Genomic DNA, 144,179 nt, shown 5'->3' with positions numbered 1-144,179 from the left:
CTTCCTTCCCAAAGCTGTTTTGTTTGTTTGTTTTTTTCTTTCTTTCCTTACAGAAAGTTTTGTCCTTTCTTCTCTAGCAGAGGCACGTGACTTGAGATTGACAACTAGCCACTTTGCAGATGTCAGTTCCCAAGAATCAACAGCCCTGCCACATTGCTTCCAATTATGTTTGACAGTGTCCTTGTAAAAATCTGTTGACAACCTATTTCAGCTTGTCACATGTGAATTGCACTTGCTTTGCCTCACCCTCCCTCCCCAGCAACAGATATTGGTTGAAGCAATCTAGAAGCCCATGATGGTGAATTAGAGATGTATCATGAGTGATACAAAATCACTCTTGGATGAGTCAAAATTATTATGGAGGTATTGCTGATTAAATTCATTGGTAGCCAATGATAGGGAGTGTCATTGGGTGTGATGATTCTGAAGGCCCCAGTTATCGGAAGTCTGTACTTTACATTCATTTATACAGCAGAGTCAGGAGTCATATCTCTGGATGCTGAAGGGACCTGCCATGGTGATATCTGAGCAGCTGTCATTGCATATTGAGAAATCCTGAAGGAAGGGAGAAGTGCCAGGAGCTATAAAGGTGGGAAACTGTCCCAAATTTTTAAAGAGAAGAACAGAATTCATATCAGAACTTACAGATTTGGGGCACTGGCTACAGTAGGTGATTAAATAAATGTATTTGAATATGCAGTGCCTCTAATTAAATACTTGATAAATATCCAGTAACTGAATTAAATGGAATTAGTGAATCACTGAAGGACTGAATGGACCATTTAAGAGCAAATCTTGCCAAACTCCAGTGCCTTGTTTTGATAGAGTAAGTAAGTATTTTACCATGAAGCGAACATGGTGAAATAGAAATAGGGTACTATTTTTATTTTGTTTGAAGGTGATTTGAAAACCCTTTCATCGTAAGTAGGCAAGAGTTTTCTAGGGAAAGAATTGTTACCATTCTTAGCTTTGTTCCCTTGAGAATTTTCTATGATTTGAATATAAATATAAAAATCTATTTAGCAAATTCAGAATGCATTCAAAATTTGTATTTATCAGAATGTAAACTCTGTGAAGCCAGGGAGTTTTACTGTCTGATTCAATTTTGTTGTCAACATATGTTTCCTTGAAGCACATGCTCAATATAATTTTGTCGAATGATACACAAAGCCAGGGAAAAAGGATTATGAAAAAATGAGTTTCACCAGTTTCTCAGGAACTCCAGTCCTCCTTTGGGGTCTTTCACTTGGTTTTAGAGTTGCCAGTGAGTTGGCTCAGGTTAATCCCCAATCGATTTTTGGCTGTTCTGTTTTCCCCATGTTCCTTTTTCCCTAGTCTTCCAACTGTGACTTTGTCTGAGGAAAGCCTTATCAAAGGCACCACTGCATTGGTACCCACTTGCCATTTCTATTGATGATTCCTAGGTTGAAACTGTCAGTTCCAGTTCAGTTCAGTTCAGTTCAGTTCAGTCTCTCAGTCGTGTCCAACTCTTTGCGACCCCATGACTCACAGCACACCAGGCCTCCCTGTCCCTCACCAACTCCTGGAGCTTACTCAAACTCATGTCCTTTGAGTCGGTGATGCCATCCAGCCATCTCATCCTCTGTCATCCCCTTCACCTCCTGCCTTCCAATCTTTCCCAGCATCAGGATATTTTCTAATGAGTCAGTTCTTTGTGTTAGGTGGCCAAAGTATTGGAGTTTCAGCTTCAGCATCAGTCTTTCCAATGAATATTCAGGTTTGATTTCCTTTAGGATTGACTGGTTGGATCTCCTTGCAGTCCAAGTGACTCAAGAGTCTTCCCAACCCACAGATTAAAAGCATCAATTCTTCAGCACTCAGCTTTATTTATAGTTCAAGAGTCACATCCATACATGACTACTGGAAACACCATAGCTTTGATTAGATGGACCTTTGCTGGCAAAGGTCTCTGCTTTTTAATATGCTGTCTAGGTTTATCATAGATTTTCTTCCAAGGAGGAATCGTCTTTTAATTTCATGGTTGCAGTCACCATCTGCAGTGATTTTGGAGCCCCCCCAAAATAAAGTCTGTTACACTTTCCATTGTTTCCCCACCTATTTGTCATGAAGTGATGGGACCGGATGCCATGATCTTTGTTTTCTGAATGTTGAGTTTTAAGTCAACCTTTTCACTCTCCTCTTTCATTTTCATCAAGAGGCTCTTTTGTTCTTCTTTGCTTTCTGCCATAAGGGTGATGTCATCTGTCAGTTCCAGAGGCAAAAAAAATAAATAAATAAATAAAGGAAAGAAAGATGTAGCTGCCAACATCCATGAAAAAACTTTTGCTGTGGGGTTTTAAAATGCTCAAGACTGAGAACACTAAAATTTGTCCTGAGAGCTATTTTCCCAATGTGGAAGTTACCTCCTGGCAGTGGAATAAAAGTTTAGGGGGAAAAGTTTATTGTAAATGTGATATTACATGTCATACATCACTATTCCTGTGGCAAAATTTTTTACCTTCATTGTGGCTTTGTTGTTATATGCACTTGTATCTTCACTGCTAATGTTCCCTTTTTCATTGCTATGCAGAAAGTTAACTGAGCATGCCCAGGACTGCTGTCCCAAGAAAGGCTCCCATGTAGAGTTGGCTCTTAGCTGGCTCTAGGGACTTCGGTTTCTTACCATTCCCAGAACTAATACATGTCTCTCACCATGCCTAAACTCTTCGTAGAAGCATTATGATTTATTTTCCATACCTACCTTTCCCTGGGTCAGAGGATGATTACATGCCCAGCCCCTAAAATCAAAACCCTGGTGATGAGCCTGTAATGAGCTTCCTCGGTAGATGATATTTTGCACATGTGATCATAACTCATTGCTTGAGAAATTGTGTGTCTGATATAGCTCCACCACGAGAAGCTTGAAGCTGACTTCCTCTGAGCATTTTTCCATGTGTTTTCCCCATCTGTTAACTTTGTATCCGAAATTTGCTAGCTTTTTGTCCTTTTTTCAATAATCGATTATAGACATGAGATAATTATACTGATTTCCTGTGACTTCCCTAGCAAATCACTGTATCTGGAGGTGTTCTTGGGGACTCCTGACATAATTGTTGACCACATAAACCGTTAGATTCTGACTGACCCTCCAGATCCCTGGAGATTAACATAATTCAGATTCAGTACCACTCCATTTGGTATTTATTTATGCATTGCCCATTTGAATTAAAAATCAAGTTAAAAAATGATTTTTGATCAAAATCCCATAATATGAATTACTTCAATACCACCAAAATAGTAGCTAACATTTAATGACCTCATTGATTTAATTTATTGAGGTCATTTATACATTTATTCAAAATCACTGCAGATGGTGACTGCAGCCATGAAATTAAAAGACACTTACTCCTTGGAAGGAAAGTTATGACCAACCTAGATAGTATATTGAAAAACAGAGACATTACTCTGCCAACAAAGGTCCATCTAGTTAAGGCTATGGTTTTTCCAGTGGACATGTATGGATGTGAAAGTTGGACTGTGAAGAAAGCTGAGTGCCGAAGAATTGATGCTTTTGAACTGTGGTGTTGGAGAAGACCCTTGAGAGTCCCTTGGACTGCAAGGAGGTCCAACCAGTCCATACTAAAGGAGATCAGTCCTGGCTGTTCTTTGGAAGGAATGATGCTAAAGCTGAAACTCCAGTACTTTGGCCAACTCATGCAAAGAGTTGACTCATTGGAAAAGACTCTGATGCTGGGAGGGACTAGGGGCAGGAGGAAAAGGGGACGACAGAGGATCAGATGGCTGGATGGCATAACCAACTCGATGGACATAAGTTTGAGTGAACTTTGGGAGTTGGTGATGGACATGGAGTTCTGGCGTGCTGTGATTCATGGGGTAGCAAAGAGTCAGACACGACTGAGCGACTGAACTGAACTGATACATTTATTCTTCATTTTAGTGAGGCACTATGATTAGTACTGAGCTTCCCAGATGGCACTATTGGTAAAGAACCTGCCTGCCAATGCAGGAGACATGAATGGCTGAGGTTTAATCCCTGGGTTGAGAAGATCCTCTGGAGGAGGACATGGCAACCCATCCTAGTTTTCTTGCCTGGAGAATCCCACAAACAGAGGAGCCTGGCCGGCTACAGGCCAATAGATTGCAAAGAGTCAGACATGGCTGAAGGGACTCAACATGCACACAGCATGCACACACGTGAATTTTCTCATTTAATCCTTACAGCAATTCCATGTAACTTTAAAATCATGAATTTATAGATGGAGAAACTAAGGCAAAGGGAAGTCAAATATGCTGTCAAAGTTTCACAACTGAAAAGTAGTGGAGCTAGAATTTTAAGCAAGAGTTTTGAAACATCAGAGTTTTGACACTAAACACAATGTTTTCACTTTTCCTCTGTCTTTAAATTTACCCTATGATCACATCTCTTACTTGCACAAATCAAAAATTATGCTTCTTGATATCTCTGTTTTAGGGTAAATTTTTCACAAAAAAACTGCCACCTCTGCTAACCATATAAAGAGCATATGATGTGTGTGATCACTAGTAGTCCTCCAACAATCTGAAGCATATCTGAATCATAGGGATGAATGAGACTAGGTTGTATCAGGGACAAAACTAAGTCTCTAAAATCTATTTAAAATTTATCAGTATAGTTAACTAATTTCTCAACCTGCTACTGCTTTAGAGCAGGGGTTAGACCTTAGAAAAGTTTGAATTCTTAACAGCATGAACAGTTTGTGGCCCATACTAGATATCTGATTTTCTTTTTTTTCAGTGTGGTTAATCAACATGACTGTTGAGCTAAAGAAATTGCTTGGAGATTTGGTCAAATGGAAGGTACACTTTGGAACAGACCTTTGAGCTAACAAGTGTATTACATTCTATTCATAGCCAAAAGATGCTATAAATTTATGAAATAAACCTAACTTAAAACCACAGTAAGAAAAAACTTTCATTTTCAGCAGTAAGAACAGTAGTTGAGTTCATCTATACTACTAATTCATTAAAAGAGTGAGGCACCCCTTTTCTACTCTGTGTTCGTTGAAAACTGCAAGTGTCAGTCCTGGAAGTATGAAATAGTTACAATTTCATTAAAATGCATAGGTGTGTGTGTGTGTGTGTGTGTGTGCATCTAAAAATGTATATATGCACACATATGCATGTGTTTCTAATGGGTATATATATATTGCATAATATTTTTGTATATCATATATTTTCTTAAAAAAGAAAGATGCATATCAGTTTTTCAAGGTGCATATCAGGATTAACTTTGGGATGATGGGATAGATAGATTTTAGGAAAACATTAGTTTGTGTCACAAATATAAATATTATGTATCTAACCATTGTTGGATTGTGAATTTTAGTGGATTTTAAGCGTATTTTTTAACCAACATCTCTATAATTTGTAAATATTATGTTATTATTGTACATAAATATATTCTTGTGATGTTAATTGAAGAAATTTAGAGTGACAAAGAATGTGCTTGTTTACTAAGACTCTACATGTTTGTGTGTATATGACATGTACATGTGTATATTTATCTGGAAGGTATATCAAATTGTTTGCAACTTACGTAAGGCTTTTATTTTCTAATTTTCTTATTTATGTGTTTTAAACTTGTTTTCAATGAATTGGATTATTTTATAAAAACAAACAAGCCTAAAAGGCTGGCATAAGAAAATCAATAATTCTGCTATAATGACTACCAAGAAGTAAATGCTGTCCTTTTATTTATGGAAGCAAAGGTCTTCTCTAGGTCTTATGGGATGAGGTAAAATTCAAACTTCTAAGCCTGGCATTCAGAAGGCCCCACAATCTGGCTTCAATATAGCATTTTGACCTTAGATCCCATGTCTCTCATAAATTCCTTTCTATAAAACTGTTTTGCTCATTTTCTTAGAGAGCACTTTGCAATGTCCTGCTCCCACAAATACCCTCCTATCAAATTTTACTACCTGGACTGACTTTTATTTTTCTCTATATCTTTTTTTAGCCCTATATTCTATCATTATTTGAATTCTCACTTCTCCTTAAAAATCATGACTTCTCTGAAATCCACTTCAAGCTCAGCTTGTCAAATATAAAGAAAATTTATTGAACTCACAATGTTCACTAGCCTTAGAAATAGAAATTGGATGTCTTAAGTTAGAAGAGCAAAAGTTTTCAAAATGTATTTACGCTAGAAATGCCCTACATCAATGTCCCAAACACTTGCAGACACAAAAATATGACTATAATATCAACACTGTGAAAGATACTTAAGAATATTAAAAACAAAGAAAAAAAAAAGTAGAACTGACTCATTGGAAAAGACCCTGAGGCTGGGAAAAATTGAAGGCAGGAGGAGAAGGGGATGACAGAGGACAAGATGTTTGGATGGCATCACCGACTAGATGGACATGAGTTTGAGCAAGCTCCTGGAGTTCGTGATGGACAAGGAAGTCTTGCCTGCTACAGTCCAGGGGGTTGCAAAGAGTCAGACATGACTGAGCAACTGAAGTGAATACTATTTCACTTTAGGCAACTATTTGTTTCTATTGCCATTAGAAAAACAATAACAACAACTGTTAAAAGTTATTAAAATATTGTCATTTACAGGTCTTCCAAATAGCCCATGGACATTCTCCAGAGAGAGTCACATTTTCCAACCCCTTAGTTAGCAAGTACGCAATGTATGTGAAAATTCAGGAATCAAAGCTTTGAAGTAGGACAACACTCAGAGTTTGAAACTTAGCATCTCTGCTTACTATTGTATAACTCTGAGCAAAATAACGAAACCTTTGTTTCTTTATTTATAAAGTAAGGGTGATAAAATTACTGACTGCATGGAAAGTGAAAGTGTAACTTTCTCTGTCATGTCTGAATCTTTGTGGTCCCATGGACTGTAGCCCACCAGACTCCTCTGTCCATGGAATTCTCCAGGCAAGAATATTAGAGTTGGTTGTCAATTCCTCTTCCAGGGGATCTTCCCAACCCAGGGGTCGAATTCAGATCTCCTGAAATACAGGCAGATTCTTTACCATCTGAGCCATGAGGGAAGCTCAGACTGCATGGGGTTATGGAAATTTATATGTAATGTAAGTGTAATTGATGTCAATGATGAATCCACTCCCATTGTCATTTCTTGGAATGATTATCTAACATCCAACTAAGAGTAGCTGTTGTTTCTTGCCTGATGGTCTAAATGGCCACCAAGCATTTTCTCCCTGAAAATAGGCAGGGTTTGCATTGCCCTCCTTAACTGCAGGACTCAAGTATGACTCCTGGGAGCTGGTTTTTAAGTACCGTTTCCAAGGTAGGATATCTCTCATGTTTATGTTTAGTATCCCTTCCAGGTTCCCCCAGGAACCACAGTGGTGATTTGCTGACAGTGAACCTTATAAGTTCTTTTTCCCTGTCCCATTTTCCATTCCCATATGTACACACTCTAGAATCAACTCCCAATTAAGTCGCTTACATTCAAAAGCTTGTCTCAGGGTCTGCAGCTGGGTAACCCATGCTAAAACAGCAGAGTGAGTGCATTATGGTCTGAATGTTTGTCTCCCTGAGGTTTTGGTATTGAAATCCTAACCCCCAATGTGATGGTCTTAGAAGGTGGGGCCTTTGGTATGTGGTTACATCACAAGGGTGGAGCACTCATAAATGGTATTAATGCTCTTCTAAAAGAGACTTCAGAGAGCTTTTATTCCTTTCCACATATGAAAACATCCATAAAAAGATGGTTGTCTATAAATCAGGAAACTGGTGCTTATTAGACACATAATCTGCTCTACTTTGATCTTAGACTTCCAGCCTCTACAATTGTGATAAATAAATTTCTGTTGTTTAAGTCACTAATTTATTTTCCTTCGTTAACTTGTGTGTGTGTGCTCAGTCATGCCCAACTCCTTGTGACCCCATGGACTGTAGTGGGCCAGGCTCCTCTCTCCATGGGATTGTCCAGGCAAGAATACTGGAGTGGGTTGTCATTGTGTTCTTCAGAGGATCTTCCTGACTCAGAGTTGACTAAAAGAGTACGACACAAAATAATAATATAGTAAATGTTAAGTTGCAGGATTGGTGCTTCTACAATATTTATATTAATAATTCCCACTGTATTTTTCACCATGATTCAGCATCCATTCCTCATAAGAAAGTCTGGAAATTTAATAAATGCTGCAATAAATGGGGAAAGGCAAAAGCTTACATTTTTAACTACCTATGACTTTGTCATTAATGAAACTGTCAAAATTGATTTGAGGTAAAGTAGAAAAGACCTGGAGAATTACATACAAAAAACAAAACCAAATGCCCACGTCCCATGACACAGAATAAACTAGTCCACCCTCAGAAACTTTCCTTGTCATTCTCAGCTGGAGCCATCTGTTTATCCTACCTGGAAGCCCAAACAACTGAATGCATCAACTGAGTGACTCCTCCAGAATAACATCTCTTGTAAGGCTTTCTCTCTGAAGACCATGTACTTGATATAAATAATGTAATGACTTACATATGAGTTTTCACAATATTCATAGGTACATTAGGGCTTCCCAGGTGTTACAGAGCTAAAGAATCCACGTGTCAAAGCAAGAGACGCAGGAGACACAAGTCTGATCCCTGGGTCAGGAAGACCCCCTGGAGAAGGAAATGACAACCCACTCCAGTATTCTTGCCTGGAGAATTCCATGGACAGAGGAGCCTGGCCAGCTGTAGTCCATAAGGTCATGAAGAGTCAGACATGACTGAGCATGCATTCACGCATAGATATAATAAATTTACCAAGTGGGACATGATAGTCTTTAGAGTGAATAATTATATATAAACATCATGACTTACAAGGTTCTTTTTACATTCATTATCCCATTACAGTCCATTACATTCCTTCCGGGGCAATGCTTAAAGGAAATATGATTGTATATTGAGAGCCTCACAAAACAGATGAAAAAATCTATGAGTTAGAGGAAAAAAAATTACTAAAGAGCACAGCCAGTTAGGAGTTGTTAGATTCGATTCATTGTTCTTTAAATTATCTTATACTTTTGGAAGACAGCTATAACTGTCCCAGATAGCTAATCAATAGTTGTTGAACAAGAAATATAAAAATGTTTACATTTTTAAACACAAACAGAGTCAATTAACTTTATTTTTTTTTCAGAATGACTAAAAACCTTTTTATTATTTATTTATTTATTTATTTATTTTACTTTATTTTATTTTACAATAGTGTATTGGTTTTGCCATACATTAACTTTAACCTTTATCATCTTGATCGCTAAATTCAGATTAGGTACACCTCCCATATTCCTCCATGCTGCTAAGTCACTTCAGTCGTGTCTGACTCTGTGCGACCCTATAGAAGGCAGCCCACCAGGCTCTCCCATCCCTGGGATTCTCCAGGCAAGAGTACTGGAGTGGGTTGCCATTTCCTTCTCCAATGCATGAAAGTGAAAAGTGAAAGCGAAGTCGCTCAGTCGTGTCTGACCCTCAGCGACCCCATGGACTGCAGCCTTCCAGGCTCCTCCATCCAGGGGTTTTCCAGGCAAGAGTACTGGAGTGAGGTGCCATTGCCTTCTCTGTATTCCTCAATAATATCGCATTATTAGAGTTTCCATCAAGCCATTTTTTCCTGCCTGTTACCCATTTCCAGGTGCCACATGCAGTAAGAAGAGTAACCATAGTTACTTTGTATATGGTGGCACCTCAGTTGTCTGGAGCAGTGTCTGGTACTGGAGTGAAAGTGAAAAAGTGTTAATCGCTAAGTCTTGTCTGACTGTTTGTGACCCCATGGACAGTAGCCTACCAGGCGGCTCCTCTCCATGAAATTCTCTGGGCAAGAACGCCAAAGTAGATTGCATTCCTTCCTCCAGGGGATCTTTCTGACCTAGGGATCGAACCCAGGTCTCCTGCATTGCAGGCAGATTCTTTACCACTGGAGCCACCAGGGAGCCCCTTAGGGGATTTCTAAATATTGGTTGAATGTAGCATTGTTTTACCATTCTGGACATGCGCTGTTTTTCTTATAGAGAAGTACTGATTTACAAATGTGTTTTTCAGAACATCTTGACTTCCTGGCATGTATCTGCTGGAATACCTACAGCCATTGTAAACCAAATGAGGCTAAGGATAAAAGGCTTGTTTTCTATGAAGAAAAACTATTCCTGGTACTGAGAGGTCAATGAGACTGTGTGATGTAGAAAAAAACTCTGGCCAGAATACCAGTGTGAATTCCCACTTTGCATTTTGGTACCAGGAAACTTTGAAAAGTTAAAAATGTATGTGTCTCATTTTCATCTTCTATAAAATGCAAATGATGTTAATGTTTGCGATAACTTGCATTAGGAAAAAACCTGTATGAAGTGTCTTCATGTTGGGCCATTCTCTGACCTTGGTATTTTACTTTGTTCTGTTTGATTTTTCTTCACAATATTTACAAAATGGCACATGCGTTTATTAATGTATTTATTGTTTGTCTCCCCCAGTCCATAACGGGCACTCTCTGAGAGCAGAGCCTGTGTGTACACTGCTATATTTCCATTTAGGACAGTGATTTGAACAGAATAGATGATCAATTACTATACTTTGGAAGAAGCGATGTCTCTATTTTATAAGTCAATAGCTCTTTTGGCATTGACACTGTAAATCAACACATGTCAGCAATTTGAAGACAAAATTTTGTTTTGTCCTGTCTGGGTCAGACCTTAAGCCACAAAAATGTAGAGGATTTCAGGTTTCTTAGGGGATGAGAGGGCATCAGATTGACTTATCTTCTGATTAATCTCAAAGTGCTGAAATAATTAACAATATAATTTGATTCAAAACAAGATCTCCTGATTTAAATGTATGTTTCTCCTACTCTGCCCAACCAATTCAATCAGTAACAGTATATTAAAAATAAATAAATAAAATGTGCATCAACCATTAGCTTTTCATTGTATTCTGGGGATCTGCGTGAATACAACTTGCAGGGTAACATTCTCTTTCTCACTTCGTTTTCTCCCTTTCTTTTGATCAGTGTTTGGTTTGTTTACTTTTATCCTTTGGCATATCCCCTAGCTTTTTCAATGTTATTTTAAATGATAAGTTTTCATCTTCATGGAAAATCTCTCCAGTTGAACAGAATTATCTTGATAAACACCCACTCAGCAAAAATAAGTTTAATATTATGCCAGACATAAGGGCTTCCCAGGTGTCATTAGAGGGAAGAGGACCTCTATGCCAGTGCAGGAGACATAGAGACATGGGTTCAACCCCTGAGTAGGGAGGATCCCCTGGAGTAGGAAATGGCAACCCACTCCAGATTCTTGCCTGAAGATTCCCATAGAACAGAGGAGCCTGGTGGGCTACAGTCCATAGAGTCACAAAGAGTTGCACAGGACTGAAACAACTTAGAATGAACACATACATGCATAAAATGAATATTCAAAATTATGCATAACCCATGTGAAAACGCAAAGTAAGTGTTTTATGATCATGTTTACATGGTTCAAACATACAGAGTAGATAGAAGGAAACTGTTATTTCTCACTATGACTGTGGTAACCACGTTAAGATGCATCTTTGTGATTTGAAAATCAGAATATTTATTTTTAGAACAGATATTGAAAAATTTGTTTTCCTCTAATAAAAGTATTTCTATTCAAAAAGCCCCATTTACTTAAAATCATTCTATGTTTTCTTCTTTAACGTTGCCAGAATTTTTTTACAACATGAAAAAATCTCATTTACATGAGAAAAAAGGCAGCTGTGTGCCTAATATAGAACTGAAGCATAACTGCTTTAAAAGTGGGCCTTGACAAATCCATTCAAACTTTTCCCATCTTCAGTTGTTAGACAGTCAGTGGAAAGGCAGTGATGGGTTATGGAAAATGTAAGGAATTTAAAAATAAAACTTTCTCTTAAGCTCACTATTTTAAAAAATATAAAAACAGTGAGAAGTTATTTTCACTTGATCATTTTTATTTTTCCTATCTTTTTTTCTGATTTATATTCCTAGCAAAGAATCTTAAATCATCTGAGATTTTCATCTTGATTCAGTCTTGAATAGGACCATCTTAAGTGAGAATGCTTGGAACACCGAATTTCAGAGGTTTTAAAATTTATTATAGATGGAAACAGGACATTCCAATTAAAATTAAGACTTTTCAAAAGAATCATCAATATTTCCCAGGTGATCCATTTCTTGCTGCCCTTCTTTCTCTTCCATCCGACATGCTTTATGGATACTTTAAAGCAGTAGCTCAAATTAATACAGCTCTGTTCCCATACATGGCAGTCCTAATCATTCTTTAGCACTAAGTAATTTTATAATGTTAGAAACGACACTCAGACAACTTGAATGAAACTCATTAATTTTGCAAATGCAGAAACTGGAGACCATAGATGGAAAATGGATTTTCATATGACGCCTTCAATTTTTGTAACTTTAGAGTTCTCATGATGTTCAGGGTGAGGAATGATGCTAATAGGATGGCCACGTGAATTCGATCCAGGATAACCAATGAAGAATACCCAAGTGGAGTATTCTGTTTAGTGTACTTATTCATCTAGCATCTGCTTAATGGATGATACATATCAAGACAATTATGCAGAGCACAAATTATTTTCCTGTTCCTATATTGTAAGAACAACAAGTTTCTTGCTCCTATTTGACCCCTTTTGATGGGCAAAGCTGTTAGTTTACTGTTGTACAGGTATTTATTTTAAAAAATAAATAAAACTAAACTGCAGACTTCATTTTTTTTATTTTTTTAAATATAAATTTATTTATTTTAATTGGAGGCTAATTACTTTACAATATTGTATTGGTTTTGCCATACAACAACTTTATTTTGATTTCACCAGTTTTTTCTTTAACGTTAGCTTTTCTATTCCAGCATCTAGTCTAGAATCCTAATTGCATTTACTTGTTATGTCTCCCCAACACCCTCTATCAGGGACAGTTTCTCAGTCTTTCCTTATCTTTTTTGACGTTGAGATGCTTTGAAAACTACTGGTCAGTTATTTTAGAGAATACCCCTCAATATGGATTTGCCCAAACTTTTCTCATGGGTAAATTGAGATTATATATTATTGGGTATGATACTACTGTGATGATGTGTCTTTTCAGAAAAGAGTAGTTTTCAAAACCATTGAATCATGATACATACAAGCACCATCATTAGCCATGTTAACATCATGATTTCTTGCAGTGTCCATTTGAAGAGTTCAGGTCCATCATTCTTTACAGTTTTCTTAGTAACCTGGTATGCTATCTCTTTCAGTTGCTTGAAGAGGTTATTTGTAATTGTGCTGTGCTTAGTAGCTCATTTGTGTCTGATTCTTTGTGAACCCTTGGACTGTAGCCCCTCAGGCTCCTCTGTCTATGGAGTTTCTCCAGGCAAGAATACTGGAGTGGGTTGTCACACACTAGAAAATATGGCTTCCCAGGTGGCACTAGCAGTTAAGAATCCACCTGCCAATCCAGGAGACTCATGTTTAATCTCTGAGTCAGGAAGATCCTCTGTTGTAGGAAAAGAAAACCCACTCCAGTCTTGCTTGGAAAATCCCATGGACAGAGGAGTCTGGTGGACTACAGTCCATGGAGCTGCAAAGAATCAGACATGGCTGAGTGACCAAAAACAAACACATTAGGAAATTAAAGCCCAAGAAGAAGGTATAATTTAATAGTCCTGCAGCTAATTATTAGACGATGTATGCCTTAAATTTTTGTCTTCAGAGCCTCAGCACACAGATTTCCCAACCAAGTTCACTGTGAACACTTAGAAGCCTCATGACCTTAGGGTGTCTTGAAAAAATTCATGTGAACTCTACGTTACCTTTCATTTCTAGTCACAGGGTCCTAATTAGACATGCCACTTTTCAGATTCCTATGTTAGATTCATGAAGAACGTTTCCTCCGATATTCATCTGAAAGGGTACACTGGCCTTCCATCCCCTTTCTTCCTCCACTCCTGGAGGAATCTCATCTCTGTGTAGCCATGAGGGAAATGACTACTTCTGACTTCCCCTAATTGGAATGAGGTATGCCACTGTTCAAAGCTGAGAATTCTTGGTGTGCCTTCGAAATAAATCTGACTCCTGAATAATGATTGGGCTCTGCAAAAACCAGTGCATCAGAACCCTGCTGAGATGCTGCCGTCAAAACAGAAAAAAAAAAAAAAATCAAATTTTACTCTGAATGGACTCGTAATAACAGTTGGAAACTTCAACCTCCTACCTATAATTTATTTACAAAGAATCTTTTTGAAGGGAACTATCTTGGAGAATTCTGTGCCACTTTGATGTTTGCAAACGCAACCCTGTAAAGATAGAAAGAAGATAGATAGAAAAATAGATGCATATATCTTCAGATAAAAAATAAGACAAATTAAAGTAAGAAATCCTGTGTCTAGCAAGTCATACTTAAGCTTTCAATATTTATATTTTTCCTATAATGATACCCTTACCCTAGTAATTGTTTTAATCATTTATGACCAAAAGCTTAGTTTTTCCATAAACATCTTTATACAGTGTTTTTAGTGAAAGTAGTTTTTCCTTTGTTTTGTTTGTGATAAGAGCTTGAGGCTCAGAGTGTGATATAGGGTAAGGAAGACACCTATTACACTTTGAGTATTTCCCTTGTGGCTCAGCTGGTAAAGAATCCACCTGCAACGTGGGAGACCTGGGTTTGATCCCTGCATTGGGAAGATCCCCAGAAGAAGGGAAAGGCTACTCACTCCAGTATTCTGGCTTGGAGAATTCCATGGACTCTATAATCCGTGGGGTTGCAAAGTGTCAGACACAACTGAGCGACTTTTACTTTCCTTTCCTTTCAGCCTGAATTAAGTAGCCCCAAATTCACAGGTCAAGCCTCTAACACCAATGTAGCCATATGTAAAGATAGAGCCTTAAGAATAAAATTAAGGTGAAAACAAAGTCATAAAAGTGAAGCCCTAATCTGATAAGAAAAGGAAGAAGCATTAGACCTTTCTCTCTTTCCCTTCCGCTCTCTCTCTGTGAAAGCACAGAGGAAAAGTCATTCAAGGACTTAGAAAGAATGAAACTCTCTGTAAGACAAGGAATGAGCTCTCACCAGAAATCAAATCGCCTGGCACCTTGATCTTGAACTTCTTGCCTCCAGAACAGTAAGAAAATAGATGTCAGCTGTTTAAGTCACCTCACATGTGCTAATTTGTGATGGCAACCTGAGCTGACCAATAAAGTTTTCATCATTCATTCAATTATCGCAGTGGGCAACCGAAGCATGATATTGCTGGGAAACTTTGAGAATAAGTGTACCTAAGGTTTATTTCCTTCTAACGGGAGAAATATTAATAACCTCAGATATGCAGATGATACCACCCTTATGGCAGAAAGTGAAGAGGAGCTAAAAAGCCTCTTGAAAGTGAAAGAGGAGAGTGAAAAATTTGGCTTAAAGCTCAACATTCAGAAAACGAAGATCAGGCATCTGGTCCCATCACTTCATGGGAAATAGATGGGGAAACAGTAGAAACAGTGTCAGACTTTATTTTTTGGGGCTCCAAAATCACTGTAGATGCTGACTGCAGCCATGAAATTAAAAGACGCTTACTCCTTGGAAGAAAAGTTATGACCAACCTAGATAGTATATTCAAAAGCAGAGACATTACTTTGCCGACTAAGGTCTGCCGAGTCAAGGCTATGGTTTTTCCTGTGGTTATGTATGGATGTGAGAGTTGGACTGTGAAGAAGGCTGAGCGCCGAAGAATTGATGTGTTTGAACTGTGGTGTTGGAGAAGGCTCTTGAGGGTCCCTTGGACTGCAAGGAGATCCAGCCAGTCCATCCTGAAGGAGATCAGCCCTGGGATTTCTTTGGAAGGAATGATGCTAAAGCTGAAGCTCCAGTACTTTGGCCACCTCATGCGAAGTGCTGACTCATTGGAAAAGACTCTGATGCTGGGAGAGATTAGGAGCAGGAGGAGAAGGGGACGACCCCGGATGAGATGGCTGGATGGCATCACGGACTCGATGGATGTGAGTCTGAGTGAACTCCAGGAGATGGTGGTGGACAGGGAGGCCTGGCGAGCTGCGATACATGGGGTCGCAAAGAGTCGGACACGACTAAGCAACTGAACTTAACTGAACTGAATGGAGTAAGAAACTGGGATACCTAAATATCAGCACATAAAGGGAATTGGCTGATGACTATTGTTTGCTATTGTACAGTTCCTAAGTCATGTCTGATCCTTTGAGACCAAAGGACTACAGCACACCAGGCTTCCCTGTCCTTCACTATCTCCCTAAATTCACTCAAACTCATGTCCATTGAGTCAGTGATGCTATCCAACAATCTCATTCTCTGTCGTCCCCTTCTCCCCCAACCTTCAATCTTTCCCAGCATCAGGGTCTTTACCAGTGAGTTAGCTCTTCATATCATCTTCCTATCAGGTGGCCAAATATTGGAGCTTCAGCTTCAGCATGAGTCCTTCCAATGAATATTCAGGATTTCCTTTAGGATTGACTGGTTTGATCTCCTTGCTGTCCAAGGGACTGTCAAGAGTCTTCTCCAAGACCACAATTTAAAAGCATCTCTTCAGTCCTCAGCCTTCAAGGAAGACTCACAAGGAAATAAGACCAACTTCAACACTCAGTAGGAAAAAAAAAAAAGGGTAACAAACATAAACAGTGAACAGAAAACAAATGATTTTTTTAAACATATAAAAACATTTTCATTTTCATCATCGATAAGGAAAAACAATGAGATGTAAAGTTTGTGATCAGGTTAGCAGTCTCAAAATATTTGAAATGAGTGTGCCAGGGTGGAGGGGTGCAGAAATACATTTTTGATGGCATCATAAATTGCGAAGAAAATCACTCTAAAAATCAAAGATGCTAAGTGTCAATGTCTTTAGCCTGAATTGTACTCCAGGAATGCATCCTATATATATCTACCTGTATGTAAGAGCAACCAGTTAGAAGGAGGAACAACATCAAATAAGCCATTCAGTCATTTCAGTCACTCAGTCATGTCCAACACTTTGTAAGCCCATGGACTGCAGCATGCCAGGCTTCCCTGACCATCACCACCTCCCAGATCTTGCTCAAATTCATGTCCATTGAGTTGGTGATGCTATTCAACCATCTCATCCTCTGTCATCTCCTTCTCCTGTCTTCAATCTTTCCCAGCATCAAGGTCTTTTCCAGCGTGTCAGTTCTTCACATCAGGTGGCCAAAGTATTGTAGCTTCAGCTTCAGTTAAATAAAAGAAGGCACAAGCCTGAAATGCAGTAAAAGACAACTTAAAGTTGGTACTTTCTTTTAAGTTTAGGTAAGAAAAATCATTCAAGGTCCTGTCTCACACAAGAAAAACACAGAACAAACAATGAAAAAAAAAAACCAAACTCTAATCTTTGTATTAAAAATATACACATGTGTATTTGCCTGTATGTTCCTGGAATAGAGGAATAGGAAGGAGAAGTAATTTTTCATATATAAATTTATATATAGATTATGCATAAATTATCAGTTAAAATATTTATTAAAAGAGACAGCTTTGACCTTGTTGATCTATATTATATTTTTTCCATCTAATTGATATGTTTTATTTTACTGTGTACTTTCTGATATTTTTAATTTTATTATGTTTTTACATTTTTAATGCTTTTGTGTTTTTAGCTTTTTGAATTTACTACCATATGTGGCTATCCTTCCTTTTTGAATTTTGTTTTTCTTTTTGGATTCAGTTGCCCTTTTTTTTAGGCATTTCCTTTAAATGCTACCTCCATGAGAATGTGAGAGGAACTACAAAGTTCTAGCATTTCCCAGACTTATTACATTCATAGATTCTATTTAGAACTCCTGTTTAATACTTTTTTTTTAATAATTGGAAGTTGATTAGGTACCAGTTCTAAGATCATCTTTTCTTTTGTGGTTTGATTATGGCTTACCTTTTAAAAATTAATATGAAAAGTTAACATATATAATAACAAAATAAAAGTACAGCAAATTCCAACACTTTCATTACCCAGACTCAATTATTATCAAGGTTTTGCATTATTTTGCTGACTTACTCTTTTTATCTCTTGTTTTGTTTTAAAAACAGTAAATTCTAGACCCTATATCTTCTACCCGATGTAGTCAGGATGTATTTTTAGATAGCATAAGTCTTTTCTCACCTACCCATGGTGACATGAGCCGCAAGTAACAAAGCTACTAGTGTTTTCTTAAAATTCTCTGATGTCTATAATCATTAAATGTTTCTGAAAAATTATTAATTAGGTAATTTCAGACATTAATTGTCTGAAAAAAATCATCATAAGGTCATTTTGTGATATAACAAATATGCGCACTGCATTTGTTTCAAGCTTTCTATATTCTTATATTGAGTGTCTTTTACTCCTCTGGGTGGGGGAGTGTGATCTGAATTAAACTATTTTTATTTAATGAGAGTCTTATTTTAATGTAAGCAAGAGGCTGTTGTTCAGTCACTGACTTTTTGCTACCACATGGACTGAAGCACGCCAGGCTTCCCTGTCCTCCACCATCTACCAGAGCTTGCTCAAACTCATGTCCATTGAGTCGATAATGTCATCCAACCATCTCATCCTCTGTCATCCCCTTCTCCTCCTGCCCTCAATCTTTCCCAGCATCAGGGTCTTTTTTAATGAGTCAGCTCTTTGCTTCAGGAGGTCAAAATATTGGAGTTTCAGCTTCAGCATGAGTTCTTCCAATGAATATTCAGGGTTGATTTCCTTTAGGATTGACTAGTTTGATTTCTTTGAAGTCTGAGGGACTCTCAAGAGTCTTCTCCAACATCACAGTTCAAAAGCATCTAATTCTTCAGCTCTCAGCTTTCTTTATAATTCAACTCTCACATCCGTACATGACCCCTGGAAAAACCATAGCTTTGACTATGTGGACCTTTGTTGGCAAAGTAATGTCTCTGTTTTTTAATATGCTGTATAGGTTGGTCATAGTTTTTCTTCTAAGGAGCTAGTGTCTTTTAATTTCATGGCTACAGTTACCATCTGCAGTTTTTTTGGAGCCCAAGAAAACAAAGTCTTTCACAGTTTCCATTGCTTCCCCATCTATTTGCCATGAAGGGATGAGGCTGGATGCCATGATCTTAGCGTTCTGAATGTTGAGTTTTAAGCCAACTTTTTCACTTTCCTCTTTCACTTTCATCAAGAGGCTCTTTAGTTTTTCTTTCCTTTCTGCCATAAGTGTGGTGATATCTGCATATCTGAGGTCATTGATATTTTTCCTGGCAATCTTGATTTCAGTTTGTGCTTCATCCAACCAGGAATTTCACATGATGTACTCTGCATATAAGTTAAATAAGGAGGGTGACAAGATACAACCTTGACACACTCCTTTTCCAGTTTTGAACCAGTGCATTTTTCCATGTCTGGTTTTAATTGCTGCTTCTTGTTCTACCTACAGGTTTCTCAGGAGGCAGATAAGGTGGTCTGATATTCCCATCTCTTGAAGAATTTTCCACAGTCTGTTGTGATCCACACACACAGTCAAAGGCTTTAGTGTAGTCAGGGAAGCAGAAGGCCATGTCTAGTTAACATTTATCACCACGCATAAGTATAATTTTTATTACAACAGTCAAGACATGGCAGCAACCCAAATGTCCATTGATGGATGAACAGATAAAATAAATATGGTATGGATATTCATATATCATATTTGCTTCATACATATGGAATATTTTTCAGCCATAAAAATAAATCTTGCCATTTGTAACAATATAGAGAGATCTTGAGGGCATTATATGTTAAGCGAAATAAGTCAGACAGAAAGAGACAAATACCATATGATCTCATTTACATGTGGAATCTACCCACACCCTCAATATTACAAAAAGTGATAAAACATAAAAACAGAACTCAAAGACATAGAGATTAGATTGGTGGTTGTAAGAGATAGGGGGAAGAAGTGTGGATGAAATAGGAGATCATCAAAAAGTAGAAATTTCCAGTCATAAATTATTTAAGTGCTTCTTCTCCCCATTCTGTCTTGCTAGTCCTTCTGAGACATATCACATACTTTACTAATGTCCCACATTTTCTATATTTCTTGTATTTTAATTTATTTTGCTTCTATGATACAGTCTAGATATTTTATTTGACAGTCCACTACATTACTGAAGACTGCAACTTCTGTCTTACTAACAGACTCTCTCTACTGCCTTAATTTGCAAGCTTGGATGAAGCAAACTGTCAGGTTGGAGAAGCTTGAGTGGCAAGGAACTGAGGGTGATCTCCAGCTGACAGCCAATGAATTATTTCAGCTTTCAGCTCTTCAGCTTCTGAAGAACTTCAATCTTATAGCCCATGAGCAAATGAAGGCTACCTAAAATCATGTAAGTTTGGAAGCAGATCCTTTCGCATTCCGATTTTTAGATGAAACCCCAATTCTGAGCAACATCTTAAATTTTAGGTCTATGAGAAACCCTTAAGCAGATGATTCCATTTTCATACCCATTTTCCTGATCCACAGAAACTATGTTGTTTTAAGCCACTGCTTATGTTAATTTGTTAAACAGCAGTAGATAACTAGTACCTTGCCTATACATATCAGGGTCTACTTTATTTTCTGTGGGTAGGTTCTTCTCTGGATATAAGGCTTGGGGTATAGGGTCTTCCTTCCTCTTGCCTGTTCTTTCTGAGTGTGAGAAAAAAAAAAAAAAATTCCCATCTAGCAGTTTAGGTTTTGGAAACATCTTGAAAAGCTACCAAGATGATAACGTTTTGCCTATTTTCTGGACCTTTGAAGTTTTCCTTTAGATTTGTCAAAGTCTGTACTATTTAAAACATCTTGATTAAATCATATTCAGAGATACTTTGATAGAGTGGAAAGTTCATGGATTTTGAAACCAAATAGGTCAAGTTCTGGGTCTTTTCTCTATCATTTACCTTCTCCTCCTGTTTCTTCATTGACCAATTAGTATAGCAATGATGTGAATTAATAGTACAGACAATTATGTAAATTAAAACATGCGCTCAGTTGTGTCCAACTCTTTGTGGCCCTGTGGACTGTAGCTTGCCAGGCCCCTCTGTCCATGGAATTTTCCAGGCAAAAATCCTAGCGTGGATTGCCATCCCCTGCTCCAGGGGATCTCCCCAACCCTGGGATAGAACCTGTGTCTCTTGCATCTCCTGCATTAGTAAGTGGGTTTTTTAACACTAGCACCACCTGGGAAACCCAGGTGCTGTAGAGTATAGCCTCAATTAATAATAACAGTTATCAGTTTCATATTTATTATGGATATCCTTAAGATCATACTTAAATTGATTTTAAGAATATATAGGGATACATATAAATTTATATATATATATATATATATATATATAATTTTAAGTATATATAGGAATACTCCACAGGCATCTCATTTCTGCCTTCCTGACTGAAATTTTAGCCAGAGATTACAGTTGGGTAATATATTCATCTACTCTTTTAAGCTTGTACTGTAGTTAGAGGTTTTCTCAATTTTTGTTTTTAAACTTGTCATTAAGAGCCCATCGTACTAAGATATTGCTATTGTTAATAAATTCATTCTTAGAGGAAAAGCTTGGGAGCTTAGATTCTCAATAGTATGGCAAGGATTAAAATCCAGCAAGGTTCAGCAAGATGATGGGATATCACACTGGTGATTATTATATTACTGAAGACTGCTACTTCTGTCTTACTAACAGACTCTTAAGTATTTAGAACATTCTCTTGACAAGTTCACATTTGCATCTTTTTACCATTACCTTTAGACCTTTAAGAGACATATACCAAAAAAAAAAAGCATTGTGGTAGGCAGGATTCTAAATGGATCCCTAAATTTTCACTGGTATTATAGCTTTGAATACTCCCTTGAGTGGGGTAAGAACCTATGAGTTTGATGACTGTTGTCTTGTGATTAAGATACTTTACATGGCAAAAGTAAAGATGTTTTAAAGTCTGCAGGACAAAGGGGATGTTATCCTATAAAGGAGAATCAGGAGGTCAGAGATAGATAAAGAGAAACTTAAAACAAGGTACATGTCTTCTTGTACGTTGTAGCGAAGAAGGTCATATTGTGGAGAAAGACTTATAGCAGGGACTGGCAACAGGCTTCTTCAAGCTAAGGTTCTCAGTCATAAAATCGAAAGGAACTGAATCTTGCCAATACCCAGTGAATCCAGAAGAACCCCAGCAAGATACTCATTTCATCTTGGTGAGACTCTGAGCAGAAAACCCAGCTAATAGGCGCCCAGAAAACTGACTATGGAAACTGAGAAAAACTGTGTTGTTTTAAGCAGTAAAGTTCATGGAAATTACTAGGGAGAAACAATAACAGAGAATAATGCTTAGTTTTCCTAAAATAATACCTTATGTGATAAATGTTTCTTTCTTTAATAACTTGAGTCATTAAACTTGTGTCACTATCAGCTAAAAATGTTTCTTGTCATCTAACCCCAATTCTGTCAAGTCCATCGGAACCAGAACAAGTAACAAGCATTTGTTCCATCCAGTTCAATTTATGTCCTTATTTGGGACTGACCCAGTTTAAAACTGGTCAGCAATTAATGGGTAATTTGCCTGAGTCATCATTCTTGAGTGTTCATTTCTGAAAGGAGGCTTTGTCAAAATGTCAATCTTTGTTTTCTGCTGTGCCTATAATCTAGTGGCTTTCCAGTTCTTGCTGAATAAGGAGCTAAATATGCATTTCTATTTTTGCTGCTAATTAAATGAGCATGACATATTGGAGTTGGGAAGAGCAGAGCTTTCCAGTGCTCTTGTTCCTTTGGTGGTACATGCTGTAAACCAGAAGTAGAGTGAGGGTAGCTTCATTATACCCCAGCTGTTCATTTTACATATTTACAATATATTCTGTGAACCAAGGAGGGTTACACTCACATAACTGGATTTTCTTACACATGTGATTTTCATGGTCAAGAGAGAAACAACCGACAATGTGGGGAAAAGACCCTGTAGCTATGGGCGTAAGAAAGCTTAAGGGAAATAAGTTATAATTATTATATGACATTTGACCTTGAAAAAAAGCACATTTTAACCCATCTGAGCTTCAATTTCCTCATCTGTACTGAATAAATCCCTTTCCTCTTTCTCCACACATCAGAAATCACTGAAATAAATGAGTGTTTCTATTATTCTCCACAGTGCCTCCTTAAAGCTATCCTATTCTCTTTATCACCACTTCTTTTTAATATCTTCTGTTCAAAATACTTTCAGCTGAATTATTGCAGCAGCCTCACTTCCTCCATTTTTTATTTTTCCAATTTTTCTTTTATACTGATACCAGAACTATCTCTCCCACTTATATTGGTATAGGTGAATCTCTCTTCCTCAAACCAAATCCCCATTGTTCTCTAATTCCTCATTTTCTATGGGGTTGATTAATTAGTACAATACCTTAGTATCCCACACAAGGTGAAAGATGACATCATATCTTTGCCAGATTTAAAATCTACTGCACCCTATATTCAAGTAACAGATGCCCACTGATAATTTCTTTCTAATTTTTATTTTATATTGCAGTAGCGTTGATTAACAATGTTGTGTTAATTTCAAAGTTCCATTGTTGACTAATGATGTTATGTAAGTTAGCAAAAGTGGTTCAGTTATACTCATACATGTATCTATTATTTTTCAAACTCTATCCCATTTAGGTTATTACAGAGTATTGAGCAGAATTCCCTGGCTATATAGTAGATCCTTTTTGTTTATCTGTTTCAACTATAGCAGTGTGTACAGGTTAATCCCAGACTCCCAGTTGGTCCCTCCCCCTCCCTCTCCCCCGTTGGTAACAATAAGTTCCTTCTCTAAGTCTGTGAGTCTGCTTCTTTTTGTAAATATGCTTGTTTACATCATCTTTTTAGACTCAATATATAAGGAATATCATATGATATTTGTCTTTCTCTGTCTGACTTACTGCATATATGTACTACTTCTTTAACTGTTCATCTGTTGATGGACATTTAGATTGCTTCCATGTCTTGGTTATTGCAAACAACACTGCAATGAATGTTAGGGTGCATATATCTTTTCAAACCATATTTTTCCCCAGCTATATACACAGGAGTAGGATTGCTGGATCACATGATCATTTCAAAATAGCTCACCTCTCCATGTCTGTTTTCAAGCTGTCTTCCTCCGCTCATCTCTCAAAGACCTAGTGGAAATGTGTGTCCTTAGAAGACCCTTTCTGATCACATATTACAGGAAATAAATGCTTCTTCCTCTGTGCACCCATGGCACTCGCTACCGTGACACCAGTACAGTTGGCTTTAAGCACAGCTGTCCGTTACGCTGAATTGGGAGCCTAGGAAAACAAATTGCTTCTTTTACTACTCTTTTATATTTTCACTGAAACTTGCATGCTCGCTGTAAGTCTAGGAGGTGTGCATTAAGGGGCATAGCTGAATGAATGTGTCAATGAAGTAATAATTGGGATACATGTGTGCTATGACAAACCTAGAGTATATGCATGCTAAATAGTTCAGTCGTGTCTGATTCTTTGCAACCCTTTAGACTGTAGCCCACCAGGCTCCTCTGTCCATGGGATTCTCCAGGCAAGAATACTGGGGTAGGTTGTCATGCCCTCCTCCAGGGAATCTTTCCAGTCCAAGGGCTGAACCCAAGTCTCCTGCACCTCCTGCGCTGGCAGGGGGATTCTTTACCACTAGTGCCACCTGAGAAACCCCAATAGTAATAGTAATAAATAACCATTGTTAGTTCTTAACTAATTGTTTGTTGCTGTGCTATGAGTTTTATATGGATTAAGCCATTTGATTCTTATCCTTGTACTTGATGGAATAAATCATTTTATTTTCCATGCCGTAGATAGCTGCACATAAGTTTACTGATGTGTAGCTATCTACGGCATGGAAAACCTAAGTTTACTGAGGGCTTCCCTGGTAGTTCAGCTGATAAAGTATCTGCCTGCAATGTGGGAGACCTGGGTTTGATCCCTGGATTGGGAAGATCCCCTGGAGAAGGAAATCACTACCCACCCCGGTATTCTTGCCTCATGGACAGAGGAGCCTGGCAGCCTATAGTCCATGGGGTCGCAAAGAGTTGGTCATGAGTGAGTGACTTTCACTTTCAATTTTACTGAGGTGTTTCCTCTAAGGGCGAACATCTAAAGAAAGGAGTGAGTTAAGTGGATGCCACGGGGCTTGTTACGCATTTTCAATGATCTTTTTTTTTTTCCCTTTCATTTTCAGACGTCAGATTATACCAACAAGCATTGTTGTATTTGCGCACTCCGGTGCGTTCCAGTTCTCAGAAGAGATCGTACTAAATAGCAATTTTCATTGTTGACCATCTTGAATGCCAGAAAGGTAGTATATTTGCATGACACACATTCATGTTCTTATATTGTAAGATTTGACGGCTATAACGCAGGGGCTTCTAAGATTAGAGAATTTTGGGACTTTCATTCTAACTTTACTGCATTTATTATAAACTCTTTCAACATAAAATGCATAATATTTAACAAATTCATGCACGTTACTTTCTTGAAAGACTTGATGATTTAGGAGAGTTGAAAGATAGGTATAAATTATACCATCTAGGGTTTCAGACCAGGTAACGTCTTTGTAAAAGATTGTCTAAAAATTAAAAATCTCAAGTAAAATATACTATGTGTGCAATTATCAAAGATCCTGGATGTTCTTTAATCATATTGTGTCATCCTATATGTTTTATATCATCGAGTTTCTTGACATTAGTCAATAGGCCTTGCACATTTGATTTTTTCCTACAGTTCAATTAGTCTGCCACACCTTGCCCTTTTGGACTCCTTATATTCAAGAGATAACAGAATTCAGACCATTAAAATGAGAGGAAGAAAGCCAGACAGATGTATTCAAGAACTACATCTACTCTTTTGCCTTCCAAGCACCATATTTTTAACCATATGAGCTAAGTTGTTGCAAATATCCCTTATTCTTAGCAATCCTTGAGAAAAGTGGTATCTGAATTTGCTTCCCTGAGAGCATCTATTTAAAAAAAAAAATGTTCTTTCTTTTGTGTTTCTTTGGGGAAAAAAAAAGAAAAAAAAACCAGTAAAATACAAAAGGTAGAAAGAAATAAAATTGATAGTAGAAAAGTTGCCGGTCAAAGAAATTGCTTTTAAAAATATTATTTTACTTTAACAGAGAAAAATGTTGAGATTGAGTGAAAATTCTATTAAAACTAGGACAATCTTTTTCTACATGCTGGACTATAGCTTAAAAAGACAAAGCTAAATCTGTTTAACTCTGTTAAACTGTTGAAGTGCTAAAGCTGTTTAGCTCTGTGTATTGGTTCATGAGCTAGCAGGATAAGTCTTGGCACACACAATGAACTTCTCCAAGACTCATACACGTGACGAATACTATTTGTGCATGAATCATTCAAGCTTCTCAGAGATGTTGGAGCCTCAATAAGATTAGAAGGCAAGCTATGTGAATTTCCTCTTCCTGTTGCATTAAATCTCTCTCAAAATGACTAATGCCATTGTGCATATTTCTTCAAATAGTAAAAGGGTGGTGGCCTACAAATAATCTCTAGAGATGGCTCATGATAGGAGCCTGTAATTCTAGCATCAAAAGGGGAGCTGACTCAGGCTAGAGAAAGGCAAATAGTGGGACAAAAACACAATCATGATGTTCAAAATGAATCAGAGAAACAGGTTGAAAAAGAACCACCAGCTGAGGGAGCAATGTGGGCAAAGTCAGGTGGGAGATTATTGTTGTTGTTCAGCCTGTAAATTGAGTCCAACTGGAGCCCACCAGTCTCTCTCTGTCTGTGGGATTTCCCAGGCAAGAAAACTGAAATGGGTTGCCATTTCCTTCTCCAAGGGACCTTCTCCAGCCAGGGATCAAACCTGTCTTGCATTGGTAGGTAAATTCTTTACTGCTGAACCACCTGGGAAGCCCAAGTGGGGAACAGCATCAGTTTATTCAGAAGAGGAAGAGGAAGAAAATACTGCTGAAAAGATATAAGGGCCAGATTATGAGACCCATAGAATAACAAGACTTGAATAAACACTGATTGGGCAAAACCAGTAACAGACTAAAAGTTTCTAAATCCTCACTATATATTTCACACAAAGATTTACAGAAGTGTTCCTAAAAAAAAAAGGAGGGATAAGAAAATTTTCTGCAGTTACCTTGACATGAATAAATAGCCATTCCCTTCTTGAAGATAAAATTCATCACAGGCACAAGGGGTACAGAATTCAACAACCTGTCTTTGAATCACCAAAGCCAGTTTCTTTTGAGGCTTATACAAAGCTTCTCGCCAGGAATATGTGATGATTTTTAAGGTTTCAACTTTGGTAGAAAAGTTGAACAATTTGTAATGCTAACCTAGCCTCGCCACCACAAACACTTAATTTTCCAAAATGTTTACCCCTAAGAAGCATGATGTGTAAACAGTTTTCTAAACACATTTGGTGGAGCCAAATAATGCTTTGAGAACAAATAAAAATGGAGATATATACTTTGATTTTTTTGTATATAATTTTTTTAATGTGGAGCATTTTTAAAGTCATCATTGAATTTAGTAGTTACAGTATTGCACTATCTCATGTGTTGAGTTTTTGGACACTAGTAATGTGAGATCTTAGTTCCCTGACTAGAGATGAACCTGCATCTCCGCATCAAAGGGCAGAAGTTATAACCACTGGACCCCCAGGGAAATCCTAGCAGTGATGTATGTTTACAAAGAGAACCGAAATGTATGAGGAGTTCAAAGAGGTCAGTTAACCCAAACTAGCATATGATACTGAAACTGCATTAACCCTCAAATGACACTGAGTTGTCAGGGACATTGTGTTTGAATACTCTACTTCAAGTAAGTTATATTTTTTCCAGTCTATTCTTTCCATTTTTGTGGAATATGCAATATTGTTTTAAAAAATATACTAAACAAAGTTGATGTGCTTTCCCCAACTCCATCTCAAATTTCTATCCCTTGGGTAAATAACATTTCTTTCCCATATAACAATTATTCTGATAGATTAGGAGTTATTTTTATTTGTCTCCACTTAACAGACTCACTCTCACGCATTGGAGAAGAAATGGCAACCCACTCCAGTGTTCTTGTCTGGAGAATCCCAGGGGCGGCGGAGCCTGGTGGGCTGCCGTTTATGGGGTCGCACAGAATTGGACACGACTGAAGTGACTTAGCAGCAGCAGCAACAGACTCACTGGATTAGCTAATGATCTTCCCTCCTTCTGGAACTTACTGGCTGCTGGAATTTACATGCTTACTGCATGCTGACTGCTCCTTGCATTTTGCCCATGTACTTCTAATGTCATCATTCGAGTTTTGATCCTATCAAGAGCCAAGAGCTTTTATTTTGTAACTTGTTGACACTAGGTGTATTTCTTGTTGTAATTATGTAATTATTAGCTAGTATGCAAAAACAGGTAGAAATAGAGTTGAATTGTTTGGAAAGACTAACTGAAGATGAGTTACTACCAAGAAATGGTAAACTATGCATGTGTGAGATAGCTTTAAAAGAGAGGCATTTCTCTAAGCTCTTGTTCCTCTTAAGGGAAATAAATCAACAGTCAACAGTGATGTAGCTATATAAAAGACATGGAGCAAAGCCCCATGGTCCCATACCCAGAGTCCCTGGATACTTGCTGTCTCTATATCAGACAAACTTTCTGGTGTAGCAATTGCACTTCTTGGTACAAAGCTTTTGGCTCCCAGAGCCCTTCCTGTCACCAGTTTAAGAGGCCAGAAACTGCTTAGAATCAACATCACCAGGAACAATCCTAAATAAATAATTGATAGACATAGGTACATAAATATTCCAGACCACAGTCCCATGGAAGGAACATCTCTGAAAGACTTGTTCTCTCAGCTCAGTTCAGTTCAGTCACTCAGTAGTGTCCAACTCTTTGCGACCCCATGAATCGCAGCACACCAGGACTCCCTGTCCATCACCAACTCCCGGAGTTCACTCAGACTCACATCCATCAGTCAGCGATGCCATCCAGCCATCTCATCCTGTGTCGTCCCCTTCTCCTCGTGCCCCCAATCCCTCCCACCATCAGAGTCTTTTCCAATGAGTCAGCTCTTTGCATGAGGTGACCAAAGTACTGGAGTTTCAGCTTTAGCACCATTCCCTCCAAAGAACATCCAGGACTGATCTCCTTCAGGATGGACTGGTTGGATCTCCTTGCAGTCCAAGGGACTCTCAAGAGGCTTCTCCAACACCACAGTTCAAAAGCATCAATTCTTCGGTGCTCAGCTTTCTTCACAGTCTAACTCTCATATCCATACATGACCACTGGAAAAACCATATCCTTGACTAGACAGACCTTTGTTGGCAAAGTAATGTCTCTGCTTTTCAATATGCTATCTAGGTTGGTTATAACTTTTCTTCCAAGGAGTAAGCGTCTTTTAATTTCATGGCTGCAGTCACCATCTGCAGTGATTTTAGATCCCCCCAAAAATAAAGTCTGACATCTATTTCCCATGAAGTGATGGGACCAGATGCCATGATCTTTGTTTCTCAATGTTGAGCTTTAAGCCAACTTTTTCACTCTCTTTTTCCACTTTCATCAAGAGGCTTTTTAGTTCCTCTTCACCTTCTGCCATAAGGGTGGTGTCATCTGCTATATTGATGCCTAAATTTCCCTAAGTTCTCAAATTCCACAGTTCTGACATGTCCCTTTACTAACCCTTTTCTGGTTGCCTTCTCTTACTGTCTCTTGTCTTTATTCTTGCCACTATTTCCTGAAATCACTTCTCAACAAATGACATATATTCAAACTGTTGTCTCTACCTTGGCTCCTTATGGTGTCTTTTCAAGCTCAACTGCCATAACAAAATGCTACAGGTTAGGGGCTTAAACAGCAAACAGCAGAATTTATTTTCTTTCCTTTTTTTCCTCTCCTTTAAAAAAAATTATTTTTATTTTTAATATAAGTTTATTTACTTTAATTGGAGGCTAATTACTTTACAATATTGTACTGGTTTTGCCATACATTGACATGAATCTGGCATGGGTGCACACATGTTCCCCATCCTGAACCCCCCTTCCACCTCCCTCCCCATACCATCCCTCTGGGTCATCCCAGTGCACCAGCCCCAAGCATCATGTATCATGCATTGAACCTGGACTGGCGATTCATTTCATATATTATATTATACATGTTTCAATGCCGTTCTCCCCCACAAATTCATCAAAAGAAGGTAGGAAAAAATATAGAAGATAAAAAGAGGTAGGGATGGAGATCCATCCTGGGAATCTGTGGGGGAGAAAGTGGTCTCCCTGTCCTATTCATCTGCCATCTTAGGACCGCCTTCCCAACTGTACTCAGAATTTATTTTCTTACAGTTCTGAAGGCTTATTTTCTTATAGTTCTGAAGCCTGAGCTCAGGGCGCCAGTAGTGTTGGTTTCTGAGAAGCACTCTCTTTCTGTCTTGCAGATGGCCACCTTCTCTCTTTGTTCTTACAAAGTAGAGAGTTCTGATCTCTTTTCCCTCTTATGAAGCCACAAAGCTTACATCATGGTTCAGACCTCATGACCACTTTTAACCTAATTAACTGCCAGACTCTGCCCCCAAATACCATCACACTGGGGGAATTAGAGCTTCAGTGTATGAATTTGGGTGGGCGTGGGGGTGTGGGGCACAATTCATTCTATAGCTGGTAAGCAAAACTAAAGCACAATATTATATGGAATTCCAAGATGTAGGGGCTTCTCACGTGGCTCAGTGGGAAAGAATCAGCCTGCAATGCAGGAGACACAGGACATGTGGATTCAATCCCTGGGTTTTGGAAGACCCTCTGAAGGAGGAAATGGCAACCCACTCCAGTATTCTTGATGGGAGAGTCCCGTGGATAGAGGAACTTGGCAGGCTACAATCCATGGATGGCAAAGAGTCCAAAATGACTCAGCACACACACACAATCTGTAGACATGTACTCAAAGTAAAAGCCATTTCCTTAAATAAAAAGATTGATAAATAACTAGATATTTGTGTCTTTTTTATTTTAAAAATGTTTAATATGTATGTAAGCTAAATGATGAAAGTGAAAGAGGAGAGTGAAAAAGTTGGCTTAAAGCTCAACATTCAGAAAACGAAGATCATGGCATCCAGTCCCATCACTTCATGGGAAATAGACGGGGAAACCGTGGAAACAGTGTCAGACTTTATTTTTGGGGGCTCCAAAATCACTGCACATGGTGACTGCAGCCATGAAATTAAAAGACGCTTACTCCTTGGAAGAAAAGTTATGACCAACCTAGATAGCATATTCAAAAGCAGAGACATTACTTTGCCGACTAAGGTCCACCTAGTCAAGGCTATAGTTTTTCCTGTGGTCATGTATGGATGTGAGAGTTAGACTGTGAAGAAGGCTGAGGGCTGAAGAATTGATGCTTTTGAACTGTGGTGTTGGAGAAGACTCTTGAGGGTCCCTTGGACTGCAAGGAGATCCAACCAGTCCATTCTGAAGGAGATCAGCCCTGGGATTTCTCTGGACGGAATAATGCTAAAGCTGAAACTCCAGTACTTTGGCCACCTCATGCAAAGAGTTGACTCATTGGAAAAGACTCTGATGGTGGGAGGGATTGGGGGCAGGCGGAGAAGGGAACGACCGAGGATGAGATGGCTGGATGGCATCACGGACTCAATGGATGTGAGTCTGAGTGAACTCCGGGAGTTGGTGATGGACACGGAGGCCTGGTGTGCTGCGATTCATGGGGTCGCAAAGAGTCGGACACGATTGAGCGACTTAACTGAACTGAACTGAACCTAAATGACTTATAATCTCAACTGTAATTTGAAGTCATCACTTTATGACCAAAGTTTCCAACAGCTTATTTAAATGTAGACATTTTTCTTTATTTTAGGCACCGTTTTGGGGGCCACTTTTTGAGAGTCATTTTGTCACTTCTATAAATCTTCCTAAGTCAATCTTCAGGCTTCCTTGATGGGTCAGATGGTAAAAAATCTTCCAATGCAGGAGACCTGAGTTTGATCCCTGGGTCAGAAAAATCCTCTGGAGAAGGCAATGCCTACCCAATTCAGTATTCTTTCCAGAAGAATTGCATGGATGAAAGAGCCTGGCAGGCTACAGTCTGTGAGTTCACAATGGACTCAGAATCGACTGAGGGACTAACATGGATACAGCAAGGCAATCTTTCCTTCTTTCCCATACAGTGGGAAAGCTCCATCTTAAGATGGAGCTTCCAGAAAACTCAATTCAAAGAAATCAGAATTTTATTTATTGTTTTGTGATATTTAAATTTTACATAAATGGACTCATACTGTGTTATGAACTTTTATGTTTTTGAGATATACCCATATTTGTACATATAAATATAATCAATCTTAACTGATATACAGAGTATGATTCTAAGAATAAACCATGATTTATTAATTTATTTCCCTACAAAGAAACAGTTTACTCCACTGTGGTCATTAAAATCACTGTTTCAAAGAAACATTCTTGTTTTTTTGCATATATGTGAGTGTTTTTCCATAACAGGCATCACTGATAATTTATATGATGCTACAAGTTACTAGCTAGTTTCCAATTGTTCTTTAAGTGCTTTTAGCAATTTTCATTCCCATCAATAACATGAGTTCTCATTTCTCTACATCCTGCCAAAACATCTTACTAAAAATATTAACACATTAATTTTTTGCAAAGCTACCTCTGTGAGATGGTACCTTATTTATTAAAAACTTGAATTTTGCTGATTGCAAGTGAAAATAAGCATCATTTTATTTTCTAAAATTTTCATTCCTCCTCTATAAATTGCCTACCCCTGACAGTTTTCTAATAAGATATTTATTTCTTATTTTTATATGCGTGTTTATCTTTTGTGGGTCACATTTCACATCTAGGGTGTGACTTTCCTTTGTATTTATTGCGTCTTTTGTTATATAAAATTTTTAAAATTTTATGCCAGTTCAGTTCAGTCGCCCAGTCTGTCCAACTCTTTGCAACCCCACGGACTGCAGCGCACCAGGCTTCCCTGTCCGTTACCAGTTCCTGGAGCTTGCTTAAACTCATGTCCATTGAGTTTCTTATGCTGTTCAACTATCTCATTCTCTGTTGCCCCCTTCTCCTCCTGCCTTCAATTTTTCCGAGCATCAAGGTCCTTTCTAATTATTCAGCCCTTCACGTCACGTGGCCAGAGTATTGGAACTTCATCTTCATCAGTCCTTTCAATGAATCAGTCCTTTCAATGAATATTCACGACTGATTTCCTTTAGGATTGGCTGGTTTGATTTCCTTGCAATCCAATGTATTCTCAAGAGTCTTTTCCAACACCACAGTTTAAGAGCAGCAATTCTTGGCACTCACCTTTCTTCATGGTCCAGCTCCCACATCCATACACGACTACTGGTAAAACCATAGCAGTGTATTTAATGTATTAATACTGGTTATGCATTTTGCTTTTCATGTTCTGTTAAGAAATTATTCCCTACACATAGGTTAAAAATATGTTTTATGCTAAATTGTTTATAGTTTTCTTTTCACATTTATGTTTTTAATCAAGCTGAGATTAACTCGTGTATAGAATAATGAGAGATCTAATTACAATTTTTTCCTTAGGGAGAATCTGTTTTTCTAGTGCCATTTCTGTAATGGTGTATGTTTCTTGGATAATTCATTTTGTCATTTCTGTCATTTTGTAGCTCCTCTCATAGATGCGATTCCATTTGTTTTTATTTATTATTTATTCTGCCTTGGTCTGTTGTTGGGCTTATCACTTTATTTCATAGATCTGTTTCATGATTTTGACATGAAAATTTCTGCAATATTTACCTGTGTTAAAGTACATTTATTTTTAAACTTGGTTTCGATTTGATTTGATTTTGATGAATAACTTTATTTACTGATATTAGCTTATAATGTATACCAGTTTGGTATGTTTGAGTTTTCTTATTTTGAGTCAAGTTTGATGAGATGCTTTTCTAGGTCCTTTGGATCTAAATTCTCCAAATCACCATACAGTTATTCATAATTTAATAAATATTTTGTAATATCTCAACTTTGTGTTTATGTGTATTATTGATGACTTTTCATTTTGGATTATTAAGCCTGCTATGGAATGAGTTTATTATAATGTCTTGTTAATTTTTTCTCATTATTTAAGCATTTTGTCCACTAAATTTTGCTCATATATTTTTCTCCTTAAAATATCCATCTTTTTTCCAATTGTTATGCTATTAATATTTCAAGTGGATTTCTTAAATCATTAATTTTCAACATTTTCTCTTTTCTAGAATTTGCTTTAGGACTACAAATTTCCAACTAAGTAATATTTTTATTGCATCCCACAAATTACATACGCAGTGTGTTCACTGCTTCTTAGTTCTAAACAGTCTAATTTTTATGGCAATGTATTATTTCACATGCAATTCTTTTAAAGTTATGTTCTTCTAATATCTGTTTTAAATTTCTAAACTTACCAATTTGTGAATTTATTTTGAGTGAACTTCATTCTATTTGGCAGGACTACCCTCAAGGAAGTAAATACATTTTTTTCAAGTTTGTTCAGTTTAGTCTAGTTTAGAATAACATCAGCATTATCAGTGCCTCTGTTCTCCATGCCACACAATCTTTTTAGATGTTTCATTCATCAATATAATTTACTCCTGTTACCTTTCTAATCTATAAGCTAGGTTTTTAGATTTTATTGCAGTTAAGCCTTCTTTGTTAAGTACTTTCTGTAAAATGTTAAGTATTTTCTGTAAAATTCTTTTCTTCCATTTTACCTTCATCATGGTTACTTCAAAATAATTTGAATGTTTAGTTAAATTCAGGAAGTTGAAAGAATGATACTAAAAATTCAAATTCTATATTTGCAACTTGAGTATCTCTGAAAATTCCTACCGCCCTCACTCTTTGACAGTTACCCATGAATTAAGTTGAATATTTAATGCAAAAAATAACTTTGATATTAAATTTGAAGAGTATTAAGAGTGTAAATACTCCCTTGGATGGAGGAGCCTCTTGGGCTAAAGTCCATGGGGTCACAAAGAGTCAGACACGACTGAACGACTAACATCTTCACTTTCGCTTAGGAGTGGTAAAACAATCTAATTTAGGGTTGTAAGATTTAAAAAAAAAATTGAAAAAAAATAAGTAGAATAGAATCTTTTAAAAATAAGCTTTTTTTTTTTTAAGGCAGTTATCCCACTGCCTAATTTAAAACACGAACTAATATAAATAAATGATGTGATCCTTGTTGGATATTCAATGAAAATCCTTATTGATACACACACATTTCAATCAAAAATTAAACAAAATGATTTAGCTAGCTGCATGATGATGTTGGTAAGTAGAATTATTGCTCAATAGAATTATGATTCTGAGTTATTTAATGTTTGCAATATTCCTAATTCAGGTATTGTAATTACTAGAATTATAATGGTCTTCCAAGCAGTCACATATGGTTGTGAGAGCTGGACCATGAAGAAGGCAGAATGCTAAAACCTGCTGCCTTCAAAGTGTGGTACTGGAGAAGACTTCTGAAAGTCCCTTGGACAGCAAGATCTCACCAGTCAATCTTCAGGGAAATCAACCCTGAGTACTTATTTGAAGGACTGATGCTAAAGCTGAAGCTCTGGTATTTTGGTCACCTGATCTGAACAGGCGACTCATTGGGAAGCTCCCTTATGCTGGGAAAGACTGAAGGCAGAAGGAGAAGGAAGTGTCAGATGACGAGATGGCTGGATGGCATCACTGATGCAATGCATGTGAGCTTGGGCAAACTTTGGGAGACGGTGAAGGACAGAGAGGCCTGGCATGCTGCAGTTCATGGCATCACAAATCGCAAAGAGTCAGACATGACTGGGAGACTGAACAACAACAAATTACCAAAATGCAAAGATAAGTCAAACATGACTCCTTTACTTCCTGAAAGACGTTCATGCTAGTGGGGAAGAAAGAAAAACAAACCAGTAAATAATGTTCATCATTCAGGGGAGCCATGAAAATACTGAAGAGTCAACTGACTTTCAAGTTCCTCTGAGGTGGGAGCAGAGAAAAAGGGGAGGGCTTTTTTTTTGGAGAAGTTATTAAACACATAGCTTTAAAAAAATGTAGTATTTTTCTAGTGAAAATAGAGATGGCTTGTGCTCGGGCAGGTCCTCTGAGAAGCCAACTGTGAGGGCATTTTCCTGAAGGAGGTCTGTTACTGAGTCTTCCCAGGATCTACACCTGTCAGGGAGGGAGGGATTAGGAAGCAGAATCGGGCAGAGAAAGTTTACCAGAGAGCTTGGCTGATTCCACAGGGCCTCTGAAGCTAGCAGTTCCAGTTTTGCAGCCTAGGAAAGTCTTCCGCAGGGATCTGGGATCCATCCCTTTAAAACATAATCATTAAGAAATGCAGCAACCCTCTCCTCCAGACTCTGTGAGAGGATAGGAACCTATCTCTGGTGAGGGACAGTCAGTAAACACAGATGACCCAAACACAGTGACCAGCCTAACATTCTCCGGTGCTTTTGCATCATGTCAGCATCACTGACTCAATGGACGTGAGTCTGAGTGAACTCCGGGAGTTGGTGATGGACAGGGAGGCCTGGCATGCTGCGATTCATGGGGTCGCAAAGAGTCGGACACGACTGAGCGACTGAACTGAACTGAACTGATCCAGAGATTAAACAATCTCCTATTGTTTGTTTCAGGGGGACTGAGTTTAATTTCTCTCCCCTATTGCAATAGTTTTCAATAGAGTCTTTTATACTATAGTAGTGAATAAAATGTTGAACACAGTCTTGAATAAGTGTCAGTCACTCACTCGTATCTGACTCTTTGTGACCCTATGGACTGTAGCCTGCCAGACTCCTCTGTCCATGGGATTCTCCAGGCAAGAATACTGAACTGGGTTGCCATTCCCTTCTCTAGGGGATCTTCCCAATCCAGGAACTGAACCCTGGTCTCCCTCTTGCAGGCCATTTCTTTACCATGTGAGCCAACAGGGAAGCCAAAGCCTATTCAATTTGTCTGGTGTAATATATTTTGACACCCATTATTGAGGACAGGCTACATCATGGGGAGGAATCTAGACATAAGCAAAGCAGTTTCCTTGTGCAATTGATAATTTCCAGGACCAACTCAGCTGCGATCTGTTAGCAGCTATACTCCCAGTAGGTGGGGAGAAAGTGCCACTGTCCTAAAGGGTGAGGTTCCAGGAAACACAGCATGGCCTCCATGATATGGATACTGAAAGAAGATTTTTAAATCAAAGTCAAATGCCCTGAGTTTTAGAGTGTTGTACACTGGCAGAAAGAGATCCAATGACACCTTCCTGTGTAACACTTTATATTTTACAAATCATGAAGATATGTGTCATCTTACAGAGCACTAAGTGTCCTCCATAAGATGACTGCTCATCTTTGCAATATATTTCATCTTCATGTGTTCAAACACAGTCATAGCTGTGCTCCCCAGGTTATGGTCTTCCTATACCAGCCAAAAAGTGACTTGCTACATCTCTCAAATTCTAGATCAAACTTCTTACTTGCTAGCTGTTCAATTAAAATTAATACATATGTGTAGTCAACAGTATTCTTGAGGACCAAGTTGTTGTTGTTGTTCAGTTGCCGAGTTGTTTTGAACTCTTTGTGACCCCATTGACTGCAGCACACCAGGTTCCCCTGTTCATTATCTCTTGAAGTTTGCTCAAATTCATGTCCATTGAAGTATATTTAGAATGCTGCTATTCCAGTGTTTAATATCATCACATCCTTTGCCATCGTATAACAAAATCACTGAAAGCCAAGATAATACTGCTAATTTAATAATTCTTCCTTAACTGAAGATTCCATGGACAAGATTTGATTGGGGTTAAGCTGTGTGAATTTAATATAAATCCCAAGTTTACTGATGTTTGCATGAGCCATAATACACATACTACCACCTTGAACCATAATACATGTAATACCACCAAGAATCGTAATACCACCTTGAAAGCGAGGGTTGGCAGAGGAAGTTTTCAGGTAGTCTAGAAAATAATGGCAAATGATGAAACAGGAATATGTAATGAGTGGCTTTCTTTTTGTGTTAATTTGAATATTAAAACTTTTTAAACCTTTTGAAATTTTTTTTGAGAATAGCATACTTTGAGAAACATTCACAAATCAGAGACATAACAATTCCATAAATTATCAAGAAAGGAACACATGCATAAAACATTACACAAGTCAAAAAATAGTGTGTTATTAACACCTCTGGAAAATTCCTTTTGCTCACTCCCAATGACTAACGCTATCCCCTTCCAAAATGTAACTATTATTCTGACTTTTGCTACATAGATCACTTTTTCCATTTCTAAATTTCTATAATTAGAATCATACAGTGCAATATAAATCCCGGCTTCTTTTAGTCCAAATTATGTTTATGGGATTAATTCATGGAGTTGTGTTTATTTGTAATTAATTTATCTTCAGTGATGTTCAGTATCCTATTCTATGAATAATCATGAATTTGCTTATCCATTCAACTGTTGATGGGATCCTAGGCTGTTTCCAGAATTTGGTTGTTATGAATATTATAGACCATGTTCTATTTTTTGGCACACATGTATTAACACACCTCCTGGATATATATCTCACAATGCCATTACTGTATTGTACAGTATATATTGTACTATATGCTGATATATAGGTTTAGCTTTAGGAAATTCTGCCAGACAGTTTTCAAAAATACTCATATCTATATCCTCTTGCAAAGTTTAAGAATTCTACTTCATCCATATCTTTGTCAGTATTTACTAATCAAATTTTAAATTTGGCAATTCAGGTATTGTGAGGTGATATTGAATTTTATTATCGTTTTTTGGTTTTAACTTGCATGGTTAATGAAGTTGAATATTTTTCAAGTGTTTTAGTTAGATACTTTCTTTGGTGAAGAGCCTGATCAAATATTATGTCCATCTTGTCTCTTGTGTCCATCTTGTTTTCCCTTTACAAGTCATTGTGGAAATCTTTATATAATCTGCAATTAAGAACTATGCCAGTAACTTTTGCTGGAAATTAATTTCCCCTCTCTGAGGCTTTTTTTTTTTTAATAGTGTTCTTACAGTGTATTTTAAAAATCAAAACTTCCTTTTTTCACCAATTTTCTAAGCTTACTTTGTTCCTCTTCCTTTTTGTCACCGTTGTTCTTTAAATTTTGTTTTCTAAGTGTTTATTTCTAGTATTCGTTGAGCAGTCACTAAGTCTCTCCCAACTCGACTCTTTGTATTCCCATGGACTGCAGCATACCAGGCTTCCCTGTCCTTCACCATCTCCCAGAGTTTGCTCAAAATCATGTCCACTGAGTCAGTGATACTATCTTACCATCACATCCTCTGCCACCCCCTTCCTCTCTTTTCACCTTTAAAACTTTCCCAGTATCAGGACTTTTTCCAGTGAGTCTGCTCTTCGAATCAGGTGGCCAAAGTATTGGATCTTCAGCTTCAGAATAAGTCCTTTCAATGAATATTCAGGGTTGATTTCCTTTGGGATTGATGGATTTGATCTCTTTGCTGTCTGAGGGACTGTTAGTACTTTTCTCCAACACCACAGTTCAAAAGCATCAATTCTTCAGTATTCAATCTTCTTTATGGTCCAACTCACATCCGTACATGACTACTGGAAAAACCATAGCTATGACTATACACAGCTTTGTTGGCAAAATTATGTCTCTGTTTTTTAATACATTGTCTAAGATTGCTAATATATAGGAATAAATTTGATTATAGTATTTTGACTTTTTTTTTAGTAAACTAAGATTCATTTATTGTTTATAATTCTGTATCAGTTGTCTCAGTTTCTATTAATTAGTTTAGTATCTGAATCATTGGCATTTAAAATTGATATCTGGAAATAGATCCTTTGTTCTCATTATTGCCTACTTTCTGTATTAGTTTTCAGTTACATCATTCACCCTGTAATCCCAGTTATTTTGATAACCTTTGCATGATACTCTCTTCCTCTAGGAAGATTTTAGCTTCAGAAGGTAAAAGAAGAAAATGAATAGACAGCTTTAGGTAATATTAATCATGTCATAAACTAAGATCATTCATATTGGGCTTTTATTTCTGTGAGGGCTGATGCATTTCCAGCTCATTTTACCCTTTGAGGCTAGCTCTACTGAGTTTCAACCCAAACCTGATATTTTACTAAGACTCTCCTCCATGGTGAAGCCTGAATTCTACTTTCTTTTCTTCCAGTTTTGTGAGACCTCTCAAAACCTTTGCTTACTCTCCTTTAGAAATCAGCAATAACTCAATTGGAAAAGCAAAGCTAAATATGCTTGCTTCCTTCCCAGACTCTGGCCCCACACTTCCTCATGGTATTGATATTTCTCTAGTGGTTCCAAACTAATCTTAGCACAAATTCTGTGAAAATATTCTTGTTCTTCACTGTAAGAGAGTGGCTATGAACCACATCATTAGCAGTTGTTGTCAATAATGTACTAGCAAATGACAAGCTAGAATTCTGTCTATTTGACACAGAAAAACATCTATTTCTGCTTTATTGACGATGCCAAAGCTTTCGAATGTGTGGATCACAATAAACTGTGGAAAATTCTGAAAGAGATGGGAATACCAGACCACCTGACCTGCCACTTGAGAAATCTGTATGCAGGTCAGGAAGAAACAGTTAGAACTGGACATGGAACAACAGACTGGTTCCAAATAGGAAAAGGAGTACATCAAGGCTGTATATTGTCACCCTGCTTATTTAACTTCTATGCAGAGTACATCATGAGAAACGCTGGACTGGAAGAAACACAAGCTGGAATCAAAATTGCTGGGAGAAATATCAATAACCTCAGATGTGCAGATGACACCACCCTTATGGCAGAAAGTGAAGAGGAGCTAAAAAGCCTCTTGATGAAAGTGAAAGAGGAGAGTGAAAAAGTTGGCTTAAAGCTCAACATTCAGAAAACGAAGATCATGGCATCTGGTCCCATCACTTCATGGGAAATAGATGGGGAAACAGTGGAAACAGTGTCAGACTTTATTTTGGGGGGCTCCAAAATCACCGCAGATGGTGACTGCAGCCATGAAATTGAAAGATACTTACTCCTTGGAAGAAAAGTTATGACCAACCTAGATAGTATATTCAAAGGCAGAGACATTACTTTGCCGACTAAGGTCCACCTAGTCAAGGCTATGGTTTTTCCTGTGGTCATGTATGGATGTGAGAGTTGGACTGTGAAGAAGGCTGAGGGCTGAAGGATTGATGCTTTTGAACTGTGGTGTTGGAGAAGACTCTTGAGATTCCCTTGGACTGCAAGGAGATCCAACCAGTCCATTCTGAAGGAGATCAGCCCTGGGATTTCTTTGGAAGGAATGATGCTAAAGCTGAAACTCCAGTAATTTGGTCACCTCATGAGAAGAATTGACTCATTGGAAAAGACTCTGATAGTGGGAGGGATTGGGGGCAGGAGGAGAAGGGGACGACAGAGGATGAGAAGGCTGGGTGACATCACGGACTCGATGGACGTGAATCTGAGTGAACTCCGGGAGATGGTGATGAACAGGGAGGCCTGGTGTGCTGCGATTCATGGGGTCGCAAAGAGTCGGACACGACTGAGTGACTGAACTGAACTGAACCGAACTGAACTGATAGGAAGATAAAGAAACAGAATGACCTCAGAAAATCTCTCTTTTAACTGCCTCCACCTTGCAGCAGCAAAAATTATCCACTTAAGCTTATTTAATGCTGGAAACCAGAAAAAAAAAATCATAGTTCTGTGTTTGTTTAGCAGGAGGCTTCCTCCATTTCTTCCCCACAAAGTGGAGCTGAGTTAGATGTACACAGGTATCTAGCACAAATACAACAATCAAATAACTTTCTTTTCCTCCTGCAAAGAATATCAACAGCAGATAAAATCATTTCTACTACTAAAAAAGCATACCCTTTATACCAATAATATGATTTTTTATCTTAAATGAGGAAGAGATCCAGTAGATTTGCTATAGATATTTAGGATGCATATTTGGTAATCATCCTCTCTGATGAAACTCACAAGTTGCAGCCAAATTCTTACCACCTGAACAACTGGTCAACTCACTGGTTCTCTTCCAGAACACTTTGCAACAAGATTTTTGCTCTTTAAAATGATGATAATATTCTGAGACTTCAAATAAGGTATTTGATGTATTTTGTACTATTTCTCGTTTGTTCACTAACCTGCTGACCTTATTTAATATTTAATTTGGCCATTCTTCATTGAAATATCTGTTCTTGTCTTGGAGCTGACCCACAGCTAATTCCTGAGAGATAATCTGGACCTGCTGACCTTACGCTCACCCTCAGGAAAAATGTGTGATGACTGTTGCTTTGGCACAAAATTCATGTTTATCAGTTTATATGAGCGTGTTGTCCCTGTCCTTCACCCAGTTGATTGCCAAAGCACATGGCTCTGGATTACATCAGCAAAGTAGAAGAATATTCTGACTTCACATTCTTGACAGGTACTATTACATTGAACTCTTTGCTGCCATCACACACCAAAACTTTTGTGATGAGAAATAATCATCATAAAAGCAGATACCCAAGTCATTTATCTAAAAATTCACCTTTTATTTTGGAAACAAGTTAGACTATGAGTGCTTCTATGGTACCTCAGTGGTAAAGAACCCACTTACAATACAGAAGACATGGTTTCAATCCCTGGATCCTCTGGAGGAGAAAATGAAAATACCCTCCAGTATTATTGCCTGAGAAATCCCATGGGGAGAGAAGACTGGCAGGCTACAGTCCATGGTGTCACAGAAGAGTCAGACACAACTTAGTGACTAAACAAGAGCATGAGTGACACCATTTAGAGTTCAAGTTGAGGGATTGTGATTGACGCATATATACTACTGACACTATGTACAAGTGGCACGGTTGTAAAGACTCTGCCTGCCAGTGTAGGAGACCCAAGAGACACCAGTTTGATCCTTGGGTCAGGGAAGATCCCCTGGAGTAAGAAATGGCATTCTACTCCAGTATCGTCAGCTGGAGAATCACATGGACAGAGGAGCCTGGCAAGCTACAGCCCATGGGGCTGCAAAGAGTTGGACATGAAAGAGCTTCTGAGCACAAAGGACACATAAAACAGATAACTAATGATAATATACTATATAGCACAGGACACTCTACTTAATGCACTGTGGTGACCAAAGGCAGGGGATGATATTTACATGTATTTGCTGATTCATTTTGTTGTACAATAGGAACTATTGCCACATCGTAAAGCAATGATATTCCATAAAAATAAATTTAAAAAAGTAAAATAAAGTGTCAGAATGTGGGCTCTGGAGCTAAATCACTTACACTCTATGTGAATAAGTTACTTAACTTCTTTATACACGGGTTTCAACTTTTGAAAAATCCTAATAGGTTTGTTTTAAAAATTAAATTAGCAAATGTAAAACACTTCCAGTAATTCCTAACACATACAAAGTTCCATATGTTTGGTTGCTTGTATTTAAATTTTTACATTTAAATTCTTATCTTAGCTCGTTTAAAAACTCTTACATTGATTGTACAGATCTTCTATTTGTTCACTGTTTTGTTCTTCAAAATTCTTAAGGTAGGTATTCAATAAATATTTGTTAACTAGATTGATTTTGTGTGGATAACTGATTCTGTCATTTGATATGCCATTTATCATCCTTCTTTGATATCATCAGAAACAGTTATTAAATTTTGATATTATTTATTTGGGCCATTATGTCAAGAAATATCTTTGTAAAATCACACTGCATCTACATTATCAATTCATGGGAAAAGTCCCTAAGAGATTTCAATTACAGGAAGGCATTTTTTCTCTTGAGGAGAAGGAATTAGCTGCTGAAGACACAGAAATGAAGAAATGAGCAAAGCAATTTTTGGCATCAAGGAGCCTCCAGTATTTTGGAAATTGAGGCAATCTAGGGATGGAAAATATATTTTGAGTCTGGACATGGAAAGGAAGTGTACATTTAAGGTGCTGATACTGACTGATGGTTGTACTATAAGGAGGCAAGGAGAAAAGTTAATCAAACATACACACATCCTCATGCCTGTGACTGTAATTACCTTCTAATTTGTCTCTCAGAAAAAAAGAGAAGGTTTATACCTGCCATTTGCAGTAATACTAGATTATACATATTATAAAATCTAGCATCTGCTAAATTCAAACCTGTGATTAATGTTAATTCCAATTGCACATTGTCGGCATACATTGCACCTGCACACACATTTCCGATGACAAGCACCATATATTACCTTCACAGCAACAAGGATTGGTTCCAAACCTGGAACTGACTTAACGTACATTAACTTCTAGTGCACGAATGTGTTGCAAACTAATGCTAAAATGTCTCAAAAGGCTACATTAAAAAAATACAGAAACATAATTGCACTTAAAAAAAATCAAAGTCTGTTGCTGAATCCTTAAATAAGATAGGTTGGATTCTATGATCACAAACATCCTGGATGTGTTGTAAACATGTATTTTTTTCACAACCACTGCCTTTTTGATTCTCAGTGTGAGAAAGGGCTGAGAGAAATATGTACATGTTTAGAAAATGACTAAAGATACAATTCCCGGCCTGCTGAAACATGATATAAGGGTGAAAATATTGCCTAAATGTCCGCTGAGAGATGAATGGGTAAAGAATGTTCAGTTCAGTTCAGTTCAGTTCAGTCACTCAGTCGTGTCCAACTCTTTGCGACCCCATGAACTGCAGCATGCCAGGCCTCCCCATCCATCACCAGCTCCTGGAGTTCACTCAGACTCACGTCTATCGAGTCCGTGATGCCATCCAGCCATCTCATCCTCTGTTGTCCCCTTCTCCTCCTGCCTGAAATCCCTCCCACCATCAGAGTCTTTTTCCAATGAGTCAACTCTTCACATGAGGTGGTCAGAGTACTGGAGTTTCAGCTTTAGCATCATTCCTTCCAAAGAAATCCCAGGGCTAATCTCCTTCAGAATGGACTGGTTGGATCTCCTTGCAGTCCAAGGGACTCTCAAGAGTCTTCTCCAACACCACAGTTCAAAAGCATCAATTCTTCAGCCCTCAGCCTTCTTCACAGTCCAACTCTCACATCCATACATGACCACTGGAAAAACCATAGCCTTGACTAGGCGGACCTTAGTCGGCAAAGTAATGTCTCTGCTTTTGAATATGCTATCTAGGTTGGTCATAACTTTTCTTCCAAGGAGTAAGCGTCTTTTAATTTCATGGCTGCAGTCACAATCTGCAGTGATTTTGGAGCCCCCCAAAATAGAGTCTGACACTGTTTCCACTGTTTCCCCATCTATTTCCCATGAAGTGATGGGACCAGATGCCATGATCTTCATTTTCTGAATGTTGAGCTTTAAGCGAACTTTTTCACTCTCCTCTTTCACTTTCATCAAGAGGCTTTTTAGCTCCTCTTCACTTTCTGCCATAAGGGTGGTGTCATCTGCATATCTGAGGTTATTGATATTTCTCCCAGCAATTTTGATTCCAGCTTGTGTTTCTTCCAGTCCAGCGTTTCTCATGATGTACTCCGCATATAAGTTAAATAAGCAGGGTGACAATATACAGCCTTGACGTACTCCTTTTCCTATTTGGAACCAGTCTGTTGTTCCATATCTAGTTCTAACTGTTGCTTCCTGACCTGCATACAGATTTCTCAAGTGGCAGGTCAGGTGGTCTGGTATTCCCATCTCTTTCAGAATTTTCCACAGTTTATTGTGATCCACACAGTCAAAGGCTTTGGCATAGTCAATAAAGCAGAAATAGATGTTTTTCTGGAACTCACTTGCTTTTTCCATGATCCAGCGGATGTTGGCAATTTGATCTCTGGTTCCTCTGCCTTTTCTAAAACCAGCTTGATCATCAGGATGTTCACGGTTCACATTTGTTGAAGCCTGGCTTGGAGAATTTTGAGCATGACTTTACTAGTGTGTGAGATGAGTGCAATTGTTCGGTAGTTTGAGCATTCTCTGGCATTGCCTTTCTTTGGACTGGAATGAAAACTGACCTTTTCCAGTCCTGTGGCCACTGCTGAGTTTTCCAAATAGAAAGGATGAAATAAAGCAATCCACAGCAATATGGAAGGATCCAGAGATTACCATACTAAATGAAATAAGTTAGACAAAGGCAAATGTAATATGATATCACTCATATGTGGAATTTAAAAAAAACTGACACAATTGGCTTATTTACAAAACAGAAATAAGCCCACAGACAAACAAAACAACCTTATGGTTACCAAAAGGGCAAGGAGATAAAGGATAAATTAGAAGTTTGGGATTAATTTATACACACTTTATGTGTATATATATATATATATATATACATATATATATATATGTATAGGAATAACCAAAGGAAAAAAATCTGAAATATTATTTTTACACATAGTGTGTGTGCATATATATATGTATATATACATATATATAAGAATCACTTTGGTATACACCTGAAATTAGCACAACACAACCAATCAACCATACTGCAACAAAAAGAAACACACATAATGAGATATCACCTCAAAAAGTATATGTCACACCTATACTTTTCTAACAATGTATTTCACAAACTTTGGCTCATTTTGTACTTACTACAATATTAAACTAGCCAATACTAAAGGAAATCTGTCATGAATATTCATTGGAAGGACTGATGCTGAAGCTGAAACTCCAATACTTTGGCCACCTGATGTGAAGAACTGACCCATTGGAAAAGAACTTGATGCTGGGAAAGATTGAAGGCAGGAGGAGAAGAGGGACAACAGAGGATGAGATGGTTGGATGGCTTCACTGAGTTGATGGACACGAGTTTGAGCAAGCTCTGGGAGTTGGTGATGGACAGGGAAGCCTGGCATGCTGCAGTCCATGGGGTCGCAAAGAGTTGGACATGACTGAGCAACTTAACTGCGAATATCAGAATTGTTCTTATGATTCCATTCTTTTTTAAAAGTTAATTTATTTATTTTAATTGGAGGCTAATTACTTTACAATATTGTAGTGGTTTTTGCCTTACATTGACATGAATCAGCCCTGGTCTTTCATCTCCATTGTACCCCATCTTTCCCAGAGTGGGCTCCTGAGAATTCTGTTGGTTATAAATTTTCAGTGGAGGGTTAGAGATTGATCTTTCTCTAACTACATGAATTATCACAGGCAAGTCTGATCTTGAGTTCTTCAGGATCACTCATTGTTACTGAACTCATCCTTCATGGTGATTTTGATGTTAAGTATGCACCAAAGTCAGAAGTTTTTCTTGTTCCCAATATAAAAAATGAAACCAAATACAGATGAGTGAAAGTGAATTCAAGCAGGAGGCCCACCATAACAGAGTTTGAGAACATTTTGTCACCTAATATTTACTATTTGATACGTTATAGAAAAAAAATTACTAGCTCTTGAGTTAGATGCTCACTCATATATATAAAACATAAAATAAGGGAAAAAAACAGCCTCTTCAATAAATGGTGATAGGAAAACTAGACAGCAACAGGCCAAAGAATCAAGCTGAACTACTAAAGACCTGAAATCATAAAATTTCTAGAAGGAAGCATAGGTATTATGCTCTTTGACACTGATCTTAAGAGGACTGTTTTGAACATTAGTTCAGGAAACAGAAACAAAAGTGAAAGTAAGCATATGAGACTGTACCAAACTGAGAAGGTTTTGTACAGTGAAGGAAACTCATCAAAAAAAAATCAGGCTGTCCACTGAATGAGAGAAGATATTTACAAATGCTATATCCAGCAATATGTTAATAACCAAACAATACAAATAATCTATACCATTAGACTTAAAAGATAAAGCAAACAATCTTATTTTAAAATGGGCAGAGGACCTGAATAAGTGTTTTTACAAAGAGGACATACTGATGGCCAAGAGGCACATGAAAATAAGGTTACTATTAAAAGTCATCATGTGCTTAGTCGTACAGTCTTGTCCAACTCTTTGCATCCCATGGACTGTAGCCCTCCAGGCTCCTTTGTCCATGGGGATTAAGAAGATGTGAGATAAGGTGTGTATATGTATATTTAAAAGGAATTAAGTCTAGTCATTTGTCATAGCATGGGTGGAAATAGAGGTTATTGTGCTAAGTGAAGTAAGTCAGACAAAGAAAAAAACTGTCTAATTTCACTTACATGTGGAATCTAAAAACAAAGACAATGAACAAACCACTAAACACAAGTAGTCATAAATCCAGGGAAGAAGCAGGTGGTTGACAGAAGAGAAGAGGCTGTGGGAGGAGAGAAAAAGATGAGGGAGAAGAGGCAGACACTTTTGGCTACAAAAGAAATGCATCATAATTATGAAATGTACAGTGTAGGGAATGTATTCAGTGATTATGCAATATCTTGTATAGTGATATATGACAAGTAGGCCTATCATGGCGACCATTTCGAGATGTATAGAAATATCAAACATCTCTGAATTGAAGTCAATTACACTTCAAAACCAAATTCTTAGAAAAAAAGTGATCAGATCTGTGATTTCCAGAGGAAGGGGCTGGGTAGATGGGGAACTGCATGAAGGTAGTCAAAAGTTAAAACTGCTAGCTATCAGATAAGTAAGTACTATGGATGTAATATGGAGACAGAAATGGCAACCCACTCCAGTATTCTTGCCTGGAAAATCCTATGGACGGAGGAGCCTGGCAGGCTACAGTCCAGGAGTTCGCAAAGAGTTGGACACGACTGAGCAACTTCACTATATGATGGATGTAATGTACAACATGATAAACAGATGAACACTGCTATACATTATATATGAAAGCTGTTAAGAGAGTAAGTCACTAAGATTTCTCATCCTAAATCTATTTTTTCTATTTCTTTAATTCTGTATCTATATGAGAAATTGGATATTCAATAAACATATTATGATAATTTAATTATGCATGGAAGTAAAATATTTTTATGTGCACCTTAAACTGACAATGCTATTTGCCAATTATATCTCAGTAAGAAGCTGAGAGCCGAAGAATTGATGCTTTTGAACTGTGGTGTTGGAGAAGACTCTTGAGACTCCCTTGGACTGGGAGGAGATGCAACCAGTCCATTCTGAAGGAGATCAGCCCTGGGTGTTCATTGGAAGGACTGATGCTGAAGCTGAAAATCCAGTACTTTGGCCACCTCATGCGAAGAGTTGACTCATTGGAAAAGACTCTGATGCTGAGGGGGTTGGGGACAGGAGGGGAAGGGGACAACAGAGGATGAGATGGCTGGATATCATCACTGACTCGATGGATGAGAGTCTGAGTGAACTCTGGGAGTTGGTGATTGACAGGGAGGCCTGGCGTACTGCGATTCATGGGGTCGCAAAGAGTTGGACACAACTTAGTGACTGAACTGAACTGAACTGAAGAAGGGAACAAAAATTAGTTAATAGCTGAGAAGAAAAATATACTAACTTTATTAGAAATTCTTGATATAAGAATAATATTCATTATATATGCATATATTTTTTAGTTTTGTTGGTCAGTTTGAATATATAAAAACAAAAAACAATATTTGATAATACATACAAGATAATTTAATGTTTATGTTTTACATATGTTGAAATTTATATTTCAGATAAAATTTTATTACCATTTACTAGCCTTTGAATAAACTTACATTACATTTTTAGTAAAATAAAAATTACTATCAAAATCAAACAATATGTAAAAATCTTGATATAAAGCATGATGACATTAGTTGTTTGTCAGTTGTTTCATTTGCTATTATTTTCTCCCATTCAGAAGGCTGTCTTTTCATTTTGCTTATATTTTCCTTTGTGGTGCATAAAAATAAATGACCCAATCAAAAAATGGGCCAAAGAACTAAATAGACATTTCTCCAGAGAAGACATACGGATGGCTAACAAACACATGAAAAGATGCTCAACATCACTCATTATTAGAGAAATGCAAATCAAACCACAATGAGGTACCACTTCACACCAGTCAGAATGTCTGCGATCCAAAAATCTGCTAGCAATAAATGCTGGAGAGGGTGTGGAGAAAAGGGAACCCTCCTACACTGTTGGTGGGAATGCAAACTAGTGCAACCACTATGGAAAACAGTGTGGAGATTCCTTAAAAAATTGCAAATAGAACTGCCATATGACCCAGCAATCCCACTGCTGGGCATACACACCAAGGAAACCAGAATTGAAAGAGACACATGTACCCCAATGTTCATCGCAGCACTATTTATAATAGCCAGGACATGGAAACAACCTAGATGTCCATCAGTAGATGAATGGATAAGAAAGCTGTGGTACATATACACAATGAAGTATTACTCAGCCGTTAAAAAGAATACATTTGAATCAGTTCTGATGAGATGGATGAAACTGGAGCCGATTATGCAGCGTGAAGTAAGCCAGAAAGAAAAACACCAATACAGTATACTAACACATATATATGGAATTTGGAAAGATGGCAATGATGACCCTGTATGCAAGACAGCAAAAAGACACAGATGTGTATAGTGGACTTTGGGACTCAGAGGGAGAGGGAGAGGGTGGGAGGATTTGGGAGAATGGCATTGAAACATGTATACTATCATGTAAGAATCAAATCACCAATCTATATCTGATGCAGGATACAGCATGCTTGGGGCTGGTGCATGGGGATGACCCAGAGGGATGTTGTGGGGAGGGAGGTGGGAGGGGGGTTCATGTGTGGGATCACATGTACACCCGTGGTGGATTCATGTCAATGTATGATGAAACCAACACAGTATTGTAAAGTAAAATAAAGTAAAAATAAAAATAAAAATAAATTAAAAAAAAGACAATATTAGGCCCAGAAAACAACAACAACAACAACAACAAAATAAAATCCAGCAGGGGGGTGGGGGGGAAAGCATGATGACATTATTAGACTTAAGGTGATTAAATAAATTATGGAATGAAAATATAAAAATTTGTTAATTATTTTGATCCATTTAATCAAATCATCCAAACATTATCATTCCATCAAATACAACACCCAGATATAAAAATTTAGTAATTAAATTTGCTCTTCTTTTGATATTTTTGGACTTTTGGAATTATATAAATATTTTTGAACTTTTACTGACTTCCAATTATATAAAAACAATACACATGTGTTTATGAAGGTATACTTGTCAATACAGAAGCACATAACATGTGTGTTTTTATGGCTTCCCTAGTAATTCAGTAGGTTAAGAATCTGCCTGAAATTCATGAGACGTTGGTTTGATCCCTGGGTGAGAAGATCACTTGGAAAAGGAAATGACAATCCACTCCAGTACTCTTGCCTGGAGAATCCCATGGACAGAGGAGCCTGGCAGGCTACAATCCATGGGATCACAAGAGTCAGATACGACTGAGCAGCTGAACAACAACAACATATATGTTTGTTATATTTGATTTATGATGCTGAACATTTTAAATATATGGTGAGTGAGTAAAGGTTTTCTCACATGAATGAGCTACATGTGTTCCTATTTGGGCTCAAATGATTAAATCTATCTTCTATATTCAATTTTCTTATCTTCACAGCTGAGCATCAGTCATCAGTCACATCACAAGTTTTCAGTGCTGATTATGTGAGTCAATGAATGTAAAAATGTCCAGCATAACACTTGACTTATGGTTGTTTCCACTCCTGAACATATCATACAACTTGACCCCCAAAACAATGAGATTGATTTCATTAAGTTCTACTTATATTTCTCTTCAATAGATGATAAAACAGCAGTTCAAAGAAGGTGGTATCTACTGACCTCACAGAATCAGTGAATGAAGTATATGAGGTCATTATGCATGACATGACAGAAAAATGAAAAATAAAAAGGATGGATAGTCTTTGGGGGTCAGAGATTCACTTTGAAATCCCATCTTGACCTCTACTGACTATATGACCTTGAATAACTGTTGATTGGGGTTAATAGTAGCTGTCTGAAATTTGTAAGGATTGAATAAACTTGCAAAAAATATCACATATATGTGATGTATTTGGTGTCAAACTTACATCTGTAAATTTCCTTTTTGTTCATTCTAACATGTATACTATCATGTAAGAATTGAATCGCCAGTCTATGTCTGATGCAGGATACAGCATGCTTGGGGCTGGTGCATGGGGATGACCCAGAGAGATGTTATGGGGAGGGAGGTGGGAGAGGGGTTCATGTTTGGGAACACATGTAAGAATTAAAGATTTTAAAATTAAAAAAAAATAAAAATAAAAAATAAAACATTTTAAATCTTAAAAAAAAACATACTGTTAAGTAGTGGGAATATTTCTTGGCAATAGAATTTCCTGTGGAACCCCAATAATATTAATATACAGCACATGAAGAATAGTGTTGGATGCAATAGAGTGGAGGGCCCTCATGTATTAGAATATCACTTCTTCCCCTTATTTTTTATAAGTACAGCAGCTCCTAAGGCACTTTCTTTAAACATTAGGGCCCCAGGAAATAAGGTTTGAAATAAATGCCCTAAAACCATCTTGCTTCTTACATCACTGCATATATCTACATAAGAAATCATCTGCAGCAGTAGTTTTTTCTCACGAAGCAGTTCTAACAGCCCAAGCGGAGAATTTTCCATCTGCCTCTGTTGGCTGACTTTGCCACTTCCGAGCATTATGAAAACATCCCCCTACAATGCCTCCTACTTGTCTTTCCTCTCTCTATCTCATTTCGAGGCTGGGCCAGTGGAGTACACATCACTGTGACCTTGACTTACCTTGAGTAAATCTCTCATTCACATGGGAACCCTCTGAGACCCTTCATAAGTCAGATGGATGGCCAAGATGCATGCCAAAAGTTTAAATGACAGCTTGATTTACTTGAATTTGCTAACACTAGGTTTGCATTTCACACACCTGCAGTGTTCCTGTAGGTTTTTAGACAAGTCTAGAATTTTTGCCAACCTTGGCATTTTTCAGTAACAATGTATTTCTCTGACAGTCCCATAGAAAGCAAATGGAGCTTAGCACCTTTCAACTCTGATATTCCCTTTGGCTCTTACACAGATGTCTGTCATTGTAGCTTCTGTGTTGGGGGTTCAGGAAATGTACAAGGTTTGGAAGACTGCACTGTGCCAGTCATCTACATAAATCAGATCATGCCACTTTGCTGTTTACTAGTCTCCCCAGTGGCACCCCATCATACTCAAAACTCTTCATCCTGCCTTAAAACATCTGCCTAAGCTGATCACTCCTAACTTCTACAATACCTAATAATATGGTTCTCCTCTCTTACCCTGCCACATTCTCAATGACTCACTGTATTTTTTTAATTTTATTTATTTATTGTAATTGGAGGCTAATTGCTTTGCAATATTGTGGTGTTTTTTGCCATACATTGACATGAATCAGCCGTGGGTGTACATGTGTCCCCAACCCCGAACGTCCCCTCCCACCTCCCTCCCCACCATCCATCCCTCTAGGTTGTCCCAGTGCACCAGCTTTGAGTGCCCTGTTTCATGCCCTGAACTTGGACTGGTCATCTGTTTCACATATGGTAATATACATGTTTCAATGCTATTCTCTCAAATCATCTCTCTCTCTCCTTCTTCCATAGAGTTCAAAAGACTGTTCTTTATATCTGTGTCTCTTTTGCTGTCTCGCATATAGAATCACTGTTACTGTCTTTCTAAATTCCATAAATATGCGTCAATATACTGTATTGGTGTCTTTCTTTCTGACTTACTTCACTCTGTATAATAAGCTCCAGTTTCATTCACCTCATTAGAACTGATTCAAATGTGTTCTTTTTAATAGCTGAGTAATATTCCATTGTGTATATATACCACAGCTTTCTTATCCATTTGTCTGTCAATGGACATCTAGGTTGTTTCCATGTCTTAGCTATTGTAAACAGTACTGCGATGAACACTGGGGTACACGTGTCTCTTTCAATTCTGTTTTCCTTGGTGTGTATGCCCAGCAATGGGATTGCTGGGTCGTATGGCAGTTCTATTTCTGGGTTTTTAAGGAATCTCCACACTGTTCTCCACGGTGGCTATACTAGCTTGCATACCCACCCACAGTGTAAGAGGGTTCCCTTTTCCCCACACCATCTCCAGCATTTATTATTTGTAGATATTTTGATAGCAGCCATTCTGACCAGTGTGAGATGGTACCTCATTGTGGTTTTGATTTGCATTTCTCTAACAATGAGGGATGTTGGATGAATTTTCATGTGTTTGTTAACCATATGTATATCTTCCTTGGAGAAATGTCTGTATAGTTCTTTGGCCCATTTTTTGATGGGGTCATTTATTTTTCTGGTATTGAGCTGCATGAGCTGCTTGCATATTTTTGAGATTAATTTTTTGTCAGTTGCTTCCCTTGCTATTATTTTTCTCTCATTCTGAAGGCTGTCTTTTCACCTTGCTTATAGTTTTCTTCATTGTGCAAAAGCTTTTAAGTTTAATTAGGTCCCATTTGTTTACTTTTGCTTTTATTTCCATTACTTTGGGAAGTGAGTCAATGACCCACTTTCTATCCTGTTGCCACCCAAGCTTATTTCTGCAGTGAAGATTTGGAGCTAGCTTTTCTCTGTTTAGAATGTTTCTCCTCCTGACAGTTGTTCCTTCATACCATTCAGATTTTTGTTTAGGTATCGCCTCCTCCTTCAGACCACCTAATCTAACTTAGCTACCAAGAAATTCTCTGTCACATAATGCTATAATTTTCTGCAAGCATTTAGCTATATTTCTTAAATTTTAAAAATCATTACATCATAGCTTGTGTATGTGTGTGTATTCACCTCTCACTTTGGAGTACAAATTCCATCACTGCGGCAAACTTCTGTGTTTTATTCACCACCAGACCTCCAGCATGTAAAACAGAGTGTGGAACGTAGTAGATACTCAATAAAGTTTTAAGTTTTGAATTCACTGCTTAGCCTCCTGACTCTTCAAATGCCTTATTCTCATAAAGTCATATCTTTTATTTTAGTATTTAACAAGAGAGACCCAAGGCAACATGAGTTCACCCAATATCATTTGATTTTTTTTTTCCCCATCTGGCCACGCCAAATAAACAATACAATCAGATCTTAGTGATCAGGCAGAGTTCTATGGCTTGTTCTGGCTAATGAAATGCAAAGTGGGAATGACCTGCATCAAAGTGGGTTAAGGCAGGAAGAGGTTCCTTACCATTCTCCTTTCTTTTTTTTTTCACTTTGGGCTTTGATAGAAGGCTGTGCGCCAAGATGGTGGTCGGTCATGCAAGATGGAAGCTGCCTGCACCTGTGAGTCATCACATGGAACGTAGCTGTCACGGAGCTAGTAGCTGCCACTACAGTGGATTTACCGTGAGTGAAATGTAAGCTTTTCTGTGTTCAGTTGGTTATTCTAGCAGAAGCCTAGCCAATTGTGAGTAGCGACTCAGTGCAAAATGGAAGGAACATGGGCTCAAGAGCTACCAGGATTAAAACCAGTGTAAGTCAGTTGATCTTTCTAAGCCTTTACAAAATAGAGATAAAATGCACGTAAGAACTTGGGAAATGTAGGAATTCATTAAATTTTAGTTTAGAGTTAAGTTGTCCAGTAATAGACATTTGCCTGTTTTCTATTTCAGGAATTCCCGTCCTTGCATCCCAGCCTGGGCAGGATGACCACCTATTCTATTGATATTCATCACCCATTCAATTTACAAGTGATACTGGTCATAGTTTCAGGTCTCAAGAATCGTTCTAGGCATAAAAGTGTTAATAAAACATATTTTCCTTCCAAACCATCTTTTACTTCAATAATGATGATGGATATAGATAGGGACATAAACATAGACAAATTTGGCAAAAATAATAAATGCTATGAAAAAGACAATATCCAAATGGAGGAGGAAAAATGTAAACTGGACCTTGAAGTATAAGGATCAATTTGTGACAGGTTTTTCTGCCTCTGCCCTTCTAATCCACAATCCCTTCGCCCTTGCTCTGGCAGATTAGTTCTGTTGGAGAACATCCTATATAGGCAGCGTTCCAGAGCCAGGGATTTCAAACGCCTTCAAGATAAGAGGGCTGCCTGAAAAATCTGTACACTAGCCATTTCCAATTCTCATTCTCAATGGTCACAAGGGCTAAGACAAGCCCTGCTTTATGGATTAAAACCCAAGTTCAAAACTGACCATTCCTCTCACACAATGGCCTGACCACTTCTTTAGAAAAGATAAGAATCTGCTGGAGGTAAAGTCCCTAAAATTCCCTCTCCCAGTTGTACACTCAGAACGCTTTATCCTGACTTACTTCAAGGACCAAGTGAACTAATCCCTTCTTATCACCTTCATCTACTTCAGATCCCATCTCCCGAAGATGTGACTTAGGTTCACATATGAGTGTGAGCTTTATAATCACTTAGACATAGCTCTGAATATCAGCTGCATGATTTGAAGATTTTTATCTTCATTTTCAGATTATAAGCCAATAAAATGAAGAAAATAATAACTACAAGAGCAAAATTTTAGAATGTATGCTTACTGAGAAAGCGTGAATCACAGAGAAAGTATTTTATTCTGTGAAACCTTTATTTCCAATCTCTTATTCACAGATATTTTCACTTACTTTGCTCTTGATTCAATTTCTTTTTCCTTAGGCTCCTTGATTCAGGGATTACTATCTCCCTTTTTGGCATTTCTTTTTCCCTGAGTCACTCTACTCACCCTACAATATTATACTGAAAATACAACCTGAAATCAAATCAAGACAGACCAACAGTCTTATCTTATTCTGTCATCAAGCACTATTTTTTTTACTTTATTGAAAATTTATGTCTTCAAATCTTCTTGTATTTACCTTGATTTTCATTAATTAATTTATTAATTCAATCACTAAACAAATATTAACCTTCTGTTGCCTGCCAGTCACTGTGGTAGGTTTTGAGGGGTATACGTGTGATTGCTTCCTAGTATAGGGGCTGGGCATTTAGTTAATGAAAATATCTAACTATACACTGTGAGACAGTAGAGGTATATACAGTTGCTATAGAATTAGAGAAGGTGAATCATCAACTCTTTTGGAATGTCAAGGGAGAATTCTTAAATGAAATGATATTTAAAGTGAGTCATAAAGATAATGAAGAGAAGTTTCTTCAGACAAGAGGAAGGGAGGAAATGTCAAGAGTAGGGAAGAAGACTTTGGCTAGAGCTCTGGAATGTAAGAAATGGAGTTAGATTGTAATACTAAAAAATGAATAGATTTAGGAAATATTTAGATGGCTAATTACTATGACTACATAATTAAGCATGAGAGAGTAAGCTAAGAAGTATGAATCTTAGCTTCTTGATCTAGTGGAGTTTTATTCTGAGGTAGGAAAATGCTGGAGGAAGAATATGTTTTGGGGTGATGACCCAGAGAGATGTTGTGGGGAGGGGAGGTGGGAGGGGGGTTCATGTTTGGGAACGCATGTAAGAATTAAAGATTTTAAAATTAGAAAAAAAAAATAAGTTCAATTATAGACATCTTGACTCTGAAGAATCTTTCATCTAAGTGGATAATTCAAAGTAAAACATTGGATATACAAAGTTTAGGTGAAAAGTTTGGACTGATAATGTACATTTGGGAATCATCACAGCAAAACATTGCAAATTAAATCCTTTAGGGCAAGAATATGTTCAAATAAAGACTATGTCTTAAGAAATGGGTCTAGTATCAATACTAAGGAAGTTCTCCATCTAATATGAAATGAAGAATAAACCAGTAAAGAAGAGTGAAGAATAATTGGAAAACACAGGAGAGAAACAATTTGTTTTCAAAGCTAGAGAATGAGTTCATGAAGGATTATCTGCCACATGCTTAAAATCACCAAGAACCCAAGGTCACCTGGAAGCAATGAGGGGTCTCAGATTTGTGGCCTGGGGATTATCACAGGTCTTGACAATGGAGGTGAAGTAGGGAAGGTAGAAGCTAAGTCTTATTGAGAGGGGAAGTGAAAAGGGAAACCAGGAAAAAGGAAACGTAGGGTGTGGACAACAGTATAAGATACTTTGAGGCAAGGATAGAAGTGGGAAAAAAAGGATCCATAGAAGAAATGGTCCCAGACATCCACGGCGCCTTTCTTCTCTGGGTCTGGCTTTGTGCTTTTTGACTCTTAGTTAGAATTACTTTTCCCCCAGATGCCTTCTTGCCACTTACTTGACAAGTTTGTTGGGACTGAACATACATGAATCACAGAGGTCAGAATATTTTATCTCCATCACTCTTTTCAAGTTAAAGTTTCACCTCACAATTCTTCTGTGATCTTGAGGATTTCCTTTTGTTTCTAATCCATTTGGGAATGGTCCTTCACACGATGGCCACCGTGAAAAAAAGCAATTTTGAACTTAATCAGGAAAATCAGAGTTTAGGACTAACACAAGTCAGGCCTCCCAAATCTCAAACTTCTGTAAATTTTTGATAAGTAATATTGTTGTATTTTGTTTCTTCAAAAGAAAGATCCTATTTTTTTGCAAGAAGCTATAATATGATATGAAGGATTTTAACCCCCTAAAGAAAGCTTATAAGTAAAAGCCAGTGAAAAAAATAAATAAACTTCTCATCAGGAAAGTTTAGACAAATAATCCATTGAACATTTTCAGATGAACTTTTACTACTCCCTTCTTTTTAAGCATGAATCTGCCTCTCTCTTATTTAGAGATTTTTGGATAAATCACTGTGCCTAGAGACCTTTTTTCATATATAAATGAAAAGGAATTAAGGTAAATTATTTTTCCCAACAGTAAAGTTTACAATGTACTGCTGCTACAGTTCAGAGTTAGAACAGATGCAAGGATTTTATTCTGTGTTTCCAGGTGTGTTCCTTTGTAAAGAAGTGAGTTACAGGTTTGTGTTGACTACATTCCCCCAAGGAAACTATACAAGGTTTAAACAGACAGTTACTTGTGGCGCTAATGCAATAGCCTTGCTTTGTTCTGATTCTGAAATGGAAGGAAGCCATGAGAATCCAAAAAGGAAGAGGGAGAAAATAACTCCCTCCTGAAGACAGCTATTCTGGGAACCTGGTGAGGCACACCAGGAATCATCCAGACCCGCCAATCAAGAGAGGACTTCAAAGAAGGTAGGTCAGCTACCACCCACCTGACTGCAGTCTCTGAGGAAGTTAGGCACTGACTCCAGGAGAATGTACTAATGAATGCAATCCGTCCTGACTTTGCAGGAGGCTGAAGTGATCTCTTCCTGAGTGTGAAGGTTACATAATAGTAGAGCTGCATTGAGGAGACTAGAGGAGAGACAGCACTTCCAACTTGCTAAGGAGCTGGGTGATACTGATCACAAACAGTATGTATTAATGACATAGTGAAATGAAAGTCACTCAGTCGTGTTGGACTCTGCAACCCCATGGTCTATACAGTCCATGGAATTCTCCATGCCAGAATACTGGAGTGGGTAGCCTTTCCCTTCTCCAGGGGATCTTCCAAACCCAGGGACCAAACCCAGATCTCCCACATTGCAGGTGTATTGTTTACCAGCTAGGCCACCAGTTCAGTTCAGTTCATTTGCTCCAGCGTGTCTGACTCTTTGCAAACCCATGGACTGCAGCACGCCAAGCCTCCCTGTCCATTACTAACTCCCGGAGTTCACTCAGACTCACGTCCATTGAGTTGGTGATGCCATCCAGCCATCTCATCCTCTGTCGTCCCTTCTCCTCCTGCCCCCAATCCCTCCCAGCATCAGTCTTTTCCAATGAGTGAACTCTTTGCATGAGGTGGCCAAAGTATTGGAGTTTCAGCTTTATCATCATTGCTTCCAAAGGACACCCAGGACTGATCTCCTTTAGAATGGACTGGTTGGATCGCCTTGCAGTCCAAGGGACTCTCAAGAGTCTTCTCCAACACCACAGTTCAAAAGCATGAACTGTGGGCCACCAGGGAAGCCCATTAATGAACAAATAATTTCAACATGGATTCCTGATTTTTAACTTACAAAGGCCACTGCTTTATTCTCCTGGTCTGATTTGTTATAGCAGCACAAAGAACATAGCATGACAGCAGCCACAGAGGAAAGAAAATCAATCTATCTTGGAAATTCAGAGTTAAGTTAGTTTGGGTTCAAAGATACTCTCCATCCCTAAACAAGAGGAAAATTTACTACATTTGCTAGCATTAGTTTCCTCATCTTCACAAAAGGATCATTATAGTAACTAATTCTCATGTTACTATAAGAATAAATAAGAATTTAAATAGCGATAGGACTTCCCTGGAGGTGCAGGGGTTATGATGTTGCCTTTCAATGCAAGGAGTGCAGATTCTAACCCTGGTAGGGAGCTAAGACCCCACAGGCATCTATGCTGGAAAAACGGAACATGGAACAAGCAATATTGTAACAAATGTATTGAAGACTTTTCAAATGGTCCACATCAAAGTTATTTTTTAAAGGGAATAAAATAAAAGTAAATGTAGAGAAATTGTATTCTACCTATGGATAGAGGAACCTGCGAGGCTACACAACTTAGTGCTATATTTAACATATCCTATAGTAAGTATCATTTTTATCTCTGAATTTAAAATATCTACCAAAGTCTGCATTTGCTTCCAAAGTGCTTATCTAAAAGGTTGTATGACTTGTAAATAATAAAGCTGTGTTAATATCTACATAACTTTGACCCCCAAACTAAGAGAGAACATTGACTAAAATAGAAGAAACCCTATTGAAGGGGCAGTTACTGAGACAAATATCCCTATTTGTTTTCAACACTGTCCAGGATAAAAAACATCATATCCTATGAAAATAAGTAGTCCCTTTATGGGAACAAGTCTATCCATGTAGAAATGAAAGCAGTAATCTATTGCATTTTAGTAACATCCGTAATCTAGCACAATTCAATAACATCTATAGTTTTTAGTCAACTAATTGATTCTGCCCTGGCTCAAGGCTCATTTAAGAAAAAAGAAAAAGCTTTCTGATTATAAATTTATTTCTGGTATGGATTTCTCAACAGAGAACAAATGCATTGACCAGTAAACAGTATTTGATAATGCACCTGATACATTCTATTTCTCAATATAATTTGGCAAATTGACATTTTGGTTTATATACAAGTGCCTTATAAGAAATTAAAATAAATTCTTCCTCTGAAGCCCATTCATTTCCACATAAACTACTGACATTTTTAGCCTACATAGTTAATAACTTTTCTCTGGAAATCAATGACATTTCCAGATTGCATCACTGGCACATCTCCCTAAGGATTAGCTCTGCTTCTCCAGGCAACGACCTACTGTATGAGTCCTTCCAAATTGGAAGAAAAAAATCTCTAGTCATAACATGTATTAAATAAAAGCTGATGAAAGTATTTGGTGGCCCCCTTAAAGCTCACTTTCAGGATTCTGAAAGCATCCCCTTTTCAAAAACAAATGTGGTTGCTTGACAGACCTCCTGCCTCCACACTTTCTTTTTTCTCCACTCTCCTGAAAGATTTTCTCCTGCACTGTCCTCAGAGTTGTGTTCTCACACTGGGAAATGCAACTCCAGAACCATTCTTGAGTAAGAATGGGCCAGAATGATGAGGCCAGAGCCCCTTTGTCCTACTCTGTTCCATACCTTCTTGGACCTGTAATGGCTCAACATCAGGAGGGAGGGAATATGTCTACAGATGGAGCTTCCTTTCATCTTCTCTCCAGTGTCATTTTAATACCTATTTCACTCTACTCTGAATTTCCCAGCTGAGAAACATCAGGACAAAGAGCAATTTTCAACGAGATTATGTGACCTCAGGCATATACTAAACTAGCCCTGTAGCTTTGATGGAACATATTCGTTTGTGTAGTTTGCACTTGTGCTTGTGTCTGCCGGTGAGGATGGTGTATGTTTGAATTTGGAAAGTATGGTTATTTCTTTTCAAACAACATAAATACTCTTCAACAACCATTTTCATACTGTCTTTGCTCTATGTCTTCACTTTCTCATCACTGAAGAATTGATTCTTTCAAATTGTGGTACTGGAAATGACTCTTGAGAGTCCCTTGGACTGCAAGGAGACCAAACCAGTCAATCCCAAAGGAAATCAATCCTGAATATTCATTAGAAGGACCGATGCTGAAGCTGAAGTTCCAATACTTTGGCCACCTGATGTTAAGACATGACTCATTGGAAAAGATTGTGATGATGGGAAAGATTGAAAGAAGAAAGAGAAGGGGGTGACACAGGATGAGATGATTGGATGTCATCACTGTCTCAATGGACATGAGTTTGGGCAAACTCTGGAATACCTTGAAGGACAGGGAAGCCTGTGCTGCAGTCTGTGGGGTCGCAAAGAGTCAGACATGACTTAAATGACTCAACAACAACAATTTCATATGGGGACATGGAGCTCTGAGAGATCCAGAGGCTTCCCAGAGCCTAAGCATTGACAGTTAATAAGTGGTAGAACTAAAATTATAAGCCTTGAGTGGTATGACTCAGTAACCTGTGCTCTTTCATGAAACACTTTTACCATTCCACCCACACCCCATTTATGCTTATAAATTCCCCAGTTACCAGCACATGGTGTGCTCTTGTCAAATATTTGTTTACTGAATTAAACTAACATTCAGAAAACTAAGATGATGGCATCTGGTCCCATCACTTCATGGCAAATAGATGGGAAAACAGTGGAAACAGTGTCAGACTTTATTTTGGGGGGCTCCAAAATCACTGCAGATGGTGATTCAACCATGAAATTAAAAGATGCTTACTCCTTGAAAGGAAAGTTATGACCAACCTAGATAGCATATTCAAAAGCAGAGACATTACTTTACCAACAGAGGTCCGTCTAGTCAAGACTATGGTTTTCCTAGCGATCATGTATGGATGTGAGAGTTGGACTGTGATGAAAGCTGAGTACTGAAGAATTGATGCTTTTGAACTGTGGTGTTGGAGAAGACTCTTGAGAGTCCCTTGAACTGCAAGGAGATCCAACCAGTCCTTTCTAAAGGAGATCAGCCCTGGGTGTTCTTTGGAAGGACTGATGCTGAAGCTGAAACTCCTGTACTTTGGCCATGTCATGCTAAGAGTTGACTCATTGGAAAAGACTCTGATGCTGGGAGGGATTGGGGGCAGGAGGAGAAGGGGATGACAGAGGATGAGATGGCCAGATGACATCACTGACTCAATGGACATGAGTTTGGGTGAACTCTGGGAGTTGGTGATGGACAGGGAGGCCTGGCATGATGCAATTCATGGGGTCGCGAAGAGTCAGACATAACTGAACTAAACTGAACTGAAAGGTAGCATAACTGCGACAAAGTGAACACTATTGCTCCAATTTGCTGGGGACTAAAGGAGTCCCTGGACTTGGGACTTTCAGTACGACAGCAGGAAAGTTGGTTCTACCAACATTGATGTGGGTAGAACATGATATACTTTACTGATCCACTCAAAAACACATTTATATCCATTATACTTCAATCAGAAACTTGTTTCACAATGTGAGAAAAGTAATGGAACGTATTAGACTAGTCAAGTGCTTGCTTTAAAAGTAAAAAGTTTGACTACAGTAATAACAACTTAGAAAAGTATGTTTCTTTTTATGAATTGGGTTTGGAATTATGTTTAAAAATAAGATATAAGATATTTATCTATTTTTTCTACTTACCTAAACATGCCTTATATATATATATTTTATATACACTTTATATATGTAATATATATATAGTTAATATATATGCTTTATATATATGTAGTATAAATACAAATAGTACATATACTTATGTTCAAACTCTTGTCTGGTAATCATAATTTATGTTATGATCAGAAAATAATCTGTACTTTCAGGAGGACAAACTATTTACAAGTTCATCAAATACTTCATGTAACTTTACACAAGAATTAACAAAACTGAGCTAATGACGTGAGTTTGTTGTATCATAAAAGGACTTCCATGTATAGCTTGCATTAGTTCTCCCCAACAAGTATCTTTTAACCCGTGTTTCATTTATCATCTATATAGATAAAGTTTTTACAAAGAATCCCCAAGTTTCTGATAAAAAACCTGGAACAGTGGAGATGCCCTGATTTCACTGTGATCACCTGAATTTGAAGTGGCAGAGCCAGGAGAAACAGCAGGTGTCTGTTCTTTCCTCAGGGTCAAGCTTCTTCTCGTTAATGGAAAAGTGAAAATGGAGCTGGTGTCCTGTTCTTTGCAGCTTATTCCATCCCACTCAACCATGGTCTTCTTACATTTTGCTTTGTCTTCTTACATTGAAACTCTGATGATATTTTCTTGTAGGCAGCAACACCAGCCCTTTCCAGTGTCAACTGGTCCCACAGTGTTGCCTGGAGATTCTTCTGTCTCCCTTTTCTTCTCTTTCAGTTTCTTCACGGAATCCAATTCAACACCAGTTCACTTCGTTCAAGCTTCTAGTCCCAGCCACAACCCCCTCCTTCTTAGCAGGTGATCTAGCCTCCAAATCTACAGAAAAACTCTGTCGTCTCTTGATAAGGAATTGGAGAGATTCCTTATTGGAATCATCCCTCCAGTTTTCTTCCATGTCCTTCTTTTGGGAAAGCTGAGTCTTTCCTATCCATATCAGTTCTGTGTCTTTACACTCTGACTTTCTCCTGCTCCTTACTTCTATAATTAAATCATGCAGTTTGCTTCATTTTTTAAATGACCAAAAGAGCAAGCCAACAAGACAACAACAACATCTGCTATAACAAGTACAACACACTCTTGCTCTAGAAATCCACTTTGGAGATTTACTGTACACATTAACTTGTGCAAAATGATGCACGAACAAAGTTACCCATTGTAACCTTATTGGCAATAGAAATCGTTTACAAGGAAGTCGAGGGCCCTTCAGTAAGGAATTGGCTGAATAATCGATGATGCAGGGAAATAATATGAGGCGGTCGAATAGAATGAGGAAGTTCTTTAGGAGCTGACATTGGAAAATTCTCAAGATATATAGTAAAATGAAAAAAGCATGCAAGGAAATTGAACTGTATAATAATAACTTCTGTTTAGATAAGAGTGAGAAGATAAGAACCTATATTTGCTCTGCTTTTTCAGGTTTTAAAAAAAATTTATTTTTAATTGAAAAACCTGATTTCTAATAAACATCAACATGAATCAGCCAAAGAAGAACCTATTTTGTATTTGCTTATTTATGTTCAAGGAAACTAAGGAGAGGATGTAAGAAATGGATCAGTGAATACTGAGGTGAGCCTAGGATGGGAACTGGAGTAGAGGGGTCAACAGACAGTGGCTTCTCACTCAATTAGCTTGTATACTTTTAGGTTTAGAATCATATGGATGCATTATCTCTTTTGAATTACTAAAATTTTTGTTTTTACATCTTCACAACACTAAATCTTTGTTTTCACATCTTCCTCAAATTATCAAATTCTCCCTTCTTTCTCTTTCATAGTCAGACTTCTTGAAATCCATCCACATTGTTGCATATGTTTTCAGATTTCTTCTGTTCTGTCCTCTATTGCTTTTCAATGTCCACATCCATCATGGGGATGAAACTTATCTCATTAAATGTTTGCTTGTAAATCTTAGAGAAATAGAATAGACTGTGCTCAGTCATGTCGAAGTTTTTGCAACCCTATGGATTGTAGCCCACCAGGCTCCTTAGCCCATGGAATTCTCCAGGCAATAATCCTGGGGTTGCCATTTCCTCCTCCAGGGGATCTTCCCAACTCAGGGACGGAACCTACATTTCTTGTGCTTCCCGCATCAGCAAGTGAATTCTTTACCACTACACCACCTGGGAAGCCGTGTGAGACTATGACTATTTTCAATTAATCTAAATTAAACTGTGTACAGTATTCAACATATTTATCTCTTTAAAATAATCCCATCTTTGAAGGCATTGTTTTCCTGGATTCCCTCTCCCTATCTAGAATGCCTTCTCAGTTGGCTTGGGAGCTCCCAACAGAATTGCCAGAATCTAAGATAAGCAAGGATGGAGAAGGCACTGGCACCCCACTCCAGCACTCTTGCCTGGAAAATCCCATGGACGGAGGAGCCTGGTAGGCTGTAGTCCATGGGGTCGCTAAGAGTCGGACACGACTGAGCCACTTCACTTTCACTTTTCACTTTCATGCATTGGAGAAGGCAGTGGCAGCCCACTCCAGTGTTCTTACCTGGAGAATCCCTGGGACAGGGGAGCCTGGTGGGTTGCCGTCTATGGGGTCGCACAGAGTTGGACACGACTGAAACGACTTAGCAGCAGCAACAGCAAGATAAGCAAAGAAGGGCTAGTTGCTACTGGCATAGAGTCAGTGTTCAGGATCTCATTCCTCTTCTGTGTTAATTCAAACTTTCAGGGATTCAGGATTCTCCAGCAAGAATACTGGAGTGGGTTGCCATTCCCTTCTCCAGGGGATCTTGCCGACCCAGAGATCAACCCACATTTCTTTTGTCTCCTGTACTGGCAGGTGAGTTCTTTACAACTAGTGCCACCTGGGAAGAACGAGGTATAGGCCAATGACTCGTAAATTAATATTCCCAACTCCAGCATCTCTTCTGCACTCTAAATTCTTATAGCCAATGTCTTATTTTTCATCTCTTTGTGAATGTGACTTGGAGCATTTCAATCTTAACATGTCTCAAAATGAACACTTGATTCCCTTCATTGTCTGCACTCTCTTCCTCTTAGCCTCCCTCTCTGGGACACCAGATCTCCCTCTTTTCTTAAAATCGCCCCAGACAACATCCCTAGTGAGATACATACATCCTCCTTTTTGTTTTTATCTATCTCATCAATCAATCAGAAAGTCCAATCATTTCTAGCTTCTAAAATAATCCAACTAATTCTTGCACGTTTAATCTATACTGCTGCAGTCAAAGCCAGTGACCATCTCTCACCAGAACTATTGCAATGACCTCCCAATGGCTAGCCTGCCTGCCTGCAGTCTGTTCCTTTCAAGGTTGCCTGATCTAGCTTTTGAAACAAAGGCAGACCCATGCCACACCCTATGCAAAGCATTTCTCTCTGTGGTTACCTTCTGTAGTAGCATTCTTTTTTCAAAATTTTAATACAATTTTTATGATTACTTTCCATTTCCAGTTATTATAAAATAGTGGCTATATTCCCAGTGTTGTACAATACATCCTTGAGCCTACCGTACACTCAATAGTTTGTACCTGCCACTTCCCTACCCCTATAATGGATCCCTACACTGGTGACCACTAGCTGTGTCTGCCTTTTTTGTTGTTATATTCACTAGCTAGTTGCATTTTTTAGATTCACATATAAGGGGTACCACACTATTTATCTTTCTCTGACTGATCTTTTCACTTAGCATAATTCCCTCCATATTGCTGCAATAGCAAAATTTTGTTCTTTTTTATGGTTGAATAAATTCCATTTCTACTTTGCCCTTCTTTGTCCATTTGTCTGTTGATGGGCAAGAAAGTTTTGGCTATTGTAATCAATGTTGTGTACTAGTGTTCTTTTGAGCCATGAAATTACCAAACTCATAGCTTAAAACAGCTTCTACTTATTAACTCATAAGTAAAGAGCCAATATTCTGACCACCTGATTGAGGAGCCAACTCATTGGAAAAGACCTGATGCTGGGAAAGACTGAAGGCAAAAGCAGAAGGCGGGAGGCAGAAGAGGAGATGGTTAGATATCATCATCACCTCAATGCATGAACTGGAATAAAATCTGGAGGACGGTGAAGGACATGCAAGCCTGGAGTGCTTCTGTGCATGGGGGTGCAGAGTCAAACATGACCGAGGAAACTGAACAACAGTGACAACTTAGGTCAGAAGTACAGGAGGAGTGAACTTGGGATCTCTAGATGAGAAGGCTCTCAGGCTGTGATGAAGACCTTGGCCAGGAATGTGCTTCCTCTTGAGACTTGGGGTCTTCTTCCAAGCACATTGACGTGGTTGGCAGAACTCACCGCTTCCATCTGTAGAGCTCATAGCAGCCCCCATCTTCTTCCAGGCCAGCTGGGACACCTTGCTCACTTCAAACCTCAGGTAAGGATAGCTGAGCCTAGTCTTCCTTCACAAAACCTCTGTGCAGTGATTCGGGGTAGAGACTCTCCCTCATAGTCAGCGCTCATGCTCACAGCCTAGGGGAGCGGCTACATGGGGCATGTTTTCCTGCCTCCCACACCCTCTCAGTCGAGTAACATCCAGATCCTCACTCTGTTCTGCCTCCCTCTCCACTCACATTTTTCATCTCCCTCTCTCGTCCTCCTTCTGTTCTTGCTACCCCAGTTGTTGTTGTCATTGCTGTTTTGTTTTGTTTTTGGTTGTTCCTCAAACAAGACGAACTTGCTTCTGTTAAGGGCCTTTGTATTCTTCATTTGCTCTACCAGAAACATTTGGTTGTATACCCTCAAAGCTAAATCTTCTACTCAAATGTCTCATCAAAGAGACCACTCTAGAGTCAAAGTGTTCCCAGGCATCAGCAGTACCTCTGTCTTCTCTAGGTGTCCACTTCCCTCCAAACACATCAACATCCTCAGTGCCACACATTTACGTGATGTGTGTGTGTGTGTGTGTGTGTGTGTGTGTGTGTTCCCAGAAGGAATGGAAGTTCCACATAAGCGAGACTTTTCTTTAGTGTAGATTGGACCGCTTAGCATCTAGAGGGGTGCCCAGCACATAGACGGTATTAGTAAATATGAATTAAATGTGTTGGCTGAGAAAACAGGCTAATGAACAAATGAATCGGATCACTGAATTCAGTGTTTATTTCTGAAAATAAACACTCTAGCTTGCTTAAAAATTCATAGGTGAAGGCTAAAACCCCATCCCTAAATATCCTAAATCTGTCAGTCTAGTGTAGAATGTTTAAATGTGAGTTTTCAATATTTCTCCCATTATTCAGATGCTGGAATGTACAGAATATGCTTAAAAAATGCCTGTGCTATCACTGAATTGTCTTTTGGGGTCACAAAAACTATACAGAGCCACCTACCAGGTTAGGTTGGGATCTAGCTTTGGAATCAATGTCTAAGTCTTCCTGTCCAATGACCTTTATTCATTAATGACATACATCACTCCAGAAGATGCTCTAGGTACCAGCTGACAGGTAGGAACACATGAGGGGAACAGTTTCTGAGAAAAGAAAATGAAAGTGTGAATTGCTTAGTTCTGTCTGATTCTTTGGGATACCATGGAATGTAGCCTGCCAGCCTCCTCTGTCCACGGAATTTTGCAGGTGAGAATACTAGAATGGGTGTCATTCCCTTCTCCAAGGGATCTTCCCAATCCAGGGATCAAACCTGGGTCTCCCAGATTGGAGGCAGATTCTTTACTGTCTGAGCCACAAGGGAAGCCATATTAGTCTGGGCAGGTAATAAATAACTATACGTAAGATCTATTCAGGACAGCTGCAGCAGCTTCCTCAGCTTCTATTTTGTGATGGCTGCAAACTGCCTGAAAAAATGTCCTGGGAAATTTATTTTAGGCATTGATTTCAGTTCAGGCAGTGATTTTATGTATCCTGTTCTTTGAATAGCCATCTCTCTGGAGAAGGCCTGGATCGTCCATATCTTCCTCCTAGTAAATAATTAAAGGCACTCAGCATAGAACAATTATCAGGCTGCCTTTCTCGAGCTTGGCCTCCTGCCCTCCACAGAACACACGGGCTTCTTTTGACAAATGTCACTGGTCCCCAAAGCATGCTTATTCCTGGTAGTAAGTTTAATGATCTGAAGATTGCAGATCATGTCCCCTTGTAATGTTAAGCGTTTATAGAAAGTACCTCCTACATCCTGCAATTAAAGCGCCGTCTGTAAAATAATTAGTCACAAAGAAAGAATGTCAGACACTTTTAGGGGTTAGCAGAATGACATTAATTTCACCAGTAATTATTCAGGCAGGCCAAGACCTTTTCAGAAAGATACTCAAAGAAATCATTTCCATTCTACCAAATTTTAGAGGCATGTGTTTCATTGTTTCAAAACAGTTAAAGGTAAGTGGAAAGGTGAGTGATACCAAATAGGCGAGGTAAATACAAGGGGTGATGTGGTTTTAAGATGTAGTCTAGCATAGGGGGGCAAATTATATGCTTGCAGTCACTTAGAGCTCATTAAAAGTCTCCAGTCTGCCATTTGCCCAGTGTGACCTTGACTGGGCAGTGTAACCTTGCCCTGCTTATCACCGCCGTCTGCAATAATGGAGGGAATAGCACACCTTCCAGGGTTATTGCAGGGGTCCCTGAAACTAATACTCAGATATGCCTGCGTAAGGATGAAAATTAGAGAGAAGAGATACAAATTCACAGCAATGACAAATAAGATGCTAAAACACAAGTAATTGAAAAATGTAAGACCTGGAATGGATTCTAGATGTTGAGTGGAAATCCATTATTGCAGAGATAAAAAGGTTGAACATGATACTGTTTCAAAGTCTTGGGGCTTTATCCAGCAGTTTTTCTGAAAAAGCCCTTGAGCATAGTCCATGACTTATGATAACAAAGGTAGTGTTTATTCACTCCACCCATCTCTTTCTCTTCATTTTTGGGTATTTTTTTTAGTGTGAACCATTTTTGAAGTCTTTATTGAATTTGTAACAACATTGTTTCTGTATTAGGTTTTTTTTGTTTCTTTGTTTGGCCAAGAGAGATGTGGCATCTTAGTTCCTGGACCAGGGATCCAACCTGGACCCCCTGCATTGGAAAATGAAGTCTTAACCGCTGGACCACTAGGGAAGTCCTTTTAAAAACACATTCGAAAGCTTTGTAATTTATGTCACAGATACTTTCATTAAACAGTTAGATATCATTAGTAATCAATAGGATTTAAAATTGGTCAAGTAATCATTGAACCCACTGCTGTTTAATTAATAGAACCCAATAACATTAATGATCATTTCTGTTGCGAATATACATATCCACATATGAATAAATCTATTATAAATTGAGACCAAATTGGTACATTTAGAATCTTCTGGTTTTTCCAGTACTGCTGACTGATGGAAGCCAGATGCATGGAATGAAACAGTTTTTAAGGAGATTATGCTCAGAACTGAAGTGGCTTTATTCTGATCTGAGGTTTTGTTTCTCATTGAAAAGAATATGGATTGGTCTGACTGAGCTTATTTTCTCACTCTAAAGGAGCTCTGTTTGGAAATAGTTAATGAATGCAGCGTGATTCCTCCCTTTCAGAATGAGCTGGTTTGGGGTAATCAGGTTTCCATCATTCAGGAGCTAATTTTTCTTTACTTTTTCCCTATTTGCCCTCTTTCAATACGCCCGCTGCACAGTAGTCAGTGCAGGGTGTATGAATAACACTATTTTACATGTAAATGGAGCCTGTCATCCTAACATCTCAAAGCTGTCTGTAAACATTCCCTGGCTGAATATAGATTATGAGTTTGCTTTTAACGCTAAGAAAGTGGGTACCAGGGGTCTAAGTGACTTGCCTAAGGTCACACACTCAGACTGGTGTTGTTCTGTTTGGAAGATGCTCCTGATAATTTTAGGCTTTAATCACCCTTCTGGCCCAGGCACAGAAGTCTATCTTCATTACAACTCAGAGCTCTTGCATATCTCTACTTGAGTGTCACTCAATATATGCAAATAACCCATAGCAACTGCTTCTTCAGGCCTTTCACCCCATAGTCTGTTTCATGCCCTTCTGTCAATGTTAATGACCCACACAGAGTCACAGACCACTCTAATCCTTGAGGATAAAGACAGCGGTTATGATTTCCCTGGTTGAGGTTTAATTTCCACATTTGAAAAGCTGGCTCCATGAAACCATAATGCAGCTTGTGAAAATCATAGTTTAGAATAAAGAGAGAATCCACAATTCTTATTTGCAAATCTAATCTGCAGGATAAATAAAATGCAAAAGTTGATGGTAATGGAACACTGAGGCTGCCAAGTGTGAGATTTTAAAACCTGGGAATGAAAAGTCATTTCCACTGAAATGTACAAGTGTAATACTTGTGTTTGACTTTCTGAGGGGCAAGTTGGGTTGTCTTTGTAACAGAATGTATGCAGGCTATGCATGCTGAGTCACTTCAGTCTTGTCCAACTCTTTGCGGCCCCATGGACTGTAGCCTAGCAGACTGGAGTGGGTTGCCAGGCCTTCCTCCAGGGGATCTTCCTGACCCAGGGATCGAATCTACATCTCTTATGTCTCCTGCACGGTGGGTGGGCTCTTTACCACTAGCACCACCTGGGAAGCCCATGAAATGTATATTACAGAGAAATATTTTAGAAGAAAAATAACGTCTCAAGTTTTCCATTGTTAAGATGGCAACTGGTCATGAAAGTATGTACAAGATGCTAAGAAAAGTGGATGGATATAAGGCGCCCAGCACCCTATGGACACTCTGCAGTATCTCTTCCCTTCCTTGCTCACTGAAGAGTAGGTATTAATATGATGCTCTCACAGGGTTCAAGGAAGGGAGCATCAGAGTGCTGTGTTGGAGAGGGTGTCCTAGGCTGGAACCCCTGAGGACTGGCTTTGCTTTCAGTCCTACTGTCAGTTCTTGGCACAGCCATTGTAGGTCATGTATCCTTTCTTGAGCACAATTCCTGCAACTAAAAAAGAAAGCTTTAGGTCAAATGATCTCTCACATTTCTCCCAGATTGAAAACGTTATAAGTGTTCTATGATGTGAGCATATTGTAATTGCCTATGAGAATTTTAACCGTGATACAAAATCTAGAATATTAACTGTCTTGTTCCAAGTGACCCTAATTTCCCCATGGAGTTGTTTTCATTACTCTGTATCTGGGCTGTCCAATAAATATTCCACTAGCCACATGTGGAATTCATTGGAAGGACTGATGTTGAAGCTGAAACTCCAATACTTTAGCCACCTGATGAGAAGAGCTAATTCATTTGGAAAGACTCTAATGCTGGGAAAACGTGTTGCTGTAAAACAACTGAAGACTCTGGTCCAATTGGAGATATGCTGTGAGTGTAAAATGCACTATGTATTTTTTAATATTTATCTTTATTTATTTACTCATTTTGGCTGCTCCTGGTCTTAGCTGGGACATGCGGGATCTTTGTTGCTACATGCAAAATCTTAAATGTGGCAAATGGGATCTAGTTCCCTGAGCAGGAATTGAACCTTGGCCCCCTGCATTGGGAACACAGAGTCTTAGCCACTGGACCACCAGGGAAGACCACACACTATGTTTTAAAGAATCATTTAAAAACTGCCTAAAATGTCACTGAATATTTTGCTTTAATTACGTATTAAAACCTTATGTTTTGATAAATACACTATCAATTTTATGTTTCCTTTTTCTCTTTTATTATAGCTTCTGAAAAACTTTAAATTAGATATTCTCTTCCTACTTCATATTTCTAGATAACATGAAAAATATACACATATGTGCTGATATAGGTGGTAATGGGTGTACGATCTGCAAAATAAAATCTGCAGGTTTTTACCTTGAAGGCAAATTAGCACACTATCTGACCCAATTTCCTGACCTCTGCCCAGTTGCATATTATTATTCCTATTTTATGAATGAGTCTCCAATAGATCAACCAAATGGCCTCGAATCAGAGAGCCTGTAAAAGTTGCTATGGTGCCTCTAACTCAGTGTACTTTTTAAATGTCATTGTACAAATTCACTTTAAAAATACTATTATATACCAGATTCTGCCATTTTGTATTCATTTTGGGAAAACGACATCTTATGCTTAACATATTTTTTTGTCAATTTTAAAGAATATTTTTTTAAAGCTAGTCTTCTTGAGTTTGATTCTGAAAGCTACTGAGGCTGCACTGTAAACGGCACTACAATTTTGTTCTGAAATTCTGGGCAATGGAGACATGAAGCAAAGGGATAACAAAGAGGAGCAGAGGACAGGAGATGCCCTTCATCCCTGAGAAAGCCTGGACTGCTTGAGGTGGCTTCTAATCAGTCGGCGATTAACAGAAGCATGGCACCCACTGCTCCTTTGTGATGCCTTTGCTGAATCCCTGCTCTGTAGTTTATACTTTGTCTCCCCAAATCCCTGATTTATGTTGTTTAGGATATTAATTGCAGGAATCCCACTGTCACTTTATATTCCTTATTCCTTACTCATTCTCTTTTCTATTTCCCATTCCTGGAGAAGGAAATGTCAGTCCCGTCCAGTATTCTTGCCTGGAAAATCCCATGGATGGAGGAGCCTGGTAGGCTACTGTCCATTCCATTCCAACTTGAAAGTGAAAGTGAAAGTGTTAGTTGCTCAGTTGTGTCTGAGTTTTTGGGACCCCGCAGACTGTAGTCCTCCAGGCTCAACTGTCCATGGGATTCTTCAGGCAAGAATACTGGAGTGGGTAGCCATTCCGTTCTCTAGGGGATCTTCCCAACCCAGGGATCGAACCTGGGTCTTCTGCATTGTAGGTGGGCTCTTTCTCATCTGAGCCACCAGGGAAGCATCCAGTCAAACTGTACAACACAGAATATCAGCAGTTCTGCATGAGATTTTTTTTTTTAATTAAGACTCAACAATAAAAATGCATAGTACTACTCAGACAATAAAATGACAAAAAATTGGACATATCACAAATTTGAATATAAACTGCCTCTAATTGTAAAATTTCCAAGGGGAAATTAAAGTTTAAAGATTACTTTTCATTATACTTTAAGTCCAAAGATGTTAAAGTTGGAAGGTATTCAAATCCAAAATCAAATTGTCTTGCCATTGTAAGTTAAAATGTAAAGAAGTTAAAGTCTAAAATTAATTCGCTTTAACTTTTTATTCTCATTCTCAGCTAGAGGGTTGTCAGTGTCTAGATATATTGGGGTTCCTTTAGCAATTATTACTTGGGATCCTTCTTCATGGATAATACTCCCATAAATGTATTGATTTAACACCAAGGTCTCAAGAATCTCACTTTAAAGAATCCCTAAGAGATGAAACTAAGATCATGGTATCCAGTCCTATCACTTTATGGCAAATAGATGGGGAAAGAGTGGCTGACTTTATTTTTTGGGCTCCAAAATCACTGCAGATGGTGATTGCAGCCATGAAATAAAAAGACACTTACTCTTTGGAAGGAAAGTTATGACCAACCTAGATAGCATATTAAAAAGCAGAGACATTACTTTGTCAACAAAGGTCTGTCCATTCAAGGCTATGATTTTTCCAGTGGTCATATATGGTTGTGAGAGTTGGAATATAAAGAAAGCTGAGCACCAAAGAACTGATGCTTTTGAACTGTGGTGTTGAAGAATACTCTTGAGAGTCCCTTGGGCTGCAAGGAGATCCAATCAGTCCACCCTAAAGGAGATCAGTCCTGGGTGTTCATTGAAAGGACTGATGTTGAAGCTGAAACTCCAATACTTTGGCCATCTGATGGAAAGGCTGACTCATGTGAAAAGACCTTGATGCTGGGAAAGATTGAGGGCAGGAGGAGAAGGGGATCACAGAGGATGAGATGGTTGGATGGCATCATCGACTCAATGGACATGGGTTTGGGTGGACTCTGGGACTTGGTGATGGACAGGCAGGCCTTGTGTGCTGCGGTTTGTGGGATTGCAAAGAGTCAGACATGACTGAGTGACTGAACTGAACTGAAGAGAGGAAATAGGCTCCCATGAGTATCAAAGTATTGACTTAATATATACTGAATTTAGAGGAGAATACAGATCTCTGGGAGGAGGGCATGGCAACCCACTCCAATATTCTTGCTTAGAGAATCCCCATGGACAGAGGAGCCTGGTGGGCTACAGTACATAGGGTCATGAAGAGTTGGACATGACTGAAGCGACTTAGCACGTATGCAGCACCCAACTCAAAAAGATTACCCAGAGACAACTGTGTTCCTAGACTGTATATTTACCCTTGATAAAGATTGAAGTTTAAAAAAGTAAGGTTTGTATTTGGAGTGAGTCTTACCCCTGTGGTTGAATTTTCATCAATCACAGCAGAGTCCAGAGGTATCTGAATAAAGGAAGACAGATATAGGAAGAGAGAAAACAAAACAAGTTGTTTTGCTTTTGTCCTAGTAAATGATATTGTTAGCTTGTATAAGTTGTCCAAAGTCCGCAACAAATATGCTTTAACTGAGCTGAAATAAATCTTAACTGGTGATTCATTTTGGTTCTATTAATTAACCATGTTTCTCTGGGAAAGCTATTTCTTAGGGAGGGGTCCAAACATACATAATATTTTACATTCATTTTCTCCTTTGAGTCGCATGTTTCTTGTAAATATTTCAGCACTAAAATGAGTACAAGATCTTTGTAATTATGTAACATGCCACTTTAATCAGTCCAGACATTTCCAGTCTTAATGGAACTGTCATTCACTGCCTACCTAAGCCTGGCCTAGACACTGTAAACTAATAACTTTATTAGCTCATTGTTGTGGACCCAAGACTCAGGTGCCTAGAAGTTTAAAACACCAATGGCTGTATAAAGAAAGCTGAGCACCGAAGAACTGATGTTTTTGAACTGTGGTGCTGGAGAAGACTTTTGAGACTCCCTGGCACTGCCAGGAGATCAAAACCAGTCAATCCTAAAGGAAATCAGTCCTGGGTGTCCTTTGGAAGGACTGATGTTGAAGCCAAAACTCCAATAATTTGGCTACCTGATGCAAAGAACTGACTCATTTGAAAAGACCTTGGTGCTGGGAAAGATTGAAGGCAGGAGAAGAACAGGACAATGGAGAATAAGATGGTTGAATGGCATCACCAATTCAATAGACATGAGTTAGAGTACGCTCTGGGAGTTGGGGATGGACAAGGAAGCCTGGCGTGCTGCAATCCACAAAGTTGCAGAGTCGGACACGACTGAGTGACTGTGTGAACTGTGGACCCAAGACTCAGGTGCACAGAAGTTTAAAACACCAATGTCCATACGTAGAAAGATTCTTACCTTATGTGTGTATCTTTGTCTTTTCTATGTTGCTTAGGAGTTTTTTCAGTACTGTATGCCTGTATTAACTATGTCAAAGCCTTTGACTGTGTGGATCACAATAAACTGTAGAAAATTCTGAAAGAGATGGGAATACCAGACCACCTGACCTGCCCCTTGAGAAATCTGTATGCAGGTCAGGAAGCAACAGTTAAAACTGGACATGGAACAACAGACTGGTTCCAAATAGGAAAAGGAGTACGTCAAGGCTGTATATTGTCACCCTGCTTATTTAACTTATATGCAGAGTACATCATGAGAAACGCTGGACTGGAAGAAATACAAGCTGGAATCAAGATTGCTGGGAGAAATACCAATAACCTCAGACATGCAGATGACACCACCCTTATGGCAGAAAGTGAAGGGGAACTAAAAAGCCTCTTGATGAAAGTGAAAGAGGAGAGTGAAAGAGTTGGCTTAAAGCTCAACATTCAGAAAACGAAGATCATGGCATCCGGTCCCACCACTTCAGGGGAAATAGATGGGGAAACATTGGAAACAGTGTCAGATTTTATTTTTGGTGGCTCCAAAATCACTGCAGATTGTGACTGCAGCCATGAAATTAAAAGATGCTTACTCCTTAGAAGAAAAGTTATGACCGACCTAGATAGCATATTGAAAAGCAGAGACATTACTTTGCCGACTAAGGTCCATCTAGTCAAGGCTATTGTTTTTCCATAGTCATGTATGGATGTGAGATTTGGACTGTGAAGAAGGCTGAGCACCGAAGAATCGATGCTTTTGAACTGTGGTGATGGTGAAGACTCTTGAGAGTCCCTTGGACTGCAAGGAGATCCAACCAGTCCATTCTGAAGGAGATCAGCCCTGGGATTTCTTTGGAAGGAATGATGCTAAAGCTGAAACTCCAGTACTTTGGCCACCTCATGCAAAGAGTTGACTCATTGGAAAAGACTTTGATGCTGGGAGGGATTGGGGGCAGGAGGAGAAGGGGACGACGGAGGATGAGATGGCTGGATGGCATCACTGACTCGATGGATGTGAGTCTGAGTGAACTCCAGGAGTTGGTGATGGACAGGGAGGCCTGGCGTGCCGCGTCTCATGAGGTCGCAAAGAGTCGGACGTGACTGAGCGACTGAACTGAACTGAACTGATGCCTTGAGGCTATAAGGCATTATAGAGTCCCTCCTAATCTTGTTGCGGCTTCCTTGGTGGCTCAGAGGTTAAAGCAGCTGCCTGGAATACGGGAGACCCAGATTCGATCCCTGGGTTGGGAAGATCCCCTGGAGAAAGAAATGGCACCCCACTCCAGTACTCTTGCCTGGAGAATCCCATGGAGGGAGGAGCCTGGTAGGCTACAGTCCTTGGGGTCGCAAAGAGTGGGACACGACTGAGCAACTTCACTTCATTAATCTTGTTAGGGCTTCCCTGGTTGCTCAGAGGGTAAAGAATCTGCCTGCCACGCAGGAGATCCCAGTTCATTCCTTGGGTTGGGAAGATCCCCTGGAAAAGGGAATGGCTACTTACTCCAGTATTCTTGCCTGAAGAATGAGCTACAGTCCATGGGGTGGAAAAGAGTCAGGCACGACTGAGTGATTAACACTAACACTTTCACTTTCAATCTTGCTAACCTCTGATCCTATTGAGGACCTCCCTGCCTATCCATGTAAGCTAAATGCAGTTTTTATTTGCAGCAGAAAGACCTCTGACATCATCTTTTCTGAATCACTGACATCTTTGCTGGGCCAACACTTCTTATATAGCTGTGTCTGCTGGGTTCACTTATGAAGCAAGCCCAGGGACTTTACTGAGTCTTGCCATCTCCACATTCAGCTTTGTCAGTTTCCTTTGGAGCAGCCTAAAGCTGCAGTCATCCACCAAAGTCAAAATACTCTCTGGTCAGCTAAGTCATTTTGGCTAAGTTTCAAAAAGGCCATCACACAAGTATAAAAACCTGCTCAGACTAACATATGCCTCTACAAACCACCAAGATTAGAATGCACTGAAGTCCCAAGACAGAAGATGCCGCACACAAGCTCAAACAACCACTCCTTGGCTATTTGCTCCACAATTTTCCCCCATCTCATTTCCTGATCTTCCTGGCCTATTCACCAATATAGGGATTTTTAGATTGCTCAGTGAATAGCATCTTGTTTCTCTGCCCATAGAATAAACATAACAAAGAAATGGAAAGTACCAACAACACTATCATTTTGAACACCATTATCATTCTACTAATAAAATCTAGGTGAAAAACACAGCTTATGGTGGACACACCTGTAAACAAGTCAGCTTACACTCAGTAGACTCCAGAATTATCTGGATTCACTCTTCTAGTCAAAAGCAACATATCACATGATACACCTCCATAGGTAGGATACCTGCCCAGATAAGGGTGGGACATGAACAGTCCTTTCACTGAGGCTGCCTTGCCTGCAAAAATAAGGCAAGAGGTGCTTAGTCTAGTCAGTTATTCTCAAATTACCAATGACAGGAGTCTCTCTATCTCCACTTTGAAGGAATTTAGAGGCAGAGGGGAGCTGGGAAAGCTATGCTGATGGAGGTCTGTACAACACAAAGGGAATCTCAGGGTAGGGAAGTAGTATTACCCTCATCAAAACTTTTTAAAAATTATATATAATCTTGCATTCATCTATATTTTATCTTTCACCTCCACATTCTTACCTTGTATTAGTTTATCTAAATGAATGCAATTGATTAAAAGTCAGATTCTTTGATTTCATATTCTCAGTTATTCACAGTATCTCATCCTCTGTGTCCGCTTGTCTTCCTGCCCTCAATCTTTCCCAGCATCAGGGTCTTTTCAAATGAGTCAGCTTTTCCGATCAGGTGGCCACAGTATTGGAGTTTCAGCTTCAACATCAGTCCTTCCAATGTACACCCAGGACTGATCTCCTTTAGGATGGACTGGTTGGATCTCCTTGCAGTCCAAGGGACTCTCAAGAGTATTCTCCAACACCACAGTTCCAAAGCATCAATTCTTCGGCATTCAGCTTTCTTTATAGCCCAACTCTCACATCCATACATAACCACTGGAAAAACCATAGCCTTGACTAGACAGACCTTTTTTGGCAAAGTAATGTCTCTGCTTTTTAATATGCTATCTAGGTTAGTCATAACTTTCCTTCCAAAGAGCAAGCGTCTTTTAATTTCATGGCTGCAATCACCATCTGCAGGGATTTTGGAGCCCCCCCAAATAAAGTCAGCCACTGTTTCCACTGTTTCCCCATCTATTTCCCATGAAGTGATGGGACCGGATATCATGATCTTAGTTTTCTGAATGTTGAGCTTTAAGCCAACTTTTTCACTTTCCTTTTCCACCTTCATCAAGAAGCTCTTTAGTTCTTCTTCACTTTCTGCCATAAGGATGGTATCATATTCATATCTGAAGTTATTGGTATTTCTCCCAGCAATCTTGATTCCAGCTTGTACTTCTTCCAGCCCAGCATTTCTCATGATGTACTCTGCATGTAAGTTAAATAACTTATTAAATAAACAAGTATATGGAAAAATCAACTGTTTTCCCCAAGCTCTTATGGTGATACACATAATTTTTTAGATTTCACTCATATTAATCCACCAAATATTTTCTTAACATGCTCTGCACTGTCAAGCCTGCCTGCTTATATTCACACTTCCCCATCAGCCAGAAATATCAGTTTTCAATGTTTGTCTATTTGAATTAAATAAGGCAGAAAGAGTACAGTAAGTTCTGTACTAGTAATTTAATATACTGTGGGAGATTTGGGAACACATGTAAGAATTAAAGATTTTAAAATTTAAAAAAAATAAAAAATTAAAAAAAATGTTAAAAAAATAAAAAAATAAAAAAATTAAAAATTAAAAAAAAAAAAAGAAAAGGCATTCTCTTGGGTAGTCCATATTTTAAAAAATGTTTTCTAAAAGGACTAGGACTCCCAGGTGGCTCAGTGGTAGGCTCCTGTCCACAGGATTTTCCAGATAAGAATAATGGAGTGGATTGCCTTTTCCTCCTCCAAGGGATCTTTCCAACCTAGGAATCAAATCCATTGTACCGCTAGGGAAGGCCATCTATAGACTTTTGCCATTGAAGGTCAGTTATTTACCACTGAGCCACATGGGAACCTTAGGCCTTTTAGACAACATTCTTTAAAACATGGACTACCTAAGTAGAATGCCTTTTCACATGTGTGTGTGTGTGTGTATGCATATGTGTATATATATCCCACAGCATATTAAATTATTAGTACAGAACTTACTGAACTTTCTCTGCCTTATATTATTGTTTGGTCCCATATTGGTTTGTCTTTCACAAAGCACTTTTAAGTTCTCAGACACCAGGGATCATGCTAGTCATCCCCTCTGAATGCTCACAGATACTTCTACATTTCACTCTGTTTTGTAAGACTCTAATGATGCATGTTTGGAGAAGGCAATGGCATCCCACTCCAGTACTCCTGCTTGGAAAATCCCATGGTCGGAGGAGCCTGGTGGGCTGCAGTCCGTGGAGTCACTAAGAGTCGGACACGACTGAAGTGACTTAGCAGCAGCAACAGCAGCAATGATGCATGTTGAATTAAGCTACTAGTCCCAGACATTGAAATTTATGTAAGAGAGATGGTGGGCTGCAAGAAAAAGGGACTAACTTAGCCATCGATACTAGTCAAGATACTTTACTTCCAAGGGTTGAAACCCACACTCAAATTTGTTTAAGCAAAAGAGGACTATGTTGTCTTATATAATTGGGGAGCATTTAGGTTAAGGATGTTTCGGGCAGAGTTGTATTCCTGTTTTCAAACATTGACATGAAGTCTCCATCATATCTCCTTCTCTAGATTCCATTTGCTTTTGACTTATTTTCACACATTAAAAAAAATATTTTGTATTGCAGAATAGTTGACTAGCAATGTTGTGTTAGTTTCAGGTATACAGCAAAGTGATTCAATTATCCATATTATTTTCAAACCTTTTTTTAACGAATCATATTAAGGAAGCCTTTCTCTAGTTCCAAGCCTACCTTAAGCTTTTAGCTTATAACCTCAGGAAAGACAAGGGCATTATTTCCCTAGTTGTTCATGAGGGAACTAAGATTCAGACACGACTGAGTGACTGAACTGAACTGCACTGCACTGAAGTCACCTTGAGCCATATACTGTCACCAAGAGGCTTAAAAAGTTCCTCTGGATTAAAGTGGGTTAGGATCAGCTCCACTTGAACTTCCCTGAATTGATGTTATTATTAAGAATAAAAGAGGAATATTTTCTTAATTAAAAACTCTCCGTGTTTAGAAAACAGCATATACTAAATAAAGAATGAGACAGATCTACGGTCAATCCTCATGTTGCCGTGTACTCGCTATTTGAAATTGTGGTATGTGTTCATCCTCTTTTAAAACTCTTCATAAGATTTTTGTGAGAATAAAATGAGACACTAAATAAAGCACCTAAGATACATAACATATTCAATAAATGGTAATCTCCTTAAGACATTTCCTGTATACATTTCTTAATGTCATACATATTTAAAATAAGTATGTCCTAAAAGAAAGTTAATTGAAAATAGAAGAAGTAGAAGAAGGTGATGAATGAATGTAGAAAAAACTACTTAAACACAGTGACTTGAATGTCAGAGAACATATATGAATAGATAAAATTGCATTTAAATCTCTTTGGGGGAAAATATGTTGTTGTGTGAATGCAGTTAATAATGGCAAGTGCCAGAGCTACCTGAATTATATTTTTTGCTACCATGAAATCCATTGCCCCCCAAGTACCTTTCATTTATTTATCAAAACTCACTTCTCCAAGACACTTCAAGAAAAATCATAGACTTAAATGCCATTGGGTATATTAGCATTCAAAGAGTACATCACCTTCTCTTTGATACTTTGTAATTCTTATGTCCATTACACCAAAGACGACCCTTATAAACTGAGGAGAACTGTTCAAAAGGTTAAGTATTTTAATAGAGATTGTTGAGCCCGCATTATATAAACAGTCACCATTACTGTATAGAGAGAGTTTTATATGTCTGAAAGATATCAGTTGAGAAGTGGTGACCAGGACCAAAACTGTTTATAAAATACAGAGATCTGCCAGGAAACCACATAATACAGACAGAATGGTTCTGAATTAATTAATTTAAAATCATAACTTATCTGGCCACCATGAGCTACTGTTCATTATAATCCTCAACCTTGTTTTTGTTTTTTTAACTACCTATGTCCTATCCTTGATTCAACTATAATGTACAGCTCCAACTATGTTCATGACTTAAGTTTCTGGGCTAACTTTTCTGATTCCTAATACTTGCTAAATTTGAGGAAATTTTAAGAGCCTCTTGTTAGAGAGCATCTCCCTTAAATACTAAATTACACATAGTTACTATTAATCAATTATATTAAAGTGCAATTAATCAATCTATAAAGCTCATCACTTTCCAATCATTGTAAATTGTTGAAAGTCTCTATACTCTACAAAGTACTACATGCAAGACGGAACCTATAGTATATAATATCTGCCCTGAAAAGGCTTAGATTCTACAGCCCAGTGATGTTTTTCAAACTGTGGCTTGTTGCACACCACAAATGTCACATCTTAATAAGTGAGAAGATAGAAATGGATCCTATGGTCAAATAGATTTGGGGATCGCTGGATTAGATAGTCTATATATTATACATAGTTCAGTTCAGTTCAGTCACTCAGTCATGTCCGACTCTTTGCGACCCCATGAACTGCAGTACGCCCGGCCTCCCTGTTCATCACCACCTCCTGGAGTTCATTCAAACTCACGTCCATTGAGTCGGTGATGCCATCCAGCCATCTCATCCTCTGTCGTCCCCTTTTCCTCCTGCCCCCAATCCCTCCCTCCAATGAGTCAACTCTTCGCATGAGGTGGCCAAAGTACTGGAGTTTCAGCTTTACCATCATTCCTTCCAAAGAACACCCAGGACTAATTTCCTTTAGAATGGACTGGTTGGATCTGTTGCAGTCCAAGCAGGACTTACTGAAATATTTATATGCCAGTGTGCTTTGAATTCCTTCAGAGGAAATGCAATCATCAGTATTTTCATACTTTTCACAATATTAGAACAATTTTTGCAAGTGTGTGTCATCTAGAGCTAGGGTTTCATAGGATGTGAAGTTTCCATTAGGTTACACTGCTGGGACAGTTAACACAGCCACAAAATTAAAAGATGCTTGCATCTTGGAAGAAGAGATATGGTAAACTTCAGTTCAGTTTAGTTCAGTTGCTGTCATGTCCAACTGTTTGCGACCCCATGGACTGCATCATGCCAGGCCTCCCTGTCCATCACCAACTCCCAGAGCTTACTCATGTCCATTGAGTGAGTGATGCCATCCAACCACCTCATCCTCTGTCATCCCCTTATCCTCTCAACTTCAATCTTCCCCAGCATTAGGGTCTTTTCAAATAAGTCAGCTCTTCACATCAGGTGACCAAAGTATTGGAATTTCAGCTTCAATATCAGTCCTGCCAATGAACAGTCAGGATTGATTTACTTTAGGATGGATTGGCTGGATCTCCTTGCAGTCCAAGGGACTCTCAAGAGTCTTCTCCAACACCACAGTTGAAAAACATGAATTCTTCTGCGCTCAACTTTCTATAAGTCCAACTCTCCCATCCATATATGACTACTGGGAAGATGGCTATTACAAAAAAGGAAAAAAGAGAGTGAGATCATGGGTTAGGTAGATCAAGGGTAGACAAGATCTACCCTTATCTGCCCCATTCAGGATTCTTCTAACTGGCAGTTTTTTCTGGAGTGCCCTGTTGATCTGGCAGAATATCACATCTGTATCTCAATTTGATGAGAGGTAGGTAGGTCTGATAACCATTGCCTAATCTTCTTTCTATCTATTGCAATAGATTTGGGGGGGGGGTTCCAAAATCACTGCAGCTGGTGATGGCAGCCATGAAATTAAAAAACACTTACTCCTTGGAAGAAAAGTTATGACCAACCTAGATAGCATATTAAAAAGCAGAGACATTACTTTGCCAACAAAGGTCTGTCTAGTCAAGGCTATGGTTTTTCCAGTAGTCATGTATGGATGTGAGAGTTGGACCATAAAGAAGGCTGAGCACCACAAAATTGATGCTTTTAAATTGTGGTACTGGAGAAAACTCTTGCAAGTCCCTTGGACTACAAGGAGATCAAACCAGTCAATCCTAAAGGAAATTATCCCTGAAATTCACTGGAAGGACTGATGCTGAAACTGAAGCTCTAATACTTTGGCCACCTGATACAAAGAGTCAACTCATTGGAAAAGACCCTGATGCTGGGAAAGATTGAAGGCGAAAAGAGAAAGGGGCAGTGGAGGATGAGATAGTTGGATGGCGTTACCAACTCAATGGACATGAGTTTAAGCAAACTAGAGGAGAAAGCGGTGGACAGGGAATCCTCACATGGTATATTTTATGGAGTTGCAAAGAGTCCAACAAGACTTAGTGACTGAACAACATCAATGACAATACTGAGTAACACTTGTACTCTTTTTGGTAACCCACCTTTTGTCATTTGTTCTTCACTTTCATTCTCTATGAGGGCAGATAATGGACTAAGTCATTTTTGCCCAGCCTTCTTACCATTCCACTTGATCAAGTTAGCTTCCTCCTAATAGAGAAAAACTGAACAGTCTCCAAAACACCAGAAAGCATGAGTCAACCCACCAGTAGCACAAATGACCTCTAGATGCAAAGAAATGTTGAAAATAGACCCTTGTAAGTAACCATCCGACACTTCATTGTGAGGCAATGATTCTTTCTCTTCAGGTATTTCTTGTAGCAATACGTGTCCACAGGGGATTTAGTGTTGTTTAAAAGGACAGGGTGAGTAATGAAAAAGAGTCATTCTATATAAATCAACCGAAGGGCGAATTAGGGTGATGGGTTAGCACAACAAGAGGCCAGCAAATTGTAAATCCTGAGTTGTCTATTGCTCCATGAGCTTTTGTTGAGAATTTCTCTGAAAAAGTTAGTGCGGGATATCACTGTTATCTGTAGATGTCTGAAGTATACTTTATCACCAGAGGAGACAACTTTTAAAGCTTGGAATGAAATTTAGTGGGCTGCCTTTTATCTCAGGGTTTGGTGAAGCCATATTTCAGCTTCTCAGGGGAAACACTGCATGTGTAATACAATGCCACTTAGATTGAACGTGACATTCTTTTTGGTGTTGCACACACATGTATACACATTTATGCATAAACACATACTCATACCAAGATTTAACAGTGTGACACAATGAATTTCAGTCTTTTCCTGACATTAATGTTCTGAGTGTAAAGAGTAGATAATAGTGTGTGTCAGTCCTGTGTGATTCTTTGCGATCCCTTGGAATGTAGCCCATCAGGCTCTTCTGTCCATGGAATTCTCTAGGCAAGAATACTGGAGTGGGGTACCATTCCCTTCTCCAGGGAATCTTCCCAACACAGGGATCGAACCGAGGTCTCCTGCATTGCAGACAGATTCTTCACCATTTGAGCCTCCAGGGAAGCCCCAGTAGATAATAGCAGCAGGTATCAAATACAATAACATTATCAAATTTTCTTCTTCTATATATTCTCCCTTGGAAATCTCATGCAATTGTTGCAAAATCCCTTATTTTGTCATTGCAATGATTAGAATAAAATACTTTTTTTTCAACCCTGAGCCTTCTCCAGATGTCTTGGAATGCATTTCTATTTTCCTGCTCGACAGTTCCACATAGATAACCCATCAGTAACTCAAACTCAACAAGCCTCAAATGAGAGTCATTAATCTCTTTCCCAAATACTCCTATTTTCATGATTACCATTTACAAAAAAATCCATATTTTCTTCATTCCCCTCCCATCCAGCAAATCAAGTGTAGAGCCTTTTCATTATTTTGCTTCTCACATTTCTTGGATTGTTAAATGCTACCTTCATAATCCCATAACAACACTATGAACAAACAAACCGATTTGACATAAGAAAACAAAAGCTTTTATTTTGATTTAGGCATATCACTTAATGTGTATTTTTAGAGTACTGCAATAAAGTAGATGATTGCAAACTGACTGCATGACCTTGGGAAAGTCATGCAGATTTTTGTGTTTTGTTTTCATGAAGAAAAGAAAAGAAAATTGTATCCTCATAAGTTTCTTGGGAGGATTCATATGGGTGATGTTTCTGGCTTGCTTTGCAAAACATAAAGCAATGAAAATGCAAGCAACTCAGCCGTTTCTGTTCTATAACCTCACTAATACATTTAAGTCTTCATGATTCCTTTCCTTCTAAAGTAGTATTAAATTTTTAACAGGTTTTTTTTTTTTTTTCCCAATCCAGGCTGTATTGGCTTTTGAGCTACCAAAATTAAGACTTAATTTCATGCATTTGCTCACTGACTCAGTTATTGACTCAACCAATATTTAATGAAAAACTACAGGGGGCTTAGGGCTTCCCAGGTGGCTCAAGTGGTAAAGACCCACCTGCCAATGCAGGAGATGCAGGAGACATGGGTTCAATCCCTGGGTAGGGGGGATCCCCTAGAGGAAAGCAAGGTAACCCACTCCAGGATTCTGGCCTGGAGAATCCCATGGACAGAGAAGCCTGGCAGGTACAGTCCATGGATCACAAACAGCCAGACACGACTAAAGCGACTTAACATGTACACACGCACAATGGACTCAGCACTCTGCCATGGGCTTGAAATATAGGCATAATCTGAGCCTTATTACGTGAAAAATTAGTGTTTGTGTTTGCTATAGAGAATTAACATGAGTTAATGGGTAAGATGTCTTCCAACCCATCATGTAACCTGTGCTTGCTGTTGTCTACTGTCCTTTTATTACTGTTAATATCTAAAGTCCACATTTCCTGGCTCCCTGCCCAGTTTTCTCTAGATACAAAACACTGTATTCCTTACACAAACATTTATTTTCCTGCCTAAACAGCTAAATTTCTATGATACATGCTCATATGTAAGAATATACATTGTACCCCCAAGGATTTCAATATCAAATGAAAAAGCATTTAATGAATAAAGCTTCCTCAATATCATATTGATGTGAAAATAAATCCCTTTAAAGCTATTTAAAACACCTTAAGGCAGTAGGCTATCTGGTTATAAAGAGGCACCTGGCATTCATATCAACACCCATAAAATAGAATAAGTTCTTCCACATATTTTCTTTCCCTGGCACTTAAATTTTTCCAACTACTCATTTACATTTCTTTTGAATCCTCAAGCAGTTTTCAAAAATAGCTCTTTTATAGAAAGTAAATTAATCAACAGACATGCAATTCTCATTGCGAGCACCATCACAAGGAAGCCCTGCCTTCATGAGCTCATCAGACAGTAACCTCAGTTTCTCTCTGTTTCTCTGTCTCTCTCTTTCTGTCTCCTTCTCTCTCACACACTCACACATTCACATCCACAACCCTCCTATTTATGTTCTCTTGTCTCTCTATGTGGGCTTCCCTGGTGACTCAAAGGGTAAAGAATCTGCCTGTAATATGACAGTCTTGGGTTCGATCCCTGGGTGGGGAAGATCCCCTGGAAAATGAAATGGCCATCCACTCCAGTATTCTTGCCTGTAGAATTCCAAGGACAGAGGAGCCTGGCAGTCTAAAATTGGCTAAGTAAGCCTTTTCTTGATGAATGACTTTGCAACCACATCTCAAAGTTAGAAGAGAATTCAGTTCAACATTTCTTGCCTTCTCCACATTTTATTAACTCAAGCCCACTTCTGAGGTTCCCCATAGTTTTTTCTTTTTTTTCCCCATAGAAATGTGTGCCAGAAAAACAATAATATTAGTCAAAATTTATAACAATCTGCCCCATAGACCACAGCATATACCTGACCCATCAATTTCAAACATATGAAATTGCTGATGGTCAGCTGGTTTTAACATAGAAATACAGCAATTTCTATGACTTAACCTAAAAAGACACATGCCAAAACTGTAACCGTTTGTTCCTGTTTTCCCACTACTGGACTGATTGATCCTCTGGATAGATATTTAGTCTTATTCTCTTCTGTATGCAAAGCTCCAGGCACAGTGCTTGGTAGAGAATCAGTTCAGTTCAGTTAAGTTGCTCAGTCGTGTCCGACTCTTTGCGACCCCATGAATCCCAGCACGCCAGGCCTCCCTGTCCATCACCATCTCCTGGAGTTCATTCAGACTCACGTCCATCGAGTCCGTGATGTCATCCAGCCATCTCATCCTCGGTCGTCCCCTTCTCCTCCTGCCCTCAATCTCTCCCAGCATCAGAGTCTTTTCCAATGAGTAAACTCTTCGCATGAGGTGGCCAAAGTACTGGAGCTTCAGCTTTAGCATCATTTGTTCCAAAGAAATCCCAGCGTTGATCTCCTTCAGAATGGACTGGTTGGGTCTCCTTGCAGTCCATAGATACTCACAAATGCTTGAGGGTAGGAAATACTCTTTTAGAGAGTATTCATATACATGATGGTCTTCCCAGATGGCTTAGTGGGTAAAAAATCTGGCTGCAATTCAGGAGATGCAGTCGATGCCAGTTCAACCCCTGGGTCAGGATGATCCCCTGGAGAAGGGAATGGCAACCCACACCAGTATTCTTGCTAGAGAATCCCATGGACAGAGGAGCCTTGTGGGCTACAGTCCATAGGGTGGAAAAGAGTCAGACACAACTGAAGTGATTGAGCAGACACACAAGTACATGATACAGGATGATTGACAGAATACTGTTTTGTACAGATGAGGTAAGAATTATCAGAAAGGATAACTGAGTTGTTAATGAGCCTAATCTTCGGTCAATGGACCAGCTTTAGAATCCAGGCTCTCCTCATTGCTGGTTCCAAGATTTAAGCAATTTTGTTTTTACGTGTGTGCTTGTGCTGAGTTGTGTCTGATTCTTTGCGACCCCATAGACTGTAGCTCACTAGGCCCCTCTGTCTGTAAGATTTCCCAGGCAAGAATACTAGAGCGGGTTTCCAATTCCTCCTCCAGGGAATTTTCCCAACCCTGGAATGAAACCAGCATGTCTGCAATCTTCTGCAGTGGCAGACAAATTCTTTGCCAGTGAGCCACCTGGGAAACTCCATGTCAGACATTTTATATATATATATATATATATATATATATATATATATTTATTTATTTATTATTTGATCCTTAGAACATATTTAGATGTTGGTATTATTTTCACCATTTAATGAATAAACTGAGATTCGCAAAGAAATGATTTTCCACGGTCACCAGCTGGTATGTAACAATCTTAAAATCTTAGCATAATACAATTACAATCCATGCAGGCATGCTAAGTCACTTCAGTCATGTTCACCTCTTTGTGACCGTATGGACTGTAGCCTGCCAGGCTCCTTTGTCAAAGGGATTCTGCAAGCAAGAGTACTGGAGTAGGCTGCCATAACTCCTTGGCAATTATAATAACTAAAATGAATAAATTTGGGAGAAAATTGAAACCCTCCATGATATTCGTCTAAAATATGTACACTATGAAAGCCAGCGGAGGGACTTTCTTGGTGGACCAGTGGTAAAGACACCATATTTCCACTTCATGCGGTATGGGTTCGATTTCTGAGCAGGGAGCTAAGATCCCACATGCCATACAGCACAACTAAAATAAATAAATAACCAACTTTAAAAGACACCTGCATTATATAAAATACACCACAGATATGTATTCAAAGCATGGCCCCACTATCTCAGACAGACACCTTTGTTTTACATATATATTAAATATAATTGGTAATAGCTCTGCTATTTAGGATTTAAATGGAATATCACACTTCAGAAACTTTGTATATCATGTGTGTGCAAGAAAGATTTGTCATGAAACTCATTGTTAAATATGCCGACTGCTAGCAGGCATATTAGTAAAGCATGCTTAGTTGGGAGACTGTTTATTATGGTTGTGTCCTTATGGGCAGTAAACGACTTTGAATGGCACTGGGGATGAAGAGAAGATGCTGTGTTTAAATAGTGAGATTGACCCAGCTTTACCTGTTACAAAACAAGAAGTAGAGTAATTGACAGAGTTTGAGCTGAACTGTCTGCTTTGGAAATACCCACCTTCAGTGTCACTGCTAAAGGTTTAAGGAGAGCACAGCCAGAAATGCAGACTATTGAAGGCAACAGACGCATTTGCCTCAGTCCTTTCTTAGGTCATATGGGTGTGCTTATGAGCTTCTGTGTTCAGCTGGTAAATAATCATCCTGCAATGCAGGCGATCCTCATTCTGTTCCTGGGTGGGGAAGATCCCCTGGAGAAGGGATAGGCTACCAACTCCAGTATTCTTGGTCTTCCCTTGTGCTTCAGCTGGTAAAGAATCCGCCTGCAATGCGGGAAACCTGGGTTCGATCCCCTGGGTGGGGAATATCCCCCGGAGAAGGGAAAGGCTACCCACTCCAGTATTCTGGCCTGGAGAATTTCAAGGACTGTATAGCCCATGGAGTTGCAAAGAGCGACTTTCACTTTCACCTACTTTCTCTTTCACCCATGTGCATGCTCAGTCACTCAGTTGTGTCTGAGTCCTTGTGAACCCATCGGCTGTAGCCCTCCAGGCTACTATGTCCGTTGGATTTCTCAGGCAAGAATACTGGAGTGGGTGGCCATTTCCTTCTCCAAGGGATTTCTCTTGACCCAGGAATTGAACCTGCATCTCCTGCTCGGCAGGGGGACACTTTACCACTTTGCCACCTGGGAAGCCCAAGAGGTTGTATTTAGGGGTGCTTTATCTCTTCCTAGACCTCCTGTAACCCATCGCTATGCTGCTGTTGCTATTGTTGTTCGCTCACCAAATCTGACTCTTTGTGACCCTGTGGACTGCAGCACACAGGCTCCTCTGTCCTCTGCTGTCAGCCGGAGTTTGCTCAAATTTATATGCATTGAGTTGCTAAGGCCATATAACCATCTCATCCTCTGCTGCCCTCTTTTCCTTTTGCTTTCAACCTTTCCCAAGGATAAGGCTATTTCCCAATGAATCGACTCTTATATGAGGTGGCCAAAGTATTGGAGCTTCAGCTTCAGCATCAGTCCTTCTGATGACTATTCAGGACTGATTTCCTTCAGAATGGACTGGTTTTATCTCCTTGCAGTCCAAGGGACTCCCAAGAGTCTTCTCCAACACCACAGTTGAAAAGCATCAATTCTTCAGCCCTCAACCTTCTTTATGGTTCAACTCTCATGTCTGTACATGACTACTGGAATAATCATAGCTTTGACTATACGGACATTTGTCAGCAAAGTGATGTCTGCATCTCTCATCTGTCTTGATGAATTATAGGTTCATGTTCTCTGTCACAGCACCCATCTTTCTTGTTTATCCAAAGATGCCTATTATATGTTCTATTTTGGGTCATTTTCTCACCATTTATATCTGAGAAGCTTTGCACATCTAGGTGTGTTGGTAAAACTATTTTTCCCAGTCTGATAAGGCTTTATTTCATAGGTCAGGCAGTACTCAGGGTGGGTATCATTTATTCCTGAGTTCTCTTGCTGTTCTTTGTGGACAGATCCTGGGCCTTCTCTGGTCCTCCTGAATATGGTCAGAACCCCCTAAAGCTCTATATGGGCTTCCACTGATGACATGCCTTGTGAGTGATGACATCCATCATAATCTGGATTATTTGTCTAATTTCTGGCATTCTACATGCCAGAAGATTGGCAGCACAACCTGTCTAGTACTCCTATGTTCTCAAATCCCAGTAATATCCAACTGACACCAGACTTCAGTGATAAATTGTCAACTTTGTGAATAAATTATTTACTTCATGAATAAAATAAGTCATGTCTGACTCTTTGTGACCCTTTGGACTGTAGCCCACCAGGCTCCTCTGCCGATGGGATTCTCCAGGGAAGAATATTGGACTTGGGTGTCACTTCCTACTCCAAGGGCTTTTCTAGACCCAAGGATTGAACCCACATCTCTTGCAGCTCCTTCATTGGCAGATGGATTGTTTTCCACTGAGCCACCTGGGAAGACTGGAATAAAATAAGTTGTTCATGTATTTATCTCCATCAGAAGAATTTAACCTCCCATGGATAATACAGGCGAGTTTAATAGGTCTAACAACTCTACTGTGAGGGAAGGAATCAGAAAATTATCAAGGTCAAATATTTTTCCCAAGGTCACAGTCTCACAATTGTTGAAAGGAAAGGGGAAAAGAGAACCCAAGCCTTCTGACTTGATTGCAGGGCTCTTCCTTATATTCCAGCCGTGGCAGGCAAGCACTTTTATTACAGCCAACTTTATATTTAGTCTCCCTTCTAATTTAGGTTCTTGTTTGCAGTATTGTACCTGGCAATTTAGGTTGTATTCACTGCTGATATATATTTCTAAACGTATGCAGTAAATTTAAATGAATAAGATGCCTTGCTGAGCGGAAAATCTGGATTATTATGTCCTCAAAGCAGCTCAGCACAACCATTATATGCACATAAAAATAACCTTGGGGTTGTTAATATGAATAATATGTTTTATCACCATTAAAGCAAGATTTAGATGTTTAGCCTTTTCTCACATAACAGGCTATTCATTTTAGTAGAGAGAAACTCTTAATAAAAAAGAGTAATGAGATAAATAGGTTTCTTTTTATATACAGAATATTTTTCCTCTTTCTGAAATTATGTCTCTTCCGAAAACTCAGATGCACTCTTTGCCATAAATTAAGGGACAGTCTTTGGTGCAAAGGCAAAGACTGAGCAGGTGAATTTAATAAGAGATGATATTAAATATTGATACGATCACAGATTTTTGTTGGGGAAACTTTCTTTACTCACTTCCCAGTAGGTAAAATTAAATCTCTATGGGGTCTCTCTTCCTCTAAATAGCTTTTCATCTGGTAAACATATCTAAAAATACATATGACCTGGGTTCAGCCAAAGAAATGAAGCAGTTAAAATAGAAGGAAGTAAAAAGTCTTCCTTTTTCACTTAAACCTCAAAAAGCACAGCAGATTTGATCTGAATTGATATCCTCTTAATTCAAATTCTGTGCTTTTTATATTAATTTTTATTGGAGTATAGTTGATTTACAATGTTGTATTAATTTTGGGTGTATAGAAAAGTGAATCATTTGTACATTTATTCACCCATTTTTAGATTATCTTCCCATATAAGTCAATAAAGAATACTGACTAGAGTTCCCTGTGCTATGTAGCAAGTCCTTATTATCTATCTTATATATGGTAGCATGTATATGTCAATCCCAATCTCCCAATGTATCCCTCCCATCTTACCCCTTGGTAACCGTAAGTTTGTTTTCTACATCTGTAACTCTATTTCTATTTTTTAAAATAAGTTTATTTGTGCTTTTTTTTTAAGAGACAGATGATCTTGGAACTCCTCTTGTGGTCCAATGGTCAAGTCTTCACCTTACAATGTAGAGGGTGCTGTTCAATCCCTGGTCAAAGAGCTAAGATCCTACATGCCTTTCAGCCAAAAAAACAGAATGTAAAACAGAAGCAATGCTGTAAGAAAGTCAACAGAGATATTAAAAATGGCCCACATCAAAAAAACAAGCCAAAACAAAACAGATAATCTTGAGGAAGTTGCAAATATTCTCAGGCAGAAAGAAAGAGATGTCTCTGTCTTCAAGCCACTAAAGCAGAGCTGCATTAAGGGCTATTGGCAGCCAATCTTCAAAGTAGTCCATAATGATTCTCACCTCTTCTTAGTGACCTCCTGCACCGAATAAGGCTGACCTGGGTAGTGAATAAGATATTGTGGAAATTAGGGAGCGTGGCTTCTGAGGATAGGACATAAAAAAACATGGTGCTTTTTTTCTCTCTCTCTTGGGTCATTCTCACCAGGGAAAACCAGGCACCATGCCATGAAGACACTTGAACAGCACTGTTGCTCATATGGTGAGAACTGAGGCCTCCTAACAACAGACGTGTGAGTGGGACATCTTGGGACCTCTAGCCCAGTTCAGTCTTCAGATGACTGGAAACCAGGTAAACATCTTGACTGCAACCACATCAGAGACCCTGAGTCGAAAATCATCAGTTTACCTTCTCCAGGTTTCTCGATATCCAGAAACTGCAAAGTAATAAATGCTCACTTCTGGAACCATTAAAGTTGAGATAATTAGTTACATAGCAAGAGATAATGATTAAAGAACTAATATGACCATTTACATAGTATCTTTCCTTACTAAACACATGTTAAAGCCTGCTCCCTTTTAAAAGGGTAAATAGAAAATTCCCTGGTAGTCCAGTGGTTAGGACTCAGTATCACTAGCAAGGACTGAGGCTCAATCCCTGGTTGTGGAACTAAGATCTCACAAAACATGGAGCCAAATAAATAAATAAGGGAGTAAATAAAATGAAGAGAAGGCTGGCATGCTATACTCCATGGGGTTGCAAAGAGTTGGACACGACTTGGTGATTGAACAACAACAAAATGAAATGAAAGGGCATATGATTGCTATTACTACCCACTATTGGCAAATCAGGAAACAGGCCTGAGATAATCATTAAGGGAATCAGTGCCACAAGGCTTTTATATGGTAGAGAGAGAATTCAAACTCAAGTCTAGAGAAATCTAAGACTATTTTTTTTTTATCATATCATGTTTAGAGATTTACTGTTCAAAGTTCAATTCAAACAGCTAACACCCAGACAACACACAGACTGCACTGGGAAAGATTAAGGGCAGGAGGAGAAGGGGGCAACAGAAGATGTGCTGGTTGGATGGCGTCACTAACTCAATGGACACGAGTGTGGGAAAACTCTAGGAGATAGTGGAGTACAGGGCAGCCTGGCATACTATAGTCCATGGGGGTCACAAAGGGTCAGATATGACTTAGCGGCTGAACAACAATACAGACAAACAAGGCAACCTGTCTGAACTACCAACTCTAGCACCTGTGTTCTTCCTAGTATCCTGTAGGAAAAAGACAGCAGGGCTCTGGGACCCAGGGACCCATTCTCCCGGGTGCCTGGAGTCCAACACTGGTGATGGGAAGGAGGGGTGGGGCAAGCAGAAGGCATCCAAATACTAGTCAATGTGAGAGAAGGCAGGAGCTGTGCAAAGATGAACCCCTTTGCCTCAGTTGAAGATTATGCTGCAGTTCCAGAACCCTCCCTAGGCTGAGCTAAGACCTGGTTGCCATGTCATTATAGTTCAACTTCTCCATGTTTTGTCCCCTTATTTTTACCTCCTGAATGCTGGTGTCATGACAACACTTTTTAACAAGCTGCCTGCAAACAAATTCCTCCTTCAGAGTCCACTTCCCAGATAAACTCCACAGTCTTTCCCAGTTTCAACCCCTTGCCTTATTTGAGAAATGACTGAGCTAGCTTAGATGTTTATGAGATACTGCTTGTCATGATATAGCCCCTGAACTCGCAGCAGTGGTGTCATCTGGGAACCCGAGAGAAGTACAAATTCTCTGGCATTAATACAATCTTACTGAACCAGAATCTCATGAGGTGGAGACCCAGAATGTATGTTTAACAGGCCATCCAGGTGATTCTGACACACTGTAAAGTGTGATGACAGTCGGTGTAAGATTTATTCCAGATCTTAAACATCTTGGCATTGGGTTACTGTCATATACATGTCCTTCAGCTGGTTGTTCCAGAGTCTTAATAGGATCAGATCACATGCCATTTGAGTTCCAAACATTATAAAAAGAGATTGTGTCTAGTCATTGGACATCAGATTTTAAATTTTTTGTGACATTGCAGTAAAGACTTTATTGCAGTCAGGTTGGTGGGTACAAAGGGGGTATAAATTTTAGAGTAAAAGGAGTAGTTATTTTATAATACCAACACCACAATTAACATGGTGCATGACCTTTCAAAAGTCATTTCAACTTTCTCAATTGCAATTTTCTCATCTGTGTAATGGGTTTATGTATGTTCATGCCCTGACTACTTTACAAAATTGTAGCTGAGTAAATGATATAGCAGGGCTTCCCTGGTGGTAAAGAATTTGCCTGCAATGCAGGAGAGTGAGGTTCAATCTCTGGTTGGGGAAGATCCCCCGGAGAAGGAAATGACAACCCACTCCATCATTCTTGCTTGCAGAATCTCATGAACAGAGAAGCCTGGTGGGCTACAGTCCATGGGGTCACAAAGAGTCAGACATGACTGAGCAACTAACACTTTCACTTTAATTTCAAATGATACATCATATGGACTTCCCTAGGGGCTGATGGTAAAGAATCTGCCTGCAAAAAAGACACCTGGGTTTGATCCCTGGGTTGGGAAGATCCCCTGGAGGAGGGCATGGCAACCCACTCCAGTATTCTTGTCTGGAGAATCCCCATGGACAGAGGATCCTGGTGGGCTACAGTCCATGGGATTGCAAAGAGTCAGACATGACTGAGCTAATAAGCAGCAGCAGCATATCTTTGTTATTGGATCTGGCAATTTGTACTCCCTATAAATAAAGAAAAGGCTCAGTTCAGTTCAGTCGCTCAGTCGTGTCCGACTCTTTGTGAACCCATGAATCCCAGCACGCCAGGCCTCCCTGTCCATCACCATCTCCTGGAGTTCACTCAAACTCACGACCATTGAGTCAGTGATGCCATCCAGCCACCTCATCCTCTGTCATCCCCTTTTCCTTCTGCCCCCAATCCCTCCCAGCATCAGAGTCTTTTCCAATGAGTCAACTCTTCGCATGAGGTGGCCAAAGTACTGGAGCCTCAGCTTTACCATCATTCCTTCCAAAGGACACCCAGGGTTGATCTCCTTTAGAATGGACTGATTGGATCTCCTTGCAATCCAAGGGACATCCAAAGTCTTTTCTAACACCATAGTTCAAAAGTATCAATTCTTCAGCACTCAGCTTTCTTCACAGTCCAACTTTTGCATCCATACATGACCACTGGAAAAACCATAGCCTTGACTAGATGGAACTTTCTTGGCAAAGTAATGTCTCTGCTTTTGAATATGCTATCTAGGTTGGTCATAACTTTTCTTCCAAGGAGTAAGTGTCTTTTAATTTCATGGCTGCAGTCACCATCTGCAGTGATTTTGGAGCCCCCAAAAATAAAGTCTGACACTGTTTCCACTGTTTCCCCATCTATTTCCCATGAAGTGATGGGACGAGATGCCATGATCTTCATTTTCTGAATGTTGAGCTTTAAGCCAACTTTTTCACTCTCCTCTTTCACTTTCATCAAGAGGCTTTTTAGTTCCTCTTCACTTTCTGCCATAAGGGTGGAGTCATCTGCATATTTGAGGTTATTGAGGTTATTGATATTTCTCCCGGCAATCTTGATTCCAGCTTGTGTTTCTTCCTTCCAGTCCAGCGTTTCTCATGATGTACTCTGCATAGAAGTTAAATAAACAGGGTGACAATATACAGCCTTGACGTACTCCTTTTCCTATTTGGAACCAGTCTGTTGTTCCATGTCCAGTTCTAACTATTGCTTACTGACCTGCATATAGGTTTCTCAAGAGGCGGATCAGGTGGTCTGGCATTTTTATCTCTTTCAGAATTTTCCAGTTTATTCTGATCCACACAGTCAAAGGCTTTGGCATAGTCAATAAAGCAGAAATAAGACTATATGCATATAAATATAATTATAAGTACTAATGCTAATATACTGAGTGATTGTCATGATCTAGACGAATAATGATAGTTTATGACTTACTTGTCTCATTAGATTTCTTATAAGCAAAGTATGGTTTATGTGGAGGGGAACTGGTCACCAAGCTCATACTAGCGAGACCTACTGATTCAACATAAATAATTTGTCTACAGAGTCATAGATGCATCAATATTCTCTACTAATTTTCTCATTTTCAAAACTAAGGAATTTAAAAAATCATGGCTGATGAGAATAACTGAGAATAATGAGGATTACTTATGGTTAATATTTTCATAGTATTTACAAGGCATATATGATGCTGTTTCAGATATGTGTTTGTGTTTATAAATAATGTATGTATTTATGTAATTTTCTATGTAAATTTATGACATAATTTGTAATGTAAACTGTAATTATATATGTAGATAATATAATTAAACATGTTATTAGTGTTAATGCTAGCCTATATTCACAAATGAAAAGCCCAGAGAGATTAAATAATGTACCCTAGGTCAAACAACGCTGTGAGAAGAGCTGGTATTCAAACCTCAGGATGCTTGTTTTAGAGAGTCTGAGAGTCATCATTGTGAAATACTACCCTTCAAAGTAAACTTCCCTTGTGGCTCATTTGGTATAAAATCCACCTGCAATGCAGGGGACCTGGGTTCAGTCCCTGGGTTGGGAATATCCCCTGGGGAAGGGAACGGCTACCTACTCCAGTACTGGGGCCTGGAGACTTTCAAGGATGGTATAGTCCACGGGGTAACAAAAAGCCGGACATGACTGAGTTTCAGTTCAGTTCAGTTCGGCTCACTTCAGTTCAGTAGCTCAGTTGTGTCTGACTCTTTGTGACCCCATGAACCGTAGCACACCAGGCCTCCCTGTCCATCACCAACTCCCAGAGTTTACCCAAACTTATGCCCCTTGAGTTGGTGATGCCATCCTACCATCTCATCCTCTGTCGTCCCATTCTCCTCCTGCCTTCAATCTTTCCCAGCATCAGGGTCTTTTCAAATGAGTCGGCTCTTTGCATCAGGTGGCCAAAGTATTAGAGTTTCAGCTTCAACATCAGTCCTTCCAATGAACACTCAGGATGTCATTCCACTTAGAAGTAAAATAACACACTGCTGGTATGATCCCAGATAAATGTACAGATGTTAACATTTTATTAGTCTTCATGTTGATGCAAGGTAAATTGAAATTTTGGTCCTAATGTGACAGGTTGAACTATTGTATCTTTGGCTTTCAGAGTTTGCCAGAGATCAGGAAGGCAGTAACACAACAAACATGGCCCGCAGATCCAGGAATGGGAATCCCACACAAAAGTACAGTAATAATGGTAGAGCATACAAAATTCTGAAGTCTTCTAACCTAGTGCAGTTAGTCTGAAGCCCACATATGAAGTAAGCATGAAGATGGATATGATAAATAACCACCTTTAAAAAAAAAATTTTTGTGCTGGCTGACTGAGTCTTCACAAATTCCTCTTGATATTTGGATGTGTTTTACTATAAGAAGTAGAAACTACTGCCAATGAAAACAAAAATAATAATAACACTAAAAACTACTGGGTTTTCATGATCCCTTTGCTGTGAGGATGCCAGACTGTGATGTAGATTTAGCTAATCAGATGACTCATTCAAGGGAATGAAGAGGAAGAGAGCACCATGAAGCAGTTTCCACTAGTGGGAAAACTGTCCTTTTGGGCAGAGTGTTGGAGGGGCAGTTGTAACTATAGCTCTTCACGGGAGGGCATGCTAAGTACCTTGAATTGTGTCCAGCTCTTTGTGATTCTATAGACTGTAGCCCACCAGGCTCCTTTGTCTACGGGATTTTCCAGGCAAGAACACTGGGGTGGGTTGCCATGCCCTCCAACAGGGGATCTTCGCGACCCAGAGATGGAACTCGCATGTCTATGCCTCCTGCATTAGCAGACGAGTTCTTGACCACTAGCGCCACCTCTTCCAAATGTTTAGTTCAGTGCAGTTCAGTCACTCAGTCATGTCTGACTCTGCAACCCAATAAACCGCAGCATGCCAGGCCTCCCTGTCCATCACCAGCTCCCAGGGTCCACCCAAACCCATGTCCATTGAGTCAGTGATGCCATCCAACCATCTCATCCTTTGTCATCCCCTTCTCCTCCTGCCCTCAATCTTTCCCAGCATCAGGGTCTTTTCAAATGAGTCAGCTCTTTGAACCAGGTGGCCAAAGTATTGGAGTTTCAGCTTCAACATCAGTTCCTCCAATGACCACCCAGGACTAATCTCCTTTAGGACAGACTGGTTGGATCCTCTTGCAGTCCAAGGTACTCTCAAGAGTATTCTTCAACATCACAGTTCAAAAGCATCAATTTTTCAGGGCTTAGTTTTCTTCATAGTCCAATTCTCACATCCATACATGAGGAAAATACATAGCCTTGACTAGACTGACCTTTGTTGACAAAGTAATGTCTCTGCTTTTTAATATGCTGTCCAGATTGGTCATAATTTTCCTTCCAAGGAGTAAGTGTCTTCTAATTTCATGGCTACAATCACCATCTGTGGTGATTTTGGAGCCCCAAAAATAGTCAGCCACTGTTTCCACTGTTTCCCCATCTATTTGCCATGAAGTGATGGGAATGGATGCCATGATCTTAAAGTTTTCCGAAGTTGAGCTTTAAGCCAACTTTTTCACTTCCCTCTTTTACTTTCATTAAGAGGCTCTTTAATTCTTCTTCACTTTCTGCCATAAGGGTGGTGTCATCTGCATATCTGAGGTTATTAATATTTCTCCCAGCAATCTTGATTCCAGCTTGTGTTTCCTCCAGCTCAGCAGTTCTCATGATGTCCTCTGCATAGAAGTTAAAGAAGCAGGGTGACAATATACAGCCTTGATGCACTTCTTTTCCTATTTGGAACCAGTCTGTTGTTCAATGTCCAGTTCTAACTGTTGCTTCCTGACCTGCATACAGGTTTCTCAAGAGGCAGGTCAGGTGGTCTTGCATCCCATCTCTTTCTGAATTTTCCATAGTTTGTGTGCAGGCTTTGGCATATTCAATAAAGCAGAAATAGATGTTCCAAATGTGGTCAGTGGCAAATAATAGGTGATGATGACAGCTTGTGCCACCTCAGTCCTGCAAGATGATGGGCTTTCTCCCTGGCTTCATTTTCCTGTTGGGTACATACCAACACTGTTTTTCTGCCCCTCCTGGAGATTCCTACAAACTTCCTAGTCCTTTAATGAATCCATTTTGCTTGAAATACCTAGAGTCCTGTGTCACTTAATTACTGCTACATAATAAACTGCCCCAAATGTAGTGGCTTAAAGTAACAATGATTTTGCTCCTTCTCAGAGTTTTGCGGCTCAGCAGGTCAGGCTGGGTTCAGAAGATCAGTTCCCCTGATGACATTCCCGGGGTCACTCTTGTGGCAGCACTCACATAGGAGCTTGAATTCCAGTGACTGCTTCAGGGTGGCCTCAAAAGTATCTGGCAGTTAGCTGGGGCTCTTGGCTTGCTGCATTTTAATTCAAATTTCAGCATCTTAAGTCCAAATCTTAGCATCGTAAGTCCAAATTTCAGAAGTCACACACTTCTGCTCCCCCTACTTCTATCAAAAGCAGTTGATAAGATATGAAGTCAAATCTTGAGTATGTTGTGGTCTGAGCAGAGAAAATAATTATAATGAAACTGGGTATGATGGAAGTAAATATTGGGAATGACAAGGGAGCCAGAAATAGTGGAGAGGATGCGAGGAAAACAAGGAAACTTGAAACTGATTGATGTGTGTATATGGGGAGAGACTTAGAAGGAATGATTATACACACCTTGGCTTTGCTGTAGAGAAGATGATGATATGGGAGGCTGCAGGAGATGGAATTAGAGAAAACAGGAAAATAGGCTCACAAATTCCTTCTGAGTCAGGCAAAGGAAGACAGTGGGTGGACAAAGAAATTTTAATCAAAATTTAATGAAATTTAATGAACTTTTAATTTAAGAAATTTTAATGCAATCTGGTGACATTTCTGCTTTAGGAAGATCACTCTGGCAGCCAAGAGGAAGGCAGATCTGAAAGCTGTGAGAGACCTTGCCTACCTCAGGGATAGCCCAAGGGCATCTTAGGGCCTCTGAGAATGTGTGTTTCTGGTTTCCCTTATATCAAATTCTCACCCTGAAACACTGTCCGCTGAAATGTCGTTAAGCTGCTCTCATGCACATTTAAATAGCTCACAGCTGGAAATGCCTAGATATTTTAAGGGTGGGCTATTTGGCTTGCCTTTTTCTAGTCTGCAATAAAACAGAAAATAAATGGCTCCTAACCTGTGCCTCCAGCACTCCCTCTACACAAACCAATCTCAATTTATACTATTAGGTCAAGCTGACTTCTATTCAAAGGCTAATTCTGAACTGAAGCATGAATCTAAAATCCTTGACAATACAGGAAAAATTCCCTTGCAGGTCTAAATTTGTCACCCATAGTCTCACATATTCTATTGTTCTTCCTGCCTTATTCCCTTACTCTATGGTATATATCTTTATTGGTGATTACATGTTTATCAAAACATTTATCTATGATCTGTTCTCATCACTAAATTGGCAACTCCATGAGCATCGGCCATGCCTCTCTTGTTTATGGAACTCACACTTCTCAGCACACGTAAGTCAACAAACTAGACATTAAATAAATAAGATTTGAGGATGCGATGTACAGCACATGGAATATAAATAATATTTATAGTAACTCTAAATGGAGTATAATCTACAGATATATTGAATCACTATGTAGTATACCCGAAACTAGCATTGTAAATCAACTACAATTCAATAAAAGATAAATCAATACATAATAAAAATCAATGAATATGTAAACATGATGAGGAGGGTAAAATATTTTGCACACGCTCTTTCTCTCAAAGAAAGCTACATGATCACCACACAAATTTGTGTTACAAAAGCTAAACCTGGAGAAGTACCATAATGTAATGATAAGAGCAACGTTTTGGGTGTCCAGAAGACTAAGGCTGAAAACTAGAAATGTTCACGGATAGTTGTGTAACTTCAGACAAACTGTTAGTTTTCTGTGGTTGCCATAACAAATTACAAGAAACTGAATGGCTTAAAGCAACAGTTATTTTTTTCCTCTTGCTATTTTGGAGACCAGAAGTCTGAAATCAATGTATCAGCAGAGCCACACTCCCTCCAAAGGTGCTAGGTGATAATGCTTCCTTAATGTTCCAGATTGTGGTTGTTCCAACATTCCTTGGCTCCTGGCCTCATACCTCCAAACTCCGCTGCTGCCACCTCAGTCTTTACATAAACATTATGTGTTTTTGTGCTTATTAGTCTTGATTTTCCAGAGAAACAAAACCAAGAGGAGTTACATCTATCTATCTATGTATCTATCTATCTTTATGTATCTATTATAACTATCTATATCTATCTATCTGGAATTAGCTAAGATGAGAAATCTTAACTACAGTAGGTGAGCTAGAGACCAAGAAGAGCCACAGATACAGTTTCCATCCAAACTGAAGATTTGAGACTCAGGGGAGTGGATGGTGTAAGTTTACAGTCTGACTCAGAGTCCAAAGACAGGGAAAGATTGATATCCTAGTGCAAAGACAGTCAGGGAAAGTGAGTGAATTCTGTTTTGTTCTCTTCAGTCCTTCAGTGGATTGGATGAAGGTCATCCACATAGAGGAAATCAATCTGTTTTATTCATTCTATCCATGCAAATATTAATCTCATCAGAAACACCCTCAAGACATACTCAGAATAATGTCTAACCCTTAATGGGGCATCCCATGACTCAGTTAAGCCAACATATTCAATTAACTATCATACTGTGTCCTCTCTTTCTTTTTTTTTTTATTATTATTAAGACACTCTCATTTGACTTAGGACTCACTCTGACTAAGGATGGTCTCATCTTGATCCTTGCTTTAATTACATCTGCAAAGACCCTATTTCCATCGAAGGTCACATTTGCAGGTAAGAAAGGTTAGGACTTGGACCTTTTTTTTTTTTTTTTTTTTGAGAACACAATTGAAATCATTACTATTAATCTTTTTAGGATCACCATAGCAAAATACCATAGCAGAATAGACTTGGTGGCTTAAACAACAGAAATGTATCTTCTCACAATTCTGGATAGTTGAAGTTTTCAGAGGGCAGGCAACCCCACCCTCTATAAATTTAAAGGAGATAGTCTCAAATCTTGGGTAATTCTTCTTCTTGTTTTTTAAGTGTAGCATTTTTGCAGGTGGATCACTCTACTGGCTCCTACTGTAGAATCACAAAAGGTTGACAGTAGTCCTACATTTTGTAGCATCTCTGTCCCCTGAAATTGAGGCTGGCAGGGTTTCTGTTGGTATAAGTCCATCTTTATTATTATCTTCTGCCAAGATGCCTGATTAGATGCATGAGTCACACCTATCATCTCTTCAACAAATTATTTTTTTTTTGCCAGCCATGCTCTTGTTCTTCTTTCCAGAACATATATTTTCGTTTCTTGCAATATGAATAGACTGAAAGTTTCCAAAACTTCATGTTATGGTTTGCTTTTGCTTGACATTTCTCTCAATTATCTCTCTCATTTCATAATTCTTAGATACAGTGAGGAGAAACCAGGATAGACCTTCAACATTTTGCTTAGAAATAAACATACAAGTATATCACTTACAATTCCTACTTTCCACAAAATGCTCAAATACAATTTGTCCAAGTTCTGCTACTTTATAGCAAGGATTGCCTTTATTCCAGTTTCCAATAGCATGTTCTCTATTTATGTCTGAGAATACATCAGAATCAATTTTAAGATCCATTTTCCTGCCGATGATCTCTTTTGTACTTTTTCTAGCATACACCTCAACTAGTGTTGAGGTGTCCAGCTGTTACCCAGTGCCGAAGCCAGTTTCACATTGTTAGGTATTCGTTACAACAGCATTGTACTTCTAAGCACCAAAACCTGTATTCGCTTGCTATGGTTGTCGTTTTAACAAAGTGCCGCAGACAGTGAATTAACCAACAGAAATGTATTTTTTCCACTGTTTTAGGTACTTCAAGATCATGATGCCAGAGATGAGCCCTCTTTCCCTGGGCTTGCCAATGGCCACCCTCGTGTTATCTTTTCACATGGGCATCCCTCTGAGCACACAAAACCCTGGTGTCTCCCTTTATGTGTTCAAATTTTATCTTATAAGGATGCCAGCTAGATTAGAGTCTCCCTATATGATCTTTATAAACCATAAATACCTCTTTTAAAGCTCTATTTCCATGTACAGTCACTGTCTAATTTCTGGAGGTTAGAGCTGCAACATACAAATTTTGAGGGAACATAATTAATCCTATAACATTCATGCAATGTATATACACGCTATGAGGTAAATATGAAAAATAGGAAAAATATTCTGTACATGATATAGAAGAACTCCCCTACCGTGAACTGGGTGGTACTTAGAATGTTTCTCTCAAATGAGGATCAACAAATCAATCATTTCATGTGAGAAGCCTTAATGTTTGGGTCCAAACCTTAGGCCTTTTGAATCACAAAACCTTTAATTCAGAATTCTTTGTTACGGACTCCAGGAGAACCACAATTAATATTGCTGCTTCATACAAACAACCTTGAGTACCTGATGAGAGAGTCCTATCTTAAACAAACAAAATGGTAAGCAAATTTTCAATGAACACAGTTTCTCTATCTCTATCTCATGCATCTATTTACTGAGTTCCAACAATGAATCAGACCCTATTTTAGGTATGGGAGAAACATCCAGCTCCGAGCAGTTTGAAAAAAAACAAACTAGTTACTGTCTCAAGGTAACTTATACTCTAAGGGAAAACAAAAATAAGGAATGAATATTCAAAAAAAATAAATGCAGTGTGGGATAAGAGTTCTGAATTCTAGGAATGATGGTATAGAGAATGCATTGGGCTGGAGTGTAGAAAAATAGGAGTTACTTTAGACTAAGTGGACAGAAACATTTGTTTGAGATCTGAATAATGAAAATTAATAATCTAAGAAAAGAAGGGAAGGAAAGCAGTTTATATGAATAGAATGGTAAGTTCAAAGACAGGAAAACATTATGTTGTAGTTAGTTAAATAATTAATAATAAAATAATTGTAAGTGGTGGGTAGTATGATTCCAGTGTTGTGATTTAGGTACAAATTGGAGCTGGAAAGATGTTCAGAGTCTAAGATGACTTATTTTTAAAAGATGGTAATATACTCCAGGTTAAATATATATATATTTTAAGCCAGGAAATGGCTGAAGATATATTTTTCAAAAGATACTGTCAATTGTGTGAAAAATTGTAACTTCTATTGCAAGACAAGAAGGAGTGAATTCACCATAGCTAATCTCTTCCAATATTTACACTAAAACTCTGTATAAAATACACACACACACAAAAAGGCAACTATTCTAAAATTCTAAAAAGTCAAACAGAAAGAGTATGGAGAAGAGAATTTAGAAAGTAGGCAGTACAGGGGTGAAATCATTTACTTTCTTCTTACTTTTGTGGCTGTATTCCAAGGTCAGACCCAGTCCATACTGCTGTATATCCATGTCATTGGATTCCCAGAAAGAATAAGAAGGGCACAGAAATTATTTGAATATTTAATAATCAAAAATTGCCAAAATATCATGAAAGCCATAAATTTGCAGTTTCAATGGCTTGGTGAGTAGTGAAGAGAATAAACTATAAGAAAATAAAGCCTAGATACATCATAATCACTCTTTTGAAAATTAAAAATATTTAAGCTTTTTAAAGAAACTAGAGAGTGTAACACATTACATCTTGAAAGGAAACAATGGTTCAAAAGCTATAGATATTTTACCAGAAATTATGGGAGACAAAAGAGAGTGAAGTAACATTGTAAAATGCTGAAAGGAAAGAACCACTCACTAAGAATTCCATATTCAGTGAAAATACTCTACAGAAATGATCAGAAATTAAAGAAATTCTTAGACAAAGACAACTCAGGGAATTAATTTCCAGAAGACTTGATCTAAAAGAAATAATAAAATAGTTTATTTAGATTGAAGGGAAATAGTACCAGAGAGAAATTTGGAGTTTCAGAAATAAAGGCAAAAACATGAGCAATTGTAAATATACTGGTAGATTTTAAAGTCAAGTTTTATCCTCTGAAATCCTTTAACATATGCATGACTGTTAAAAGAAAAAAAGGGTAATATTGCTTGGTGGGGCATTAAATATAGATACAATAGACTCGACATTGTAACATAAATGTCAGTGAAGAGGGGTAAACCATGTTTACATGGTTTTAAAACTTTTTTTTTTAACTTTTTATTTTTACTTTATTTTACTTTACAATACTGTATTGGTTTTGCCATACATTGACATGAATTCACCATGGGTGTACATGCAATCCCAAACATGAACCCCCCTCCCACCTCCCTCCCCACAACGTCCCTCTGGGTCATCCCCGTGCACCAGCCCCAAGCATGCTGTATCCTGTATCAGACATAGACTGGTGATTCGATTCTTACATGATAGTATACATGTTTCAATGCCATTCTCCCAAATCATCCCACCCTCTCCTTCTCCCTCTGAGTCCAAAAGTCCGCTATACACATCTGTGTCTTTTTTGCTGTCTTGCATACAGGGTCATCATTGCCATCTTTCTAAATTCCATATATATGTGTTAGTATACTGTATTGGTGTTTTTCTTTCTGGCTTACTTCACTGCATAATCGGCTCCAGTTTCATCCATCTCATCAGAACTGATTCAAATGAATTCTTTTTAACGGCTGAGTAATACTCCATTGTGTATATGTACCACAGCTTTCTTATCCATTCATCTGCTGATGGACATCTAGGTTGTTTCCATGTCCTGGCTATTATAAACAGTGCTGCGATGAACATTGGGGTACATGTGTCTCTTTCAATTCTGGTTTCCCTGGTGTGTATGCCCAGTAGTGGGATTGCTGGGTCATAAGGCAGTTCTATTTGCAATTTTTTAAGGAATCTTCACACTGTTTTCCATAGTGGTTGTACTAGTTTGCATTCCCACCAACAGTGTAGGAGGGTTCCCTTTTCTCCACACCCTCTCCAGCATTTATTGCTTGCAGATTTTTGGATTGCAGCCGTTCTGACTGGTGTGAAGTGGTACCTCATTGTGGTTTTGATTTGCATTTCTCTGATAATGAGTGATGTTGAGCATCTTTTCATGTGTTTGTTAGCCATCCATATGTCTTCTTTGGAGAAATGTCTATTTAGTTATTTGGCCCATTTTTTGATTGGGTCATTTATTTTTCTGGAATTGAGCTGCATAAGTTGCTTGTATATTTTTGAGATTAGTTGTTTGTCAGTTGTTTCATTTGCTATTATTTTTTCCCATTCAGAAGGCTGTCTTTTCACCTTGCTTATATTTTCCTTTGTTGTGCAGAAGCTTTTAATTTTAATTAGATCCCATTTGTTTATTTTTGCTTTTATTTCCAGAATTCTGGGAGGTGGATCATAGAGGATCCTGCTGTGATTTATGTCGGAGAGTGTTTTGCCTATGTTCTCCTCTAGGAGTTTTATAGTTTCTGGTCTTATGTTTAGATCTTTAATCCATTTTGAGTTTATTTTTGTGTGCGGTGTTAGAAAGTGATCTAGTTTCATTCTTCTACAAGTGGTTGACCAGTTTTCCCAGCACCACTTGTTAAAGAGATTGTCTTTTCTCCATTGTATATTCTTGCCTCCTTTGTCAAAGATAAGGTGTCCATATGTGTGTGGATTTATCTCTGGGCTTTCTATTTTGTTCCATTGATCTATATGTCTGTCTTTGTGCCAGTACCATACTGTCTTGATGACTGTGGCTTTGTAGTAGAGCCTGAAGTCAGGCAAGTTGATTCCTCCAGTTCCATTCTTCTTTCTCAAGATTGCTTTGGCTATTCGAGGTTTTTTGTATTCCATACAAATCTTGAAATTATTTGTTCTAGTTCTGTGAAAAATATGGCTGGTAGCTTGATAGGGATTGCATTGAATTTGTGAATTACTTTGGGTAGTATACTCATTTTCACTATATTGATTCTTCCAATCCATGAACATGGTATATTTCTCCATCTATTAGTGGCCTCTTCTGTTCTTGAAATGATAAAATAATAGCTTTCTGTTAACAGTAAAAGCTTAATCCATAGAGAAACAACTAAAACAAGATATTGCAAAAATGCCAGAGGATATAAATTCAGCTTATTAAGAGGAGAACAGGAAAAGGAGAACAAAGCAGCAAAACTCAAAAATGAAAAACATAAAGCCATAAAACAACAGATCTAAGTTCAATCATTTCAATATCACAGTAAATGTTAATGGTCCAAATACAGTGATTGAAAGTCACAGGTTGTACAGAAAAGAAAGATCTAACCATGTGTTTTCTGTATAAAAATTTCCGTTAAAGATACAGATAGAATTTTTTAAAACAATAGAGAGCATGTCATTAAAAGAGGCATGAGTTAAAAGAAAGCTTGACGGTAATATGAATATCAGAGAAAGCAAACTCAGTACCAGAAAAAATATCAGGCAAGGAAAAAAAAAAAAAAACATAATGATATGACAGTTAGTTTTAAAACTAAGAAGACTTAAAACTTGTAAATGTGTATGCACCTAAAAAGAGTTAGACATAAACTCTGATTTTCCAGGCAAGAGTACTGGAGTTGATTGCCATTGCCATTCCCTTCTCCGAGAACTGAAGTAGATATAAGCAAATCCAATAATTTTACTTGAAGACTTCAACATTGCAGTTTGATGATCTATAGAAAAAGTAGACAGAAAATCAGTAAGGACTTAGAACACCTGCATAACACTAATAGCAGATATAATCTATTTGATATTTATAGAGTACTCCACGCAACAGCAGCAGGATACATTCTTTTTTAAGTGCACATAGAACATTTGTCAAGATAGGTAGGACATTTTCTTGGCCATAAAATAAAGCTCAGCAATTTAGAGGCTAAAATACTTCTCAAAGTACAGCTTACGATCTTAAAATAATTAAAATTGGAATCAGTTTAGCAGAGAGATACCTTAAAGACCTACAAATATTTGAAAACTAAATATACTTCTGAAAATTCCATAACTCAAGAAGCTTATTCATTCACCTGAAACTATCACAATATTATTAATTGAATATACTCCAATACAAAATAAAAAGTTTTAAAATATTAAAAAAGAGGAACTAAAACTAAATTTGTAATATATTTTGATTGAATAAAAATAAGGTGAGATGTTGTTAAAGTACAGATAAAATTTATATTAATAGCATTATATACTTCTATTAGAATAAAAATAAAACTCTAAATTAGTACTTATAGTTCCCCTAAAATAAAATATAAATATTATGTATATATTCTAAAGACATGAGCCAATTAAAATCAAAACCAGACAAAATAAGATAAATGATAAAGATAATAAAAATTCAGTTACATTGAAGTCAGAGAAATTGAAACAATTACAATGAAAGCAAAGCTGTTGCTTTGAAAATTTCAATAAATTGATAAAAATTTAGAAATAATTTCATACAGCTTCATAGCTATAAATGTTTTCTTTAAATAGTTCATTTCTACAAAGACATAAACACAATTCACTGAAAAGAGAAAACAGGAATAATCTCATATCTAGTAACAGATTTTAATTCATATTTTAATAATTTTCAGGAAAAAAGCTTGAGTCCTAGACAGCTGTAACAATAGTTCCTTCCAAACATTTAAGAAAGAAATACCACCTATACTATACAACTCTTTCAGAAAATAAAACATATCTAGAATCAAACGTGAAAAGTACATATCAATACTTCTTATAAATGTAGATGTAAAAACAGTGAGCAGAGTATTAGCAAATCAATAACAGAAATGATAAAAATCATAAAAAGTAAAGCAACATGATCAGTTAATGTTAAGAAGAAAGAGTAGATTCACCATTTGGAAATCAAGCAATATAATTCACCAAATTAACAGATAAATAAAAAAGATCAAATCAATAAGTAAAAAGAAAGCATTTGACAAAATTCCACATCTATATTGAAAATTCTTAGCAAAAAAAAAAAAAGGAAAAGGGAACATTAATAACTTTATAGGCAATGGTGAAAGAAAATACTCCTTTCATAAGATTGAGATCAAGAAAAGATATTTTTTCCTAACATTCTCATTCATTATCAAACTGGAGATCTGAGACTGCATAAAAGCTAATAACTAAATAATTAGATAATCGGATGAATAGCTGGCTGATAGATAAATATACAAATAGATAAGATATGAATTGGAAAAAAGAAATAAATTCTCTCTACTTATTATTTCTTGAAAAAAAAAAAAAAGCTCAAAGACTCCATTAAAAAATTCTCAAGCTGAAAATATTTAACAAATTTGTAGCATATTGTCAATATAGAAATCAATTTTATATTTATAAATGAAAAATATATTAGAAATTGGAATTTTAAAAATAGCATCAAAAACCATGAAGTATTTAGATAAAACTAACAACATGTGTCCAAAGTATGTGCATTGAAAATTATAATACATTGGCAAAATGGATTAATGTAGACTTAGATATATTGTGTTCATGAATTAGAAGATGCAACATTAAGATATCATCTTTCCACAAGCTGACCTATAGGTTTAATGAAAAGCTCAATTTAAATACCAACTGGATTTTTTGGAAGTTATCAATGAGCTATTATAAAGTTATGGGAAGTCCAAGGCTTGAAATAATCAAAATGATTTTGAAAATTAAGAAAGTTAAAGGACTAATACTCCCTGATTTCAATACTTATTATTAAGACACAATATTCAAGACAGTCTGACATCTAGGAAAGGATAAATAAATAGACCAATGAAGTAGAGTCCAGAAATAGGCTCCACATATATGATATTTTTGGTCAAAAATGAAGAGCTAGTTCAACAGAAAAAAAAAAAAAGCATGCTTTCTAACACGCAGTGCCTGAAGTATTACAAAAATATATATGCATCCATCTGAAAAGAAAAAAATAACAACAGCAAAAAATACTTTGACCCATATCTTTTATGTTTTACAAATATGTAACTCAAAATTGGTTATGGATTTGAATATAAAACCTAAAACTACAAAACTTTCTGATCTTGCTCTAAGTGAAAATAGCTTTGATATAACATGGGGATCAGATCTAGGGAAAAAAAGAGATATATTTAACTTAAATTTTAGAATGTTTTCTCTTTGAAAGATCCAGCTAAGAGAATAAACGACTAGACATACACTGGGATATAATATTTGCAAAACTCATATCCAATGAAGAATATATAACAGATTTTCACCAAAATCATATACAGGTGGCAAATATTAATAAGTACATGAAAAAATGTTCAACAGTATATAATATATATACTATTATAAAATATGCTCTTATATAACATAATATCAATTCATACTGGGTCTGTGTGGTTGAAGCTATGGCTTTTCCAGTGGTCATGAATGGATGCGAGAGGTGAACCATGAAGAGGGCCGAACACCAAAGAACTGAGGCTTTCAAACTGTGGTGTAGAAAACTCTTGAGAGTCCCTTGGACTGCAAAGAGATCAAACCAGTCAATCTTAAAGAAACTTAACCCTGAATGTTCATTGGAAGGACTGATGCTGAGGCTGAAGCTCCAATACTTTGTGCACTTAACATGAAGAGCCAACTCATTGGAGAAGATTCTGATGCTGGGAAAAACTGAAGGCAGGAGGAGCAGGGGACAGCAGAGGATGAGATGGTTGGATGGCATCACTGGCTCAATGGGCATAGGTTTGAACAAACTCCAGAAGATAGTGAAGGACAGAAAGCCCAATGTGCTGCAGTCCATGGGTTTGCAGAGTGTTGGACACAACTTAGCGGCTTAATAACAACTACTATTATCATACATATAATCTCCAAATATTCATTTGCTGGTTAAGTTGCATAGTAACTGGAGCTTTCTCTTACATTACTCTGTGTTGTTGTTGTTCAGTTACTCATAAACATGAAAAATGTTAAATCCACTCTGGAAAGCAATGTGTCAGTTTTTCATAAAGTCACATGTATACATGCCATATGATCAAGCAATCTGATGTCTAGAAAATCAACAAAGACAAGCTGAAAGCTATGTTCACACAAAAACCTGTATGTGATCATATATAGTAACTTTACTCATAATCATCCCAAACTAGAAGCAACCCAAATGTCTTGCACCTTGTGAATGAGTCAACAAACTGCAATATATCTCTACAATGGAATACAACTCAGCAACAAAAAGAGCAAACCTCACACAACAATATGGATGAATCTCAAACACATTTTCCTAAGTGAGAGAATATGATGCTCCTTATAGGGTGTCCAGGGTTTCCCAGGTGGCACTAGTGGTGAAGAACCCCCTGCCAAAGCAGGAGATGTAAGAGACGCAGGTTTGATCCCTGGGTTGGGAAGATCCCCAGGAGGAAGGCAAGGCAACCCACTCCAATATTCTTGCCTGGAGAATCCCCATGGACAGAGGAGCCTGGCAGGCTATAGTCCATAGGGTCACAACGAATCAGACACAACTGAAGTGACATAGCATGGCAGCCAGGCATAAGGTGTTCTGGGAAAGATAGAAAGAAAAAAGGAGAAGAAAGCAGCAGAGGATGAGATGGTTAGATAGCATCACTGACTCAATGGACACGAATCCGAGCAAACTCTAGGAGATAGTGGAGGACAGAGGAGCCTGGAGTGCTGAAGTCCATGGGGTCACAGAACAACAACAGCAAAATAAGGTGTCCTAGAAACTGTTAGGGCTTCCCTGGAAGCTCAGATGGTAAAGAATCCACCTGCAATGTGGGAGACCTGGGTTCAATTCCCATGTTGGGAAGATCCCTGGAGAAGGGAAAGGGTACCCACTCCAGCATTCTGGCCTGGAGAATTACATGGACTGAATAGTGCATGGGGTTGCAGAGTTGGACATGACTGAGCGACTAAGCACAGCACAGAAAATGTGAACTTAGAGGAACAGAAAGCAAATCAGTGAAACTGAATAGGGCTTAGGATTTACTAGAAAGGAGAAATTACAGGGAGTTTTGGAGGACAATGAAACTATTTTGTATGCATTTTCCAAAATTCATAGAGCTGTAAAAGGGTATTTTACTGGTATAAACACATATAAAGAGTTAAAGATCAGATTTAAGGGATGAAGATGAAATGATGACACTAATTTGAAAAGAATTGTGGTAGTCAACAGTTTGAGCTAGGATAGTGGAGACAGAGAGCAGGGAACAGATTTCAGGTGAATTTTCTAAATGTAAATGGTGGTCTTTGAAATCATGTCATGATTAAGGGAAAAAAAAATCATGCAGCAGTCACTTCTAGGTTTTGGCTGGATCAATCAAGTCTTAAGGATACTTAAGTCATTCCTTTACTGAGACTAAAAGAAGGACAATTTTGGAAGACAGGCTGATGAAGGAAGTCAAAAGTTATATTTTGAACACATTAATAATTAGATGCCTCACTTGCCATCAACATGCATATACTACAACCCCAAAACAACCCATTAAGCAGAGATGTTCCTGGTTTCTTAATGTACCACATACATATAAATCATTAATCAACCTTTTATCTGAATTTCCTTTTTTTTTCCTTCACAATAGAGTGAATTTGATGTACTATATCCATGACTTTCTGTTCCTCCCTGATTTCTCTCTGATAACCACCCAAAACTGTAAGTGCCAGGGGGCTCTCAACATTATAGTAACTTCCTCCTTAGGTATTCTATATGAGCTTTATCCTATCCACGAATTTATAGGCATTTATTTGCTTTGTTGCAGTTGTTCAGTCGCTAAGTCATGTCCAACTCTTTGCAGCCCCTGGACTGTAGCCCACAAGGCTCCTCTGACATGGGGTTTTCCAGGCAAGAATATGGGAGTGGGTTGTCATTGGCTTCTCCAGAGGATTTTCCTGACCCAGGGACCAAACCCAAATCTCCTACATTGGTAGGCAGAATTTTTAACACTGAGACACCCCGGAAACTCATTTATTTGCATACAAGTGCTTTATTTGCTTAGTATCATGTTACTCTGCTAATTTCTGAGACAAGATATTTGTTCCACAGGAGCTCCTAGTGGTTGGAAAAATCAACACACACACACACACACACACACAGAAATACACACACCATCCCCCACTGGTGAGGATTATATAGCAATCTAGTTAAAAGGAGGCTATGAAACTGAAGGTAAAAACTGTTTGGCTAAGTCAATGACAGAAGCACAAGCTTCATGTAGGTGAAATGCTATGACTTGAGCATGAAGAACAGGAAAGGTCTGTACAACATTGATAACAGGAGTATGCCAGAATCCTGCTTCCCTGCCAAAATTTGTTTTTATTTATGCTGAAGAGAAAACAATAGAATCAATACATGTACAATCCTTTGTGAACTCTAAGGTACCATATAATAGTCAGTTCTACCATTATCATTATTAATGTGTGTACCATTATCCTCTCTATCCACACACTCTGACCGTTAAAACTAGGTTTTAAAACCAACATTTGTAACAGAACTGTGTTTGCCAAGGCAGAGATAAAAAACCACAATGATGTAAATCTGACTCTTCTCTAGTGTTATGGCATGCTTAATTGTTATTGCCCACATGATAATTCAGAAGCAAGACAAGGGGGTAGAAAAGAGTGTTGGTTTGGGACTGAGCAAATCAGTATAGTGTATTTATCCCTCCCATTAATTAGCTCTGTGACCTCGGACAAGGCTCTTTCTCTCTCTCTCTGGTCTTCTGATTCACCAACTGTAAAGTGAATGGGCAGAATAAACTGCCCACCCCACCCCGGCTTCCTTTCCCTTGTAACATTGCATGGAAGTGTATACACTAAACTGACAGAAGTACATCAAAGAAAACTAGACAAATACACTTTATAAGGACTTGGCAGAGCCGGAGAAGAAAGTTAGCAGCAGTAATTCTCATGGAATTTAGGCACATGTATCATGAGGGGTGCCCAGGAGGCTGCAGTGGGCTAGAGTAACTTGGCTAACATCTGGCCCTGGGGGTGTCAAGTTATGGAGAACAAAAATGCTACATCAATTTAGCTGGACTTAAGCTGTTACTTTTGATGGTTCTGAATCTGAAATCCTCACACTGAGCAAAGGAGTTTCTACAGAGCAGTAAATTCACAATAATAATAGCAAAGATTGCAGTAATAATATCATAGTTATTGTAATAATAGCTGGATTCCCTTTGGGTTTACCCTGTTCATGTTGCTCTTGTTGTTTAGTCACTAAATTCAGGTCTGAATCTGTGAACATGTGTACTGCAGCGTGACAATCTCTTCTGTTCATGAGATTTCTGAGGAAGGAATCCTGGAATGGGTTCCAATTTCCTTCTTCAGGGGATCTTCCCCAAACCAGGAATCAAACCCATGTCGCCTACATTGCAGGGAGATTCTTCACCACTGAGCCACTAGGGAAGCCCCTAAGCTGGTTGTAGTCAGATACTGTTTTCTCAATAGTGCTGTCTTTTTTTTTAATCACATCATATGGGATGTAGGATCTTAGTTCCCTGACCAGGGTTGAACCCTTTGCCTCCTGCATTGGCAATATGGAGTCTAAATCACTGGCCCACCAGGGTCCCTGTCAGACAGTATTAAAAGCATTTTGTGTGTATAAACTCATATGCTTTCCACAACTCTATAAGTAAATATTATTTATTATATAAGGTTTAAGGTAAGAAAACTAAGACACAGAAAAGATAAGTTAACAGCCCACAGTTACATGCTAATAAATGGTAGAGCTAGAATTTGAATTTAAACAATTTATCTCCATAGTTGGAGTTTGCATTCACTATGCTATAACACAGACACACTCATGCACACACGCACAGACACAAACAGATACACACACATACTTTTCCATAGAGACATGTGTTATGAAATATAGAATACATCCAGCGTTATCACTGGAGGAATATCTACTGTCTATCCAAATTCAACAGATATGAGAACTGGACAGCAGAGAAGGCAAAGCACCAAAGAATTGGCACTTTCAGACTGTGTTGCTGGAGAAGACTCCTGAGAATCCCCTGGACTTCAGGGAGAGCAAACCAATCAATCTTAAATGAAATCAACCCTGAATACTCCTTGGAAGAACTGATACTGAAGCTGAAGCTCTAATACGTTGGCCACCTGATAGGAACAGTTGACTCATTAGAAAAGACCCTGATGCTGGGAAAGATTGAGGGCAGGAGGAGAAGGGGGTAACAGAGGATGAGATGGTTGGATGGCATCACTGATTCATTGAATATGATCTTGAGCAAACTCTGGGAGATGGTGAGGGACAGAGAGGCCTGGTGTGCTGCAGTCAATGGGTTGCAAAGAGTCAGACATGACTTGGCAACTGAAAATACCTAAATTCAAATTTTTTTTCTTATTTTTTCTTAATTTCATATTTTACATTCTTAGCACTGTATAGCAACACGTGTTTCCTTCTGGTTCTCCTCTTGACAACACTCAATTCCCTTGGAGATCCTGCTGTAATGCCAACACACCTGTGCAGAGTCACCACCTCCTTTAGTAGAATGAACCCATGTCCCCTGTGTCCCAAACCACAATGACTGCATTCATGTTCAGAACTGTAAAGCTTACAGAGTAATCTCATATTATTGCCTCAGTAGATTCTCACATTAGCCCTGCAATGTCATTATTCCAGTTATACAGACTGGGAACATGAAAGTCAGGGAAATTTAATAGCACAACTGAGATAAAACAGGTGGGACGTTACAAAGCTAATAATTAAGTTCACGTCTTCTGATTCAAAGTCAAGAGGCCTCTCTGCTAGACCAAAGGCAGCCTTGTGACATAGCAATAAAATGACTTCTCTTCACCCTGGGTAATAGTAGTAATTCATATTTATACATCATTTGCACTTTATAAGGCATTTCAAAGTGGTGGACCATGGTTTCATATGCAAAGTGAAAATGAAAGTTAGTCACACAGTCGTATCCGACTCTTTGTGATGCCATGGACTGTAGCTCGTTCCACTCCTCTGTCCATGGAATTTTCCAGGCAAGAGTCCTGGAGTGGGTTTCCATTTCCTTCTCCAGGGGATCTTCCCAACCAGGGATTGAACCCAGGTTTCCTGCATTGTAGGCAGATTATCATCTGAACCACAAAGGAAGCCCATGATTTGGAATAGGCAGAATGAATCCAGATTCGCAGTAAGTAAGGCCCTATGCTTCAGCACGCTTCTCCAGTGTTGCACATTCCAAACAATGGGACTCCATTCAAAATGCAGATTCTGGTTCAGTAGGACTGGAGCGTCTGAACTCTCCCTTTGTGCCTGTGTCTCAAATGGGCCTCCTGCTGTTGTCTTAGAGGCCACATTTTGAGTAGACAGGCTCACCAGCACAACATTGTTAACTCTTCACTTAAGAAAGAGTTTCTTTGAGCGCACATTCATCCCATGCCTGGGTCTGTGAGAACAAGCATATGGTGACTTCTAAGGCCAACAGCATACCCTAAAAAGTTTGAAAAGTAATTGATATCAATTAACATAAATTAGTTATGAAACTGATTTCAAAGCCTTTTGCTTTGAAACTATCTAGCTTTGGATTCTAAATCAACATTTTGATAAGATGTGTTTCTGAGATAAAATCTGAAATGTATTTGCTTGTACTTAAACATTTGACTATGTGAGGATTATGATTTTGTTAACTGATTGTAGTTCATAAAAGAGTTAAATGTTTTTATTTATTTAATAATTCAGGGTACTTTTATTGGACTAAGGAATCAATTATTTTTGAAAATTTAAAAAATATATATAAAACTGAAGAATATTTTCTATTAGGAGCTATAATATTGCTTTAATATTTGGCTTTCAAATATAAAATATAACCATTTTATTGAATTAATGAATATATTTAATTGCAGGTTGTATACAGTGAACCACTGGTCCAATAATTATTCATGCAAACTATTAAAAAAGAATGACTCATTTTTTTTTATTTTACCACTTTCAACAATGCTTATATATTATTTATAATTTGAGAGCTAGGAATAAAAGAATCTTTAGTACAAAACAATATTTTAAATGTAGGGTAAGTCTTTGTGGGAGTTCAAGGTAACATTATATAATCAAAAATTAACTAACTTTAAATTTCAGTAGTGGAAAATGATACCTTTTTTCTTCATTTAAATATTTTAATTGCAGGACTTTTCACTGGGAATTATGAGCCTTTCCAATGTAACTGAAATATTTAATATAAAATATTTTAAGTGCTCTATGGATTTTTCATAAAAGAATTAAAGAGGTGTTCTTATTTTGCCTCCTAGAAAAGAAATTCCTCCTTAATTCAGTCATTTTTCCTTTTCTATTAAGAGCAAAGGAGAAGAGAAGGTGATGATGTAGAAAGATCCTTATGTGAAGTCCTCTCATGGACACATTGAGACAACATGCAAATATACACAGCAGCGTTTTTTGTTTGTTTTGTTTTCATATTTATTTATTTACTTGGCTGTGCTGGGTCTTTGCTGTGGCACTCGGGATCTTAGACATTCGTTGCGGCATGTGGGATCTTTAGTTGCAGCATGTGGGATCTAGTTTCCTAACTAGGGATTGAACCCAGGCACCCCACATTGGGAGTGCAGAGTCTTAGCCACTGGGCCACCAGTGAAGTCCCTAGAGTAGTGCCAGTGGGCTGAGTGACTGCTGCACAAAGAAGGATCACATAGAAACCAGTAGGAAAGGCAGAGACATGATATTCATGGGAATTCCACCCCTAATGCAGTAGTGAGTGATATTGTCGAGGGGTCCAATGCAGACTTACCCTTTTTGGAGTACAGTGAATAGCAACTGAAAGGGTGCATAGACTATATGCTAAGGAAATCTGTTTACTAACCCAAGAGCTTCTGCCGAATGGACAGGAAACTGCTGGAGCCCTCTGCAGTATTGGAGGCATCAGCGAGCACCATTGTTTTGAGTCCCCTGGCACTGCCCCTGGCACACACCCACTCCAGCCTCAGCCACCTTGCAAACTCAGCTTGGGTATAGCACTCCCAATACCACCAGCTGCAGGCATTCTACAAGGCCACTCCTTCAGGACCAGGAGAGGCAGCTGTTTTGCCTAATTCTTAGGAACAAAAATTGAAAGACAAAATGAGGAGATAGAGGAATATGTTCCAGAAGAAATAAAATAAAACTCCGGGGTAGGGAGGCAACCTAATGAAACAGAAATGAGTGATTTAGCTGACAAAGAGTTCAAAGAAAATGTTCCAAGCAAGTATGCACTGAACTTTAGAGAAGAATGCAGGAACTCAGTGAGAAATTCAACAGACTCTTAGAAAATATAAGGAGGAAAAAAAAAAAAAAACAGAGCTAAGAAATAAAATTACTGGAAATAAGTACACTGGAAGGAGTGAATGACAGATTAGATGGTACAGAAAATGGATAAATGATCTAGAAGATAGATGAGGTAAAATATCTAATCGGAACAGTGAAAAGAATCATTTATTTCATTTTTATTTCTTTAGTGAGGAGAGTTTAAAGGACTCCGAGACAACATCAAGCATACTATTATTCTCATTATCAGGGTGCCAGAAGGAGAAGACAGGGACAGAAAGCTTATTTGAAGAAATATAGTTGAAAACTCTCCTTACTTGGGGAAGGAAGCATACATCCAGGAAGAGAAATAATGGAGAGTGTCAAATAAGATGAGTCTAAGGAATTCCAAAGAAAGGCAATGCAAAAGAATGCTCAAACTACCTCACAGTTGCGCTCATCTCACATGCTAGTAAAGTAATGCTCAAAATTCTCCAAGCCAGGCTTCAGCAATACATGAACCGTGAACTCCCTGATGTTCAAGCTGTTTTAGAAAAGGCAGAGGAACCAGAGATCAAATTGCCAACATCCGCTGAATCATGGAAAAAGCAAGAGAGTTCCAGAAAAACATCTACTTCTGCATTATTGACTCTGCCAAAGCCTTTGACTGTATGGATCACAATAAACTGTGGAAAATTCTGAAAGAGATGGGAATACCAGACCACCTGACTTGCCTCTTGAGGAATCTGTATGCAGGTCAGGAAGCAACAGTTAGAACTGGACATGGAACAACAGACTGGTTCCAAATAGGAAAAGGAGTACATCAAGGCTGTATATTGTCACCCTGCTTATTTAACTTCTATGCAGAGTACATCATGAGAAACGCTGAACTGGAAGAAACACAAGCTGGAATCAAGATTGCTGGGAGAAAGATCAATAACCTCAGATATGCAGATGACACTACCCTTGTGGCAGAAAGTGAAGTGGACCTCAAAAGCCTCTTGATGAAAGTGAAAGAGGAGAGTGAAAAAGTTGGCTTAAAGCTCAACATTCAGAAAACGAAGATCATGGCATCCGGTCCCATCACTTCATGGGAAATAGATGGGGAAACAGTGGAAACTGTGTCAGACTTTATTTTTTGGGCTCCAAAATCACTGCAGATGGTGACTGCAGCCATGAAATTAAAAGATGGTTACTCCTGGGAAGAAAAGTAATGAGCAACCTAGATAGCATATTCAAAAGCAGAGACATTACTTTGCCGACTAAGGTCCGTCTAGTCAAGGCTATGGTTTTTCCAGTGGTCATGTATGGATGTGAGAGTTGGACTGCGAAGAAGGCTGAGCGCTGAAGAATTGATGCGTTTGATCTGTGGTGTTGGAGAAGACTCTTGAGGGTCCCTTGGACTGCAAAGAGATCCAATCAGTCGATTCTGAAGGAGATCAACCCTGGGATTTCTTTCGAAGGAATGATGCTAAAGCTGAAGCTCCAGTACTTTGGCCACCTCATGCAAAGAGTTGACTCATTGGAAAAGACTCTGATGCTGGGAGAGATTGGGGGCAGGATGAGAAGGGGACGACGGAGGATGAGATGGCTGGATGGCATCACTGACTCGATGGACATGAGTCTGAGTGAACTCCGGGAGATAGTGATGGACAGGGAGGCCTGGCGTGCTGCGAATCATGGGTTCGCAAAGAGTCTGAAACAACTGAGCGACTGAACTGAACTGAACTGAAGGAGTTCCATATCTAGAAATATTATAATTAAAACAGAAGGGTTAAAAATAAAGAGTCTTAAAATCAGCAAGAGAAAAACAACCAGCCACACACAAAGAAACTTGATTAGATTCTCCACTGATTTTTCAGCATAAATTTTACAGGCCAGAGAGGACTAGCAGGATATATTTAAAGTCCTGAAAGGAAAACAAAAACAAAAACTTATAGCCTAGAATACTTTGTTTGGCTTGGTTATCATTCAGAATTGAAGGAGAGAGAAAGAGTTTCCCAGACAAGCAAAAACAAAGAGACATCATCACCATTAAATTTATCCTTATTAGAAATGTGAAAGTGTCTTGTTTAAGTGGAAAAGTAAAGGCCATAATTAGAAATAACAAAATATATGAAGGAAAAATCTCTCTGGTAAAGGTAGATAAAGGCCCTGGATCATTCACTTAAAAATCTAGTATGTTATTTCATGGTAATATTTGACAGAAAACAACAAAATTCTGTAAAAAAATTAAATTAAAATTCAATTAAAAATAAATTAATTTTTAAAAGAAAGCTAATATGAAGCTTAAAAGACCAAAGTAGCAAAATCAACAACAACTCTAATAGGTTGTTAAGTGATGCATGCTCAGTCACTCAGTTGTGTCTGACGCTGTGACCTGTGGACTGTAGCCTGGGATTTCCCCGGCAAAAACAAGTGGAATGCATTGTCATGCCCACCTCCAGGGTATCTTTCCAACCCAGGGATCAAACCCGTCTCATATCTAATCAGAATTTGCAGGCAGTTCTTTACCTGTACCACCTAGGAATTAGCTGTGAAGGGATACACAAAATAAAATGATGTAAAATATGGCTACAAAAGTATAAAAAGTTCCAGGGATGATGGGTGGTAAAAATGCAGGTTTTTTTTTTTTTTTACAACCAATCAATAGCCTAGAGTGGAGGAAGGAGAGTTCAAGGGTGGAAAAAAGACACTGGTAGCATATATTTAGGAAACAGAACTAATAGGGCATGCTTGGTAAATAAAGCTTTAAGGGCAATGGCACCCACTCCTGTGCTCTTGCCTGGAAAATCCCATGGATGGAGGAGCCTGGTAGGCTGCAGTCCAAGGGGTCGCTGAGAAGTGGACACGACTCAGTGACTTCACTTTCACTTTTCACTTTCAGGCATTGGAGAAGGAAATGCAACCCACTCCAGTGTTCTTGCCTGGAGAATCCCAGGGACGGCGGAGCCTGGCGGGCTGCCGTCTATGGGGTCGTACAGAGTCGGACACAAATGAAGCAACTTAGCAGCAGCAGATTCTACTTATGGTAAAAGGGTTTAGAGTGACTTTATTTTATCTTCAATCCAGTGCTTTTTTTTTTCTTAAATATGAAAGTTTTTATAATCTTTCTTCTAAAAAGTATAAGTCATGCTTGGAAAAATCTATCTTCTGTCAGGCAATTTAGCAATTTAGATACTTTAATTAACAATAGTGCCTAAACAAAAACTCATTGCATAAAAGAGCTTTTGATGAAACACAAGAATTAGTTGGAAAAATGTAGGGTGATAGTATGGAGTAAGAATGATGGGAATGATGACTTCCTAAACAAATAAACGAAATTACTTTCAACATTTATTGTAAACCACTCAAGAAATATCAAGCAATCTAAATGGAAAGGAAATGTTCTTGCTACGTTATATAGTACTATATTTCATGTTGGAGAGTGAACTTTAATTAGAACATCACTGGTGTCAAATTAGTAATAAATGTTTAAGACAAACAGAGATAAAGAAACTACGGGAACATGGCCACTAATGGAAAATCCACTGTAAATTGCAAAGAATTTACATTTTCCATTAGTGCACAGTCATAAGCATAAAAATGATAAAAGGATACATACAGTTTGGATGTTTTTTAACATGGTTGAAATTATTGTAAAGAAATGGTGTGTGTAACCCCTAAAAATTCTGGAGTTAAAAAAAATGCATAGGTATGAGTTCCTGTGTCTTTACTTTTCAGCTGTGCAATGTTGAAAAGCTGCTTCCCTTAACCCCAGGTCATTTTATTTTTTGTGAAATGGGAATATTGACTTCTGTTCTTGCCAGAACAGAGCTCATGGAACTTTATGGGGCAAATAGATGGCAACGTGACTCCATAGAAGGACCATGGACTTTGATATCAGAGAATTTCAACACCAGCATTCTAACTATGTGCCCTGAGACAACACAATGTGTGTTTCTGAACATCAGTTTTCTCACTTGCAAAATGATGATAAGATGCTTCTCTCAAAATGGTTGTTGTGTGAATTATATAAGGTGATGCAAAGAAAAATTGCTGCGCATAGAAAGTGTTTAATAATAGCAATTAACACCACTACCTATGAATACAAAGATATTTCATATACTCTGTAGACATTAGAGGACATCCTATTTGTTTTCACTTTTGTCACATTGGTATTTTTACTTTTTTGATAATTTAAATATAACTATAACAATGCTATATATAGTTATAACTATAAGAACTATATCCTGTTTTCCTTCTTATGACATGAAAGATTCTGGATGAATAAATAATGTCTATATAAGTCTGTGACAGTAGATTAAAGATGGCTACACATTACTTGTCCCTCCTTTTACCACAAGGTAGGATCTATTTCTCTACCCTTGATCCTGGGCGGGCCAGTGGCTGTTTTGACCAATAGAGCACAGAGGAAGTGATGCTTTGCATTGTTCCAGGTTCTGAATCTAGTCTTTGGGAGGACTGGCAACTTTTGCCTTGACTCTGGGAGCCCTGAGTCCCCCAGCTCTCCTGCTAGAGAGAGTGGAGTGTGTGGAAGAACTGTACATAGAGTACACAGAGGGGGAGATGGCACAGCTAAGCCTGACTTCCAATTGTCCCTTCTAAGACAGAAATGACAGTGAAGCCCCCCTTAAAAATCACAGAATGACCCAACTGATGCCACATGAAGTGGAAGACTAGCCCTGCTGAACCCTGTTTGAGTTCCTGACCCCCAAAAGCATGAGCTTTAAGAGAAGCATTGCTCTTTGAGGTCACTTTGGGTAGTTTGTTGTACAGCAATAGATAACTGAAATGTCTGTCTCCCCAGGCACCTGCTTCCTGCCCGCAGGGATCCCCTCTGCCTCCTCTGTTTGCCAGGATAGCCTGTTGATCACTCTGGCTTACGTATCTTCAAATATCCTAGAAAAGGAGTTGGTAATATGGAGATCATGGTAGTATTAGGGGCCTTTGCTGGAGGAAGTCAAAGAGTTGACAAATAGATGAGTCTTTGCCTGTCATGCTGAAGAATGAAGATGCTAACTTGTTAGCAATAATGGCCATCCTCTTGCTTTTCTGGAATTTTCCAGACCCTTTATTACTATTGTTTCTTGGTACATGCTATTTTCACTGCCTGGACAAAGGCATTTCTTTTCTGCCTTCACTGTCCATCTTGAATATAAGGTTGATTTTTTATATCATTATCATTTTATTTTTATATTAGCTTTCTAGGAGAAAATGAGATTAGAGTCATGTTCAACTGTTTGCAACCCTGTGGACTATAGCCTGCCAGGCTCCTCTGTCCATGGGATTCTTCAGGCAAGAGTACTGGAATGGGTAGCTGTTCCCTTCTCCAAGGGATCTTCGCAAACCAAGGGATTGAACCCAGCTCTCCTGCATTGCATGCAGATTCTTTACCATTTGAGCCACCAGGGAAGCCCATTTGTTTGCACACAGGTGATTAATTTGCCTATCTTCCCTGGTGTCTCAGATAGTAAAAAATCCTCCTGAAATTCAGAAGACCTGGACTGGACTCCTGGGTCAGAAATTTTCACTGGAGAAGAGAATGGCTACCCACTCCAGCATTCTTGCCTGGAGAGGAGCCTGGCAGGCTACAGTCCAGGAAGTCACAAAGAGCCAGACACAACTGAGTGACTAAGCATGAAAACCTCTTTATAAGAGATTTGATAAAACACTAACATAGACTCTAGCATTTTAAATCTGTGTCCCCAAGATGCCCCCAGACTCCTTAAAATGCTTGTCTAAGAAAGCTCAATGGTGCCAGGAGAACCTATTGCTTATTCCAGCTGAAACTTGATGATATGATTGTAAAGCCCTGAACCTAACTTCCTTTAAATCATTTGTCTGCCCTTTTGTATCTGAATCTTCTATGAGTCTGAACTGTCTCCTCAAGGACCTGGGAGCAGATTCTTCAAAATGCAATCAAGGAGGTAGTTCTAATCCCTCAGTCCTCCTGGGAGTGTAAGAGCCTAGCATGTTGGGAGCCTTGTTCCAAATTGTATAACTGCCTCTGGTCATCAAGAAGTTTGTTTTTCCACCTCCAGATAAGTGCTGATTAGCAAACACAGATGATATGGTCACAGAAAGCAAACTGCCCTCAATGCCCTTCATCACCTTTCCTTTACTACACCTGACATCAAAGCTGAGTTCAGTTTATACTGGATCTTCTTCCCTGTTGCATGATTTATCATTGAACACTATTTATTACTTCCTTAATATCTGGGTTTGTTTCTCAATGATGCAACAGACCATGAGGGAGAGAAAGAAAAAGAAGTGAGAGAAGTGTCTCTTATGAGTGGGCCTATGGATGAGGGGTAAAACAAAATAAAATGAAACTGTCAGAGTTGATTGGACCAGATTTGGAGGGCCTTACATGTCGTGAGGAGGACTGGACTTTATTATGCAAGGAAAAGAGATACATCTTGTAAGTTGAAATCGATTGTGATGACAGAAATCCCAGTACTCATGGATATATTTTAATCTCTTTAACTTTTCTCTGTTATTCTATTTATTACTATTTCTCTTCTCCATTATCATTTAGAACTTTTACAAGAAAGATCTTTACATATTTTCCAGTATATTTCACCTAGTATGAATTTCAATAAATTCAAGTCTATATTTATGTTGAATGCTGTTTGGGTATATATTTGTCTACAGTCATAATTTCTCCAACCTAATTTGACTTTGATCAGATGCTACAGAATTGATGTCAGTTCTCTAAGAAGAGGGGTCTCTGCTGGTCTTAGACAAAGTTTAAAAACAAAATGAAAACAGAACACATAATACCAGCTAGAAATCAGCAATAAGACATCTGGAGTTTGTACTCATGGTGACTTGGAAAGAGCTTCCTGGATTATGAGAGGCCTGTTTATTATTTCATTCTGAGTATTCTTTCATTAACTCATTCATTCAGCAAACAATTCCTGAAAATTGCATTTCTGGACAATAAACTAAAAAATCCATCTTGAATAAGGTTCATATCGAAGGAACACTGCAAGCTAGAGGCAGGAAACATGCAAACAGGCAAATATAATGTAAATTAATATCTGATCCATTTAAGTAGTATACACTTCTCTGATCATAAAATTGACTGTGGTGTTTATAAAACATTAAGGTTTATAGGTGCCTCCACTGGAAATTTTGATTGTCCTGACTTGAATCTCATCTAAGAATCTGTCTTCCACAAGGTTGCTGTGTGTATGCGTGTGTGTGTGTGTGTGTGTGTGTGTGTGTGTGTGTGTGTGTGTTTTAAGACTGGCAAGTTTTGGAAATATTGAATTTTAGATTAGGTTAGCTCCAGGTGTTGTGTTGGTTTTTTTTTGTTGTTGTTGTTGTTGTTGACTGTATAGAGCTTCTCCATCTTTTGCTGCAGAGAATATAATCAATCTGATTTCAGTGTTGACCATCTTGTGATGTTCATGTGTAGAGTCCTCTCTTGTGTTGTTGGAAGAGGGTGTTTGCTGTGACCAGTGCATTATCTTGGCAAAACTCTATTAGTCTTTGCCCTGCTTCATTTCATATTCCAAGGCCAAATTTGCCTGTTACTCCAGGTGTTTCTTGACTTCCTACCTTTGCATTCCAGTCCCCTTAATGAAAAGGACCTCTTTTTGGGGTGTTAGTTATACAAGGTCTTGTAGGTCTTCATAGAACTGTTCAACTTCAGCTTCTTCAGCATTACTGGTTGAGGCATAGACTTGGATTACTGTGATATTGAATGGTTTGCCTTGGAAACGAACAGAGATCATTCTGTCATTTTTGAGATTGCATCTAAGTACTGCATTTCAGACTCTTCTGTTGACCATGATGGCTACTTAATTTCTTCTGAGGGATTCCTGCCCACAGTAGTAGATATAATGGTCATCTGAGTTAAATTCACCCATTCCAGTCCATTTTAGTTCATTGATTCCTAGAATGTCGATGTTCACTCTTGCCATCTCCTGTGTGACCACTTCCAATTTGCCTTGATTCATGGACGTGACATTCTAGGTTCCTATGCAATATTGCTGTTTACAGCATCAGACCTTGCTTCTATCACCAGTCACATCCACAGCTGGGTATTGTTTTTGCTTTGGCTCCACCCCTTCATTCTTTCTGGATTTATTTCTCCACTGACCTCCAGTAGCATATTGAGCACGTACTGACCTGGGGAGTACCTCTTTCAGTAACTTATTATTTTGCCTTTTCCTACTGTTCATGGGGTTCTCAAGGCAAAAATGCTGAAGTGGTTTGCCATTCCCTTCTCCAGTGGACCACATTCTGTCAGACCTCTCCACCATGACCCGCCCCACGGGCATGGCTTAGTTTCATTGAGTTAGACAAGGCTGTGGTCCTAGTTTGATTAGATTGACTAGATTTCTGTGAGTATGGTTTCAGTGTCTGTGTGGATCACAATAAACTGTGGAAAATTCTGAAAAAGATGGGAATTCCAGACCACCTAACCTGCCTCTTGAGAAATCTGTATGCAAGCCAGGAAGCAACAGTTAGAACTGGACATGGAACAACAGACTGGTTCCAAATAGGAAAAGGAGTACGTCAAGGCTGTAAATTGTCACCCTGCTTATTTAACTTCTATGCAGAGTACATCATGAGAAACGCTGGACTGGAAGAAACACAAGCTGGAATCAAGATTGCCAGGAGAAATACCAATAACCTCAGATATGCAGATGACACCACCCTTATGGCAGAAAGTGAAGAGGAACTAAAAAGCCTCTTGATGAAAGTGAAAGAGGAGAGTGAAAAAGTTGGCTTAAAGCTCAACATTCAGAAAACTAAGATCATGGCATCCGATCCCATCACTTCATGGCAAATAGAAGGAGAAACAGTGGAAACACTGTCAGACTTTATTTTGTGGGGCTCCAAAATGACTGAAGATGGTGATTGCCACCATGAAATTAAGAGACACTTACTCCTTGGAAGAAAAGTTATGACCAACCTAGATAGCATATTCAAAAGAAGAGACATTACTTTGCCAACAAAGGTCCTTCTAGTCAAGGCTATGGTTTTTCCAGTGGTCATGTATGGATGTGAGAGTTGGACTGTGAAGAAGGCTGAGTGCCAAAGAATTGATGCTTTTGAACTGTGGTGTTGGAGAAGACTCTTGAGATTCCCTTGGACTGCAAGGAGATCCAACCAGTCCATTCTGAAGGAGATTAGCCCTGGGATTTCTTTGGAAGGAATGATGCTAAAGCTGAAACTCCAGTACTTTGGCCACCTCATGCAAAGAGTTGACTCATTGGAAAAGACTTTGATGCTGGGAGTGATTGGGGACAGGAGAAGAAGGGAACGACCGAGGATGAAATGGCTGGATGGCATCACTGACTTGATAGACATGAATTTGAGTGAACTCCAGGAGTTGATGATGGACAGGGAGGCGTGGCGTGCTGTGATTCATGGGGTTGCGAACAGTCAGACACGACTGAGCGACTGAACTGAACTGAACAGGTGTTGTGGGAGTGATGAGGGATACCCTGGATGAAGGGAATGGCAAAAAGGGAGGAACAATGAGAATTGGAGTTTTCAGAATGTATAGTAATCCACCAAACAGACCATGAAGGTGAGTGTATTTCAAGCAGAGTGAACATTCTATTCCAAACTACAGAGGGATAACCATAGCTAGTACGTTTGAGAAAAACAAGTAACTGGGATTTTATGAAATCAATATGAAAATGCAGAAAAGTACAAGGCTGAGGAAGAAAAACAAGAATAAGACTGTCAACAAAGTGTCTTTTAAAATTAAGAATTTTGAAATGACCCATTGAATGACTTTCAGGGCATGGTTGACATGTACCAAAATGAATCCAAACTACAAATGGGATGACCATAGATTCGGCGCTATTTAAAAAGCCTTTGAAATAGTCTTGGAGATCTCTGATGAGGGGATATTTTACATATATTATTGAGGAACTCTCAGAAATTCAATCAACCACATCTGGGCCCTTTTCTCATCTTCGCTATACATACTTAACCACCATGACTCATCTTTTACATCACTAAAATAGAGACAATCATAACTGCCTTTCAAGATTTTGTGAGAATTAGTTAATAAAAAGCAGATAAACAAGCCACATGTAAATCTGTTGGCGGCATGAGTCAAGACAGAGAAATATAGGAACCTTCAGAAGGCTGATGCCCACAATCATCTGATTTGATTTCCTCCTGATTTCAAGACTCTGATTGCTACACTCATTGTAGAAAGTAAAAAAAACAAAAACAAACTCTGAGAAGTCATTTTATTTTGTCTAGTAACAAAGACTAAGCCAAAGGAAATAGCAACCCATTCCAATATTCCTGCTTGGGAAATTCCATGGATAGAGGAGCCTGTGGGACTACAGTCCATGGGGTCACAAAGAGTTGGACATGACTGAGCAACTAACATGCCTTCAAGCCAAGTAGCAAGTCAGGATTCAAACCTGAGTCTGAACTTCAAAGTTGCACCTTCCCTTGGTCCAACTTAGTCTTCCCAAACGTGCCTTCAGAAGAGTTTTCCTGGGTCATAGAAGGGACTCAATACATGTTCTTTCTCATTTTCACCACTGCCTCACACTTGCCACATCCCGGTGCAGACAGACTATCTACTTCTGTTTTGTATGAAACCTCTATTCTCAAATGACACTTATGGTCTCCTTTATAACTGATGCACTGCCCCTGAAGTATCAGATTATGATTTCACTTTAACAAGCTTTTTATTTTTTTGGACAAATATCATGTTGAACAAATGCAGGTAGTAGATAGTTATAAAACATGACACATAATACAGTAGAAATAAAAACAAACAGAGCTGGGCCCGTGCTTTCAATGGGAAGACACATTATTCTGAGGAATAAAGAAGGATATGTCTGGAGTCAGAAGATACTGGTTCACTATTTCCTGTCTATCACTTAATTTACATTATGAAATTACATTAGGCCCCATGAGTCCCAGCTCTCCAAATAGAGATAATTACAGTATCTCTCTCCTAGCTTACTATGATTAAATTAGATAATATCTGTGCATGTAAAATGCTTAATGCCTGGTGCCTTGTACATAATAGATTATAGCTATTGTCATCATTACCAATTTATTATTGTTTTTGTTGTTATTAGAGATTCTAGTATATGTATAGCATGAGGACTGAAAATGACTACTACCCAGGATCCAGGTGGTGCTAATGGTAAAGAACCTGCCTGTCAGTGCAGGAGACATAAGAGACTCTGGTTCAATCCCTAGGTCAGGAAGAGCCCCTGGAGGAGCACGTGGCAACCCACTCCAGTATTCTTACCTGGAGACTCCCCACGGACAGAGGAGCCTGGTGCCCTACAGTCCATGGGGTCACAAAGAGTCGGGCATGTCTGAAGTGACTTAGCACACATGCACACAGGATGAATTACGTTAGTTATAACCGATGCTATAAGAACGGTATAATTTCAACAGAAGGGTAGGGGAAAAAAAGCCTGAGAGAAGACTTATTATTAGGGTGAAAAGTGCCCTGGGTGGAGAGTAAGATGACCAAATTTTAGTCTGGAGTCTGCAGTGGCATGACTGGTTGGCTTGGCTGCAGTCCTTTCAACTCTTATGAACTTTTTTTTTTTTTTCCTTTTCTTTTCTTGGTGAAAAGGAATCCTTTTTTTTTTTTTTTTTAATTTTTTTTATTTTTTTTTATTTTTTAAATTTTAAAATCTTTAATTCTTGCATGCGTTCCCAAACATGAACCCCCCTCCCACCTCCCTCCCCACAACATCTCTCTGGGTCATCCCCATGCACCAGCCCCAAGCATGCTGCACCCTACGTCAGACATGGACTGGCGATTCAATTCTTACATGACCGTATACATGTTAGAATTCCCATTCTCCCAAATCATCCCACCCTCTCCCTCTCCCTCTGAGTCCAAAAGTCCGTTATACACATCTGTGACTTTTTACTAGAGCTCATCAATGAATATAGTAAAGTTGCAGGATATAAAATCAACACACAGAAATCCCTTGCATTCCTATACACGAATAATGAGAAAGTAGAAAAAGAAATTAAGGAAACAATTCCATTCACCATTGCAATGAAAAGAATAAAATACTTAGGAATATATCTACCTAAAGAAACTAAAGACCTATATATAGAAAACTATAAAACACTGATGAAAGAAATCAAAGAGGACAGTAATAGATGGAGAAATATACCATGTTCATGGATCGGAAGAATCAATATAGTGAAAATGAGTATACTACCCAAAGCAATTTACAAATTCAATGCAATCCCTGTCAAGCTACCAGCCACATTTTTCACAGAACTAGAACAAATAATTTCAAGATTTGTATGGAAATACAAAAAACCTCGAATAGCCAAAGCAATCTTGAGAAAGAAGAATGGAACTGGAGGAATCAACTTGACTGACTTCAGGCTCTACTACAAAGCCACAGTCCTCAAGACAGTATGGTACTGGCACAAAGACAGACATATAGATCAATGGAACAAAATAGAAAGCCCAGAGATAAATCCACACACATATGGACATCTTATCTTTGACAAAGGAGGCAAGAATATACAATGGAGTAAAGACAATCTCTAACAAGTGGTGCTGGGAAAACTGGTCAACCACTTGTAAAAGAATGAAACTCGATCACTTTCTAACACCGTACACAAAAATAAACTCAAAATGGATTAAAGATCTAAATGTAAGATCAGAAACTATAAAACTCCTAGAGGAGAACATAGGCAAAACACTCTCCGACATAAATCACAGCAGGATCCTCTATGATCCACCTCCCAGAATTCTGGAAATAAAAGCAAAAATAAACAAATGGGATCTAATTAAAATTAAAAGCTTCTGCACAACAAAGGAAAATATAAGCAAGGTGAAAAGACAGCCTTCTGAATGGGAGAAAATAATAGCAAATGAAGCAACTGACAAACAACTAATCTCAAAAATATACAAGCAACTTATGCAGCTCAATTCCAGAAAAATAAACGACCCAATCAAAAAATGGGCCAAAGAACTAAATAGACATTTCTCCAAAGAAGACATACGGATGGCTAACAAACACATGAAAAGATGCTCAACATCACTCATTATTAGAGAAATGCAAATCAAAACCACAATGAGGTACCACTTCACACCAGTCAGAATGGCTGCGATCCAAAAATCTGCAAGCAATAAATGCTGGAGAGGGTGTGGAGAAAAGGGAACCCTCCTACACTGTTGGTGGGAATGCAAACTAGTACAGCCACTATGGAGAACAGTGTGGAGATTCCTTAAAAAATTGCAAATAGAACTACCTTATGACCCAGCAATCCCACTGCTGGGCATACACACTGAGGAAACCAGAATTGAAAGAGACACAGGTACCCCAATGTTCATCGCAGCACTGTTTATAATAGCCAGGACATGGAAACAACCTAGATGTCCATCAGCAGATGAATGGCTAAGAAAGCTGTGGTACATATACACAATGGAGTATTACTCAGCCGTTAAAAAGAATACATTTGAATCAGTTCTGATGAGATGGATGAAACCGGAGCCAATTATACAGAGTGAAGTAAGCCAGAAAGAAAAACACCAATACAGTATACTAACACATATATATGGAATTTAGGAAGATGGCAATGACGACCCTGTAGGCAAGACAGGAAAAAAGACACAGATGTGAAAAGGAATCCTTATGCCCATCATTTGCTGCTCCTTGTTGTGTTGAGAGGCTTACCTGAGACAGCATTTGTTGAACTGCTGGGCTCCCTGTTCACTCCCCTGGACAGTTGCAGAGGCAGAACCCCATAGACCAGTTCCTGTCAAATCTGATTTTCCCAGATTCTCCTCAGGCACACAGTTCATGCCCACTTTCAGTCTTCAGAGACCGAAATTTTCCTCCTCACCATTTCTCATTTTTCCAAAGAGCCCAATGAGCCTCTAAAAACTTTCTTTCACACTAGAGTCACTTGGCCAAATGTGCATTTTAAAGCTCACCAAACTACGATCTCATAGTCACATCACTGAAGGACTCATCTCTGTTCACTGGGCTCCTGCTGTTTCTTGTTCCTCTACTGTTTTATCCAAAACTGAAGCTCTCATTCTTTGGCCACCTGATGCAAGGAACTGACTCATTGGAAAAGATCCTGATGCTGGGAAAGATTGAAGGCAGGAGGAGAAGTGGATGACAGAGGATGAGATGGTTGGATGGCATCACTGACTCGATGGACATGAGTTTGAGCAAGCTCTGGGAGTTGGTGATGGACAGGGAAGCCTGACGTGCTGCAGTCCATGGGGTCACAAAGAGTCAGACACAACTGAGCAACTGAACTGACCTGAACTGATTGTTTTGCTTGAGATTGTTCCTTTAGGTGTAAACACACTCTGTTTTTTTGTTTTTGTTTTGTTTTTCTACATTTATGTTTCTTTTAAACCTACCATGATATATCCTTTTTCTGGAGACTCAAGTCAATATTCTTATAGACTTTAACTCAAGTTCCAAGTCCTCTTTAGCATTTATAACATCTATTACAATCACTTAGAAAGGTGCATCTGGCAATAAAGAACTTTCTCAAATATGAGAATGTTCCCCATCCTACCAAGCCAAAGCAGAATGATGGTGTCATCAAAAGTAAGTGTGATAGGAAATGTCATCCTTGAGCTGGGATGTTCCTCGTAATCTAAATTCTTTGATATTCTGGCTAAGATGCTAAACAGAGTTAAATTTATAGATTCACAGGAACTGGGGAAAATGTCTACACAGCAGTCAGTGCATAGGAAACAGGGCAAAAAAAAAAAATATCCAAACTAAAGCTCAATGGCAAGTCCTTTTACCTTGTTGTTTTTTATATAGTTTATTTTGAAGCATCTGAAATAATTATCATAAATGAACATGCATAGCACATATAGTGCCAAGAACATTATGGGCCTTTAGTAAAGAGAGTGAGTAGCCTTCCCCTTCTTCAGGGGATCTTCTCAACCCAGGGATAGAATCCAGGTCACCCACGTTGCAGGCAAATTCTTCATCAGCTTAGCCACAAGGGAAGCCCAAGAATACTGGAGTGGGTAGCCTATCCCTTTTCCAGCAGATCTTCCCGACCCAAGAATCAAACTAGGGTCTCCTGCATTGCAGGTGGATTCTTTACCAGCTAGGTTAACAGGGAAGCCCTAGTAAAGAATTAAGCAGGGTGATGATGATGATGACCATAACATATAGATCTTAGCATTCTGCCTCCTCAAACAACCATATCCAATTTGAAAGGCCTTTTTTGACTCCTGTCCCAATATATTCATCACCTTTGTGGAAATTTCTAGGAGGTTCCATGATCAGCTAAAATTTGGGTAGTCATATTAAGCAAATCAGGCAAGACAGGTTAGCATACTTAGTCTAGAAATAATATTCATTTGGTACAGATATGCAGTTGTTTAAATCTGAATTTGCCACATATGACTGGCACAGTCATCATTGATTGGGGCATATTTTGAAAGGCAGATTTTCTTTCCTGGTTTGTAAGTCTCTTCATGTCTACCTCCACTAAGCAGTGATAATACTATATTTGTAATTGTATTTTCACATATTTCCTACTCCCTTTGGACTGGAGGCTTCCCAAGGACAGGACCCTATCTGTGACTTATTCATCATCTAATCACATAACCAGTAGTAATCAATGGTTCAGTAAGAGAGAAGAAAGAAAGGATAGATTGATTATGCAGGAGGTATAATTTCAAGAAAAAAATACTCAGAACTGAGGATACAGGCCTCAAGACCATCAATGAGCTGGCTGAAGCCTCTATTAGCGATATTCATTAAATCATATTTTATACAGGTCCTTAATAGTCAGGCCTGCTAGGGACTCTGCTTCCACAGTCACACTTGGACTATGACTTACTCCATAGCCTTGAGCAAGTCATATCGTCTTTTAGTTAATAGCTGTTGATAAATTGATTACCTCATTAATGGTTTACTCTAAAGAATGAGTCTGAAGATTAATTAATTAGTGGACATGAAGTTCTTTGATTAAAGTAATTGCCATTAGCTGGAGATAGTCTCATCAGTTGCTAGTTGGGAATAATCCAAAATCACTTTTTTTTCTTCAGACATTCCTGATAATGACTGGAATGTTCTTCAGAAAATCCTTCTATATCATAGACCCCATTCCCAAGATAATTAATTTTCTATTTCTTAAAGCTTGATTATGGTCGTTAAAAGAGTGGTCCCCAACTTTTTGGCACCAAATACTGGTTTCATAGGAGAAACAAAAATCAAGGCTCTCAGTGGTGGCAGATGTGTTTTGGATATATTATGATGAAAGAAATGAGGCTTAGCTGAGAAACAAAAGTTTCAGAGACAATCATATTTAAACTTTGTACAGTGCTTTCCTGGTGGCTCAGAGGTTAAAGCATCTGCCTCCAATGTGGGAGACCTGGGTTCGATCCCTGGGTTGGGAAGATCCCCTGGAGAAGGAAATGGCAATCCACTCCAGTATTCTTGCCTGGAGAATCCCATGGATGGAGAAGCCTAGTAGGTTATCGTCCACAGGGTCACAAAGAGTCGGGCATGACTGAGCGACTTCACCTTCACCTTCACCTTCACAGTGCTTTACAAAATATTTTAATTACATAACCATATTTAATTTTTATAATCTTGCAGGGTAAGAGCCATCATTGCCTCTTTATATAATGCTATATACATTAATATGGTGGTTAAGTGTGGCTGTGTGTATTTGTACAAAAGAATATTCAACTATAACAAAGAAAGGGGTTTCCCAGGTGGCTCAGTGGTGAAGAATGCACCTGCCAATGCAGCAGAGGCAGCAGATGCAGGTTCAATTTCTGAGTCGAGGAGACGCCCCTGGAGAAGGGAATGGCAACTCACTTCAGCATTCTTGCCTGGAGAATCCCATGAACAGAGGAGCCTGGTGGGCTACGGTCCATGGGGCTGCAAAGAGTCAGACAATACTGACTGACAGATCTCTCTCTCTCACTCTCACACACACACACACACACACACACACACACATAAAAAAAAAGGAATGGCATTCTGATACATGCAACAATGTGAATGGATCTTGAAACTATTTTGCTGAGTGAGGTAGGCAAGATGTAAAAGGGAAAATATTATATTACTGTACTTAAAAATGATCTTGAATGGACAGATTTATAGAGATGGAAAATATATTTGCGATTACTATAAATTAGGGATATGAAACAGTAACAATGCTTAGTAGACACAAATTTTCTGTTTGGGAGATGAGAGCTTTTTGGAAATAGACAGTAATAATGGTTTCACCACATTATTAAAAGTAATAATGGTTTCGTAGAGACATAATTATTGAATTGAGCAAGTCTAGATATAACTTTCTTCAATTTGTACCATAAATTCTTGGCAAAGTCTGAACTCAATCTCAGGTCCTTTGAAGCTCAAAATCTTCAGTCTTCTTCTCTTCTTATTGTTGGATTTTAAATCAGAAATATCTGTAAATGACATAAATTGCTATCTTTCTGTTCAATAATTCATAATTACTGTTCTGTTAAATATTTGTTGAGATGAAACTTAATCTCTTAGAAATAGATTTATAAAAATAATATGGGAAATTAAATCTCATGAAGTAGACATTCTGTTGGATGTGATGTCTAATAGTAGTTCTGTATAATCACAGGTGGACTTCCCTGCCGGCTCAGTAGTAAAGAATGTGCCTGCCAATGCAGGAGATGAGGGTTTGATTCCTGGGTTGGGAAGATTTCCTGAAGAAGGAAATGGCTAACTATTTCAGCAGTTTTGCCAGGAGAACAACATGGACAGAGGAGCCCAGCGGGCTACAGTCCTAGGGTCACAAAGAGTCAGACTTTGTGACTAAAAAACAATAATAATCACAGGTGAGCTACTCGTATCTTCAACTTCAGAACTTCAATTCTTTTCTTGATTTGAAGTATGTAAATCAGAAGTTCAGGTGATCTTTTCATTCTCATCTAGTTAAAACTTTGTGCATTTGAATCATGTAATGTTTTCCTGTGTGTGTGTGATGTATGTATGTGTGTATTAGGTCACAACAGATATTAAGTGGTAGAGTTATGCAGACCAGGCAATCTAATGATTATGGGGCCTGTTTAAAAAGCCCCCGAAATATGCTCCCTCTTTTTAGAAAGCTTATGCACATAGATTGGAAAATGGATGGAATCAAAATAAATATGGCCCAGTAGTCCTGCCATAATGTAAGATTAAGGAATTTGGCATAGGTCAGATGGGAGTTTAAATCCTGAATTTTAACATATATTTAATATATATGAATTTTGTCAATTTATTCAACATCTTTGAGTATCACATTCAAAACCTGCAATTATGGAAAAGGAATATCTAATTCATAGTTTTTTGTTGCTGTAACACCAAAATAAGTTTGCTCATTGTGATAAGTTTAACACCTTATGTAAAATGATTTAATTAAAAAATAAAATTAAACATACAAATGAGTTTTTAAATGAAACTATACAGAAAGGTTAGTAAAGACACAGAGCCCTTCTAGCCATACTTTCTGTTCTGATTCCTCTTCTCAAAGCAACTATGTTTAACGTTTTGGGGTTCCAATTTCTCTTATAATTAACTCCGTAATTTTAAAGAATGAGCTGCTACTATTATTTTTGATTTGTCAAGTTTAAATATTATCTGCTGAATAAGCAAAAACAAAGATTTGATCTAATTCATAGTTTTATCATGAGATTATGTTTATAAAAACAACTTAGATGTAGTGTCGGCCATAGAGCAAGTACTCAATAAATGGTAATTATGTCTGTCATTCTAGTCCAGCCCATCATGTGTCCACTGATTTACTCTCATTACTTACCCAGGTTTATACTTTTACTTTGCAATGTTGTCAAGTTAGACTGAATTTTTATTTTTATTTTTAATCTCTTGTTTAGTGATGCATTGATTTCACTTCTCATGTATGAGGATTAAACCTGAGTGGCATTTAAGAAAACAGTTCCACTAACAATAACAAAGACGAAAAGCACTCAGCTTTCTTCAGAGTCCAACTCTTACATCCATACATGACCAGTGGAAAAACCATAGGCTTGACTAGACGGGCCTTTGTTGGACGGTTCCGTGAAGACCTACAAGACCTTTTAGAACTAACACCCAAAAAAGATGTCCTTTTCATTATAGGGGACTGGAATGCAAAAGTACGAAGTCAAGAAGAATTCATTTGAATCAGTTCTGATGAGATGGATGAAACTGGAGCCAATTATACAGAGTGAAGTAAGCCAGAAAGAAAAACATCAATACAGTATACTAACACATATATATGGAATTTAGAAAGATGGCAATGACGACCCTGTATGAAAGACAGCAAAAAAGGCACAGATGTGTATAACGGACTTTTGGACTCAGAGGGAGAGGGAGAGGGTGGGATGATTTGGGAGAATGGCATTCTAACATGTATACTATCATGTAAGAATTGAATCGCCAGTCTATGTCTGACGCAGGATACAGCATGCTTGGGGCTGGTGCATGGGGATGACCCACAGAGATGTTATGGGGAGGGAGGTGGGAGGGGGGTTCATGTTTGGGAACACATGTAAGAATTAAAGATTTTAAAATTTAAAAAATAAAAAACTAAAAAATTAAAAAATAAAAATAAAGACTGTATCAGCCAACAGACCAAAAAAAAGAAAGAAAGAAACACCTGGAGTAACAGGCAAATTTGGCCTTGGAATACGGAATGAAGCAGGGCGAAGGCTAATAGAGTTTTGCCAAGAAAATGCACTGGTCATAGCAAACACCCTCTTCCAACAACACAAGAGAAGACTCTACACATTGATTATATTCTTTGCAGCCAAATATGGAGAAACTCTATACAGTCAACAAAAACAAGACCAGGAGCTGAATGTGGCTCAGATCATGAACTCCTTATTGCCAAATTCGGACTTAAATTGAAGAAAGTAGGGGAAATTGCTAGACCATTCAGGTATGACCTAAATCAAATCCCTTATGATTATACAGTGGAAGTGAGAAATAGATTTAAAGGACTAGATCTGATAGAGTGCCTGATGAACTATGGAATGAAGTTCGTGACATTGTACAGGAGACAGGGATCAAGACCTTCCCCATGGAAAATAAATGCAAAAAAGCAAAATGACTGTCTGGGGAGGCCTTACAAATAGCTGTGAAAAATGTATATGTATATGTGTTTGTGTATATATATATATATATATATATATTATATTATATATATATATATAGAGAGAGAGAGAGAGAGAGAGAGAGAGAGAGAGAGAAACTTCTAATGGGCATGCTTCTTTTCTATTCTAGCTTGAAAAAGTCTCTCTCTATATATATATATCTCCTGGATTCAATTCAGTTCAGTTGCTCAGTCAGTCTCTGTGACCCCATAGACTGCAGGACGCCAGGTTTATCTGCCCATCACCAACTCCTGGAGCTTGCTCAAACTTGTCCACCAAGTCGGTGATGCCATCCAATCATCTCATCCTCTGTCATCCCCTTGTCCTCCTACTTTCAATCTTTTCCAGCATCAGGGTATTTTCTAATGAGTCAGTTTTTCAAATCAGGTGGCCAAATTATTGGAGCTTCAGCATCAGTCCTTCCAGTGAAGATTTAGGACTGATTTCCTCTAGGATTGATGAGTTTGGACTCCTTGTGGTCCAAGAGACTCTCAAGAGTCTTCTCTAACACCACAGTTCAAAAGCATCAATTCTTCAGTGCTCAGCTTTCTTTATGGCCCAACTCTCACATCCATACATGACTCCCAGAAAAACCATAGCTATGACTAGACAGACCTTTGTTGGCAAAGTAATGTCTCTGCTTTTTAATATGCTGACTAGCATATTAAAGGGTGGTCATAGCTTTTCTTTCAAGGAGCAAGTGTCTTTTAATTTCATGGATGCATATCGTGGATTATGGTGATTCTATACTATAGTGGGTGTTTATGCAATTCCAAATGCATTAATTTGTACACATTAAATAAGTACACTTTCTGTGTATCTATCACACGTCAATAAATGTGCTAAAATATAAATAGAGTTAAACATATTTATTTTAAACTCAGTTCAGTTCAGTTCAGTTCAGTTCAGTCGCTCAGTTGTGTCCAACACCTTGCAACCCCGTGAATCGCATCACGCCAGGCCCCCTTGTCCATCACCAACTCCCGGAGTTCACCCAAACTCATGTCCATAGAGTTGGTGATGCCATCCAGCCATCTCACACTCTGTCGTCACCTTCTCCTGCCCCCAATCCCTCCCAGCATCAGTCTTTTCCCATGAGTCAACTCTTCACATGAGGTGTTCAAAGTATTAGAGATTCAGCTTTAGCATCGTCCTTAACTCAGATGTATTCAAATCAAATTCTCATGTTTTAAGTGGTGAATTAGTTTTTTTATATGCATTGAGTGCCCTGCTCTAAGACAAAATCTGGCTCTGAGTGTAGAATAATCATCCAGTTCTGCGGTGATCTCATTTTTATAGATTTTTTCAAGCTAAAAAAGAAGCATGCTCCTTAGAAGTTTCTCATAATTTTCATCTGAAAATGTTATACTTCGTTTCTTGTGTAGAAACCAATATGTAATGAAGACTTTAGCAAGAGCAGTGGGAGAAGTGAAAAGAATGAGATGTGGTTCCCACCCTCAAGGCTCTCAAGATGACCAGGATAATGAGATAAGTGGTATATACCAGCATTCCCCAAAGGAAGCACACTCTGCAGCTCTGCTCTGCTCCTTGGTCAATAATTCCACAGTAATCATAAAAGCAGTGATCAGCATGGGTAGGCTTTTACAATTGACATATTTCTTCTTTATGTGTTGTCTTTTCTCCTACTAATTGTCTATATATATTCTGAGAAGGGTTTTCTTTTTCTCATAGTAGATGAGTTTTAACAGAATAAGCACTGCCTTAAGTCAAGAGACCACATTCTGACAGAATAAGCAGTGCCTTAAGTCAAGAGACCACATTCTGTCAGAATGTGGTCCACTGGAGAAGGGAACGGCAAACCACTTCAGTATTCTTGCCTTGAGAACCCCATGAACAGTATGAAAAGGCAAAATGATAGGATACTGAAAGAGGAACTCCATAGGTCATTATGTGCCCAATATTCTACTGAAGATCAGGGGAGAAATAACTCCAGAAAGAATAAAGGGATGGAGCCAAAGAATAAACAATACCCAGTTGTGGATGTAACTGGTGATAAGAAGCAAGATCCGATGCTGTAAAGAGCAATATTGCATAGGAACCTGGAATGTCAGGTCCATGAATCAAGACAAATTGGAAGTGGTCAAACAAGAGATGGCAAGAGTGAACATCGACATTCTAGGAATCAGCGAACTAAAATGGACTGGAATGGGTGAATTTAACTCAGATGATCATTATATCTACTACTGCAGGCAGGAATCCCTGAGAAGAAATGGAGTAGCCATCATGGTCAACAAAAGAGTCCAAAATGCAGTACTTGGATTCAATCTCAAAAACGACAGAATGATCTTTGTTCATCTCCAAGGCAAACCATTCAATATCAGAGTTATCCAAGTCTATGCCAAAACCAGTAATGCTGAAGAAACTGAAGTTGAATGGTTTTATGAAGACTTACAAGACCTTTTAGAACTAATACCCCAAATGATGCCCTTTTCATTATAGGGGACTGGAATGCAAAAGTAGGAAGTCAAGAAACACCTGGAGTAACAGGCAAATTTGGCCTTGAAATATGGAATGAAGTAGGGCAAAGACTAATAGAGTTTTGCCAAGAAAATGCACTGGTCATAGCAAACACCCTCTTCCAACAACACAAGGGAAGACGCTACACATGGACATCACCAGATGGTCAACACCAAAATCAGATTGATTATATTCTTTGCAGCCAAAGATGGAGAAGCTCTATACAGTCAACAAAAACAAGATCAGGAGCTGAATGTGGCTCAGATCATGACCTTCTTATTACAAAACTCAGACTCAAATTGAAGAAAGTAGGGAAAACTGCTAGACCCTTCAGGTATGACCTAAATCAAACCCCTTATGATTATAAGTGAGAAATAGATTTAAGGGCCTAGATCTGATAGATAGAGTGCCTGATGAACTGTGGAATGAGGTTCGTGACATTGTACAGGAGACAGGGATCAAGACCATCCCCATAGAAAAGAAATGCAAAAAAGCAAAATGGCTGTCTGGGGAGGCCTTACAAATAGCTGTGAAAAGAAGAGAGGCTAAAAGCAAAGGAGAAAAGGAAAGATATAAGCATCTAAATGCAGAGTTCCAAAGAATAGCAAGAAGTGATAAGAAAGCGTTCTTTAGCAATCAATGCAAAGAAATAGAGGAAAAGAACAGAATGGGAAAGACTAGAGATCTCTTCAAGAAAACTAGAGATACCAAGGGAACATTTCATGCAAAGATGGGCTCGATAAAGGAAAGAAATGGTCTGGACCTAACAGAAGCAGAAGATATTAAGAAGAGGTGGCAAGAGTACATGCAAGAACTGTATAAAAAAGATCTTCATGACCTAGATAATCATGCTGATGTGATCACTAATCTAGAGCCAGACATCTTGGAATGTGAAGTCAAGTGGGCCTTAGAAAGCATCACTACAAACAACGCTAGCGGAGGTGATGGAATTCCAGTTGAGCCATTTCAAATCCTGAAAGATGATGCTGTGAAAGTGCTGCACTCAATATGCCAGCAAATTTAGAAAACTCAGCAGTGGCCACAGGACTGGAAAAGGTCAGTTTTCATCCCAATCCCAAAGAAAGGCAATGCCAAAGAATGCTCAAACTGTCGCACAATTGCACTCATCTCACATGCTAGTAGAGTAATGCTCAAAATTATCCAAGCCAGGCTTCAGCAATACATGAACCGTGAACTCCCTGATGTTCAATTTGGTTTTAGAAAAGGCAGAGGAACCAGAG

This window comes from Capra hircus, chromosome 6, assembly GCF_001704415.2.
Source record: "Capra hircus breed San Clemente chromosome 6, ASM170441v1, whole genome shotgun sequence".
Classification (NCBI taxonomy): Eukaryota; Metazoa; Chordata; class Mammalia; order Artiodactyla; family Bovidae; genus Capra; species Capra hircus.
Note: the sequence above shows the minus strand (reverse complement) of the source record.